The sequence below is a fragment of the Aquarana catesbeiana genome, linkage group LG07 (assembly GCF_042186555.1).
Source record: "Aquarana catesbeiana isolate 2022-GZ linkage group LG07, ASM4218655v1, whole genome shotgun sequence".
In the NCBI taxonomy this organism is placed as follows: domain Eukaryota; kingdom Metazoa; phylum Chordata; class Amphibia; order Anura; family Ranidae; genus Aquarana; species Aquarana catesbeiana.
In genome coordinates, this window is record NC_133330.1 from 346,698,381 (window position 1) to 346,842,559 (window position 144,179).

At 48.5% G+C, this 144,179-nt stretch overlaps 2 protein-coding genes across 4 annotated transcripts in view; one reads left to right on the top strand and one right to left on the bottom strand.

Moving 5' to 3' along the window:
• Positions 1-16,694: 16,694 nt before the first annotated feature.
• On the top strand, positions 16,695-86,533 carry PTCH2 (patched 2). Its single transcript, XM_073594008.1, has 24 exons — positions 16,695-17,225; positions 19,999-20,191; positions 56,697-56,886; positions 57,982-58,051; positions 59,046-59,137; positions 64,148-64,343; positions 64,644-64,765; positions 65,488-65,635; positions 65,876-66,007; positions 66,504-66,659; positions 68,709-68,801; positions 68,897-69,022; positions 72,224-72,342; positions 72,437-72,842; positions 72,943-73,255; positions 73,637-73,779; positions 74,142-74,322; positions 74,416-74,696; positions 75,400-75,537; positions 75,781-75,923; positions 79,779-79,878; positions 81,329-81,604; positions 82,499-83,002; positions 85,266-86,533. The coding sequence occupies exons 1-23, from the start codon at positions 17,079-17,081 to the stop codon at positions 83,000-83,002; spliced, it is 4,269 nt and encodes a 1,422-aa protein (XP_073450109.1). The 5' UTR covers positions 16,695-17,078; the 3' UTR covers positions 85,266-86,533.
• A 52,061-nt stretch (positions 86,534-138,594) lies between these two features.
• The window catches only part of BTBD19 (BTB domain containing 19), a 150,981-nt gene continuing 145,396 nt past the window's right edge, over positions 138,595-144,179 (bottom strand). For all 3 annotated transcript variants that reach the window (XM_073594011.1, XM_073594010.1, XM_073594009.1), the window contains exons 7-8: positions 138,963-139,088; positions 138,595-138,844 (exon numbers count right to left, since the gene is read on the bottom strand). In XM_073594011.1, the coding sequence (XP_073450112.1) occupies positions 138,695-138,844; positions 138,963-139,088 (276 nt within the window). In that variant the 3' untranslated portion in view covers positions 138,595-138,694. The remainder of the gene's footprint in view (positions 138,845-138,962; positions 139,089-144,179) is intronic.

Below are 144,179 nucleotides of genomic sequence, written 5' to 3' on the forward strand. Positions count from 1 at the left end.
GAGCTACGCCTCCCCCTGCTGGACAGAGATGGAACTGAGCCACGCCTCCCCCTGCTGGACAGAGATGGAACTGAGCCACGCCTCCCCCTGCTGGATGGAGAAGGAACTGAGCCACGCCTCCCCCTGCTGGACAGAGATGGAACTGAGCCACGCCTCCCCCTGCTGGACTGAGCCACGCCTCCGCCTGTTGGAAGGTGATGGAACTGAGCTACGCCTCCCCCTGCTGGACAGAGATGGAACTGAGCCACGCCTCCCCCTGCTGGACAGAGATGGAACTGAGCCACGCCTCCCCCTGCTGGACGGAGAAGGAACTGAGCCACGCCTCCCCCTGCTGGACAGAGATGGAACTGAGCCACGCCTCCCCCTGCTGGACAGATATGGAACTGAGCCACGCCTCCCCCTGCTGGAGAGAGATGGAACTGAGCCACGCCTCCCCCTGCTGGATGGAGATGGAACTGAGCCACGCCTCCCCCTCCTGGAGAAAGATGGAACTGAGCCACGCCTGCCCCTTGTGGAGAAAGATGGAACTGAGCCACGCCTCCCCCTGCTGGAGAGAAATGGAACTGAGCCACGCCTCCCCCTGCTGGGGAGAAATGAATCTGATCCACGCCTCCGCCTGCTGGAGAGAAATGGAACTGAGCCACGCCTCCCCCTGCTAGAGAGAAATCTAACTGAGCCACGCCTCCCCCTGCTGGAGAGAAATGGAACTGAGCCACGCCTCCCCCTGCTGGAGAGAAATATAACTGAGCCACGCCTCCCCCTGCTGGAGAGAGATGGAACTGAGCCACGCCTCCCCCTGCTGGAGAGAAATGGAACTGAGCCACGCCCCCCCTGCTAGAGAGAGATGGAAATGAGCCACGCCTCCCCCTGCTGGAGAGAGATGGAACTGAGCCACGCCTCCCCCTGCTGGATGGAGATGGAACTGAACCACGCCTTCCCCTGATGGAGATAGAACTGAGCCACGCCTTCCCCTGCTGGATAGAGATGGAACTGAGCCATGCCTCCCCCTCCTGGAGAAAGATGAAACTGAGACACGCCTCCCCCTGCTGGAGAGAGATGGAACTGAGCCACGCCTCCCCCTGAAGGAGAGAAATGGAACTGAGCCACACCTCCCCCTGCTGGAGAGAAATGGAACTGAGCCACACCTCCGCCTGCTGGAGAGAAATGGAACTGAGCCACGCCTCCCCCTGCTGGAGAGAAATCGAACTGAGCCACGCCTCCCCCTGCTGGAGAGAAATGGAACTGAGCCACACCTCCCCCTGCTGGAGAGAAATCTAACTGACCCACGCCTCCCCCTGCTGGAGAGAAATGGAACCGAGCCACGCCTCCCCCTACTGGAGAGAAATCTAACTGACCCACGCCTCCCCCTGCTGGAGAGAAATCGAACTGAGCCACGCCTCCCCCTGCTGGAGAGAAATCTAACTGACCCACGCCTCCCCCTGCTGGAGAGAAATGGAACCAAGCCACGCCTCCCCCTGCTGGACGGAGAAGGAACTGAGCCACGCCTCCGCCTGTTGGAAGGTGATGGAACTGAGCTACGCCTCCCCCTGCTGGACAGAGATGGAACTGAGCCACGCCTCCCCCTGCTGGACAGAGATGGAACTGAGCCAAGCCTCCCCCTGCTGGATGGAGAAGGAACTGAGCCACGCCTCCCCCTGCTGGACAGAGATGGAACTGAGCCACGCCTCCCCCTGCTGGACGGAGAAGGAACTGAGCCACGCCTCCGCCTGTTGGAAGGTGATGGAACTGAGCTACGCCTCCCCCTGCTGGACAGAGATGGAACTGAGCCACGCCTCCCCCTGCTGGACAGAGATGGAACTGAGCTACGCCTCCCCCTGCTGGACGGAGAAGGAACTGAGCCACGCCTCCCCCTGCTGGACAGAGATGGAACTGAGCCACGCCTCCCCCTGCTGGACAGAGATGGAACTGAGCCACGCCTCCCCCTGCTGGAGAGAGATGGAACTGAGCCACGCCTCCCCCTGCTGGATGGAGATGGAACTGAGCCACGACTTCCCCTGTTGGATGGAGATGGAACTGAGCCACGCCTCCCCCTCCTGGAGAAAGATGGAACTGAGCCACGCCTGCCCCTTGTGGAGAAAGATGGAACTGAGCCACACCTCCCCCTGCTGGAGAGAAATGGAACTGAGCCACGCCTCCCCCTGCTGGGGAGAAATTAAACTGAGCCACGCCTCCGCCTGCTGGAGAGAAATGGAACTGAGCCACGCCTCCCCCTGCTAGAGAGAAATCTAACTGAGCCAAGCCTCCCCCTGCTGGAGAGAAATGGAACTGAGCCACGCCTCCCCCTGCTGGAGAGAAATCTAACTGAGATATGCCTTCCCCTGCTGGAGAGAGATGGAACTGAGCCACGCCTCCCCCTGCTGGAGAGAAATGGAACTGAGCCACGCCCCCCCTGCTAGAGAGAGATGGAAATGAGCCACGCCTCCCCCTGCTGGAGAGAGATGGAACTGAGCCACGCCTCCCCCTGCTGGATGGAGATGGAACTGAACCACGCCTTCCCCTGATGGAGATAGAACTGAGCCACGCCTTCCCCTGCTGGATAGAGATGGAACTGAGCCATGCCTCCCCCTCCTGGAGAAAGATGGAACTGAGTCACGCCTCCCCCTGCTGGAGAGAGATGGAACTGAGCCACGCCTCCCCCTGAAGGAGAGAAATGGAACTGAGCCACGCCTCCCCCTGCTGGAGAGAAATGGAACTGAGCCACACCTCCCCCTGCTGGAGAGAAATCTAACTGACCCACGCCTCCCCCTGCTGGAGAGAAATGGAACCGAGCCACGCCTCCCCCTGCTGGAGAGAAATCTAACTGACCCACGCCTCCCCCTGCTGGAGAGAAATCGAACTGAGCCACGCCTCCCCCTGCTGGAGAGAAATCTAACTGACCCACGTCTCCCCCTGCTGGAGAGAAATGGAACCGAGCCACGACCACTGCTGGTGAGAAATGGAACTGAGCCACGCCTCCCCCTGCTGGAGAGAGATGGAACTGAGCCACGCCTCCCCCTGCTGGAGAGAGATTGGAGGTGAGCCACGCCTCCCTCTGTTGGAGAGAGATGGAACTGAGCCATGCCTCCCCCTGCTGGAGAGAAATCTAACTGAGCCACGCCTCCCCCTGCTGGAGAGAAATGGAACTGAGCCACGCCTCCCCCTGCTGGAGAGAGATGGAACTGAGCCACGCCTCCCCCTGCTGGACAGAGATGGAATTGAGCCACGCCTCCCCCTGCTGGAGAGAAATGGAACTGAGCCACTCCTCCCCCTGCTGGATGGAGATGGAACTGAGCCACGCCTCCCCCTGCTGGAGAGAGATGGAATTGAGCCACGCCTCCCCCTGCGGGAGTCGATGGAGCTGAGCCACACCTCCCCCTGCTGGACAGGGATGGAACTGAGCCACGCCTCCCCCTGCTGGACGGAGATGGAACTGAGCCACGTCTCCCCTTGCTGGAGAGAGATGGAATTGAGCCACGCCTCCCCCTGCTGGAAAGAGATGGAACTGAGCCACGCCTCCCCCTGCTGGACGGAGGTGGAACTGAGCTACGCCTCCCCCTGCTGGAGAGAGATGGAACTGAGCCACGCCTCCCCCTGCTGGAGAGAGATGGAACTGAGCCACGCCTCCCCCTGCTGGAGAGAGATGGAAATGAGCCACGTCTCCCCCTGCTGGAGAAAGATGGAACTGAGCCACTCCTCCCCCTGCTGGAGAGAGATGGAACTGAGCCACACCTCCCCCTGCTGGATGGAGATGGAACTAAGCCACACCTCCCCCTGCTGGACAGAGATGGAACTAAGCCACGCCTCCCCCTGCTGGATGGTGATGGAACTGAGCCATGCCTCCCCCTGCTGGACAGAGATAGAACTAAGCCACGCCTCCCCCTGCTAGAGAGGGATGGAACTGAGCCACGCCTCCCCCTGCTGGACAGAGATAGAACTAAGCCACGCCTCCCCCTGCTGGAGAGGGATGGAACTGAGCCACGTCTCCCCATGCTGCACGGAGATGGAACTAAGCCATGCCTCCGCCTGCTGGACAGAGATGGAACTAAGCCACGCCTCCCCCTGCTGGATGGAGATGGAACTGAGCCACGCCTCCCCCTCCTGGAGAAAGATGGAACTGAGCCACGCCTCCCCCTGCTGGTGAGAAATGGAACTGAGCCACGCCTCCCCCTGCTGGAGAGAAATCGAACTGAGCCACTCCTCCCCCTGCTGGAGAGAAATCGAACTGAACCACACCTCCCCCTGCTTGAGAGAAATCTAACTGAGCCACGCCTCCCCCTGCTGGAGAGAAATGGAACCAAGCCACGCCTCCCTCTGCTGGAGAGAGATGGAACTGAGCCACGCCTCCCCCTGCTGGAGAGAAATGGAACTGAGCCACGCCTCCCCCTGCTGGAGAGAGATGGAACTGAGCCACGCCTCCCCCTGCTGGAAAGAGATGGAACTGAGCCATGCCTCCCCCTGCTGGAGAGAGATGGAACTGAGCCACGCCTCCCGCTGCTGGATGGAGGTGGAACTGAGCTATGCCTCCCCCTGCTGAAGAGAGATGGAACTGAACCACGCCTCCCCCTGCTGGAGAGAGATGGAACTGAGCCACACCTCCCCCTGCTGGACGGAGATGGAACTGAGCCACACCACCCCCTGCTGGAGAGAGATGGAACTGAGCCACGCCTCCCCCTGCTGGACGGAGATGGAACTGAGCCACGCCTCCCCCTGCTGGAGTAAGATGGAACTGAGCCACGCCTCCCCCTGCTGGACGGTGATGGAACTGAGCTACTCCTCTCCCTGCTGGACGGAGATGGAACTGAGCCACGCCTCCCCCTGCTGGATGGTGATGGAACTGAGCCACGCCAGTCCCTGCTGGAGAGAGATGGAGCTGAGCCATGCCTCCCCATGCTGGAAGGAAATGGAAGTGAGCCACGCTACCCCCTGGTCGAGAGAAATCTAACTGAGCCACGCCTCCCCCTGCTAGAGAGAAATGTAACTGAGCCACGCCTCCCCCTGCTGGACAGAGACGGAACTGAGCCACGCCTCCCCCTGCTGGAGAGAGATGGAACTGATCCACGCCTCCCCCTGCTGGAGAGAGATGGAACTGAGCCACGCCTCCCCCTGCTGGAGAGAGATGGATCTGAGCCACGCCTCCCCCTGCTGGATGGAGATGGAACTGAGCCACGCCTCGCCCTGCTAGAGAGAGATGGAACTGAGCCACACCTCCCCCTGCTGGACGGAGATGGAACTGAGCCACGCCTCCCCCTGCTGGACGGTGATGGAACTGAGCCACGCCTCTCCCTGCTGGAGAGAGATGGAGCTGAGCCACGCCTCCCCGTACTGGACGGAGATGAAACTGAGCCACGCCCCCCCTTGCTGGAGAGAAATCTAACTGAGCCACGCCTCCCCGTGCTGGAGAGAAATGTAACTGAGCCACGCCTCCCCTGCTGGACAGAGATGGAACTGAGCCACGCCTCCCCCTGCTGGAGAGAGATGGAACTGAGCCACGCCTCCCCCTGCTGGAGAGAGATGGAACTGAGCTACGCCTACCCCTGCTGCACGGAGATGGAACTGAGCCACGCCTCCCCCTGCTGGAGAGAGATGGAACTGAGCCACGCCTCCCCTTGCTGGACGGTGATGGAACTGAGCTACGCCTCTCACTGTTGGATGGAGATGAAACTGAGCCACACCTCCCTCTACTGGACGGTGATGGAACTGAGCCACACCTCCCTCTGCTGGACGGTGATGGAACTGAGCCACGCCTCTCCCTGCTGGAGAGAGATGGAGCTGAGCCACGCCTCCCCCTGCTGGACGGAGATGGAACTGAGCCACGCCTCCCCCTGCTGGAGAGAAATCTAACTGTGCCACGCCTCCCCCTGCTGGAGAGAGATGGAACTGAGCTATGCCTCCCCCTGCTGCACGGAGATGGAACTGAGCCACGCCTCCCCCTGCTGGAGAGAGATGGAACTGAGCCACGCCTCCCCCTGCTGGACGGTGATGGAACTGAGCTACGCCTCTCACTGCTGGATGGAGATGGAACTGAGCTACACCTCCCTCTGCTGGACGGTGATGGAACTGAGCCACGCCTCTCCCTGCTGGAGAGAGATGGAGCTGAGCCACGCCTCCCCCTGCTGGACGGAGATGGAACTGAGCCACGCCTCCCCCTGCTGGAGAGAAATCTAACTGTGCCACGCCTCCCCCTGCTGTAGAAAGATGGAACTGAGCCACGCCTCCCCCTGCTGGAGAGAAATGGAAATGAGCCACGCCTCCGCCTGCTGGAGAGAAATGGAAATGAGCCACGCCTCCGCCTACTGGGGAGAAATGGAACTGAGCCACGCCTCCCCCTGCTGGAGAGAAATCTAACTGAGCCACGCCTCCCCCTGCTGGAGAGAAATGGAACTGAGTCCTGCCTCCCCCTGCTGGAGAGAGATGGAACTGAGCCACGCCTCTCCCTGCTGCAGAGAGATGGAACTGAGCCACGCCTCCCCTGCTGGAGAGAAATGGAACTGAGCCACGCCCCCCCTGCTGGAGAGAAATCTAATTGAGCCACGCCTCCCCCTGCTGGAGAGAAATGGAACTGAGCCTCGCCTCCCCCTGCTGGAGAGAGTTGGAACTGAGCCACGCCTCCCCCTGCTGGAGAGAGATGGAACTGAGCCACGCCTCCCCCTGCTTGACGGAGATGGAACTGAGCCATGCCTCCCCCTGCTGGAGGGAAATCTAACTGAGCCACGCCTCCCCCTGCTGGAGAGAAATGTAACTAAGCCACGCCTCCCCCTGCTAGAGAGAGATGGAACTGAGCCATTCCTCCGCCTGCTGGAGAGAGATGGAACTGAGCCACGCCACCCCCTGCTGGAGAGAGATGGAATTGAGCCATGCCTCCCCAGCTGGAGAGAGATGGAACTGGGCCACGCCTCCCCCTGCTGGACAGTGATGGAACTGAGCCACGCCTCCCCCTGCTGGAGAGAGATGGAACTGAGCCACGCCTCCCCCTGCTGGATGGTGATGGAACTGAGCCACACCTCCCCCTGCTGGAGAGAGATGGACCTGAGCCGCACCTCCCCCTGCTGGACGGGGATGGAACTGAGCCACGCCTCCCCCTGCTGGACGGAGATGGAACTGAGCCACGTCTCCCCTTGCTGGAGAGAGATGGAATTGAGCCACGCCTCCCCCTGCTGGAAAGAGATGGAAATGAGCCATGCCTCCCCCTGCTGGAGAGGGATGGAACTGAGCCTCACCTCCCCCTGCTGGAGAGAGTTGGAACTGAGCCACGCCTCCCCCTGCTGGAGAGAGATGGAACTGAGCCACGCCTCCCCCTGCTGGACGGAGATGGAACTGAGCCACGCCTCCCCATGCTGGAGAGAGATGGAACTGAGTCACGCCTCCCCCTGTTGGACGGAGATGGAACTGAGCCACGCCTCCCCCTGCTGGACGGAGATGGAACTGAGCCATGCCTCCCCCTGCTGGAGAGAAATGGAACTGAGCCACGCCTCCCCCTGCTGGAGAGAGATGTAACTGAGCCACACCTTCCCCTGCTGAAGAAAGATGTAACTGAGCCACGCCTCCCCCTGCTGGAGAGAGATGGAACTGAGCCACGCCTCCCCCTGCTGGAGAGAAATGGAACTGAGCCACGCCTCCCCCTGCTGGAGAGAGATGGAACTTAGCCACGCCTCCCCCTGCTGGAGAGAGATGGAATTGAGCCAAGCCTCCCCCTGCTGGAGAGAGATGGAAGTGAGCCTCACCTCCCCCTGCTAGATGGAGATGGAACTGAGCCACGTCTCCCCCTACTGGAGAAAGATGGAACTGAGCCACGCCTCCCCCTGCTGGACGGAGATGGAACTGAGCCTCGCCTCCCCCTGCTGGAGAGAAATCTCATTGAGCCACGCGTCCCCGTGCTGGAGAGAAATTGAACTGAGCCACACCTCCCCCTGCTGGAGAAAGATGGAACTGCACCACGCCTCCCCCTGCTGGAGAGAGATGGAACTGAGCCACGCCTCCCCATGGTGGAGAGAGATGGAATTGAGCCACGCCTCCCCTTGCTGGATGGAGATGGAACTGAGCCACGCCTCCCCCTGCTGGAGAAAGATGGAACTGAGCCACGCCTCCCCCTGCTGGAGAAAGATGGAACTGAGCCATGCCTCCCCCTGCTGGAGAGAGATGGAACTGAGCCACGCCTCCCCCTTGCTAGAGAGAAATGGAACTGAGCCACGCCTCCCCCTGCTGGAGAGAAATGGAACTGAGCCACACCTCCCCTTGCTGGAGAGAAATGGAACTGAGCCAAGCCTCCGCCTGCTGGAGAGACATGGAACTGAGCCACGCCTCCCCTGCTGGAGAGAGATGGAACTGAGCCACGCCTCCTCCCGCTGGAGAGAAATGGAACTGAGCCACGCCTCCCCCTGCTGGAGAGAAATCTAATTGAGTCACGCCTCGCACTGCTGGAGAGAAATGGAACTGAGCCACGCCTCCCCCTGCTGGAGAAAGATGGAACTTAGCCACGCCTCCCCCTGCTGGAGAGAGATGGAACTGAGCCACGACTCCCCCTGCTGGAGAGAGTTGGAACTGAGCCACGCCTCCCCCTGCTGGAGAGAGATGGAACTGAGCCACGCCTCCCCCTGCTGGAGAGAAATGTAACTGAGCCACGCCTCCCCCTGCTGGAGAGAAATGTAACTGAGCCACGCCTCCCCCTGCTGGAGAGAGTTGGAACTGAGCCACGCCTCCCCCTGTTGGAGGGAGATGGAACTGAGCCACGCCTCCCCCTGCTGGAGAGAAATCTAACTGAGCCACGCCTCCCCCTGCTGGAGAGAAATGTAACTGAGCCACGCCTCCCCCTGCTGGAGAGAGATGGAACTGAGCCACGCCTCCCCCTGCTGGGGAGAGATGGAACTGAGCCACGCCTCCCCCTGCTGGAGAGAGATGGACCTGAGCCATGCCTCCCCCTGCTGGAGAGAAATGTACCTGAGCCACGCTTCCCCCTGCTGGAGAGAAATGTAACTGAGCCACGCCTCCCCCTGCTGGAGAGAGTTGGAACTGAGCCACGCCTCCCCCTGCTGGAGAGAGATGGAACTGAGCCACGCCTCCCCCTGCTGGAGAGAAATGTAACTGAGCCACGCCTCCCCCTGCTGGAGAGAGATGGAACTGAACCACGGCTCCCCCTGCTGGAGAGAGATGGAACTGAGCCACACCTCCCCCTGCTGGAGAAAGATGGAACTGAGCCACGACTCCCCCTGCTGGATGGAGATGGAACTGAGCCACGCTTCCCCCTGCTGGATGGAGATGGAACTGAGCCACGCCTCCCCCTGCTAGAGAAAGATGGAACTGAGCCACGTCTCCCCCTGCTAGAGAAAGATGGAACTGAGCCACGCCTCCGCCTGCTGGAGAGAGATGGAACTGAGCCACGCCTCCCCCTGCTGGAGAGAGATGGAACTGAGCCACACCTCCACCTGCTGGAGAGAAATGGAACTGAGCCACGCCTCCCCCTGCTGGAGAGAGATGGAACTGAGCCACACCTCCCCCTGCTGGAGAGAAATGGAACTGAGCCACGCCTCCCCCTGCTAGAGAAAGATGGAACTGAGCCACGCCTCCCCCTGCTGGAGAGAGATGGAACTGAGCCACGCCTCTCCCTGCTGGAGAGAAATGGAACTGAGCCACGCCTCCGCCTGCTGGAGAGAAATGGAACTGAGCCACGCCTCTGCCTGCTGGAGAGAATTGGAACTGAGCCACGCCTCCCCCTGCTGGAGAGAGATGGAACTGAGCCACTCCTCCCCCTGCTGGAGAGAAATGGAACTGAGCCACGCCTCCTCCTGCTGGAGAGAAATGGAACTGAGCCACGTCTCCCCCTGCTGGAGAGAAATCTAATTGAGCCACGCCTCCCCCTGCTGGAGAGAAATGGAACTGAGCCACGCCTCCCCCTGCTGGAGAGAGATGGAACTAAGCCACACCTGCCCCAGCTGGAGAGAGATGGAACTGAGCCACGCCTCCCTCTGCTGGAGAAAGATGGAACTGAGCCACGCCTCCCCCAGCTGGAGAGAGATGGAACTGAGCCACGCCTCCCCCTGCTGGAGAGAGATGGAACTGAGCCACATCTCCCCCTGCTGGAGAAAGATGAAACTGATCCACGCCTCCCCCTGCTGGAGAAAGATGGAGCTGAGCCATGCCTCCCCCTGCTGGAGAGAGATGGAACTGAGCCACGCCTCCCCCTGCTGGAGAGAAATGGAACTGAGCCACGCCTCCCCCTGCTGGAGAGAGATGGAACTGAGCCACGCCTCCCCCTGCTGGAGAGAAATGGAACTGAGCCACGCCTCCCCCTGCTGTAGAGAGATGGAACTGAGCCACGTCTCCCCCTGCTGGAGAGAAATGGAACTGAGCCACGCCTCCCCCTGCTGGATGGAGATGGAACTGAGCCACGCCTCACCCTGATGGATGGAGATGGAACTACGCCTGTCCCTCCATCTATAATTTATAGCACGGCACAAAAGGTGACAACAATTCCCTCCCCTCCCTGAAATACGTTTCTCTACATTGCACGCATTTTTAGTGGGGGGGATTGATAACACATTTTAGTTTTTTCGCCTCCATCTGTGAAGGCGGCACACGTGGCGCAGAATCCACCTTGCCGCCTTCATAGATAGAGGCGAAACATCAATCCGGCTAAAAATATGAAGACCCAAATAAGATGTGATATCCAGCATTTTATGTGATAAAGCCCCGAGTACAACACACTATTGCCTTATTTGTAATATAAAATATTATTTTCACCTTCTTTTCATTTTGTGAACTCGGGGCTGCGGATTTCCTGCTGCCTGTTTGCAGCCACTTCCTGTCTACATACATTCCACTGATGACGTTTCTCAGGGCGGGGCTCCTGATGGTAATATCAGCAGACCGTGTCTGAGTACCGTGTGCTGATTGGCCACTTATAGTCCCCACTGTGACAGGGTGACAACACAGGAGCATAATTAGGAGAGAAAGACAGAGCGTTGTCACTCTATAACAGGAAGTGCCTGAGCAAAGACCTCCATGGCAGGATCCGGGAACTTCGGGATAATCCATTGGTCATGTGACTTCTTCCGGAATCTTCTCCCTGATCTGTGCAGTCATCCAGAGTGAGACTTCCTGTAATAAAGACCGCCCACTGCTGCCCCTTCCTTGTCTCCGCCCCGCCTGTAGTATTCTGCAGTGGGTGGAGCCTTTTGGGCCAATCCAACAGCTCTGCTCTTTGTTCAGTAGAGTGATGATGTCACTGTTACTTTTACAAGGTAATATCTGGGTTTACAAAGTGGATTAATATATTTTGGGTGTATTGTGGAATAGACCTCCTCAACACCGACCCCAAATACCAACCTGAACCCCCTCAACAACAACCCCAAATCCTAACCTGACCCCCTCAACACTGACCCCAAATCCCAACCCCCTCAACAACAACCCCAAATCCCAACCCCCTCAACAACAACCCCAAATCCCAACCTGAACCCCCTCAACACCAACCCCAAATCCCAACCTGAACCCCCTCAACACCAACCCCAAATCCCAACCTGAACCCCCTCAACACCAACCCCAAATCCCAACCTGAACCCCTCAACAACAACCCCAAATCCCAACCTGAACCCCCTCAACCCCAAATCCCAACACCAACCCCAAATCCTAACCCCAACCCCCTCAATGCAAACCCCATATCCTAACCTCAACCCCCTAACCCTCTAATACGAAATCTAACACCTTACCCCTAATCTTCTAACCCCAAATCCTAACCCCCTCAACGGCAACCCCAAATCCTAACACCAACCCCCTCAATGCCAACCCCAAATCCTAACTCTAACCCCCTAGCCCTCTAATCCCAAATCTAACACCTTACCCCTAATCTTCTAACCCCAAATCCTAACCCCAAACCCCTTAACACCAACCCCAAATCCTAACCCCAACCCCCTCAACACCGACCCCAAATCCTAACCCCAACCCCCTCAACACCAACCCCAAATCCTAACCCCAACCCCCTCAACACCGACCCCAAATCCTAACCCCAACCCCCTCAACTCTGACCCCAAATCCTAACCCCAAATCCCTAACCCTCTAATCCCAAATCTAACACCTTACCCCTAATCTTCTAACCCCAATCCTAACCCCAACCCCCTCAACACCAACCCCAAATCCTAGCCCCAACACCCCATTACCAACCCCAAATCCTATCCCCAACCCCTTCAACACCAACCCCAAATAGAACCCCTTACCCCTAAACTAACTACAACCCCCTAAATCCAACCCTCTAACTGTAAATCCAATCCCCTAATCCTAACTCCAACCCCTAGTCCTAGCTCTAACCCCAACTCCCTGATCCTCTAACCCTAAATCTAACTCCCTATCCATACACCCAGTGCCCTAACCATCTAACCATAATCCCACTAGTCCTAACCTTCTAATCTGAACACCCTAACCCCAAAAAGCCAACCTTCTAATCCTAAACCCTATCCCTAACTCCAATCCCCAACTTTAACTCAAATTCCCTAACTTACTGACCCCAACCTCCTATCCCTGTAAACCTAACCCCAACCTTCTAACCAGAACCTCCTATCCTGAACCACAATCCCCTAAACATAACCTTCTAGACTCAGACCCCTAACCCTCCAACCCCTAACCCTAACCCCAACTCTTTGGCCCCCTAACCCCAACCCTCAAACTTTAACCATAACTCCCTAACCCCAATTCTGTTACCTTCTAACTCTAACCCCCTAGTCCTAACCCTCTAATCCTAAACCTCTATCCCTAACTCCAGTCCCTAACCTTAAACCCGATCCCTTAACCCTAACTTTATAACCCCAACCCCCTAGTTCTAAACCTAACCTTCTGCCCCCAACCCCCTTGTCCTAACCCTATCCCCAACCCTCTAAACCTAACCCAAACCTTCTAACTCTAAACCCCTATCCTAAACCCCAATCCCCTAAACTTATATCCATAACCCATCCCTATAACCCTAACCCTCTAATGCTAAACCTTTATCCCTAACTTCAGTCCCTAACCTTCACCCCGATCCCTTAACTCTAACCTTCTAACCCCAACCCACTAGTTCTAACCCTAACCTTCTATCCCCAACCCCCTAATTCTAACCCTAACCTTCTAACCCTAACCTTCTATCCCTAACCTTCCAACCCCAACCCCCTAGTTCTAACCCAAACATTCTGACCCCTATCCTAAGCCCCTAACCTTAACTCCCGTCCATAACCTTCTAATCCCAGCCCTCTAGACCTAGCCCAAACCTTCTAACTCTAAACCCCTATTCTGAACCCCAATCCCCTAAACCTACCTCCCTAAATCCATCCCCATATCCCTAACCCTCTAATTATAAACCCCATGCTTAACTCAAGTCCTTATCGCCAATCCCTTAAACCTAACCTTTTAACCCCACCCCCCTAACCCTCTAAACCTAACCCTAACCTTCTGACCCCTATCCTATCCTGACCTCCTATCCCTAACTCCAGTCCCCAACCATAACCTCAATCCCTTAACCCTAACCTTCTAACCCCTAGTCCTAACCCTAACCCCAACCCCCTAGTCCTAACCCTAACCCCCTAAAACCTAACTGAAACCCTCTAACCCCTATCCTATCCTAACCACCTATCCCTAACTCCAGTCCCTAATCTTGCCCTCAATCCCCTAATTTTCTAACCCAAACTCTCTAAACCTAACCCAAACCTTCTAACTCTAACCCCCGATCTTGAACCTCAATCCCTATCCCCCTAAGCCCATCCCCATAATCCTCTAACCGCAACACCTTAACTCTAGAGATTCTGCTTTACTGCTTTGTACGGGTCATTTGTAGACACCTTATCTTGCAGCTGGTTTTATCTCAGAAGTTGCTCAGCTTACTACACGCTAGTGTGACTTTGGACACATAAAGTCACATGACAAGTCGCAGCCCATTGATTTCAATGGCACTCGTTCTAATCTATGCGATTTAAAGCCACAGGGACTTGGAAAAGGTTCCCGCACTTTGATTCATTTTTCTTGCAGCTTGAGTGCCAGTGTCAGTGTAAAGTTGCATTAAAGTCGCATCAAAGTTGCACTCCAGATTCGCACTCGAATCGCACAAATGTGGAGGAAAATCTATGAGTCTGGATATAAGAGCGGAGAGCCTCAAGCTTTATTGATTTGACGGTTAAGCTAAATGCGGTCTCCAGGTCAATTTTACAATAATATCAGAAAGGCGTCTTTGTTTCCGGCAGCCTGACTGACCTGGGTGTGCTGGCTCTTGTAGTTCCTCCAGCATAAAGTCAGATGTAAATGGCCCCCCCCCCCCGGATGTCGGGCCCCTGATGGAGTCCTGACAGATACAAGGAGATTACAGAAATCAGTAATTGCTGCAAGCTGGCGGGATGGATGGAGAGGGGTTTGGGGGTGTATTTGGTGACACATTGTTTGTGCAGAGAAGTGAAATGGAGCATTTAGCGGGTGGGAGGGAAGAGAGGGGCCCGGCCTTTCACCGAAATATACACAACCCCTTACATAAATAATCCATCTCAACGCTGCAATCTCCTTTCTATAAACACATGTCTGCAAAAATCAACTGCAGAAAAAGAAGGGAAGGTCTGGCTCCGCCGCCGCCTGCCCCACATTTTATTCTTTTACTATTTCCAAAGCTGAATAAAAAAAACAACAAATTCTCCATTCCTAAACCATAAACATTCTATCCCAAAATCCCCCCAAAAAACTCAACTTTCACCCTCTTTTCACGTCGCTCGCTCGCTCGCCCCCATTTTTATTTTGGATGGGAGGCATAAAAGAAATTGCATTTTAAGATGACTTTGTTTCCAATTTTTAAATGAATTTTTGTGCCGCTCACTTTGGGTTCAATTCTTGTAGTTTAGACTTTATTTATTTTGTTCCTCAAAAATGTTTTCAAATGGGAGTTAAAAATGTCGGCCTTGGAACAATCCTCTATGAAGACATATTTTACACTCGCCCTCTATTTTCTGGGGAGCGATCGTTTAGGTTTTGGTAAAACTTTGTTTCAAGTTTATTTTTATATTGATCAGTCCGGGGGCTTTTTTTTTTTTTAAATGTGGAAGTGGGGTGATACTGAGCTTGGGGTGTGAAAAACTTGGTGAAGTGTAAAACTGGGCTCTGCTTTTTAGGGGCAGGGGGGGGGGTGCAATTTGGTGCCAGTTTTTTTTTTTTTTTGGGGGGAGGGTGTCTATAATTTTTGGGGTCTGTGCACAGGTGTGTGGGGTCCATTATTATTATTTTGTTTGTGTTTAAAGTAATCTTCACTTAAGAATTTTGTAAAATTTGGGCAAGTTATTTTTTTGGGGGGGATATGTGTGCAAAATCTGGTGTCAGTTAATTTTTTTGGGGGGGTGTTAAAATTGGGGTCCCTTATTTTTTGTAGGAGTGTGTAAAAATCGGGATCTGTTTTTTAGTTGGGATGCATAAAATTTTGGGGGTCTGGTATTTTGGGGGGATTTGTAAACTTTAGGGTTCTCTTTTGGGGTGTGTGCAAAATGTTGGGCCCTTCTTTTTTGCAGGGTGTGTAAAATGTGGAGTCTTTTTTTGGGGCGAGGTTTAACTTTGGGGCCCGTTATCTTTATTTATTTTTTGCAGAGTGTGCAAAACTTGAGGTCGTTTTTTGGGGAGATGTAAAATTTGGGGTACATTATTATTTTGCAGACCATTTAAAATTTAGAATCTTTTTTTTTGGGGTGTATACATTTTATATACAAATATATATATATATATATATATATATATATATATATATATATATATATAATTTTTTTTTTTGCAGGGTGTGTAAAATTCAGAGTCTGTTTTTGGGGGTGTATTAAATTTGGGGGTGTGTGTAAAATTTGTGGTTCATTATTTATTTATTTATTTTACAGAGTCTGCTTTTTTTAGGGGAGCAGTGTCAAATTTGAGGTCTGTTATCATTATTTTTTTTTATTTGCAGGGTGTTTAAAATATGGAGTCTGCTTTTTTTGGGGGTGTGTAAATTTGGGGTCCGTTTTCTTTTTGGTTGGGGTATATAAATTTTGGGGTCTGATTTTTTTTTTTGGGGGGGGCGTGATTTGGGGGTCTGTTTTTTTGGGGGGGGGGTTAGATTTAGGGTCTGTTATTTTTATCTATTTACTATTTTTTTGCAGGATATGTAACATTTGGAGCCTGCTTTTATTTTTTGTTTTATTTTTTTTTTTTGGGGGGGGGGGTGTTAAAATTTGGGGTCTGTTTTTTTGTATTTTTTTTTAGAGGGTGTTTTAAATTTGAAGTTAGTTTTTTTTTTTTTTTTGGGGGGGTGTAAAATTTGGGGTCCTTGTTTTTTTGTCCCTGACTTACAATAGTTGAGGTTGCAGCTGTCTCTGTGCGGCACTAAATAAGAGGTGAAGGGCTGTGTGGGAAGGGTGGGGTGAGGGCTGTTTGGACAGAGCAGGGTGGTAAGAAATTTGTAGCATTTGGAGGTCTGTGAAGCGAGATTCCTGTAAAGAATTGTGCGGCTTCTCTGGCTGCCCCCCCCCTCCTCCTCCTCCTCCTCCTCCTCCTCCTGTGTCCCCACATTGATTTGAGAGAGAAGCTGCAGCCTGGGTGGTCCTGGGCTCTCCTCTCCCTCCTCACATTGGGGAGCTGTTGCTTAGCAGCTAATAATAGGACTTGTTTAGAGAGTAATTTGCCTTTTCCTCAGCCAATGAGATTCTCCGCACATTTCCATGCGATCCCCCCCCCCCTCTTCCCTTTCTCTCTCTTTTCAGGGACTGTGAAGAGTTGCCTTCAGCACAGATGCTTGGAATCAGGACACAGGAGTGAACCTTCTCCTCTCTTCCTGGGATTTCCTGCCTTCCCGTCACTCTGGGACACGCTATTTGCCCCGAACGCCGCTTCTGAATAGAAACCCCCCCATCCCCTCTTTTTGCGATTTGCGCTGGAAGAAGCATGAAGAGCAGCCTGGGATCGAAGGATTTGCCCACCTAGATGGACCTCCGTCATTTTCTGGATGCCGATGATTCCTGCATGGATTTTACCAATCAACTAGCTGAGCCGGTGATTTTCAAGAACCTTTGAGGACCGAGGGTCACTGACGCCTGTGGTACCCCTGCCGTCCAACCGCTTCCTATAGGATTCCAATGGCCCCTGTTCCCCCCAGTACGGGGGAAGGCGGCTTCACACATTTACCTTCTGGCTACAAAACTTCTTACCCGGCTCCGAGCGCCGACCTTCTGCGGAGACCCAGCTACTGCCACGCTGCTTTTGCGCTTAAGCAGATTGCCAAGGTGAGTGGTGGAATGGAGAGTCCTGACCAATGGTGTGGGTGTTTTTTTGATGTGTGTCACATTCTACTATTTAATGCAACCTTTCTGAACCTTCTAACCCCAGAGGAACCCTTCAAATCATTTTCTGAAGCCTCTAAAACCAATTATTTGGTGATCAGTGAGAAGAATGTTCCTTACATTGGTGATCAGTGAGAAGAATGTTCCTTACATTGGTGATCAGTGAGAAGAATGTTCCTTACATTGGTGATCAGTGAGAAGAATGTTCCTTACATTGGTGATCGGTGGGAAGAATGTTCCTTACATTGGTGATCAGTGAGTTACATTGGTGATCAGTGAGAAGAATGTTCCTTACATTGGTGATCAGTGAGAAGAATGTTCCTTACATTGGTGATCAGTGAGAAGAATGTTCCTTACATTGGTGATCAGTGAGAAGAATGTTCCTTACATTGGTGATCAGTGGGAAGAATGTTCCTTACATTGGTGATCAGTGAGAAGAATGTTCCTTACATTGGTGATCAGTGAGAAGAATGTCCCTTACATTGGTGATCAGTGAGAAGAATGTTCCTTACATTGGTGATCAGTGAGAAGAATGTTCCTTACATTGGTGATCAGTGAGAAGAATGTTCCTTACATTGGTGATCAGTGAGAAGAATGTTCCTTACATTGGTGATCGGTGAGAAGAATGTTCCTTACATTGGTGATCGGTGAGAAGAATGTTCCTTACATTGGTGATCAGTGAGAAGAACGTTCCTTACATTGGTGATCAGTGAGAAGAATGTTCCTTACAGACAATTATATAGATCATTGTTGTCATGCAGCTGTCACTGCTGAGTGACATTGGCCCTAAACCCTGTAGTTCACCATTAGATGGGAGGTCAATCAGCTACAGGTCAAGGAACCCCTAGCACACTCTGGAGGAACCCTGGTTGAGAACGGCTGATCTAACGCATTTTATGTAACTGTACTTATCTATTAAGAATGCCAATTATAGGTAACTTTTGGTCTTCCAATGTCGGTAGAAATACAAGTCCTGCCAGGTGACTGGCCGAGCAGTCCTGGACTTGTATCTTCTCCAGCACTGGACATATGATAATAATATAATTTATGCCCCCAAACTTCTCCTGTTGGTTCTCAGATGTTCAAAAGTCCCTCCTTCACCGTCCTGCTGCTAAACCATTTATTGCTTTGCCAGAATCCTGCATTTGTCTGACTCTCGGGGTTGGACGTTTTTGTGGCTTTTTGGAAGTATTAAACTTTTGTTTTCACTTAAAGTCTTGTGTGGGGACGGGGGGCCGCACTCCCACCCAGCACATGTGCGAATGGAAAACCCATTCCCTTGCATGACTCCTCTTGTATTTTGGTTTTTATCGCCGGGGTGGGAAAGCAGAGGGAACAGCGGAGGGGATCAAGGCTGTGGAATCTGGCAGGAACACGGCCTGGCCCGGCAGGGGAAGCGTTAAAGCCCCCCTTTCCTACCTCTCAGGCTTAGGGAGCTCTAATATCCTAAACTCCTCCTTCTGTGTCCTTACTCTCTGTCTCTTTTACTGGTTGCCCAAAAAGCTGACAATCTGCAGGTGTGGTGTACCGGGAGCCTAGCTTGGCTGAAGTTTGCCATCCCGGTGAACGTTGTTGGTAGTGTTGTAGAGCTGTGACAACCTCTGCTTCCTCCTCCTGGAAGAATTTGTTATGTCTACCCGAACTTGTCCTTATCGTTGGAATGTGACATAGTCGGGAGTTTATATAAAGTTCTCCCAGGAAACGAAGAATGGTCTCCTGCTGCGTCGGGTGAATGCCTAGGGGTTGGGCACAGATGGCTCCGGCACAGAAGGAGTTACCGGGGGCAAACTCTCTGCAGGCGGTGGCTGTCAAGTTGGGGGGTCTACTCATCACTTATCGATTTTTGGATTGCGTCCTCCTTGGGCAGAACATCAGCGTGGTGACTTGACGTTAGTCAGAGGGAGGAAGTCTTGCGGGCATTACATAAGCAGGACCACCTGCATTCGAAAAAAAAAGCTTCCCTTTGCCACAGCATGGCACTCCCCCCCCCCCCCTCATCCTTCTTAGTTCCCCCTCTGTGGTTGGCACCGGTTCAGTTTTCCAGCCACAGGGGACTGGCAGGCTTCTGTCACTGGCCACAGCAATGTGTGGACACCATGGCCTCCTCACCCTTGAATTTCTGAAGACTTCTCTCTAATTTGTGCCATAGCTCAGAATGTCTCAGCTTCCTCTTCCCATAATCCTCTCCTCCTTATAACCTGTCAACTAGAACCCCCTCCCCCCCTTCCCACTTCATTGCTGGGAACACAAGCCATAAGGGTCCAGCAGACCAGGTGGGCCAGTGGGCTCTTTAATAAGTCATCTGGGTTTTTCCCATCGTCAGAACAAACTTTTATGACCCTGAAAGCTCATGTGCAATATCTGTCCAATAAAAGTTAGTACAACCTGCATGGAGCAAGAGGTCAGGGCATGACACATGTTGCAGAGTGCTCCTGTACGGTGTGGGGGGGACACATCTGCCTTTAATCATCCCGCTGGCACAACATACAAAAAAACATTGTGGCAAGTTTGTGCGTCGATGTTATTGCTCCTTGTGTGCCAAAGTCCTCCTGAGCAGGTACCCACCAATACACCACCTGAAACATGTTGACTTTTTCATTGAATTAGAATGTAGACCAATCCAGTAGTATTTATCAAATGGTTGTATGCTTGGTCCAGTCATGTGTTATGTCACGTATTAATGGCGCCAACTTTTTTTTGACACTTTCTTCCTTAGGGTAAGGCGGTAGGCCAGAAGGCTCCTCTTTGGCTCCGTGCTCAGTTCCAGGCGCTGCTCTTCTCCTTGGGATGCTCCATTCAGAGGCATTGTGGGAAAGTACTATTTGTTGGACTTTTGGTTTTTGGCGCTCTGGCCGTGGGACTGCGGGTGGCATCCATTGAGACGGACATCGAACGGCTGTGGGTGGAAGGTGAGTGACCACAACGTTTTGATGCTGTTTGACGTGTCGAATAAAAAAATGCCTTTGGTTTTCTGCCTTTGCTTCAAGGCTGGCTGGGAGTTGTAGTCTGGCAGTGTGAGCAGAAATTGAACGTCTTAAGCTCTGAAACGTCCTTCTGGGACGCAGTGAAATTTATTGTGGCATTAAAAAGTTTGTTGATTATTTGTGTGCTGGCTTGTCCCACTCAGTCCGTGCGTAGATCGCCTTCAGATTTATTGTGCAAACTCGACACTTCTCTGCTGGAAAGCCTGGCTGTTGCTAGTGTACTATAATATAAAAAAACGAGAGGCTCGGCGTACAGGGGAAGCAGTGTTGCAGGGGAGCGGCGTGTAACAGAGAGGTGTTATGCACCGCAGACAGAGCGCCAGTTATGCTCCCCCGGTACTGGCCCACTGGGCAGTAAATACAAGCAGGGGCACATTTACAATTCACAACTTCGCCTGGCGAAATGTTAGGAAGAGCGCCTCGGCAAACAGAACTAGAGGTGTTTCTGTAAAACGCTTGGACACGAGTGGAGGGGGGAAAAAAATCCACTTCTGCCATCAAGCCATAAGGGGCGACCGCCAAGGTTGCCATGAATTCCCAGAAACGTTAAATAATAATAGCTGCTGCACAAGCACATTCTGTTGGTCTTGTTGGGTCGTCGCCTTGTTTGTGGTAGAACTTCTTAGTGTGCGAGCAATCGTTAAGAAGTAACTTCAAGTTAAAGTGTATCTCAAGGGTAAACCTCTGTTAGGTTTCTGGCCGTCTGTCTCCTATTGGGGAGAATTCCCTTCAATACTGTCCTGTAGACCCAACAGGAAGCAATCTCTCTTAGTTGTCCCCAAAATAACTACATCCATTGGAAAATTTCCACTATACTGCTGTTTTGGTGACAACTTGAAATTTGAGATTGCCCATCAATTTTGTCTTGGGGATAGCGGTCATCAGGACAAGTAAAGAGGATGAATCTCTCTAATGGGGACACAGACAGCAATAACCCTTCCTCAATCCATCCAAAATGTAATATAATTGTACCTTTGGATACACATCGAGTTACTGGCTATACTGATCAGCTGCAAGATTTTGGAAAAAAAAACCTTTAAAGTTTTTATTATCAGGTGGTGTCCAACTCCAGTCCTTGAGGACCAAGATCTGCAGGTTTTTAGGAGTGAGTAAAGTAAGAATGACTCTCTATCCTGAAATCCTGGTCTGTATGTGGCCATGAAGAACTGGAGCTGAACATTTTTGACCTATATTAACCTACATTGTTCTTTGTATGAACTTTGTGTCTCATCTCTACGTGAACCTTGTGTCTCCATCTCTATGTGAATGGTGTGTCTCCATCTTTGTATGAACTTTGTGTCTTCATCTCTATGTGAATGTTATGTCTCCATCTCTACGTGAACATTGTGTCTCCATCTCTATGTGAACATTGTGTCTCCATCTTTGTATGAACTTTGTGTCTCCATCTTTGTATGAACTTTGTGTCTCCATCTCTATGTGAACATTGTGTCTCCACCTCTATGTGAATGTTGTGTCTCCATCTCTATGTGAACGTTGTGTCTTCATCTCTATGTGAACGTTGTGTCTTCATCTCTATGTGAACGTTGTGTCTCCATCTCTATGTGAACATTGTGTCTCCACCTCTATGTGAATGTTGTGTCTCCATCTCTATGTGAACGTTGTGTCTTCATCTCTATGTGAACGTTGTGTCTTCATCTCTATGTGAACGTTGTGTCTCCACCTCTATGGGAACGTTGTGTCTCCATCTCTATGTGAACGTTGTGTCTCCACCTCTATGGGAACGTTGTGTCTCCATCTCTATGTGAACATTGTGTCTCCATCTCTATGTGAATGTTGTGTCTCCATCTCTATGTGAACATTGTGTCTCCACCTCTATGGGAACATTGTGTCTCCATCTCTATGTGAACATTGTGTCTCCATCTCTATGTGAACATTGTGTCTCCATCTTTGTATGAACTTTGTGTCTCCATCTCTATGTGAACATTGTGTCTCCACCTCTATGGGAACGTTGTGTCTCCATCTCTATGTGAACATTGTGTCTCCATCTCTATGTGAACATTGTGTCTCCATCTCTATGTGAACGTTGTGTCTCCATCTCTATGTGAACATTGTGTCTCCATCTCTATGTGAACGTTGTGTCTCCATCTCTATGTGAACGTTGTGTCTCCATCTCTATGTGAATGTTGTGTCTCCATCTCTATGTGAACATTGTGTCTCCATCGCTATGTGAACGTTGTGTCTCCATCTCTATGTGAACGTTGTGTCTCCATCTCTATGTGAACGTTGTGTCTCCATCTCTATGTGAACGTTGTGTCTCCATCTCTATGTGATTGTTGTGTCTCCATCTCTATGCGATTGTTGTGTCTCCATCTCTATGTGAATGTTGTGTCTTCATCTCTATGTGAACGTTGTGTCTCCATCTCTATGTGAATGTTGTGTCTCCATCTCTATGTGAACATTGTGTCTCCATCTCTATGTGAACATTGTGTCTCCATCTCTATGTGAACGTTGTGTCTCCATCTCTATGTGAATGTTGTGTCTCCATCTCTATGTGAACATTGTGTCTTCATCTCTATGTGAACATTGTGTCTCCATCTCTATGTGAACGTTGTGTCTCCATCTCTATGTGAACGTTGTGTCTCCATCTCTATGTGATTGTTGTGTCTCCATCTCTATGCGATTGTTGTGTCTCCATCTCTATGTGAACGTTGTGTCTCCATCTCTATGTGAACGTTGTGTCTCCATCTCTATGTGATTGTTGTGTCTCCATCTCTATGTGAACATTGTGTCTCCATCTCTATGTGAATGTTGTGTCTTCATCTCTATGTGAACGTTGTGTCTCCATCTCTATGTGAATGTTGTGTCTCCATCTCTATGTGAACGTTGTGTCTCCATCTCTATGTGAATGTTGTGTCTCCATCTCTATGTGAACGTTGTGTCTCCATCTCTATGTGAATGTTGTGTCTTCATCTCTATGTGAACGTTGTGTCTCCATCTCTATGTGAACGTTGTGTCTCCATCTCTATGTGATTGTTGTGTCTCCATCTCTATGTGAATGTTGTGTCTCCATCTCTATGTGAACATTGTGTCTCCATCTCTATGTGAACGTTGTGTCTCCATCTCTATGTGAACGTTGTGTCTCCATCTCTATGTGATTGTTGTGTCTCCATCTCTATGTGAACATTGTGTCTTCATCTCTATGTGAACGTTGTGTCTCCATCTCTATGTGAACATTGTGTCTCCATCTCTATGTGAACGTTGTGTCTCCATCTCTATGTGAACGTTGTGTCTCCATCTCTATGTGAACGTTGTGTCTCCATCTCTATGTTCCTGGCTCTCTGAAAGGTTATTACTCCACAGATTAGAATCTCCAATCGAATATTGGCTTATCAGTGATGGTTTTGTAGGTCTGTGTAACCCAACTGGTCAATGTTTTATGTCTAATTCATGTTGAATGTCTCTTTGTTGTTTCTCGCTTATTTCTGCTTTATTCTGCTCACTGGGTGCATTTCATGCCCTTGGTTATTGCTCCTTTTGAGTTGTAGTTCATGACCCGGGATCAGGCCTAGGGGTTAAACTATAGAGCCCTCACACCCCAGCAGCCCCCCTCCCCTACCTTCTATCTAGATAAGCTAAATAAAAGGACTGAGGCTGCCGAGATGAGGACCCCAGGCAGTGTGTGCTTGATTGTAAAGGATGGGGTATGGGGGTCCGTGGAAGGGGACACACACAAGGGCTCCATACTTTTCACAGGCAGTCAGGAACGTAGCATATACAAAGTCAGTGAAAACAAACTGAGTATTAGAGCTCAAGGCTCTCATAGGCTGCTTTCTGTAAGCAGGAAGAGCAGAGGGGGGGTGGTGGAGGGGACTGCTCCAAACTTGGGTGGTCACCATAGGTAGTGGGTGGTCTAGGACCTAATAGGAGGGCTACAAAAGGCTTGTTGCTGAAGCTGACGAGATGGTAAGCAGCTGTGTCTCGTAAGGGAGGGGGATGGGAAGTCTGTTAAACATATACTGCCATATATATGGGTTAAAAATAACTTCGATCTATACTGGACTTTATATACGGACAGACAGAGGAAGCTCCGAGAGATACATTGTATAAAAGATACATTCAAAAATTCATAAATATATAAAAATGTATTTAATTTGGAAATTTTAAGTGCTAAAAAATCTTACAAAAAATTACCGAGAACACTGAGCCAGTCACATCAGTCTCTGTACAGAGGAGCTTACACTCTAATGTCCCCTCCCCCACAGTCACATCAGTCTCTATACAGAGGAGCTTACACTCTAATGTCCCCTCCCCCCACAGTCACATCAGTCTCTATACAGAGGAGCTTACACTCTAATGTCCCCTCCCCCACAGTCACATCAGTCTCTGTACAGAGGAGCTTACACTCTAATGTCCCCTCCCCCCACAGTCACATCAGTCTCTGTACAGAGGAGCTTACACTCTAATGTCCCCTCCCCCACAGTCACATCAGTCTCTATACAGAGGAGCTTACACTCTAATGTCCCCTCCCCCCACAGTCACATCAGTCTCTATACAGAGGAGCTTACACTCTAATGTCCCCTCCCCCCACAGTCACATCAGTCTCTGTACAGAGGAGCTTACACTCTAATGTCCCCTCCCCCACAGTCACATCAGTCTCTGTACAGAGGAGCTTACACTCTAATGTCCCCTCCCCCCACAGTCACATCAGTCTCTGTACAGAGGAGCTTACACTCTAATGTCCCCTCCCCCACAGTCACATCAGTCTCTATACAGAGGAGCTTACACTCCAATGTCCCCCCCCCCCCCCCCCCCCACAGTCACATCAGTCTCTATACAGAGGAGCTTACACTCTAATGTCCCCTCCCCCACACATCACATCAGTCTCTATACAGAGGAGCTTACACTCTAATGTCCCCTCCCCCACAGTCACATCAGTCTCTATAGAGAGGAGCTTACACTCTAATGTCCCCTCCCCCCACACATCAGTCTCTGTACAGAGGAGCTTACACTCTAATGTCCCCTCCCCCACAGTCACATCAGTCTCTATACAGAGGAGCTTACACTCTAATGTCCCCTCCCCCCACACATCAGTCTCTGTACAGAGGAGCTTACACTCTAATGTCCCCTCCCCCCACACATCAGTCTCTGTACAGAGGAGCTTACACTCTAATGTCCCCTCCCCCACAGTCACATCAGTTTCTGTACAGAGGAGCTTACACTCTAATGTCCCCTCCCCCACAGTCACATCAGTTTCTGTACAGAGGAGCTTACACTCTAATGTCCCCTCCCCCCACAGTCACATCAGTCTCTATACAGAGGAGCTTACACTCTAATGTCCCCTCCCCCCACAGTCACATCAGTCTCTGTACAGAGGAGCTTACACTCTAATGTCCCCTCCCCCCACAGTCACATCAGTCTCTGTACAGAGGAGCTTACACTCTAATGTCCCCTCCCCCCACAGTCACATCAGTCTCTATACAGAGGAGCTTACACTCTAATGTCCCCTCCCCCCACAGTCACATCAGTCTCTATACAGAGGAGCTTACACTCTAATGTCCCCTCCCCCACAGTCACATCAGTCTCTATACAGAGGAGCTTACACTCTAATGTCCCCTCCCCCACAGTCACATCAGTCTCTATACAGAGGAGCTTACACTCTAATGTCCCCTCCCCCACAGTCACATCAGTCTCTATACAGAGGAGCTTACACTCCAATGTCCCCCCCCCCCCCCACAGTCACATCAGTCTCTGTACAGAGGAGCTTACACTCTAATGTCCCCTCCCCCCACAATCACATCAGTCTCTATACAGAGGAGCTTACACTCTAATGTCCCCTCCCCACAGTCACATCAGTCTCTATACAGAGGAGCTTACACTCTAATGTCCCCTCCCCCCACAGTCACATCAGTCTCTGTACAGAGGAGCTTACACTCTAATGTCCCCTCCCCCCACAGTCACATCAGTCTCTGTACAGAGGAGCTTACACTCTAATGTCCCCTCCCCCCACAGTCACATCAGTCTCTATACAGAGGAGCTTACACTCTAATGTCCCCTCCCCCCACAGTCACATCAGTCTCTATACAGAGGAGCTTACACTCTAATGTCCCCTCCCCCACAGTCACATCAGTCTCTATACAGAGGAGCTTACACTCCAATGTCCCCTCCCCCCCACAGTCACATCAGTCTCTATATAGAGGAGCTTACACTCTAATGTCCCCTCACCCACACAGTCACATCAGTCTCTATATAGAGGAGCTTACACTCTAATGTCCCCTCCCCCCACAGTCACATCAGTCTCTATACAGAGGAGCTTACACTCTAATGTCCCCTCCCCCCACAGTCACATCAGTCTCTATACAGAGGAGCTTACACTCTAATGTCCCCTCCCCCCCCACAGTCACATCAGTCTCTGTACAGAGGAGCTTACACTCTAATGTCCCCTCCCCCCACAGTCACATCAGTCTCTATACAGAGGAGCTTACACTCTAATGTCCCCTCCCCCCACACATCAGTCTCTGTACAGAGGAGCTTACACTCTAATGTCCCCTCCCCCACACATCAGTCTCTGTACAGAGGAGCTTACACTCTAATGTCCCCTCCCCCACAGTCACATCAGTCTCTATACAGAGGAGCTTACACTCTAATGTCCCCTCCCCCACACATCAGTCTCTGTACAGAGGAGCTTACACTCTAATGTCCCCTCCCCCCCCCCCCCACAGTCACATCAGTCTCTATACAGAGGAGCTTACACTCTAATGTCCCCTCCCCCACAGTCACATCAGTCTCTATACAGAGGAGCTTACACTCTAATGTCCCCTCCCCCCACAGTCACATCAGTCTCTGTACAGAGGAGCTTACACTCTAATGTCCCCCCCCCACAGTCACATCAGTCTCTATACAGAGGAGCTTACACTCTAATGTCCCCTCCCCCACAGTCACATCAGTCTCTATACAGAGGAGCTTACACTCTAATGTCCCCTCCCCCACAGTCACACACTGTTATTATTATACATGACCAGATCAATAAAGGGGATGCAATCTATAACATGGGGGGCGCAGATCCTTTCAGACAATCTCTGTTCACATGTGGGAAGTTGGTGTCTATATAGCGGGAAGCCATCTTGTATCCTGGGCTGACCTTAGCGGGGGATCTGCGTCTTACTAGGAAGGTCAATGAGTCTCATTTATATTTCTGATTGTGACATATTAGTGTAAATGGCAAAATAACGAATGGCTCAATTAACCTGGCCTGTCAGCGCAGATAAAAGCGATGGAGTCCTGATAACAGAGTCGTAAAGACAGTAACAGATGTTCAGAGGCCTCCAGCCGCCTCGGTGTGCTGAAAGACCCCTCCATGCAGAAGAGGAGTCCTTCTTTTTTTATTTGATAATATTTTTGATAAGTCTTGCACCCGGGGCCCCCCCGCCGTCCGATCTCCGGGGCCCGCCAGTGCAAAGCCATTTTTAAAAATTGAGTCTGGAGTACATAAACTTCAATTTCCAGAGAATTAGTCAGCGAAATAAAGAACAGATTGCAGATTACGGGCGGACAAAGTGTAAACATCTGTCTGGGGGTGCCGGCTTTGAAAACGTGCGAGGCGACACTAACCTGTCACATTAGTTAATGGAAGAACAGATAACTTTGGTGTCACCAGCCCCTCCCCCCCTGTGTCTCATTAAACAAACGCTCTTCGCAGAGGTGGGCGAATATCATCCTGTAATGGGATTATTAGCCAAAATCTCAATTAGAAGCTTGTTGTGTTCTATCATCTTTAATTAGGTTTGTTTGTTGTTTTGGTTTCCATGGCTGGTGTAGGCCGAAGCCTGTCTGGTAGTAATTAAGATTTCGAATGCATCTTTTTTTTTGGATCCTCCAGGTTAAGGATGAGCTCCGGTGTGTTCGCATGCTGAATGTGCTGAGCCCGCCAGGAAGTCAGCATGGCGCAGCGCTAGTCACAGGTAGGGAGACATTTCCCGATCTCTGCAGCCGCACATCGGGAAATGTCTCACTGATTGTGATTAGCGCAGCGCAGACTTCCTGACGGGCTCTCCACTTGCAGCATGCGAACACGCCGGAGCTCATCCTTACTCCAGATATATGTACTGTGTATATACAAATACATATATATTGTATATATTACTATTATACAGGATTTATATATTAATATTATACAGGATTTATATATTATTATTATACAAGATTTATATATTATTATTATACAGGGTTTATATATTATTATTATACAGGGTTTATATATTATTATTATACAAGATTTATATATTATTATTATACAGGGTTTATATATTATTATTATACAAGATTTATATATTATTATTATACAGGATTTATATATTATTATTATACAAGATTTATATATTATTATTATACAGGGTTTATATATTATTATTATACAGGGTTTATATATTATTATTATACAAGATTTATATATTATTATTATACAAGATTTATATATTATTATTATACAGGGTTTATATATTATTATTATACAGGGTTTATATATTATTATTATACAAGATTTATATATTATTATTATACAGGGTTTATATATTATTATTATACAAGATTTATATATTATTATTATACATGATTTATATATTATTATTATACATGATTTATATATTACTATTATACAGGATTTATATAATATTATTATACAGGATTTATATAATATTATTATACAAGATTTATATATTAATATTATACAGGGTTTATATATTATTATTATACAAGATTTATATATTATTATTATACATGATTTATATATTATTATACAGGGTTTATATGGCACCAACAGTTTGCGCAGCGCTTTACAACATGAGGGCAGACAGTACACAATACAAATCAATACAGGAGGAATATAAAAGAATGTATTTTCTTTATTTTGACCATTTCACACTGGGGTGCTTTGCAGGCGATACAGCGCTAAAAATAGCGCCTGCAAAGCGCCCTAAAAGAGCCGCTCCTGTCTCTCCAATGTGAAAGCCCCGATGGCTTAAACACTGGAGCGGTGCACTGGCAATACGCTAAAAAAAGTCCTGCTAGCAGCATATTTGGAGCGGTGAAGGAGCGGTGTGTATTGAAATCAATGGGCAGCGTGGCTATACCGCTGGCAAACCCTTTCTCGGCCGCTAGCGGGGGGGGTGGGGGTGTAAAAGAGCTCAGCTAGCGGCCAAGTAGCGCAGCGAAATTGACGGTAAAGTGACGCTAAAAATAGTGGCACTTTACCCCCTGACGCATCCACTGCCCCAGTGTGAAAGGGGCCTTAAACAATGCCATGTCTTTACTTCAATAATGCAACCAATTAACATGTATATTTAACTAAAGTTGCCACTGAAAAATGAAGCCTTATAATCTCTTTCCTATCAGGCGATAGTCACCTTAGTTAAACGAGCCCAACAACCACCGTGTCTAATTAAACATATTTTTTCCGGAGGTGGGCTAATATCCTCCTGTAATGGGATTACCAAAAATCTAATTTAGAAGCTTGTTGTTTCCTATCATCATTAATTAAGTTTGTTATTCTCAGTCATGTTTTGGTTTTCATATTGGCAACAATGGGTGGTGTAGGCCGAAACCTGACTGGTAGTAAACATATATAAACAAACATATATTGTACAGTACATATATAAAAGCATTCATTGTCTTTATATAAATAATGTAATCGCTCCACCTAATAATGCACCCAACTGACTCTTATGTTTACTTAAAGTGGTTAAGTCCTAAACATTCTTTACCTTAATGCATTCCTTGCATTAAGATAAAAAATGTTTAGACATCCTTATTCCCCCTTACCCCCCTTTTACCTACCTGAGCCCCCATTCCATCCAGTGCTGTGATCTTCTCTCCCCTCACTTTCGTGTCTCACTGGCTTTGCTGGGGCATCGGGAGTCATTGCTGTTGTCATTCAAAGCCAGTGATGAGGGAGCAGGGGCCAAGTCCTGCTGTTTGTATCAATGAACGCAGCTGGGGGGCTCAGGATCGAGCACATATGAGTACCCCCATGGGAAGCGGCTGCCCTAGAGGAGGAGCCAGGTGAGCCGGCAGGGAACCCGAGGCAATTGCACAGAGCAGGTAAGTATAGAGATGTTTATTTCAAATAAAAAAAAAAATTACCTGTACAACCACTTTCACTCTAGCGTGATGCCGGAACCATCGTGATTCCAGTGCCGGTTCCCGCACTACCAGGCAGTTCACACTGCCCTATGCAAACCGCTGTGGGTGTCAATAGAAAGTAGGGTTGTCTCGATACCACTTTTTTAGGACCGAGTACAAGTACCGATCCTTTTTTTTTAATGTCGCGTGACAGTGTTTTTTTTTTTTTTTTTAAACAGTGTTTTCTTTTTTTTTGGGGGGGGGGGGGGGGGTGAACGGTGTATGTGTGTGTGTTTTTTTTTTTGTTTTTTTTTTTTATTTTTATTGTTTATATGTTTTTTTTTGTTTTTTTTTTGTTTTTTTTTTAATCAGCCCCGTTGGGGGGCTTTGGTGAGATATCAGGGGTCTTAACAGACCTCTGATATCTCCCCCTTGAGACAGAGAAAGAGACAGAGGATAGAGATTCCCCAGTCTCTTTCTCTGCAGCCTCAGCTGCACTGACAATGAATGGAGAGAAGAGAGCGGCTCCTCTCCATTCATAAACTGACACATTGTAATCACAGGAGATTACAATGTTTCAGTTATGTGAATGGACAGAGTCAGCTGACTCTGTCCATTCACAAAGGAAGGAGGAGGAGGACAGCGGAACGGAGGGGGAGAACGGAGGGGGACAGAGAAGGAGAGAGGAACGGAGGGGACAGCGGAGAGACACAGCAGAACGGAGGGGACAGCGGAGAGACACAGCAGAACGGAGGGGACAGCGGAGAGTCACAGCAGAACGGAGGGGACAGCGGAGAGACACAGGGATGGAGAGAGGAACGAAGGGGGACAGAGGAAAGGAGGGGGACAGCGGAGGGGGACAGAGGAAAGGAGGGGGCATGGAGGAGGATGCAGTGACAGTCAGCTGTGACCGATCACCGCTGTATGTCACTAAAGCTGGTGAAAGCCGCTGGGGGAGAATCTTGTAACTCCCCACGCACCGATCACAGCTGACTTTTAGGTATCGGCGGAAGCATCGGGAGCATTTGCCCGAGTACAAGTACTCGGGCAAATGCTCGGTATCGGTGCCGATACCGATACTAGTATCGGTATCGGGACAACCCTAATAGAAAGTTAGTGCAAACTATCAAGGGGTGCAGAACACCCATGCGATCCGATTCCACTGTGGACCAAAAAAAGGGTCCTGCACCATTTTGGTGTGAATGCGGTGTGAAATCGCAAAGACTTTGCATATGTGATCAACACAGCAGTGTTGTGCGCATCACATGCGATGTTTAACATTGCACCAGTATGAACCCAGCCTCAGTTTGGTACCTCTTCTGGAGAATGCAGCCTTATAATCTTTTTCCAATCAGGTGATAGTAATCAGTTAATGACAGAACAGATCATTTTGGTGTCGCAAGCCTTCCCCACCCTCTGCAAAAACGCCAGGAGCAGCGGCATTTTGGCAGAAAAAAACGATTGACGCTTGTAAACACGCCTAAGCCCAGGTTCACACTGACTGCGGGAAAGAAATTGTGCGAGTTCAGCTGAACTCACGCGATTTAATTCCCGCATGTCAGTCCCGACTTCAGGGGCGATTTCAGAGACATGGGTGCAGGGTTGCTGCACAGGTGTCAATTAAAATTGCACCCCGAAGTCTCCAAAAGTAGTACAGAAACTACTTTTGGAAATTGGTGCGGCCCCGCAAATGTGATGTCGCACCTATTTGGACGGTGCCATTGCCAGCAATTGCCGCCGATTTGGCATGTGATTTGACATGCCAAATCGCTCCAATGTGAACCAGGACTAAAGGTGTGTTAGCACTAGGCATGTTTAGCACTTGAGCGTTAATTCATTTCAATGGCCAGGTCAAATGATTATTCTGGTCAATGAAATTAATTAACGCCTAAGTGCTTGATGCCTGTAAATGCGCCTGAATGCTTGTAAAAGTGTTAGACACTTTTTACAAGCGTCAGATGTTTTTTCTGCAAAAACGCTGCTGCCAGGAGAAAAGGCTTCTAGTAGAGTTTTCAAAACGTCCCGTGTGCATGAGGCCTTAATTAGGTTTGTTTTTTCCAGTCATGATTTTGTTCTTGGGAGTTTTGGTTTCCATGTTAGCAACAATAGCTGGTGTAGGCCAAAGCCTGACTGGTAGTAACTAAAGCCTCGAACAGACGATCAGATTTTCGGACGACCGTTCGTCCATTTTTTGTGGCATGCTAGTCTCATGTCGAAAGTGAAGAGGTTACTCACCATACGAAAACTCTCGTACGACAGAATTCAACTTCAGAAGTGACGTAATGTGTTGAATAGTCTTGTATGTATTCTTTTGTTTCTGAGCATGCGTAGTCTTGCTCTTATGATTTTTTTCAGATGAAAACCGTACTAATTAAACGAAAATCGGACGTTGTGTTCACATCCAACAAAAATTTTATAGTCTGCACATCCAGCTTTTATCGTACGTAAAATCGGAATCGGTTGTCGAAAGCATCATACTAATGATCTGAAAATTGGCAGATCGTTCGTCGGACGACATTTTACTTTCGAATCGTGTGTATGGGCCTTAAGGATTCAAAAACATCTTGTTTTTTTAGATATTTCAGGCCTATATATATATATATATATATATATATATATATTTTTTTTTTTTTCCCTTTCAGGTTATAGTAACTTGTCACCTTAGTTAATGGCAGAACAGATAACTTTGGTGTTGCAAGCCTTCCCCAACACCTTCGTCTGATTCGCTCTTCACAGAGGTGGGCCAATATCATCCTGTAATAAGATTATTAGCCAAAATCTCAATTTTAAGCTTGATGTTGTTTTTTGTTTTTTTTTTTATATCAATTTTAATTAGGTTTGTTAATTTCCAGTCATGTTTTGTTCTTGGGAGTTTTAGTTTCCATGTTAGCAACAATGGCTGGTGTAGGCCGAAGCCTGACTGGTAGTAACAAAAAATTCAGATGTATCTTTTTTTGGATTCTTCAGGCAGATATATATTATATATATATGTATATAAGTTATTTACTGTCCATTTATACAAATTATTGTTTTATATAAAGAATGGCATGGCTTTACTTTAATAATGCCGCCAAAGACGTTTAATTAGGGTTGCCGTCCTTTTTGGAAAGCACTATAACCTCTTTCTTATCAGGCGTTAGTAACCTGTCACCTTCCGTAACTCTGGTGTCGCAAGTTTAACCCCCCCAGGGGCCTCATTAAAAAAGGTGGGTTAATAACATACTGTAATGGGATTAATAGTCAAAATCTCCCTTTGTATAATCTTTAATTAGGTTTGTTTTTTTCCAGTCATGTTTTGTTCTTGGGAGTTTTGATTTCTATTTTAGCAACAATGGCTGGTGTAGGCCGAAGCCTGACTGGTAGTAACCTGTCACCTTAGTTAATTGCAGAACAGATACATTTAGTGTGGCCAGTCTTCCCCCCCCTCCACATCTCACTAAACGAATGTTCCTCACAGAGGTGGCCGAACCATGTCCTGTAATAAGATTATTATCCAAAATCTCAATTACAAGCTTGCCATTTTTTTATCATCTTTAATTAGGTTTGTTTTTTTCCAGACATGTTTTGTTCTGTGGGACTCTTAGGAACTAGGAATGGCGGACTCGAGCGTGTTCGGGGTCCCACCTGCCCGATCCGGCCAGGAAGCCGACACCGCTAATCACAGGCAGTGAGAAGTTTCCTGACCCTCAGCTGCACGGATCGGGGAAATGTCTCACCGCCTGTGATTAGCGGTGTGCGGTGTCGGCCTACTGGCGGGATCGGGCAGGTGGGACCCCGAACACGCTGAGACCATCTGTATTACAAAGGCTGGTGTAGGCCAAAGCCTGGCTGGTAGTAACTAAGAATTCAAAAACATCTTTTTTTAGAGCCTTCAGATATATATATATATATGTTATATGCTGATATATCCGAACATGTAACTGTTTTATATAAATAACATCATGGCTTGACTTTGATAATGTGTCCAAAGATATGAAAAGTGTGCAGTCACCCATAGCAACCTAATAACACTTATGTTTATTTAGGGATCCTCCCTTTTATACTCTCATTCCCATGGCTCCCAACTGTCCCGGATTTCGAGGGACTGTCTCTGATTTGGAGCAATGTCCCGCTGTCCCTCTTTCCTCCTCATTTGTCCCTCATGTTGCTCTGATCTGTATAGTTGTATATAAAATGCACTATTTATCTTTCAAAAAGTGGTTTACAGCCCTAAACCTTTCTTCCAATTTCTAAATTACTGCATTTGTAAATTTCAAAAGCCAATATAAATGAATAGTCGTGGTAAAAAAAAGCACTTGTGGGTTTAACTAATTGTCTTTAGTTGAATTCTCCTTTAAGGGGGGTGTGGCAGGGGGTGTGTCCTATGCCTACATACTTTTGCTAATAGGTGTCCCTCGTTCTCATCTCAGAAAGTTGGGAAGTGTGTGTGCGTTCCTATCAATAGCATTGGCCCCACCCACATTTTACAGGCCCAGGTGATAACCGTATGTCGTATGGCCCATACACACGACCCGGAAATCGGACAACAGATCGTCACTTTTATTATTTTTTTTGCATTCTAGTCACATATCGAAAATGGAGAGGTCACTAAAGTGACGAAGATTCTCATACGACAGAATAAACAATGGGAAGTGATGTCGTGTGTTGTGTTGAATTGCTATTGTATTTTCGGAGGACAACTGTACCGATTAAACGAAAATCGTACGATCTGAAAATTTTTGTGTTTGTTCGATTGGATAATATCGGATGAACTGTCGTGATCGGCTCTCGAAAAGCTCTGTACTAACGATCCGACTATCGTACGATCGCTTTGAAAGCGGTATTTTTCGTGTGATTTTTGGATCGTGTGTACCGGCCATTATTATCTGCACTACTGGTTGCTATGGTTACCGCGGGCCGCCTTTGGATGTTACTATTGGGGATTTATCTTTTTATAGTGAATTTGTCGTTTCTGTGTAGTAATAAATAATTATATACAAAAGGGGATTGATATCAAGACTATCACAAACGTATCTGTTAGTCGGGCGTCACTTTCCACTGGACCGTGTTAAGAAGTCAAATATCGTCATTTTAACCGCCGGCGAGTTATTTATTTTTTTATCCAAAATACTTTATTTATTTATTTCTTTTTTCTTTCTTTTTTTTTGGTTTTCTAGAAATATCTTTATCACTTGTCTTTATTTGGTTCATTTTTGGGAGCCGTTCTTTATCCCCCCCCCCGGGGTTCCGGGGCTCGGACTTGGCATCGCCGCCTTTTTCAGGGTGAGTTTCGGCAGAAACTTGGGGGGAAGTCTGAGGCTCTGGTAAGGTTGGGGGATGTCTGTTTTTCTCCTCTCTATCCGGTTTGGGTGAGAAGAATCTAGCAGGACATTCATGGCTGCACACAATGGGCCAGTCTGAGAGGGTAAAGTCCTTTTCAGGCCGCCGCGGTCCTCCGCTACTTACGATGTGGAGGGCTTGGCTGGGGGCGGAGCCTTGGTGCGGAGTTTATATAGGGTGTGGGAAAAGGGAAAGAAAAATCTCTGTGGTTGAAGCTTTTTTTTTGGCCTGGAATACAAATTCGCCAGTGCGCCAAACCCGGCCACTCCACCCTAAAGCCATCTTTTATGAAGGAAGACTCCACCCTCCCTAATGACTTATAGAGACGCATAACGGCAGCCATTGTGTCCATTACAATAACAAACAACCTTTCTGTTTACATTTCTGATGAAATATCAAAAATGTTCAAACATTGCGTCCCCTTCGTACGCAGAACTCCTCCTTCCTCCTAATCTGATTGGCTCACTGCTTTTTGCAGTATCATGTGATTGGAGCAGGGCAGACCATCCCACCTCCTGTACTTTGAGGGCGTTTCTAGTCTCTTGTAGGATCTACAGAGCAGTAGCAGGTAAAGCTTGCAGAACTCCTGTAGTCTATAAGAGGGTCATCTTCACACCTAAGCGCTCTGCTGTGTTAATGCTTTGAATGAACTACAAGTCCCAGCAAACCGTTTTTCATCACCATAAGGAATGTTGCAATCCCTGCATCATTCACAAAAACACAAAGAAAAGAGGGCGCACCAGCCTAGTGCATTATCTGTACATTTATTCAGAAAAATATAATGAAAACTACTCACAAAAGTAGGAGACAATCACGCTTAAAAAGGTCTTTGACATATGGCAGTCTATGTACTGATTGCAGTCTCTGAGTCCTGGAGAGTGGACATACGAACCGCTGCTGGCTGACGCGTTTCGAAGGTATTCCTTCTTCATCAGAGCCTCTGATGAACCAAAAGACAATGCACTAGGCTGGTGCGCCCTCTTTTCTTTGTGTTTTTGTCTACTACTAGGATATCCCTATCCTGGAGGGCAGCAAGGCCGAAAGCCATTATCACCTAGCCAACACACCTGTGCACAAGAGTATTTGCTTTTTTGTTGCCCTGCATCGTTCACTTTGAGTCACCTATAATCCTGATTTTTTTTTTTTGGATCAATATTTGATTGTAAGCTCTTCTTAGAATTTATCGGTGCTGTATGGAGTAAAATAATACCTACCAGGCCCCCGGCATGCTGAGAGCTGTAGTTCCTCCAAAAGCTGCTGCCTGGTTAATCCAACTGGCATTACATTTTAGACATTTTAAGGAATTCATTTGCTACGTAAACATTCTCTGCTGTGAATTACCTGGTAGACTGGAAACCGGTGCTCTGGCCCAGATGCCTTTGAATTGTAGAAATAATCCTCTAATAAAATGAAGTCGGCTACTCGGTAACATCCATTGCAACAATTCTTTATTGGCTACATGGCAGGATACAGCAGTAACACCCTAACGCGTTTTGTCCAAAGCCTTACTCATATTGCTATGTGTAAGGCTTCGGACGAAACATGTTAATGCTGTATCCTGCCATGTAGCCAATAATAAATTGTTGCAATGGATGTTCATTTTTCTCTGGCCCTTCAGGCATTATTCCTTCCACTGATACCAGCAGCAGGGCAAGCATTCCTGCACTGACCCCAAGAATGGGGCACTATTCCCCCCACTGACACCAATGATGGGACACTATTCCTTCCACTGACACCAATGATGGGACACTATTCCTCCCACTGATACCAATGATGGGACACTATTCCTTCCACTGACACCAATGATGGGACACTATTCCCCCCACTGACACCAATGATGGGACACTATTCCCCCCACTGACACCAATGATGGGACACTATTCCTCCCACTGATACCAATGATGGGGCACTATTCCTCCCACTGACACCAATGATGGGGCACTATTCCTCCCACTGACACCAATGATGGGACACTATTCCCCCCACTGACACCAATGATGGGACACTATTCCCCCCACTGACACCAATGATGGGATACTATTCCTCCCACTGATACCAATGATGGGACACTATTGATCTTTTATTAAAAGAATCAAGCAACCAATTTTATACAAAAGTAAAAAACAAAACCATAGTACAAAACTTCAACAGAAATCCAAGGAATACACATCCATGTTCAGAATATATACAATATATACATAATCCACTACCAAAATTATTTACATAAAGCAGCAGAGAGGGCCTAAGAGGCACAACCCATCACCTATGTACGCAGCCATTTATCAAAAATTAATCCAAAAAAAAAATAATAATCTAGGGTGATAAGAGACAGACAGCCACACCCGGGAAAGAGACTCCTGGCAGTCAGGGAGGCTTGAAACCCCTCCACGCCTTCAACCAAGCCCCCTGACTCCGCTTGTCTCTCTCGAGCACCCGAATCTTCTCTACCTCATGCAAAATGTCATACACCACCACCTGAACAGGAAGGATTTTACGCCGAATGCAGACCTGACACCGTGCGTTCCAAGTGAAATAACGGACTACTAGGCTAACTAGAAAAAGTGTATCTAAACAAAAAACCCCACCAGTATTGAATGCTCCGTACACCCACTCAGCATAACCCAGCCTGGAGAGGAAAGGGACACCGAGGGCCCGTCCCACCTGTTTGTACACCTCTATGTTAAAAGGGCAATGAAGCAGAAAATGGTCCATAGTCTCCTCCTCACCTGCACACTCCTCCCGAGGACAGCTACGATCCACCCCACTGCGGAATTTCAAATTGCCCCTAACATAGAGCCTCCCATGGAAGCACAACCAGGCCAGATCCCTGAATTTAGGGGGTACTCTGTCCAAATTAATAAGTCTTAACCCTGCCCTCAAAACTGGGCCTGGGCAATCCCTTAAGGCCAGTGGGTCATGAAAGACTTCGCTCAAGACTCGACTCATAAGGACTTTCCTCGGAACCGATCTGAGATCTTCAGCCGACAATCGCCACTGCCGTAGTAACTTCAGGCACGGAGCGACATAGGCTGGTAGCTGACCACGATGACCCCTGAGATTCTTCACTTGGCCACCTTCTTCCCAAAGTCGTAGAAAAGGCCTAAACCAAGATCTAAATATGCCTGCCCATCCAGGAGGTTCCACTGCAAGCATATTACCAATATTAAACTTGAGAAAAAGCAGTGAAAAGAAAAGAACTGGGTTGACCATACCTAAGCCACCCTCCCTCCTGGATAGATAGGTGACATTCCTCTTGATGGGGTTCAGTCTGTTCCCCCACAACATCTGGAAGAACACACTACTGACCCTAGCATAGAGAGACACTGGCAAGATGCAGACAAAGCTGACATACAAGAAGATCGGAATCAGGTAAGTCTTAATCAGATCAACCCTTTCCCTCATAGATAACTTCCATCTCTTCCAGCTGACCACCTTAGTATTGGCAATTTCCAGTCTGCCTTCCCAGTTTTTGAGGCCATAATCGCCAGGTCCAAATTCAATGCCTAAAATCTTAATTCTTTCCTGGGGCACTGGAAAGGTGTCCGGGAGATCAAACCCCTCACCTTCCTTTCCCATCCAGAAAACTTCACTCTTTTCCTGATTGATCTTGGAGCCTGATGCTTCAGAATACAGTGATGTCAGAGAGACCACCTCCTCTGCTTCATCCGCCCCAGTGACAATCACGGACACATCGTCCGCATAGGCAACAACCCTCAAAGGCGGCTCACCCGGAAGCCCCACTGGCACCCCACACAACATGCCGCTCTCTAGCCTCCTGATGAAGGGGTCGATTGCAAACACATAGAGCAGGGGACTCAGGGGACAACCCTGGCGCACCCCGGAGCCAACCTCAAAGGACTGCCCAACCCAACCATTAACAAGAGGAAAGCTCTCTGCCCCCTCATACAAGACTTTTAACCAATCGACAAAACCACCCGGCAGACCGTACTTACTAAGGAGCAACCACAGGTACTCATGGTTAACACGATCAAAAGCCTTTGCCTGATCCAATGTCAGCAAATACTTTCCCCAGCCTGCAGCCCTGCACCGCTCCAAGGCCTCCCGGACAGCTAAAACTGCTGTGAAGGTGCACCTACCCTGGACCGAACAGTGCTGATGGCGAGAAAGCAAAGACTCTGCTACTGACGATAGGCGCCAGAAAATGATCTTTGCCAGTATCTTTCTATCGACATTAAGAAGGCTGATGGGGCGCCAATTCTCAACCATCGAAGGATCTTTACCCTTTGAAAGAAGAATCACAGCTGAGTGCCTCATGGAAGAGGGAAGTACCCCCTCAGCAAGGCAACTGTTAAAAACCTCTACCAAATGTGGGGCCAGAATAGACTTAAAAGCTTTGTAAAACTCAGCCGTCAAGCCATCCGGTCCAGGTGACTTTTTGATGGCAAGCTGTTCAATTGCCCTTATCACCTCTTCAACTGTGATCTCCTCTGTCAAATTCATCAATGGGACATCTTCATCATTTAGACCTGGAGTAGAGTCCAAAAAGCTTTCCATCTTGTCACGGTCAAGCTCTTTCCTCCCAAGAAGGTCAGCATAAAAGGACCTCACGACCTCCAGAATCCCTGACCTGGACTTTGTCAAGGAACCTGTACTGTCCTTAAGGCCAACGACCGTTTTAACAGCTACACCTTGTTTGCAGTTCTGGTAAGGGTCAGGCGAGTGGTACTTCCCATAGTCCCTCTCCAGAACCAAAGAGGCATGCCGGTCATATTGACACTTCCTGAGAAGGAGTTTCACTTCGGAGATTGCCCCAGGATCTCCTCCTCTCGAGACAAGAATATCCAGCTTCCTCCGTAAACGTTGGTAGGTCATGTATTTATTAAACTGCTTTCTATTGGCTAGGCCCCTGAAGAATCCAGCAATCCTCTTTTTGGTCAGCTCCCACCACTCAGCCTTGCTGCTACAAAAGTCCAGGATGGTCACCTGTGCCTGAAAGAATTCCTCAAAGGATTGTCTAACATGTTCTTCCTTGAGTAGAGTCGAATTCAATCTCCAGATGCCCTTACCCCTCTGAGGGGCGTCTGAAGCATTCAGGACCACAGATAGCATACAGTGATCAGAGAACTCTACTGCCTGCACCACTGGGGGTGAGAAAGCAGAGGTCTCCTTCAAAAAAAACCTATCTATTCTACTCTGACTATTACCTCGATGAAAGGTGAACCCAGTGTCATCCGGGAGGTGCTTAATGTGCACATCCACAAGACCAGCATCCCTAACCATACTATTTAAAAAAACGCTATCATATCCCAGCCTGTCCTTGAAGTCCTTCCTGTCCTTGGGCCTAGTTACTGTATTAAAGTCACCTCCAAAGACCACTTGCCGGGATGTAAAAAGAAATGGCTTGATCCTTGTAAAAAGGCATTTCCTGTCCCACTTTGTGTGCGGTCCATAAACATTAATTAGGCGCAGGTCCTGCCCTCCCACAAGGACGTCTAAGACCATACATCTCCCAATCTCCACCTCAATAACCCGCCGGACAGTTACCATGCCGGTTTTAAACAACACCGCCACACCGCCGTAAGGCTCGGCCGCAAGAGACCAGTAAGATGGACCATACCTCCACTCTCTCTTGGCCATATGAATATCTGCCAAGGAGGTGAGCCTAGTCTCTTGCAAAAATAAAATTTCAGCATCTAATTGGCTGAACAAAAAGAAGGCCATAGAACGAGCTCTTACTGACTTAATGCTGGCGACATTTATTGTCACCACTTTTAACGGAGGGGGAACCGCCATTTGGGTTATTGGGTGGTTTGCTTCTTAGCTCCCCTCTGCTGCTCATCACCAGAAGCCTCTCTCTTTCTTGAGGCCGCCTCAAACTCCATTTCGGAATCAGAACTTCGCTCCGAAGAAGCTCCAGATGAAGAGATATCCCAATTAGAGGACCTATACCGGTTGGAGACAGGCACTGGAGCCTGTTCTGTCCTCACCACCTGCTTCTTCCGCTTCCCAACCTTCCTTCTCTCCTCCAGGTACTGCAGGTCAGCTTCAGAGATGCCCTCATCTCTTACTTTTTTCTGTGAAGTCTTTACAGAAGACTTCTTTACAGAGGAAGAAGCAACCTTTTTAGTACCCACTACCACTGCTGGTGGGGGGGGTGCTCCCTTTGAATCAGACTTAGGAGGGGTAGACTCCTGGGGGGTAACTGACTCAGGGGGCACAAACTTGGAAGGTTCAGACACAAGAGGAGAGGGTACAGTAGGCTGGGGGGAGACAGATATAGATACAGAAGGAATACTTACAGACACATGAGGGGTGGCCACAGGAACTGGAGAGGGATCCTGAGCAGGACCAGGGGAGTCGGTCACCGCAGAGGAGGATGGTACACCAGGGGCCTCACCCTCCATCCTGTCCAGCCTTGACATGTCATCAATTACCTCCTTCTCCATATTGTGCAAGGCTTCAGGACATCTGCTGTAGGGGTGGCCAAGGCGCAGGCACAGGTTGCACCTGATCATTTCGGTGCAGTCCTTAGCCATATGACCCTGACCCCGACACACTGAACATATCAAGGCTGAACAGGAGGAACTCAAATGCCCCTTTTCTCCACAGCGGTGACACAGCTTCGGCTGACCAGGGTAAAAAACAGTCATCCTATCCCTCCCTATAAAAGCTGAGGAGGGCAGGTGACGGACAACATTCCCATCCCTGGCCAACCTGACTGTAACTGACCAACCCCCAGTCCAGATGTTACGCTCATCAAGGATTTTATTGGGCTTGGTCAAAACCTCCCCATAGTTCCTTAACCAAACCTCTAGATCCCGGGCAGGGACACTCTCATTAGTGAGGATAATTGTGATTTTTTTTACTGTAGACCTCTGAGAAACTGCAACTGGGGCCAGACCTTCCCATTCAGGTCTTGACCTGCACCGAGCCTCATATCTCTCCCAGAACAGGTCAAGACCCTCTGGCCTGGTGAAGCTAACTGTATAATCCCGTGTCCCAGCTACATGTATAAAGGCATACAGATCATTTGCCCCAAAACCCATCTCTAAAATCAAATCCACCACTGCACGCCGTGCTGGAGGGATCGCACCACCTTCCCATTTCAGAATAACAACATTACGTCTGGGACCCCCAGCAGAAGCCAGAGACCCAAGACCAGATCCTGGGGTGCTCAAAGTGGAAGCCTGTAGGGGAAAACCCCGCTTGGGAGCAGAGCTACCAGGAGCAGAGCGTACCACCTGAGCAAAGGTACGTTTTTCAGGGCCAAGGCCCCACACTGATGTCACAGCAGTCTGTACATTACTATTATTATTCACTGCTTGAACAGAGTTGGTAGGACTGTCCACACTTGAACTGGGACCATTGTTCATCACACTGGTACTGGGATGATTTTTATCAGTCACACAAAACTTCACATTCTCATCAGGAATAGTCACAGTTTCTGATGTAATACCAGCTCTCTCCTGAAGCTGTGCTGTAGAGTCCTCAGCAGCTGTGGGGCAAACAGCTTCAGCCAAAAGGGGGTTAATAGGCTCTGCTGAATCTTGCAGTTCATCTGCTGGAATGTCATTTTTTAAAAGCAAACTTTGCTGTACTGCAGTATCAGCAGGCACAGCATTATTACAGATAGGACTAGCAGCCTGACTCTCACTGGGCACATTGTCTGTATCAGTCACAGTGTTGAATGGCACAAAAATTGTTTTATCCACAATATGGGACTTGACAGGCTTTACCTTGTCAGGCACATTGTCTGTTATGTCCTCATCATTAAATGCCAGCTGATCCCCCCGCATAGGAGACTCCATTACCTGGATGGCCCTGAGCATGCCTCCTGAGTCCTGGGAAGGCATGGGGCTGCTTACCTCTACCTGAGGGGGCAGGGGGTCAGAACTGGGGGTCTCCTCCTCCACCTCCATCTTTGTCATCCTCGCAAATCTTTTCTCATTACAAAACTTTTCTTTAAATGGCCCATCTCTGCCTTCCATCATGGCCACAATGGTCTCCTGGTGTTCCACCCGAACCTTGGCCAGTTGGATCTCCGGATCCATGGATCCACGTCTCTGGCTATGTAAGCCCTCACGCTGCCTTCTCAGGCGCTTCACCTCGGCTCTGAGCTTGTAGAGCTTGTCTCTTTCCCTATTCAGGACCTTAATCCCGGCCACCACTCGCTCCCGGATGGCCCCGGAACCTTCATCTTCACCAGGGGCAGAGAGATCACCAACCATGGGTTGTATAGGGGCAGGTATGTTACCTGATGGCCCAGGAGATGGCTGAGAGCTTCCAGCAGGAGAGGCCCTGCTGGCCTCCATGGCTTCCCCAGAAAGGAGCCAGGAGAGCTGGGAGAGAGTTCCTCACCAGTCCCCTCTCACACGGATCACCTGCAGTAGCTCCAGAGAGACAGCCTCCTCCTGACACACCTGTGCTCCAATGATGGGTGGGGCACTATTCCTCCCACTGATACCAATGATGGGACACTATTCCTCCCACTGATACCAATGATGGGACACTATTCCTCCCACTGATACCAATGATGGGACACTATTCCTCCCACTGACACCAATGATGGGACACTATTCCTCCCACTGATACCAATGATGGGACACTATTCCCCCCACTGACACCAATGATGGGACACTTTTCCTCACACTGACACCAATGATGGGACACTATTCCTCCACTGATACCAATGATGGGACACTATTCCTCCCACTGATACCAATGATGGGACACTATTCCTCCCACTGATACCAATGATGGGGCACTATTCCTCCCACTGACACCAATGATGGGGCACTTTTCCTCCCCCAATACTAAAGATGGACATTTTCTACTCCCACTGGCCACACTCCGGCCCCCTGAAAGTCTAAATGACAGTAAACTAGCCGATTGTTTAGAAAGTTTGGAGACCCCTATATTAGAGGACTATAAATAGCCACCATTATTGGCAAATTTTCCCGATTCAGCCAATGGCATGGTAGCTTTAGGTGAGATTCGAGGTACAATCTAATGTTGCCTGGAGCGGCTATGACATCACCGGCTGTGATGACCCCATAAAATGCGTGTACGTGATTTAAAGCGCCCCTCACCTGACAGCGAGGTCACGATGTATGCGCCATTCCCCCAAATCCTGTGTTTAGCAAGGATTAGGAGCCTTCAGAAGGTACAATTTAAATCCGCACTTCATCGCAGACATGAAAGACGCCCCATTTATATCGTCCCGCCGATCGATTTGGAAACGTTTTACCAGACGCCCCATTGTGGAGATCGGAGGAGGGGATTCATTATGTACAACATATTAAGATATAAAGAGGAAAAGGAAAGGTGAATGGAGAAGAGTTTTGTTTTTAGACAGGATTATGGTCATTTCTCCGCGGCACAGAGGGCCGCCATTGGCCGGCCTTTCATTACAGAGACCTTGTTGAGTTTTGGATTCATTCAATTCTCAATGTTGTCTGGAGCAGGTAAAAAAAATGTTGCCTGCGAAACACATCTTCTCGAAGCAATGTGGGGCCTTTCACATAGACCTTAATCCTGATAATCCACCCGGGAACACAGATCTCCTCCGAGGGGTCTCCATGGCGTCAGGGGGATGTAATTCCAGGGGTCTCCATGGCGTCAGGGGGATGTAATTCGAGGGGTCTCCATGGCGTCAGGGGGATGTAATTCCAGGGGTCTCCATGGCGTCAGGGGGATGTAATTCGAGGGGTCTCCATGGCGTCAGGGGGATGTAATTCCAGGGGTCTCCATGGCGTCAGGGGGATATAATTCGAGGGGTCTCCATGGCGTCAGGGGGATGTAATTCGAGGGGTCTCCATGGCGTCAGGGGGATATAATTCGAGGGGTCTCCATGGCGTCAGGGGTATGTAATTCCAGGGGTCTCCATGGCGTCAGGGGGATGTAATTCCAGGGGTCTCCATGGCGTCAGGGGGATGTAATTCCAGGGGTCTCCATGGCGTCAGGGGGATGTAATTCCAGGGGTCTCCATGGCGTCAGGGGGATGTAATTCCAGGGGTCTCCATGGCGTCAGGGGGATGTAATTCGAGGGGTCTCCATGGCGTCAGGGGGATGTAATTTGAGGGGTCTCCATGGCGTCAGGGGGATGTAATTCCAGGGGTCTCCATGGCGTCAGGGGGATGTAATTCCAGGGGTCTCCATGGCGTCAGGGGGATGTAATTCCAGGGGTCTCCATGGCGTCAGGGGGATGTAATTCCAGGGGTCTCCATGGCGTCAGGGGGATGTAATTCCAGGGGTCTCCATGGCGTCAGGGGGATGTAATTCGAGGGGTCTCCATGGCGTCAGGGGGATGTAATTCCAGGGGTCTCCATGGCGTCAGGGGGATGTAATTCCAGGGGTCTCCATGGCGTCAGGGGTATGTAATTCCAGGGGTCTCCATGGCGTCAGGGGTATGTAATTCCAGGGGTCTCCATGGCGTCAGGGGGATGTAATTCGAGGGGTCTCCCTGGCGTCAGGGGGATGTAATTCGAGGGGTCTCCATGGCGTCAGGGGGATGTAATTCCAGGGGTCTCCATGGCGTCAGGGGTATGTAATTCCAGGGGTCTCCATGGCGTCAGGGGTATGTAATTCCAGGGGTCTCCATGGCGTCAGGGGGATGTAATTCGAGGGGTCTCCATGGCGTCAGGGGGATGTAATTCGAGGGGTCTCCCTGGCGTCAGGGGGATGTAATTCGAGGGGTCTCCCTGGCGTCAGGGGTATGTAATTCCAGGGGTCTCCATGGCGTCAGGGGGATGTAATTCGAGGGGTCTCCCTGGCGTCAGGGGTATGTAATTCCAGGGGTCTCCATGGCGTCAGGGGGATGTAATTCCAGGGGTCTCCATGGCGTCAGGGGGATGTAATTCGAGGGGTCTCCATGGCGTCAGGGGGATGTAATTCGAGGGGTCTCCATGGCGTCAGGGGGATGTAATTTGAGGGGTCTCCATGGCGTCAGGGGAATGTAATTCCAGGGGTCTCCATGGCGTCAGGGGGATGTAATTCCAGGGGTCTCCATGGCGTCAGGGGGATGTAATTCCAGGGGTCTCCATGGCGTCAGGGGGATGTAATTCCAGGGGTCTCCATGGCGTCAGGGGGATGTAATTCGAGGGGTCTCCATGGCGTCAGGGGGATGTAATTCCAGGGGTCTCCATGGCGTCAGGGGGATGTAATTCCAGGGGTCTCCCTGGCGTCAGGGGGATGTAATTCCAGGGGTCTCCATGGTGTCAGGGGGATGTAATTCCAGGGGTCTCCATGGCGTCAGGGGGATGTAATTCGAGGGGTCTCCCTGGCGTCAGGGGGATGTAATTCGAGGGGTCTCCATGGCGTCAGGGGGATGTAATTCCAGGGGTCTCCATGGCGTCAGGGGGATGTAATTCGAGGGGTCTCCCTGGCGTCAGGGGGATGTAATTCGAGGGGTCTCCATGGCGTCAGGGGGATGTAATTCCAGGGGTCTCCATGGCGTCAGGGGGATGTAATTCGAGGGGTCTCCATGGCGTCAGGGGGATGTAATTCCAGGGGTCTCCAGGGCGTCAGGGGGATGTAATTCCAGGGGTCTCCATGGCGTCAGGGGGATGTAATTCCAGGGGTCTCCATGGCGTCAGGGGGATGTAATTCAGCCTTGGGGGGAGTCTGCATTTCTCTCAGGTTTAAAGGTACGCTGCAGATAAAATCAAGCCTGAAATGTGTGCAAAGGAACAACCTGTTCAGAATTCTGCTTCCCATCTGAGCTCTGCTGTAATGTACTCAGCAAATCACCTTATTGTGAGGAATCCGATGTCTGGTGCTGGTTCCTGAGCCAGGTGAATGATCCATCTGATGTGTTCTCAGCTCCGCCCACTGATGGCCCCTTACAGGAGAATGCGAAGTCCTGGGAACACCAGTTCCTGAGCCATGCGAATAATCTGTGGGTGTTCTCAGCTCCGCCCACTGATGGTTCTTGTAGGTAGAGAGAGAGGGAAGTTGCACAAACTCATGAATCTGGACTCCAACCTCTTGACCAGAACCTTCACATAATGCAGCTTTGGCTGTTCACTATTTTCACTTGTTGCAGTTAAAATCGATTTATATATAATGAGTGAATGAGCCAGCCCAGGAATGATCCTATACTATATACAGAATGTGACAAAAGTAAGTACACCCCTCAGTGAGATTTGTGTAAATCTTTTCTTCTATCTTTTCATGTGACAACACTGAAGAAATGACACTTGTCTACAATGTAAAGTAGTGAGTGTACAGCTTGTATAACAGTGTAAATTTGCTCTGGATATGACGCTGATCACGTGACCTCAACGTCTTTGGTGGACCATGGCGAGGCCTGTTCTGAGCGGAACCTGTCCTGTTATACCGCTGTATGGTCTTGGCCACCGTGCTGCAGATCAGTTTCAGGGTCTTGGCAATCTTCTTATAGCCTAGGCCATCTTTATGTAGAGCAACAATTCTTTTCTTCAGATCCTCAGAGAGTTCTTTCCCATGAGGTGCCATGTTGTACTTCCAGTGACCAGTATGAGAGAGTGAGAGCGATAACACCATTTTGGAGCAGCACTGAGTATAATATTCACATTTTATTAACCCAATTTAAAGGGGTTGTGAAGCCTCGTGGTTTTGCACCTTAATGTATAGAATAAAACCCTTCTATAGTGCAGAACCCCCCCAGACCCCCCTTTTACTCACCTGAGCCCGGTCTTTCCAGCCGGTGTCTCGGGTCCTGATTGGATAGATTGATAGCAGCGCAGCCATTGGCTCCCACTGCTGTCAATCAAATCCTTTTTTTTTTTTTTTTTTCAGAGCCCGCGGTGTGTGAACCCACTCCAAAAACTCCACCAGGTGCAAAAAAAAAAAGTGCACAGGGTGTACATATAGTGTCCAAAATGGAGGGACCGTGCCCTGATCCCCCTCCCCCGGGGCTCCAGACCGGGACTTATATATATTTATTTAATTATTAGTACTAGTATGTAGTTTTTTCTTTTTTTAATTTTATTTATTTGACTTTTTTGAGTGCAGATCTTTGTTTTTTCCAAGCATGTAATCCCGCCCCTCCCCCACCGCCGCTACCAACTCTAGAAGACGAACCATTGGTCGCTCAGCTAAGCCAAACATTCCCAACCAATCACAATGTGAGCCTATTGCGGCAATTCGTGTCTTTTTGGTGGGTTCTGTGACCCGGGATGAGTTAATGGTTCCCGTTGCTGGCCGGCTGGTATTTTCTTTCCTCGGTGTTTGGCGCGGAGCGTATGCCAAGGCGGCGGCGTTGTGTGCGCTGGCAGGGCCTCAGAGCGGCGTGGAAAGTGTGCCTGTGTGTGGCTGTTATCACATCTGCTGCTGAAGGGAAACGTAACCGTAGGGTGGGAAGATTTCCTGTTTAAACATGACTGGGTGCGAGACGAGAGAAAAAAAAAAAAAACCTGCGTTAACCCCTTCCGCACCGCGCCTTCCACCCCCCTCCTCCGCTACGCCTTCCGCCAGTGGAATGCGCTGTTTATTTTGCGAGCAGAGCCAGGATTGACAGATTTAATGCAGCAGCCGTATCCAAATATTGGGAATGTATAATGTTCCCCTCGCTTTATTTTTACTGGGTGCGGGAACTGCGCCGCCGAGGCCCCGTGGAAGTAAAGGAGTTAATGACGCAGGCAATCCAAACAGCGTAAGCCCAGGATTGGCCGTAAAAAAAAAAAAAAACAGCACCGGCGTCCGCCCATACCACACACTCACCTGCCCGTTTTAAGACCTGCCGCGGGAGGTGAAATATGGCGCGGGTGCGCTCGCACGTGTGCGCTGGTCTCAGTCTCAGGAAATGTCAGCCATTCCTGACCGCCAGTCAACCGGGAGCGGATCCCGCGGCGGTCTGGGCCCCTCCAATTCATGCGCTGGCTGTAGCAAAAGGGTCCATTCATTAATGGTTGGCACTCCTTGGCCTGAATGGCCTGTACCATCTATTTGCCGCCAGGAAAGTTCCACGCTTTTCCGTAGCAGTTGGTTGGATTTGCTGATCTAAGGGTCGCCATACTTGTTACAATCTGACCATACAATCAACTTTAGATTTACAAAAATTATGGAAAAGGAGGACCTACCTAAACTAGCAAATTCATTTGTAACCAATCAGGAAGGTTCCACGCTTTCCGGTAGTGTTTGTTGGGATTTGCTGATCTAAGGGTCGCCATACCTGTTACAATCTGACCATACAATCTTTGTACAATCAACTTTAGATTTTCCAAAATTATGGAATGGGAGAACCTACCTAAACTAGCCAATTCACTTGTATCCAATCAGGGAGGATCTTGCACGGCATAGCTTGTGGTAGATCTAAGGCTTGGTCGGTAACATGCACAAAAACGTGCGCTTTCCCGACACGAACAGAAACACGATGCATTTTAGCAAGCGCGTCTGTGCGCGATGTGTGTGCGGACGCTTTTTGAGTGTTTTTTAACTTTGCCATTTTTTAATTAGCCAATAGAGAAAAATATAATCTGTTTCATCATTTGTTGCTGTGTTTTTCATATTTATTTATATATTTATTTTACTTTTTTTGTAAGGGGTCAAAGGTTAGGGTTAGGGGTTAATTAATTAATTTACTTATTTATTTATTTTGTTAGGTTAGGGGTTAGGGTGTAATATTAGGGTTGGGGCTTAATATTCGGGTTAGGGGTTTATGTGAGTGTAAGGGGTTAATATTAGGGTTGTTTTTTTTTTGTTTTTGTTTTTTTTATTATTTATTTATTTTTGTATTTTTTTATTATTATTATTATTATTATTTATTTTCATAAAATGTTTGCATTTGAGCAGAAAAATGTTTAAAAAAAAATGTGATAGAATGCACTAAAACGTCCAAATCTAGCGTTTTCATGCATTTCTATGGAACAAAAAACACATAAAAAACACACAAATCTGCCCGATTGGAGCTACAAAAAACCCTCCAGAGTTTGGTGAGTTTGATGTGTAGTGGAGTCGTGATCCGTCTCCATGGAGAGGAATTGATTTTTCCTCCTGCGGTGTTTTGGGGGTACAGAACGCTCTGGCGGTGTGCGATCCGCGGCCTTCCATCTTGGCTCTTTGGATGGACTCGGTTGGCATCGGTGTTTGTACTTTGGCGCCGCCCTTCATTTTTAATTTCTTTCAATCTCCAATAGTCATTTTCAGGCAATGCAAAGAGGTGTCCCAGTAAGAAAATCGCTTATTTCGATTTTTCGGTTTTCTTTCCCACCTACCGAAAAAACTGGAACAATTCTCACCAATCTCCTCCTTTCTGATAGAACAAGTTCTGTACACGGAGTGTGTGATTGGCTCATCTCCCAACCCCCACCATGAGCCATGGACCGCCGGTGACAAGGGCCAATCCAGCTACAAATCCCATCCTCCCCATGGGTGAGACATGCTGGGGGTTGTAGTCCCATAACAGTGCCAAAGATTCCTGATCTTGATTAATAAAAATGTTCCACTAGAGACCTGGACTCACTTCCCACCAGTTCTGTGTATTTATCGGATTTTAGAGTGTAAGCTCCTCTGTACAGAGACTGATGTGATTGGCTCAGTGATCTCTCTACAGCACTGCGGTATATGTCAGAGATATATAAATGTATAATAATAGTGTGTGGGGGGAGGGGACATTAGAGTGTAAGCTCCTCTGTACAGAGACTGATGTGACTGTGGGGGGAGGGGACATTAGAGTGTAAGCTCCTCTGTATAGAGACTGATGTGACTGTGGGGGAGGGGACATTAGAGTGTAAGCTCCTCTGTACAGAGACTGATGTGACTGTGGGGGAGGGGACATTAGAGTGTAAGCTCCTCTGTACAGAGACTGATGTGACTGTGGGGGAGGGGACATTAGAGTGTAAGCTCCTCTGTACAGAGACTGATGTGACTGTGGGGGAGGGGACATTAGAGTGTAAGCTCCTCTGTACAGAGACAGATGTGTGGGGGGAGGGGACATTAGAGTGTAAGCTCCTCTGTATAGAGACTGATGTGACTGTGGGGGGAGGGGACATTAGAGTGTAAGCTCCTCTGTACAGAGACTGATGTGTGGGGGGAGGGGACATTAGAGTGTAAGCTCCTCTGTATAGAGACTGATGTGACTGTGGGGGGAGGGGACATTAGAGTGTAAGCTCCTCTGTACAGAGACTGATGTGACTGTGGGGGGAGGGGACATTAGAGTGTAAGCTCCTCTGTATAGAGACTGATGTGACTGTGGGGGAGGGGACATTAGAGTGTAAGCTCCTCTGTATAGAGACTGATGTGACTGTGGGGGAGGGGACATTAGAGTGTAAGCTCCTCTGTATAGAGACTGATGTGACTGTGGGGGAGGGGACATTAGAGTGTAAGCTCCTCTGTACAGAGACTGATGTGACTGTGGGGGGAGGGGACATTAGAGTGTAAGCTCCTCTGTACAGAGACTGATGTGACTGTGGGGGAGGGGACATTAGAGTGTAAGCTCCTCTGTATAGAGACTGATGTGACTGTGGGGGAGGGGACATTAGAGTGTAAGCTCCTCTGTACAGAGACTGATGTGACTGTGGGGGAGGGGACATTAGAGTGTAAGCTCCTCTGTATAGAGACTGATGTGACTGTGGGGGGAGGGGACATTAGAGTGTAAGCTCCTCTGTACAGAGACTGATGTGACTGTGGGGGGAGGGGACATTAGAGTGTAAGCTCCTCTGTATAGAGACTGATGTGACTGTGGGGGAGGGGACATTAGAGTGTAAGCTCCTCTGTATAGAGACTGATGTGACTGTGGGGGAGGGGACATTAGAGTGTAAGCTCCTCTGTACAGAGACTGATGTGACTGTGGGGGAGGGGACATTAGAGTGTAAGCTCCTCTGTATAGAGACTGATGTGACTGTGGGGGAGGGGACATTAGAGTGTAAGCTCCTCTGTATAGAGACTGATGTGACTGTGGGGGGAGGGGACATTAGAGTGTAAGCTCCTCTGTACAGAGACTGATGTGTGGGGGGAGGGGACATTAGAGTGTAAGCTCCTCTGTATAGAGACTGATGTGACTGTGGGGGGAGGGGACATTAGAGTGTAAGCTCCTCTGTACAGAGACTGATGTGACTGTGGGGGGGAGGTGACATTAGAGTGTAAGCTCCTCTGTACAGAGACTGATGTGACTGTGGGGGAGGGGACATTAGAGTGTAAGCTCCTCTGTATAGAGACTGATGTGACTGTGGGGGAGGGGACATTAGAGTGTAAGCTCCTCTGTACAGAGACTGATGTGACTGTGGGGGAGGGGACATTAGAGTGTAAGCTCCTCTGGTGAATAGACTGATGTGACTGGCTCAATGTTCTCAGTAATGTGTTGAAAGATTTTTTAGTACTTCAAGTTTGGCAAACTAGCACTCCACTGGTAGCCAGGCCATGCTGAGACTTGTAGTTCTCCAGCTGTTGGGGTCGGTTGGCCAGTCTTGGTCTCTTTCTAGCCCACCACGTTGTTTGCCATCCATGAAAACTCGATGTTATTTCTGGAGATTCCTCGTATTTGGGGTTTTGACCTTTCGTTCTTCGGTCTTGGACAATTAAACCTCTCTTTCCGTCCGGTCTGGGCTGTAGCCCCATCTTGCGTGGGAGTGTGTGTCTGCATCTCGCCGATGACTGTAACATTCGTCTAGTTCACATGGCGAGCAGATGACACAGCACCATGGGTGGTCCAGATGGGTGAGGGAAGACAGCGGAGGGGGGGTTGATATTAGGCCCCTTGTAATTACTAAATTTCCTCCAATACAAACTTCTTCATGTCTATGGCGGTGAGAGGGGAAGCCATTGAGCGGTTCCTGGTCTCCGGCGGTACATCTGGCCGCCTTTGGTGCTGTTTCAATATTTCAAGGTGACTTCAGTTGTCGTAGAACTCCTCAGTTATCCAGCCAGCTGCGGTGGCCAAAAACAGAGTTTCTTAAGTATAAAATTCCAGCGCGACCAGTAAACTCTCATTCAGTTTCCGGTATCATTCCAGTTCATTCCATAAATTCAGGGGCACGTTCCTCACTCATTAGAACTAAAGAAGTGGCTTGGAGAAGCTAAGAAACGTCTTCAACATTACAGAATGAGTCCAGAATGAGTCCAGACTAGTATTAGACTACGACCTGGATCAATGAGGACCTTCACAGAGATGACCTCTCCAGGCTTTAACCAATCCCTAGTAATAGCATTAGTGTGATGGCTGGGCGATCAATGACTCAAGGGATAGTGCCTTTGGCCTTGCTGCCCTCCTGGATATGGGGTATCCTAGTAGGTACAAAAAAGATAAGAAGAAGAGGGCGCACCGGCCTTGTGCATTATCCCCAGATGATTTATTAATAAAAAAACAATAAGATACTACTCACAAACATGTGATGAATAAAAGCTTGTAGAAACTACTCAGATGTGGCAATCAGTCCTAAAACTGACAGTCTCCAGGAAACAGAGGGGAGGAGCTCAGAACCGCTGCTGGCTGACGCGTTTTGAAGGAGCAGAGGCTCTGAGGAAGAAGGTACTCCTTCGAAACGCGTCAGTCAGCAGCGGTTCTGAGCTCCTCCACTCTTTTTCCTGGAGACTGTCTGTCTTAGAACTGATTGCCACATCTGAGTGGTTTCTACAAGCTTTTATTCAATAAATCACATGTTTTATGAGTAGTATTTTATTATTAAATCATCTCAGGATAATGCACAAGGCCGGTGCGCCCTCTCCTTCTTCTTATATGTTTAACCAATCCCTGCCTGATCTAAACTGGAAAAAAAAGAAGTTTTGGCTTTAGATATACATTAAGGTTCATTTTAATTTTGGCTCCAGGAGAGGAATGAGTCTCAGTGTGTACAACTAGAGGACTGAGTACCTGGGTTGCTGCAGCAGAGGACTGGGCCGGGGGGGGGGGGGCAATTGCCCCCCGGGCTGCTCTGATACCCCATAAAAAGGCTGCACCGCTTCCGCCGCAGACTTGCCTAAAGGCTCCCTGGTGAAGAGGAGTAAAAAGCTCCCAATCACATATATATATATACTTGATCCGACTCTTCCGGGTAGGGGGCGTGCATGCACCCCTGCCAGTGGCTCGCTTCCACTGTGATTACACACAACGAAAGCCGATCGGCGGGTGCACGGTACCCGATGTCCTCCACCACCCGCCGATCGCCAGGCTATAAGTTGCTGATTTCCACCATTACTAGTAAAAAAAAAAAAAATTATTACAAAACAATAACAACATTCCCATAGTTTATAGACACTATAACTTTTGCGCAAACTAATCAATATACACTTATTGGGATTTTTTTTTACCTAAACATGTAGAAGAATACATATTGTTATAAATTATTGAGAAAATTTGATATTTTTCACTTTTTTAAATGGATGTTTAATAGCAGAAAGTAAAAAATATTGTTTTGTTTTTTTTTCAAAATTGTCGCTTTTCTTTTGTTTCTAGCACAAAAAATTAAAAACCGCAGAGGTGATCAAATACCACCAGAAAATCTCTATTTGTGGGAAAAAAAGGACATCAATTATTTGTGTACAGCGTAGCACGACCGCGCAATTGTCAGTTAAAGCGATGCAGTGCCGTATCCCAAGACATGGCCTGGTCATGGGGGGGGGGGGTAGATCTTCCGGAGAGCGAGGGGGTGATTAATAATTAAAATACATATTCCAATATAGTCACGAAGGAAAACGGCGTAAAAAGCATGACAATGTCAATCCACCATCAAACGCATGCCTTACGCGTTTCTATGCCCTCGGAGCTGAGCTCTGCCCCCTGTTGGTGGTGGATTGACATTGTCCTTTGGGAGTATATTGCAATATGTGTTTTATTATTAAAGAGTCTCACGCCCTTTTCTGGTGCTCCTCCTTCTTACGCTTTTCTTCTATGAGGTAATGGCGGCCAGACACCTCCAGGGCCGGCTTTTCCCAGCAATTTTCTGGAATGATCCAATATGGCCAGTGGCTGTTGGCTGGGAGTATCTGACCCGCGGGCACCATCACCCAGTCCAGCCACCGACCACCCGTGGGAACTTTTCTGTGTCAGGATGGCGGTGATCTTTAGAGTTTGATATCAAAGTAGCAAAGTCTACCATAAAAAAAAAAGTATTTTTAATTCAGAAATTCCTTAATTATAAGCTCAAAAAACAAATCAGTTTGAATCTGTCAGTGCGACAGATAAAGTTATTAAGTTTTGGTATCAAAGGCTTTGCTGCTAAATATTACCTTAGCGCCAACATTTGCGATCGCGTTTCTTCGATCTGCGGGGTCCTTCACTTTATAGCGTGTTTACTACGTGTGTAATCTGTCAGTCCCGCGCACGGTCCCCCCCCCACCCCCGACAGGTGCCCTCCTGTAACTTAAACTTGTCACCGGCCTGATTTTGGGAAGAAGCGGTTCACCTCTAGCGGCTCTTCTTCCTCCCTGTCCTCCTCCCATCTTCCTAGGCTTCTGGCTGTTTGAAGTTGGTCTCCTCGGTCCCCCTGCCTCCTCTTTTCATGTCTGTTCTCTGGGTTAATTAGGGAGTTGAAATTCCTCAGCCTCTCTCAATGGGCTTTGAAGCCCCAGATGGACCCGCGCTGCTTCAAATTAGCACTAATGACGAGAAACTTTCTTTCTTCCTCACAAAGTTCGCAAAGCGGAGGACTGAATACCCGGGTGATGCGGTTCCCATAGTCCTGACAGTTCATTATGACAAGACACGTTTTAACCCGCTTCCTGCCGGGAGAGATTGTAAGGTCCCGTCGCCCCGCGGCCGCAGAAAAACTTTTCATAGTAGGACCCCAGAGAGCTTCAGGGATCAACAATTCCTTACTGCAAGTTATCAATCGGCTGCTTGCCCGTGCTTGTTCTGATTACCCAGAATCCTCTTGGGTGGTACTACCACTAAGGCCCAATGGTTGTGTGCTAAAGCATGCTGGGCTTTCTGGTTCCTTGTGCTTGATGTAGTAATAGATGTAGAGAAGGAAAAGTATCCCATATGCCGCACATCACTGCAAGTCCCAATATAAATGAATATGTGGCAGTCTCAGCCAGGGCCCCAACCAGGAAATGCCCCCAACGCGTTTCGCTATGCCCCCAGGAGCTTAATTATGGGGAACAATAGATATAGAGAAGCTGTACATATGTTAACACCTGTTTCTTCTGATTTCTTCTCTAGCCGGGAGCCGAGTTAGCCAGGAGCTCCGGTACACGAAGGAAAAGCTGGGCGAAGAATCGGTCTACACGTCTCAAATGCTGATCCAGACTACGAAGAAGGAAGGGGAGAACGTACTGACTCAGGAAGCCATGATGATCCACCTGAACGCCGCCCTGGCCGCCAGCAAAGTGCAGGTCTCCATGTATGGAAAGTAAGTAGGCCAGTTTTGGAGGGTTGGTGGGATTTTGGGGTTTTAGCGGACACACATATCTTTTGATATCAGTGGTAGATGTCTGTTAGATGTATGGCCAGTAATTCCTCGATTCGGGTTCCTCCATTAAAGGGTAACTCCACTTTCATGGGAAAAATATAGAAAAAAAATCTTCAGTCATTGTAACTTTCTGTAAAATTCAATATGGCAGCCTGGAGGTGCTATGTGTACCATTGGTGTATGGACCGCCCATAAAAAAGTCATTACCTCCCTTGTGTGATTGGCTCACTGATTTCCCCAGAAGTCTACACTAAGATGCAAGTTAGATTTTAGGCATTCCCTGCAACAACGATTTCAGTTTTGGCACTCCCAAAAGGTTAAATACTACGCCTGAAGAGGTGCAGACCCTGCAGCTTTTCTCATTTGAGAGTTGAACCAGGCCCTTCCGTTCACAAACCCCAGACCCCTTCCATTCACAAACCCCAGACCCCTTCCGTTCACAAACCCCAGACCTCTCCCATTCACAAACCCCAGACCCCTTCCATTCACAAACCCCAGACCCCTCCCATTCACAAACCCCAGACCCCTTCCATTCACAAACCCCAGACCCCTTCCATTCACAAACCCCAGACCCCTTCCATTCACAAACCCCAGACCCCTCCCATTCATAAAACCCAGACCCCTCCCATTTGCAAACCTCAGACCCTTCCATTCACAAACTCCTTCCATTGACAAACTCCAGACCCCTCCCATTCACCAACCTCAGACCCCTCCTATTCTCAAACCTCAGACCCTTCCCATTCAGAATCAGTCTGCAGAAGACATGCTGAAATAGCTATTTCTTCAGTGCAAGCAAAGGGAGAAACCTGCAACAAAATTTGTTACAATCCCTGAAATGTACAGAGATCACCCAGAGGGGGAGGTTTTTTTTTTAAAGTGGAGTTACACTTTAACATGGCTCTTCTAAACATGGCACCCTCTTCTACTTTCCTACAACACTACTCTAAAGGATCTCAGATGCTTCACAACTTCTCGGGTTGGGACAGAAGTATCTCAGTCTGCCAGGAACGTCATCTATATATCTTTGTCTTGCAGGTCGTGGGATCTGAACAAGATTTGCTACAAGTCTGGTGTGCCGATTATTGAGAACGGGATGATTGAGCGGGTGAGTGGACGGGATGCTCCTCTTTTATATACCCAGGAACCTCACTGGTTGGTCAGCAATTATGGCGTTCTTCATAACAATGTCCAAATGTACCGATTTCTTACCCAGAATTTAACACCTGGCCATTTTTAGAGCTTTAGCTGGAATTTTCAGTTCATGTGCACCAAGAGGCGGGTTATTTTTTTATCTCTCTGTAGAAAGTTTGGAGGATAAGTGTTCTTTATTGGCTAACCTAACCTAGAAGCAAGCTTTCGCAATGCATTTGTTTCTTGGTCAGGTTTATGAGATTATAAAATGTAAATACATGAAGAAACCTTTGAAAGCTTGCATGGTGAGTATTTTGGAGATCTCATTTTTTTGGAGGATGAGGAGAAATGCTGGTGGAGACTCTTCAGACTCTACTGTTAGTATATACAGAACCTTATTTTGGCTGCTGCGGTGGACAGGGCTGGCTGCTGCCATGCAGTACAGGGGTCCAGGGCTATTAAACCATAAAGAGGGGATGCATTCCTGCATTTGGTCTCTCGCTGGTTTTCTCCTCGGTGGGTGCTGTGGACAGTGACTGGCATGGTTGCTTTCTGTGGAAGGTTGTCAGGGGGATGTGATCTCAGGGGCAATCATCCTTTCTTTCACACAGTGTTGAAAGGAGAGGGCTGTTGGTTCACAGCAATCACATAGTACAGAGCCATTCTGATTGGCTCTGTACATTTTACCTGTGACCTGCACTATCTAGTGACGTTCGCAGACAGTGGGAGCGTGCATGGTGCACGTGACCTTTCTTTAATACCTGTTAGAATAAAAGGTGCCTGCACCAGCTGATTGCTTACAAGGGGAGGGGCTTCAGTGAGCCATTAAAAGGAATCACTTACACTCCAAACTTTCTGCATTAAACGATGGCTAACACAGTCCAATGCTCTACTAATGACATCTCACATCTCACAGTTCTGGTAAATATATTGGGTTTAATTGTCTGTATTCATGGTGTTTCCAACAGATGATCGAAAAACTGTTCCCTTGTGTGATCGTCACCCCACTGGACTGCTTCTGGGAAGGGTCACAACTACAAGGAGGCTCCGCCTACTTACCGTAAGTAAACCCGCGTCCTTCTCTGTTTAGATTTGTGTGCATGTACGGTATTCTATGATCAAAGCGCCATGTTCACCATTGGAATGGTAGTGGACCATGTATTGTGTGTTGAAACAGCCAACCACTTGGGTTCAACAAGGATCTGAAACACATTGGACATTGGACCCCAGATATCGATGGCACCCAAAATAACCCCCCACCCCCACCTCATGTCTCGCCCTTCAGCCACCTTATCCAACCTAATGTCAGTTAGTCATCCATTCACTGGGAATGGTTTTGGTCTCCTCTCCAAACACCCATTGGACTTTTTTTGTTGCACCCCCAGTTATTGATGGCACCCACAATCTCCCCCCTCCCCATGTCTCGGATCACGCCCTTCAGCCACCTTGTCCAACCTAATGTCAGTTTGTCAGCCATTCACTGGAAACAGTTCTGGTCTCCTCGCCAAAGACTGGTTGGATTTTCTCTGTTGCACCCCCAGATATCATTGGGGCCTAGAACCCCCACCCTGTCCCAGATCTCGCCCTTCAGCCTCCTTACCCGAGCCAATGTCAGTTAGTTAGTCAGCCATTCACTGGGAGCGGTTTTGGTCTCCTCGCCAAAGACCAGTTGGACTTCTTCTATTGCACCCCAGATATTGTTGGCGCCCCCCTTATCTCAGATTCTGCCCTTCAGCCATCTTGACCAATCTAACGTCACCTTCTACCTTCCCGGCCACCCTGCCTCCTTCTCCCTCCTGCCAATTATGTGTCTATTAAGGCTGCAGGACTGCGGAGAAGAGTGGAGGGTTTTTTTTTTGATGAGGGGAGGGTAAGTGGAAGGGGGGGGGGAGGGAAGAGAAGATGGAAGCTGGGACAAAAGCCTCCATTCTTTCTGTTTACAAGTGTGTTTATCTATATGGGGCCCAGGCCGAGCTGCTGCTTTGTCAGCAAATGGTAACACAGTGTATTCTCATGCTAATGATCCAGTAAATAGCAGGCAGTTGCTAAACAAATTGAAATGCTGCCATTATTCAGAGTCCGGCTGGAATAAAGAACGAGGCAGAGAGAGAGAGAGAGAGAGATGGGGGGGGGGGCGTACTGCAAGAAGGAGAGAGGGGACGCTGCGCTGACCACTGCGTCAGTTATATGGGTTTCCACCCCGTCCCCATCAATAATCCAATACTAAGGGACACTTTTTTTTTTTTTAAATGCCAAAAAGTAAAATTCAGTCCTTAATGACCTCTAATTTATTCTGTTTTTGGGATTTCATGAGGTGCAAAGTCCAAGTCCTCCAACCAACAAGGTACTACAAGTCCCAAGCCTGCTTAGACTTGTAGTCCAACAGCAAAGGGGCTCTTGCCCTGAAGGGAATTTAAAAATGGTGGCCTGGCGACTTGTAATTTATTTATTTTTTTTCGTGGGGGTCGCTCTGTTCCCCTTCTTCCGCTTCAGTTCAGCCCTGGGGATCTCTCCCTCTTTTTTTTTTTTTTTTTTTATAAGCGAGAGGCAGAGAGAGTGAAGCCGCTCAACAAAGGAGCAGCAATGTGTGCAATAAACAAAAGAGGCGAGTTGGCTTCAGTGAAGCAAGAAAGGGCAGATAAAGGGGCTTCACTGTGGAAGCAGCCGCTTGGTATGTGGGAATCCTGCGAGAAGCGGGGCCTTGTTTTTCTAGCCAGTTTTAATGAATTATGGCACTGCCCCCTCCCTCGCCCGGCAAAATGTGTGTGTGTGCGCGCGCTTGTGTGTCCCCCTTTCTCTTGACATTATGTCCCTCTCGCAGAGATCCAATTCTCCCGTCGGCTTCGGACCCGGGGACCGCCGTTCCCCCCGAATTTTCTGCTGTTTTGCACCTAGTACTGTGGGGGGGGGGGGGATGTTTTGGATGATGAGTAAGCTTGGTGAATGAGGGACCCCCGCCTCTTGGTGCACATGTTACCTCTCTTTCTCCTCTGCGGACCTCCTTCCCCCTCCCATCTCCCCCCTTGTTCACCTCTTTTTATCAGGGGGCTTGAGAAAACACAGAACCTTCTCCTGAGGGGTCATCACATCTTTTGGAGGAGAAGAAATGGGAATTTCTCAGCTTCCAAAGAAGGGGGACGCAGAGACCCGTACTCTCTCTAAGCCGGTTGTTTGGGGGGCCCAAAAATGGGCACTGGAGCCCCCTTTTCATGAGGGAAGATTGTATTACACAGTTTAACCCATTCAGGGCTAGGAGGAAGGTTCACTCGTCGTGGGGGCTGCTGGATCCATAGATGAAGGAGGCCACATTGTCCTGGACTACAGCCTCTCCTTATACCTTGTACAGCACCACATTTAATGGTGGCGCTATGCCATTGGTCCACCATATCTAGACTTCACTCGTCACACTTACTTGATATAAACTAAACAGGATGCTTCATACTTAAGATTTAGAACAGGTGCCCCTCTCGAAAGATTTCCCCTCAATACCTGTTCTGGTGACAACTCAGAATTTCGGATTTTCCCGTCACATTGAGTCTCAGGGTTCGAGTTTGAAAGGTGCATTGTGCTCTTTAAAATGTATTTTAATACATTTATTCGGAGAGATTTCACTCTAATACATTTTTATTGGAGTTTTACAATTTACAAAGACAGCAAGAAGCCTGGTGTTGGCCAAGGCTAAAGCTAGAGACCTGGAACAAGACTACCCAAAAGGTCACATTATGGCCACATTGGTTTTATCATCTACAGATGGGACATGTTTACCTGTTATTGGGGCAAGTCATTGCCAGGGGGGGGGGGGGGGGGGGGCAGTAGGGTGTGAGTCTGAGGACAAGGAAGAAAGTGGAGGTATGGAGGAGGAGAAGAAAGGGGCAGATCAGGAATGAGGGGGGGGGGATAGAACCTCAGGGCTTGGGAAACCCCCATAAATCCATGAAACATCCAAGAGGAGGTGATAAATAGTCAATGGAGAGCAATCAGAATCATAAGATAGGCAGTTATCCATGGGCCCCAAACTTTCATAGAGTTCCCCAGTATGACCGCCATTTTTTATTTTATTTCAGAGTTATTCAGAGAGATTTATGGAGACAAGTCTTCTGTCACAATTGGAATATTTGTTTCCTAAATCCAGAATTTAGATACAGTTGATGTTCTCACAAACACAGCCATGTGTGGACAATGATTCTTTTATAAATTGGAAGTTTCCATAACTTGTTATAATGCTAAAGGGGGGGGGGGGGGGGGATAATCTTCGTACCCACCACTGATTTCCTGTCCAGTAAGCCCTAAAAAAAATGCTAATTGTTAATTTGTAGTGCAAAATGGCAGCTAATGCAAAGCAATACAATATTGTGTTAGATACAAATGTATCATTGATCGGTTTGGGTGTACTGCTCCTTTAATTGATGGCCGGTTGCCTGGCGGGATTGTTCCCATGTGGACAGTCCGGCATCAGATCCGTAGGAATCCCCTTTCCCTCCCGATAATGTCTTATTCTCAGGCATCCGAGCGCCCCCACGCTCTCGCATCCCCTATTACCCAGAGTGCCTTGCGGGCTCCCCGCTCTATCAAGATGTTACGGAGTCGCTGTTAATTGGCCTGACTTGCGCTGCGCGCTGAAGTAATGGCAGCACACAGCTTTGTTCCTCTGTGTAACAGGATAATACATGCTCTTTTTCTCGGGCATCTGGCACGCCTCGCTGGTTAAGGGGGGATCCGGCCCCCGGGAGCAAACTCCCATCCTGCGAGGTGAAGGGGAGCGAGCGACAAGCCGCATTTCAATAACAAAGAGAGATTTAATATCAATTTTTTTTTTACTTCCTTCACCTCAACTTCCCTCTAAGTGCTTAAAGTGGAATGTAAACAGTCTGCGTGTCAGTGCCGGCCCCGCGCCTCCGAGATCTGCCGAGTCCTGGGTTCAGGGCAACCAATCCCTTAAAGGTTATATATGTCATCATTGGGAATTTCAACAGTAATATGGCACCAACATAGACCAGAGCATAAAACACATTCAGATCTCTGTACAGAGGAGCTTACACTCCAATGTCCCCTCCCCCACAGTCACATCAGTCTCTGTACAGAGGAGCTTACACTCTAATGTCCCCTCCCCCCACAGTCACATCAGTCTCTATACAGAGGAGCTTACACTCTAATGTCCCCTCCCCCACAGTCACATCAGTCTCTATACAGAGGAGCTTACACTCTAATGTCCCCTCCCCCCACAGTCACATCAGTCTCTATACAGAGGAGCTTACACTCTAATGTCCCCTCCCCCACAGTCACATCAGTCTCTATACAGAGGAGCTTACACTCTAATGTCCCCTCCCCCCACAGTCACATCAGTCTCTATACAGAGGAGCTTACACTCTAATGTCCCCTCCCCCCACAGTCACATCAGTCTCTATACAGAGGAGCTTACACTCTAATGTCCCCTCCCCCCACAGTCACATCAGTCTCTGTACAGAGGAGCTTACACTCTAATGTCCCCTCCCCCCACAGTCACATCAGTCTCTGTACAGAGGAGCTTACACTCTAATGTCCCCTCCCCCACAGTCACATCAGTCTCTATACAGAGGAGCTTACACTCTAATGTCCCCTCCCCCCACAGTCACATCAGTCTCTATACAGAGGAGCTTACACTCTAATGTCCCCTCCCCCCACAGTCACATCAGTCTCTGTACAGAGGAGCTTACACTCTAATGTCCCCTCCCCCCACAGTCACATCAGTCTCTATACAGAGGAGCTTACACTCTAATGTCCCCTCCCCCACAGTCACATCAGTCTCTATACAGAGGAGCTTACACTCTAATGTCCCCTCCCCTCACAGTCACATCAGTCTCTATACAGAGGAGCTTACACTCTAATGTCCCCTCCCCCCACAGTCACATCAGTCTCTATACAGAGGAGCTTACACTCTAATGTCCCCTCCCCCCCACAGTCACATCAGTCTCTATACAGAGGAGCTTACACTCTAATGTCCCCTCCCCCCACACATCAGTCTCTATACAGAGGAGCTTACACTCTAATGTCCCCTCCCCCACAGTCACATGACTCTGATATCTTTTCTCAGGGGAAGGCGGGACATTCAATGGACAAACTTGGACCCGATGCAGCTGATGGAGGAACTCGGACAGTTCACCAGTCTGGACGGCTTCAAAGAAATGCTGGACAAGGCGGAAGTGGGACAGGCGTACATGGAACGTCCGTGTCTGGACCCCACCGACTCCGAGTGCCCGGACAGCGCCCCCAACAAGAAGTCACAAAAGGTCAGTCCATTGAAATGATGGGGGGAGGGGGGGTGGATAAGGGGACCCCCAGCAACTGACAGTCCCACCGTCCCGGGACAAGAATAGTTAGTACTCAAAGTCGTCCTGAATTATTACACCTTTTACCGCCCCCCTCCTGGCAAAGCCCCGAGGCTGCCGCCTCTCCTGCCTACCCCTCGGTCCCACCGCACCAGGAAGAGCCAGTCCCGGTAGGACCCCAATATCTGGGGGACCTTTTGGGTTTCTTTACTTATTCAATTTATTATAATCCCCATTTCTAAACGAATTCTTCTCTTCCAGAGTCCGGATATCGTCACCACTCTCCAGAACGGCTGTCACGGCTTTTCCAAGAAGTTTATGTACTGGCAGAAGGATCTCATCATGGGTGGGATGGAGAAAGGAGCAGATGGAGAGCTGAAGAGGTACGAGGCGTATTGTGTTATCCAGGGCCAAATCTGTACAATCCGGTGCCAAATCTGTACAATCCGGTGCCAAATCTGTACAATCCGGTGCCAAATCTGTACAATCCGGTGCCAAATCTGTACAATCTAATGCCAAATCTGTACAATCCGGTGCCAAATCTGTACAATCCGGTGCCAAATCTGTACAATCCGGTGCCAAATCTGTACAATCTAATGCCAAATCTGTACAATCCGGTGCCAAATCTGTACAATCCGGTGCCACATCTGTACAATCCGGTGCCAAATCTGTACAATCCGGTGCCAAATCTGTACAATCTGGTGCTAAATCTGTACAATCTAATGCCAAATCTGTACAATCCGGTGCCAAATCTGTACAATCTGGTGCCAAATCTGTACAATCTAATGCCAAATCTGTACAATCCGGTGCCACATCTGTACAATCCGGTGCCAAATCTGTACAATCTAATGCCAAATCTGTACAATCCGATGCCAAATCTGTACAATCCGTGCCAAATCTGTACAATCCGGTGCCACATCTGTACAATCCGGTGCCAAATCTGTACAATCTGGTGCCAAATCTGTACAATCCGGTGCCAAATCTGTACAATCCGGTGCCAAATCTGTACAATCCGGTGCCAAATCTGTACAATCCGGTGCCAAATCTGTACAATCCGGTTGTCTTCTCCCCCCACTAACAGCCGTCTGTTCTATTTATTTTGCAGTGCGGAAGCTCTGCAGACCATGTACCTCCTGATGAGTCCCGGTCAGCTCTATGAGCATTTCAAAGATGACTACGAGATCCACGACATCAACTGGAACGAGGAGAAGGCGGCCGCCATCTTGGAGGCGTGGCAAAGGAAATTTGTCGAGGTGAGCACACACACAAGTGGTGTTGCTGTGTGAGGTCAGGGGTGAGTCCCGCTGACAATCCTCCTCTTCTGGATCCTGAGAGGACCCCCCCCCCCGGCTGCCGTCAGAAGAAGGGGGGAGGGGTGGGATAGGGCGAGCCTGGAGATCCACTTTAAGGAAGGATTCCGCTCTAATAATTTGGCGGGAGAATCACCGATTGGACCGATCTCTGACCACGCGGCTTCTTTTTCTTTCCCGCAGAAAGCGCAGCAATCCGCCGGGCAGAACGCCTCGCAGGACATCCACGCCTTTTCCACCACCACCTTGAATGACATCATGAAGTCCTTCTCTGACGTCAGTGTGATCCGCGTCGCCGGCGGCTACCTGCTGATGGTAAGAAATATTACCGACACTTCATCGCTTTTCATCCGTCTGTAATAGAAGCAATGAAACATTCACTGCAGGGGAATCTCAGCGATCGATTCACCACCAGTGAACGTTTAGTGGAATTCTGTATTTCTGTCCATCCGGTACAAAGCTCCGCAGCTCCGCACATCGGGAGACCGAATTCTTCTCCGCTGCAGTTCAGTAACACTGAGGGGTCTTGTCCCTCCCCCAGCCTGTGATTGGACAGCGGAAGGAGAAGCAGCAGACTGATGAGCTGATCTGTCTGTCACTCTGCATTGTTTGCAACACAACTGATTGGCTCCTTGTGCTGCTTTTCCTTCGGCAAGCCTGAGCTCTGCTGTATAGAGATACTTGGATTTATAAAATATATTTAATGATGTATTAATGAAAGCCGATCAATAGTATCGGCCGTTATCTTCCCGCGTTGCATGATGGGGAAGTGAAAATAGGGTAATACTTACAAAGTCTTCTCTTCTTCCAGCTGGCGTATGCTTGTGTCACCATGCTGCGCTGGGATTGCTCCAAGTCTCAGGGCGCGGTAGGATTGGCCGGCGTCCTCCTCGTGGCTCTTTCCGTGGCCTCGGGCCTGGGGCTCTGCTCTCTGCTCGGGATCTCCTTCAATGCTGCAACCACCCAGGTACGCCGATTCTCCTAAACGGGAGTTTATAGCCTATGAAAGTTATTTTAGGTGAAAGCGGCGGGTCTGCACCGGTGCGGGTCACAAGCCGACTATCTATAGATTATATTGAGATTTAAAGGTCAGACATATGTGAACATTACAAGCCAGGAAAAAAGTGAAAGGTCAACAATGGCCAAAAAACGTCCCAATAACAGCTAAAAATACATTATAGTCCTTTAACCACCTGCCGATGGCTCACAGTAAATATACATACACGATCGGCCTTGTTCCAGGTTTGGGACGCGCATGCATGTGCCCCCTGCTGACCTGTTTGGACACAGCACAGATTTGGCAGCTGATTTCAGCCAATGATTTTGGTTAAAATCAGCTGACTGATTGTGTCCAATCACACACAGAGTTCAGAAACCCCTGTGTACAGGGAACAGCGATCTCTCCGCTTCTTCTCCCTGCAAAGCAGGGAACAAAAACAGAGACCCCTGTGTACAGGGAACAGCGATCTGTCTGCTTCTTCTCCCTGCAAAGCAGGGAACAAAAACAGAGACCCCTGTGTACAGGGAACAGTGATCTCTCCACTTCTTCTCCCTGCAAAGCAGGGAACAAAAACAGAGACCTCTGTGTACAGGGAACAGTGATCTGTCTGCTTCTTCTCCCTGCAAAGCAGGGAACAAAAACAGAGACCCCTGTGTACAGGGAACAGTGATCTGTCTGCTTCTTCTCCCTGCAAAGCAGGGAACAAAAACAGAGACCCCTGTGTACAGGGAACAGCGATCTGTCTGCTTCTTCTCCCTGCAAAGCAGGGAACAAAAACAGCCATATCAGAAAGTGAAAGCAGCACACATCACACATTGATAGGCACACAGTTAACCCCTTGATTGCCCCTAGATATTAGCCCTTTCCCAGCCAGTGTCATTAGTACAGTGACAGTGCATAGTATTATCACTGTATTAGTGTCACCGATGACGTCAGTTACTGACCCTTCCAGATAGTGTCTGCTAGCGCCAGATTGTCCGCCACCGCATTACAGCCCCGCTATAAGTCGCTGATCACCGCCATCACTAGTATAGCGTCTATAGCTGCATAGATCCCAGTATAGATCCCAGTATTGATCCCAGTATTGATCCCAGTATAGATCCCAGTATAGATCCCAGTATTGATCCCAGTATAGATCCCAGTATAGATCCCAGTATAGATCCCAGTATTGATCCCAGTATAGATCCCAGTATAGATCCCAGTATTGATCCCAGTATTGATCCCAGTATAGATCCCAGTATAGATCCCAGTATTGATCCCAGTATTGATCCCAGTATAGATCCCAGTATAGATCCCAGTATTGATCCCAGTATTGATCCCAGTATAGATCCCAGTATAGATCCCAGTATTGATCCCAGTATAGATCCCAGTATAGATCCCAGTATTGATCCCAGTATTGATCCCAGTATAGATCCCAGTATAGATCCCAGTATTGATCCCAGTATAGATCCCAGTATTGATCCCAGTATAGATCCCAGTATTGATCCCAGTATAGATCCCAGTATTGATCCCAGTATAGATCCCAGTATAGATCCCAGTATAGATCCCAGTATTGATCCCAGTATAGATCCCATATAACCTACTCCTAAGACATGGCGTAGAATACATATTGGCCAAAGTTTATGGAGAAATTTGATTTTATTGGATATGTTTTATAACAGAAAGTAAAAATAGTTTGTTTTTTTTTTTCTTTAGAAAAGTTTTTTTTTTCAAAATTTTGGGTCACTTTTTTTGTCACTTTTTTTGTTTATATAATAAAAAATAACCCCCCCCCCCCCCCAGAGGTGATCAAATACCACCAAAAGAAAGCTCCATGTGTGGGAAAAAACTGATATAAATGTCATTTGGGTACAGAGTCACATGACCGCGCAAAGTAACGCAGTGCTGAATAGCAAAAAAATGTATGGCCATCGGGGGGAGGGGAACCTTCCAGGGGGTCAAGAGGTTGAATAAGGAGAGGTTTTGGAAGGTCCGTTCCTCGGGTCCTCTGATGAACTATCTGCCGTTCTCTCACAGGTCTTGCCCTTTCTTGCTCTGGGGATCGGCGTGGATGACATGTTCCTCTTGGCGCACGCCTTCACCGAAACCGGCCGAAGTACCCCACTTAAGGTTTGTAAAGAACCACCACCCAGTCACCCCCCCACCGCCACCTCCAACCCTATGTGGGCGAGACATCTCATACTTGTGTTCCCTCTCTGTCTCAGGAAAGGACGGGCGAATGTCTCAGGCGTACCGGGACCAGCGTGGCTCTGACTTCCATCAATAACATGATTGCCTTTTTCATGGCGGCTTTGGTGCCAATCCCGGCACTGAGGGCCTTTTCTCTGCAGGTAAGTCCAGCTCTCCATTCTCTGGTCTCTTGGACTTTGTTATTAGAATTCTGTGTGGGGTTGAGAAGTACCGCAGTGAAAGTTTCTGGTGTTCACCTTGTAGGTTCCTCAAAGGGAATAGCATTTTTCAAAGTCTCGGCCATGCCAATGGGATGGTGGCCTTCTCCATATGTCCAGTTTATTATCATACAAGATTTATATAGAGCCCACAGTTGGCACAAAGCTTTACTATATAAAGGGAGACACTCCAATTACAATAGAATTCAAGACACGAGGGTTAGGAGGCCTTGCTCATAAGAGCTTACAATCTAAAAGGCAGCCTTAAAGTGGCTCTAAAGGCTCAAGGTTTCTTTACCTTATAAAACCGTCTGGGTGCTCCTACCCCCCCCCCATGTACTTACCTGAGCCCCATCTAAATATCTCAGTCCAGTGATTTGCATTAGAGCAGTGGCTCTCCCGAGTCACTCTCTCCTCATTGGTTCACACAGCAGCAGGAAGCCATTGGCTGTCAATTACAGACAGTGAGACAATGAAGAGAGAGCACAAGCGGAGGTGGGGGGGTGGAGGGGTGGACACACAGAGCGCAGCTCGGGAATGCCTCCATAGCTAGAGGATAGTAACAAGGTAAGTATAACATGTTTGTTGTTTTTAAAAAAAATGATTTCCTTTAGATTAACTTTAAGAGATACAAAGGAAATAACTGTGTTGGGACAAGTTGATGGAAAAAGTGAAAATTCCTTGAACTTCGGCTGTGGCCCCCCGGTGCCTCCTTGCCTTTATCTGGTCCTTGAGGCATTATTCCTCCCACTGATACCAATGATGGGACACTATTCCTCCCACTGATTCCAATGATGGGACACTATTCCTCCCACTGATACCAATGATGGGACACTATTCCCCCCACTGATACCAATGATGGGACACTATTCCTCCCACTGACACCAATGATGGGACACTATTCCTCCCACTGATTCCAATGATGGGACACTATTCCTCCCACTGACACCAATGATGGGACACTATTCCTCCCACTGATACCAATGATGGGACACTATTCCTCCCACTGATACCAATGATGGGACACTATTCCTCCCACTGACACCAATGATGGGGCACTATTCCTCCCACTGATACCAATGATGGGACACTATTCCTCCCACTGATACCAATGATGGGACACTATTCCTCCCACTGATACCAATGATGGGACACTATTCCTCCCACTGATACCAATGACGGGACACTATTCCTCCCACTGATACCAATGATGGGACACTATTCCTCCCACTGATACCAATGATGGGACACTATTCCTCCCACTGACACCAATGATGGGACACTATTCCTCCCACTGATACCAATGATGGGGACACTATTCCTCCCACTGATTCCAATGATGGGGCACTATTCCTCCCACTGATACCAATGATGGGACACTATTCCTCCCACTGATACCAATGATGGGACACTATTCCTCCCACTGATACCAATGATGGGACACTATTCCTCCCACTGATACCAATGACGGGACACTATTCCTCCCACTGATACCAATGATGGGACACTATTCCTCCCACTGATACCAATGATGGGACACTATTCCTCCCACTGATACCAATGATGGGACACTATTCCTCCCACTGATACCAATGATGGGACACTATTCCTCCCACTGATACCAATGATGGGACACTATTCCTCCCACTGACACCAATGATGGGGCACTATTCCTCCCACTGATACCAATGATGGGACACTATTCCTCCCACTGACACCAATGATGGGACACTATTCCTCCCACTGATACCAATGATGGGACACTATTCCTCCCACTGATACCAATGATGGGGCACTATTCCTCCCACTGACACCAATGATGGGACACTATTCCTCCCACTGATACCAACGATGGGACACTATTCCTCCCACTGACACCAATGATGGGACACTATTCCTCCCACTGACACCAATGATGGGGCACTATTCCTCCCACTGATACCAATGATGGGATACTATTCCTCCCACTGACACCAATGATGGGACACTATTCCTCCCACTGATATCAATGATGGGGCACTATTCCTCCCACTGACACCAATGATGGGACACTATTCCTCCCACTGATACCAATGATGGGACACTATTCCTCCCACTGACACCAATGATGGGACACTATTCCTCCCACTGATACACACTATTTCTTCCCCTAATACCAAAGATCATTGGGAACAGTCCGGCCCCCCTAAAGTCAGAAGGACAGTAAACTGGCCCTTTCTTTAGAAAGTTTGGAGACCCCTAGCTTAAGGGCAGACAGAGTAGAACACAGCCTGATAGATTGGGGTAGGGAGTTCCAGAAGATAGGGGAGGCCCTGGAGAAGACCTGAAGGTGATCATAAAAGTAGGGGATGAGGGAGATAGAGAGCTGGAGGTCTTTGGAGGACAAGCGGAGAGGACAAGCGGTGAAAATCTCATATTTTAGAGTCTAGAAAGTGATATCAGAAACAGTGGGGGAGGGGTCTGTCCATCGCTGTCCTTCCATCCCAGTGACCCCAGTGAAAGGTGACACCCTTCCAGAGGTCTCTAATGGCGATCCGCAGAGCTGATCAGGTGAAAGGTGACTTCAGTACAAAGGCCTCGGATGCATTCAGATGTCACTTCCCTGAGGGCAGCTGGGGAAGGGGAGGGGGGCTTCTCCACTTTGCCTCTCTGGGTGGTCCGGGAGATAAGGCCAGAACATAAGGATGGACAGAAGGTCTGGGGATGTCAGGATGTGTCCATGGAGCAATATACAGTGTGCTGTGTGGAATGTTATTTCAGCTTTATCTGCAGTTGTAGAGACCGTATGGTTATTGTGTTATCCTGCTGCCTAAAGAACACCTCATTATAAAAGTGTTTGAATAAAATTAGGCAAGACGGGTGGCTTCATAATTAGAACTTGTCCCAACATGGAGTTTGTATGTCCTCCAGGGCGTGTGTTTCCTCCAAGACCTATATTGGTAGGTTTATTGGCTTCTATCCAAAGGCTGAATTGTTTTTTAATTATGGCTCTTATTAGCTGGAAAGTTTGAGAAGACGGGGCAATCTGAACGTTGAATGTCACATATCTCCACCTTGAATGTCACATATCTCCACCTTGAATGTCACATATCTCCACATTGCGTGCCACGTATCTCCTTCATTTATTCGTTGTGTCTCTTCCAGGCGGCTGTGGTGGTCGTATTCAATTTTGGGATGGTGTTGTTAATATTTCCGGCCATCTTGAGCTTGGACCTGCAGCGTCGGGAGGACCAGAGGTTGGATATTCTTTGCTGCTTCTACAGGTAGGGCGCATAGATCTACCAACGCTTCAAACGTACATTTTGTGGGTCTTTTTTTATCTCTGAAGTGACCAGTCTTTCTTTCCCCTTCATGCAGCCCCTGCTCTTCCAGAGTAATCCAGATTCAGCCTCAGGAGATCCCTGATGCCAACGACAATCACACTTACCACCCGTCCCCATATGGCAATCCCACCATCACTACCAGTACCCAGATCACCACCACCGTGCAGGCCTTCACTCAGTGCGACTCCTCTGGACACCATATTGTCACAATTCTGCCGCCCACCTCCCAGATCTCCACCTCGCCGTCGGTTGTCATGCCCACAATGGATCCTCTTGGCTCCCAGGTGTTCAACTCCTCCAGTTCCACTCGGGATCTGCTGGCCCAGATGGATGACACCAAAGCAGGCCGAGAGTGTGTTCCGCTGCCTTTCCTAAAGTGGAGCCTCTCCCAGTTTGCTCGTGAGAAGTATGCCCCTCTGCTGCTCAAACCCGAGACCAAGGTAATTGCACCGAGTGCACCGTAGCTTCCTAGACAAAACAGTATGGGCCATAATGAATGCAGATACTCAGATACTCATACCTCTGCTTTTTCTTTTGCAGGGCATTGTGGTGGCCTTGTTCATGGCACTGTTAGGCCTCGGCCTGTATGGAACCACCATGGTCCACGATGGTCTCTACCTGACTGACATTGTCCCACGAGAGACTAAAGAATACAACTTCATCTCCGCCCAGTTCAAATATTTCTCCTTCTACAACATGTTCATCATTACCAAAGGTGGCTTCGACTACCCAAAAGCCCAGGCGTCGCTCTACGACCTTCACGAGTCCTTCGATTCTGTCAAATTTGTCGTACGGGAAGAAGGGAGGGAGCTGCCCAAAATGTGGCTCCATTACTTCCAGGACTGGCTGAGAGGTAAGACAGGGTCGATACGCAATACCCAAGCTCTACTTCTTCATTAGTAAATGTGCAGCTGAAGACCAGAGCTTATACAATTAAACTGTAGCGAATATAAGCCAGCAAATCGGTATACTCCAAAATCCAAGTCTTTCTTAGCTACATGTAAAATACGCAGCGAATACATCCAACGCGTGTCGGCCATGGCAGGGATGATAAGCAAGGTCTGCATCATAGTCTTCTGCTGCTCCTCAGTGGCGGAGGAAGTACAAATGTAGCGTAACAGTTCTGCTTGTTAATATCTTGTCCTCAGAGCTGACGCTTTGGAGTGGAAGTAGTTCAGATGGGGCACATAAAGTAGTAAGGTCATTGTTCTTATGATCTCCACCTCTCGCCCAGGTCTCCAGGCTGCGTTTGACAAAGACTGGGAATCTGGCAGCATCACGCCAGACAACTACCGCAACGGCACCGAAGACGGAGTCCTGGCCTACAAACTTCTCATTCAGACCGGGAATAAGAAAGATCCCTTTAATCTTGACCAGGTAAACTCATAATTACTGTGATTTCACCGCACACTGTGAGCTTCGCACAAATATGCGGCCTCTCGGAAGGTGGGCCTTGATACAGAGCAGGCACATATTTGCGTACCTCATTGCACAGCTGTGCCGAGAGTGAATGCTATGGCGGTCACATGATCATAGTCCTTGCCCCGCCTCCCGGCATCTGAAACCCCTTATGGGCTTGGAGGCGTCGGTGCCTTGGGGTTAAAACTGTCTTTCTAATGTTGATGGGGGGGGGGGGGGGGGGGGGGGTGACCAAGGAAGGCAGAATATAAGCAGATTAAACGTCAGCTCCAGTCATTCCTCGATGAACCTTCTCTAATCTGAAGTTTTCTCCTGAACAGCTGACCAGTCGGCGTTTGGTGGACGAGAACGGCCTCATCCCTCAGGATGCTTTCTACATCTACCTAACGGTTTGGGTCAGCAACGACCCCCTGGGCTACGCCGCCTCCCAGGCAAATTTTTACCCCCAGCCGCCCGAGTGGATCCACGACCGCTACGACACGACCGGGGAGAACCTGAGAAGTAGGTTTTATGGTGGCAAAAACATTGATTATTACTAATAAACTGTAGCCGGATCGATAAGGGTCTCTGACCTCTCTGCTTCCCTCTCTTCAGTCCCAGCGGCAGAATCCATCGAGTTTGCCCAATTTCCATTCTACCTGAACGGCCTGCGCCAGACGTCAGACTTTATCGAGGCGATCGAGAGCGTGCGATCGGTGTGCGATGAGTTCGCGAAGCAAGGAGTGTACAGCTACCCCAGCGGGTACCCGTTCCTCTTCTGGGAGCAGTACATCGGGCTCCGGCATTGGTTCCTCCTGGCGATAAGCATCGTCTTGGCATGTACCTTCTTGGTGTGCGCCATCCTCCTGCTCAATCCCTGGACCGCTGGCATCATTGTAAGTACCTGCAGATGTTCTTACATTTTGAGTTTGCATAGCTAGATATTGTTATGTGGGTAGGAGTGCCACCCCGTGTGGCTGGAGCCCCTGTGACCAACTGCCCAACCTGCGGCCCAAAAGCATGGTTGCTGGTAGAAATCATTTTTAAAATTGTATTTCTTTTATTTTTTGCATTTTTTGAACAGTCCCGTGGGGGTTGGTGAAATGTTAGCTAAACAGACACCCAACGTCTCACTTTTGAGACAGAGAAAGAGATTGAGGACACAGATTCCTCATTCCTTTCTCAGATGAACAGGAAGCACTCTGTACAGATGCTACCTGTTCATTACCAAACTGAAGCACTGAATACACAGGGAGGTTGGTTTGAGTAATTGTACCCACTCCTGCAGCTCTGGGCCCCCCTGTTGAACTTATGGGGACTGGACCCTGTACAGCAGGAGAGGTGCTACCCCTTTATCAGCGGCCCTGCCCCAAGGGTAATAACAGTGGATCTCTAGAAGTCCTATGTCACATGTCCCCAGCCTCCTACCATCTCCTGTAGTTATTCTTCAGTCTCTTCTGAAGTATTACCTAGAGTTCATATTATATGTGGCCCTTTGGTGACCTCTGGAGCCGCATTTAAGGCCCCTCTATATCTCAAGCTGACTAGAAGTACCATCATTAAACATCAGGTTATCACCGTGTTCCTTTGTGTCCGTAGGTCTTCGTCCTGGCTATGATGACGGTGGAGCTGTTCGGAATTATGGGTCTCATCGGCATTAAGCTGAGCGCCATTCCCGTGGTCATTCTCATCGCTTCCGTCGGCATTGGTGTTGAGTTCACCGTCCATGTGGCTCTGGTAAGTCACCAACAGGTCACCCCACACACCAGATTTAGCAAACAAACTTGACACAGATTTCCTTCCAGTTTATCCTTTAATTAGTAAAATGATTCTTACTTAAAACATAACATTGTCAGAAATTTGTCAGCATGCTGGAGAATTCTCACTTAGTTAAACCCCAATGTTCCTGATTAGACGAGAGTCGCATTGAGGCTGATTAGACTGTAGAATGTACAAAAATATATTTGTATTTTCCTCCAGGGTTTCCTCACCGCTATCGGCGACCGGAACCAGCGTTCGGTCCTGGCTCTGGAACACATGTTCGCTCCGGTGTTGGACGGCGCCATTTCCACCCTTCTTGGAGTCCTGATGCTCGCTGGGTCTGAATTCGATTTTATTTTAAGGTATAATGTATACCTTATCCTGTATAATAATAATAATAATAATAATAATTTTAAGATATGGTTCCAAATGTCATTCATTTTGTGTCCCGCTCTCCTCCTATCCACAACTTGATTTGTAAAGCAAGGTCCCACCCCCTCTGAGCCATCCAGCTCCCCACAACCTGAGGTCCCACCCCTTCTGAGTCATCCAGCTCCTCACCTATCCACAACCTGATCTGTAGAACAAATTCCCACCTCTCTGAACTGTCCCGTTCCTCACCTACCCCACATCCTGATCTGTACATCGGGGTCCCACCCCCTCTGAGCCGTCAAGCTCATCAGCTATCCACAACCTGAGGTCCCACCCCCTCTGAGCCATCCAGCTCATCACCTATCCACAACCTGAGGTCCCACCACCTCTGAGCCATCCAGCTCCTCACCTATCCACAACCTGAGGTCCCACCCCCTCTGAGCCATCCAGCTCCCCACCTCTCCACAACCTGAGGTCCCACCCCCTCTGAGCCATCCAGCTCATCACCTATCCACAACCTGAGGTCCCACCCCCTCTGAGCCATCCAGCTCCCCACCTATCCACAACCTGAGGTCCCACCCCCTCTGAGCCATCCAGCTCCCCACCTATCCACAACCTGAGGTCCCACCCCCTCTGAGCCATCCAGCTCCTCACCTATCCACAACCTGAGGTCCCACCCCCTCTGAGCCATCCAGCTCATCACCTATCCACAACCTGAGGTCCCACCCCCTCTGAGCCATCCAGCTCCCCACCTATCCACAACCTGAGGTCCCATCCCCTCTGAGCCATCCAGCTCCCCACCTATCCACAACCTGAGGTCCCAGCCCCTCTGAGCCACCCAGTTCCTCACCTATCCACAACCTGAGGTCCCACCCCCTCTGAGCCATCCAGCTCATCACCTATCCACAACCTGAGGTCCCACCCCCTCTGAGCCATCCAGCTCATCACCTATCCACAACCTGAGGTCCCACCACCTCTGAGCCATCCAGCTCCTCACCTATCCACAACCTGAGGTCCCACCCCCTCTGAGCCATCCAGCTCCCCACCTATCCACAACCTGAGGTCCCACCACCTCTGAGCCACCCAGCTCCTCACCTATCCACAACCTGAGGTCCCACCCCCTCTGAGCCATCCAGCTCCCCACCTATCCACAACCTGAGGTCCCACCCCCTCTGAGGCATCCAGCTCCCCACCTATCCACAACCTGAGGTCCCACCACCTCTGAGCCACCCAGCTCCTCACCTATCCACAACCTGAGGTCCCACCCCCTCTGAGCCATCCAGCTCCCCACCTATCCACAACCTGAGGTCCCACCCCCTCTGAGCCATCCAGCTCATCACCTATCCACAACCTGAGGTCCCACCCCCTCTGAGCCACCCAGTTCCTCACCTATCCACAACCTGATCTGTAGAACAAAGTTCCACCTCTGTGAACTGTCCCGTTCCTCACCTACCCCACATCCTGATCTGTACATCGGGGTCTCGCTCCCTCTGAGCCATCCAGTTCCTCCATTAATGAGCCCCTCACTTTCCTGACCCCACCATCCAATCCCCTTGCTTTATATTTTCACGCCTCCAATTATCCTCTGGGTGGAAATAATTTGCCCCCTCCAGGAGTGAAGGGGTTAGGTTCATTTTTGGGTCTGCAAAAAAACAAAACAAAAAATCCCCGCGTCGGTTTGACGTATTTAGTACTTTGAGCGATTCCTAAAGCTTTGTTGGCGAGGAATGATAGCCTGCGTGCGCTTTTTTCCTTTTTCTTTTTTTCAAAAGACACTCAGCAGTCTGAATCCCATCCAGAGCCTTTCAACCTGGGAGGTCTTGTTTAGAAGAGCGGAGGCGGAGGGAGCCGGGCAAGTCCTAGCTGATCAGGAAATAGCACAACTATCCCTCATGTAAACAGACGTTTTGTGCGCAGCGCGGTATAAACAGCTAAAAGCCCTACAGAGATCTGAGAGCGCCCCCCCCTCCCCCCCCCCCCCCCCGACCGCCAACCCAGCAGGCCTGCGTATGCGGACCCCCTCCTAAACTAAACACTGACTGGAGGGAGATTACAAGACCCAACATAAACATCACAGCCCACTTCTAAGAACTATACTGATTCACAGCTTGGCACCGACCGCGCTTAACCCTTACGCCCTCGCTGCTTCGACGCGCTGGAGGTTGGGTAGCGTGCGGACCGCACTTTTTATTTTTATTCGTGTGTGTGCGCACCTTCTGTCTATACAGTCCAAGCCGCAGCAAAATATTTCTGGCTAGACTGCGTTCTTGGCGCGGGAGCAGGTGACCCAGTTTTGCTCGCGTCAACTCGCTCCGGTTTTATACGGTGCCAAAGACGCTCCTACTCCCTTCCCTTTATCCCGACTCTCACAGATCTCCCTTCCCCCCCTCCGATGGATGGAAAAGAGAAGGGGGGGGAGGGAGAGCAGAGTTCAGGAAGCCAGGGGCAGCGGCATTGACAGGCATGCGGCCTCTGGGGACACTGCAGACCCCTCCAGCTCCAACCTCCAGGAGCCCCAAAAATAGCGCCGGAGCTCACCGCCATTCTGTACTGTGCCCGCCTCTCCCCGCCATACTAATCTCACCCCCCAAGTCTTTATTTTGCAACTTTTACCCCAAAAATGGTTTCTGAAACTTTCCTCGGACCAGAAAAAAAATCAAATAAAAAAAATCCTAACCGGATGACCCAGGCGGAGCTGTACATGGCGGCCAATCAGCTTCTAACTTCAGCTTCTCCAGTGAAGCTTTGACAATAAAACCTGGAAGCTGATTGGTTACTATGTATATTCTGTGTGCTCCAGCTTTGGGCTCCATTCACACCCGGGCGTTTCCGGAATCGCGGCAAAACGCAGGAAACACGCTTACAATGTCATTACGTCTTAATGGCACCCCAACCGCGCTGCTGTGGTTGTCACACAATAAATAGGGAGAAAATCGCAACACGCGAAGATCGTCGCTCAAAAAAAAGAGGGAATTTTAATTGTGTTAATAAAGTTTATTGCAAAAATTCTCAAATATATGTTGTAATTCATGCTGTAAAAAATGCCATTTAGAGGGTTCTGTCTATATACCCAAAATGAGGGAGGAGCTTCTTTTGGGCGTTGTGGGTTCGCGATTTGCGGCGATTTCGGTGTGACTGGAGCCTTAGGAAGGCGAGTGCGGTTTTCTTCACCGGTTCAGGTGCAGATTTTTACAGGAATTCACATCTAAACCGGACCCAGAATCGCACAGGACCCTTTTCAGAAAAGGACCGCGGCCGCCCCCGGACGGGTCTACCGACTCCATGGAAAACCGGTCCGATTCACTGTATACAAATCAAATGCAGTTAAAAACGCATCAGATTTGCATATATGTGAACTGAGCCTAAATCTCCCCATCTAAACAATTCCACTTGTTTGTTTTTTTCAATCCCTGCTGCTCTCCTGCGACCTCTTAGCAGCCACTTCCTCTCTTCCTGCACTGCAGTAATGACTCCATAGCATTTTTCAGTGCGGGTTTTCTGATGGTGACAACAGAGGAACTTGTAATCTCCATTGGAGGCCCATGTGACGGGGTGACAACGCATGAGCAGAACTCAGAGACGGGGCCGAGCGTTGTCACCCGATAACAGGAAGTGCCTGAGCAAGGACCTCCATGGCGGGATCACCAGGGATTCTTATCAATAAAAGCGGCAGATTCTGAAATCGACCTTTGAAATGCGATGAGAATTTAGCGATTTTTTTTTTTGTATCGCTCCGGAGTCGATCCTTCATTTTATTTGTGAATTTTATAGAATGTAACAGAATTGTAGCTCAATGTTTCTCCTACAAACAGTTTTTTAATCGTCTTCTTGCTTTGGCTCGGCAGGTATTTCTTCGCTGTGCTCACCATCCTCACCATCCTGGGACTGCTGAACGGACTGGTACTGCTGCCGGTGCTGCTCTCTCTGATTGGACCGCCTGCGGAGGTGAGTCACATGACCTACACACAGACAGCACTGGGAGGAACGAGGGTCAGGATTGGGGGAAATCATAGAATGTATCTTTATTTATTACACACGTCGGGTTATTATTGAATCATCATTTTTAGCTGGTCTTACATTTTGTATCTTTGCTGTTCCATATTTACATTGATACTGATTGGCATTTGCTCAATTGAATGCTTTCCTTTCTGGGAGCATGGTCAGCATACGTGAGAGAAGATCATTTAGCTGCATAAATGGGGCAATTTATGAAATATTTGCTTAGCCGTCCATCCAGCAAATCTGCAAGTACAAAAACCGAATGTTCTTTAGGCTATTTCCACTTCTGAACGAATGTTCTTTTATTACGGGCAGTAGTAAAGTACCACATTATGGCCAATAGGTGGAGCTGAGGAGCAAAGGAAATACATATGTATACAAATACATAACAAGAGATACAATGTAATCATTCTAGAGAACGCTAGAGGGGATCAGCAAATGAATCTATAGAACTCCATCTGGCTTTGAGGTGGTTGAAAGTGGCCGAAAATTGCCTCAAGTATGACTAGTCCTAAATCATGGCCAGTATGCAGCCCTCAGGGTATAGAGTTGTGCAAACCCCCACCACCCCCCACAACTAAAATGTGGCCTTTGAAGGCCAGAGTTGTACAGACCCCTACTATTCTTTATAACCACCGTGTGGCCTTCAGGGGCCAGAATGGTGCAGACCCCCCCCCCCATTCCCTACAACTAGTGATTGGCTCTTGAGGGCCATAGTTGTGCAGACCCCCCCCCCCATCTAGTGTATGGCCCTCAGGGGCCAGAGTTGTGCAGACCCCCCCCCCATCTAGTGTATGGCCCTCAGGGGATAGAGTTGTGCAGACCCCACCATCCCCCCCATCTAGTGTATGGCCCTCAGGGGCCAGAGTTGTGCAGATCCCACCATCCCCCCCATCTAGTGTATGGCCCTCAGGGGCCAGAGTTGTGCAGACCCCACCATCCCCCCCATCTAGTGTATGGCCCTCAGGGGCCAGAGTTGTGCAGACCCCACCATCCCCCCCATCTAGTGTATGGCCCTCAGGGGCCAGAGTTGTGCAGACCCCACCATCCCCCCCATCTAGTGTATGGCCCTCAGGGGCCAGAGTTGTGCAGACCTCCACCATCCCCCACAAGTAGTGTATGGCCCTCAGGGGCCAGAGTTGTGCAGACCCCCACCATCCCCCACATCTAGTGTATGGCCCTCAGGGGCCAGAGTTGTGCAGACCCCACCATCCCCCACATCTAGTGTATGGCCCCTTGAAGACTTGTGCAGACCACCAACCATCATTTACAACCATTGTGTGGCCCTCGGAGGGCCAGAGTTGTGCCAACCCCCCCCCCCCCCCCCACTGTCCTCTACAACCAATCAGCTATCAGGATGCAGTATGTGATATCTGGATATTATCTCTTTGTTTAGGTGACTCCTGCAGACAACAGTGACCGCCTGCCGACCCCGAGCCCGGAGCCGCCCCACCTCAACCACCACACCTTCTATGTCTGCCGCAAGTCTGGAGGAAGGGAGGGGCTCAGCGACATGGAGGACTCCTCGGATTATTACTCCGAGACCACCGCCACCTCCGGGATAGAGGAAGACGATCCGCAACTCTACGAGCGCAGCGCTTATATCATTCCCCCCAAACCATCACACATCCTACTGGAGGCCAGCAAGAACCCCACCTACCCCAAAATCATGGTGAGACTTCCTGACGCACACTAAGCGGGGGATGGACCTTCCACTGCACAGAAGCTACAAATCCCACCCCCTCCCTCTTTTCCAGTCATGGGTGGCTACTGATGGGCCCAGTCACCTGGGGGTCTACTATGCATCTGTTGGGTTAGGGTTGCCATTTCTGGAAGTTGTCTCCCCTCCCCCATCGTTAATATTCCATTTATGGGTGGCTACTGATGGGCCCAGTCTTCTATGAGTCTTATGCATCTGTTGGGTTAGAGTCGCCATTTCTGGAAGTTGTCCCCCCTCCCCCATCCTTAGTACTCCAGTCATGGGTGGCTACTGATGGGCCCAGTCACCTGTGGGTCTACTATGCATCTGTTGGGTTAGGGTTGCCATTTCCAGAAGTTGTCCCCTCCCCCCAATATTCCAGTTATGGGTGGCTACTGATGGGCCCAGTTATCTGTGGGTTTTATGCATCTGTTGAGTTAAGGTTGCCATCTCTGAAAGGTCCCACCCCTCCCCATCCTTAATATTCCATTTATGGGTGGCTACTGATGGGTCCAGTCTCCTATGAGTCTTATGCATACGTTGGGTTAGGGTTGCCATTTCTGGAAGTCCCCCCCCCCCTCCCCCCATCCTTAATATTCCAGTAAAGGGTGGGTGCTGATGTGCTCCGTTGCCCGCCCGTCTCCTATTCGTCTATTGTGGTACTATTACAATTTTTTTAAGTTGATCCCCCCACCCCCGCTTCTTCTTTGGTCTTCCTCCTGGATTTCCCTCATCCGCACCCAGATGCTCTCTGAGCTCTTTTTGAACTAGGAAGTACAACTGCGACATTTTGAAACATTTTGATACTTAATGACCTCTAGCTCCGCCCACATTGCAGATTTTTATACTTTCCATCTTATTTTGCAGTTGGTGAAGCCTTGCAAAGGGAGCCAAGAAGATTCTCCCAAAGACGGCGACGGTCACGCCGATCCCCTTCCGCTGTCGGAATCAATCAGGAGCGCCGAGCCGGACTTAAAAGACTTTCAGGAGGCGACAGACTGGAGAAAGAGGCATCAGCCGCCTCCCGCCTCACAGGGGCCCCATGCATGGACTAAGCAGGCCCCCAGTTCTAGGACTCAACACAGGCCCCAAGGTCACAGGACTGTCCCCCCGGCCTACTGCGCCAAAGTGACCGGGCCGAGCGGCTCCATCACCACGGTGACCGCCACCGCCTCAGTGACTGTCGCCGTTCATCCCAACTTACCGGGAGCCACGCAGAGTTACAGCCACAGCGGCTTCGAGGACAGTGAAAAGGACTGTACAGAGCACAAACCCGCGTGGGGGCGGAGCAAATGCAACCAGGTGGAAGTGTACGAGTTGGAGGATCTAAAGCAAGACCGCAGACAAGAAGGCTCCTCCGCTGTGCACTAGGTCAGTGTCCTGCTCAGTATAGCATACTTACCAACATATTAGTCCCGCCCCCGCACACACTTGACACACCCATCTTCTGGGCGGTTCTGCCCAGAGCACGCCCATTTTCTGGTTGGCCTCACCCCCGCTCATACTTGAAACATCCACCTTCAAGGTGGCCCCACCAAGATCCCGCCCACTTTCTAGGCAGTTCCCCTCATATTTAAAGCGGGGTTCCACCCAAATTTTGAACAATATCTGTATGTATTCTCTTCCTTGCCTAGATGCTGACATGCCGTTTAAAAAAATTTAAATCGCCGTAATTACCTTTTATTTTTCTATTCTTCTTTGCACTTCCTGGTTCTCCTCCCGTGGGAGTAGGCGTGTTTCTAGCCTCTCCCAGACTCCTGGGAGCTAGTCTCAGGCTTCCCAGGATGCCACTGAGCATGTGCGGGAACGAGCGGTGAATGCTGGGAGCACAGCATTCACCACATCCAGGAAATAAATGCTTGTGGGCTTCAAATGCCCACAATGAAGATGGAAACCGCCTGCAGTGAATAATATAAGTTATTCTTTCCGACGAAATCTGACACAGGCGGACATATTACACACAATATGTGAGTATGTAATGCTGAGAAGAAAAGTTTGTGAATGAACTCAAAAAAAAAAAAACAATAGATAGGTGGACCCCCGCTTTAAGGGAGTATCTACCCGGAAAGTGTCTGCAGGCCCCGCAGTTTGTGTAATAACTCAAATAAGGGCGACGCCTATTTTGTGGGACATCATCGGGACAGAGGACTGAGATCCTGGACTGGCCCAGCAAATCCGGGACAGTTGGCATCTATGTCATTCATGGAAGTAGTTCCAGTTCCTAAAAGTAGCCCCGCCCAGCCTGCGTCTCAATTAAGAACTGTCCGTGTTGCCTAACAGTAACCCAAAAGCCACCATCCCCCGGCCTGATCTCAGTGGTGGCTGAAGGCCTCAGACAGTTCTTATTTCAGGCTCTATGCTGGTCACATACTGAGTGGTTCAGGGATTTCTCTCTCCGCTTTCAGCCGCAGTTTTCATCATAGAAATCAATCAAATCTAAAAGTTTAATATTCTTTAATTGAAACTGGAAAGCGAAGGAGACCACGGGTGTCAGGCTACCCCCGACCGCGCATGCACACAACAACCACTACTGCCAACCAAAGCCTACATTATCCCTAGAATGTGATTGGTCAGTCCATTTTCAGCTCAAGTGGAGTCAGCAAACTACAGGGTGTGCGTCTTCCAACGCATGAAATGTACAGACAGACACACGGCGCTCGAAAGGAGCTTATTGGTCAAAGTAGCCTATGTCTGCCACCAGGTGGCCAATGGCAGCATTGCAAGATTTAGAAAGTCCTTCAAGGCTAACTCCATCTTTCAGACCTTGCTTCATGTCAGACCTTGATTTAGGGTATAACATGAAACATGGTCAACATGCACAGCCCCTCCCCCTCCTGACCACATCCCCAAATATCAGGATTGCTGGGTTCTTCTCCCTGGTGACTCCTGTGATTATTTTAAATTAGACCGGCCATTCCGGTGGAGACGTGTCATTCACTGACTGCAGTAGAGGGACTGGACTTCTCAATGGAGCATAAGTGATGTGACATGACATCACATGACATCACATGACCTCACATGACATCACATGACCTCACATGACATCACATCACATGACCTCACATCACATCACATGACCTCACATGACATCACATGACCTCACATCACATCACATGACCTCACATCACATCACATGACCTCACATCACATCACATCACATGACCTCACATCACATCACATGACCTCACATGACATCACATGACCTCACATCACATCACATGACCTCACATCACATCACATCACATGACCTCACATCACATCACATGACCTCACATGACATCACATGACCTCACATGGCCTCACATCACATCACATGACCTCACATCACATCACATGACCTCACATCACATCACATGACCTCACATCACATGGCCTCACATCACATCACATGACATCACATGACATCACATGGCCTCACATCACATCACATGACCTCACATGACATCACATGACCTCACATCACATCACATGACCTCACATGACATCACATGACATCACATGACCTCACATGACATCACATCACATGACCTCACATGACATCACAATGGAATGCAAATAAATAAATAAATGGACATTTTTGCTGTTTTGCACAAATTTAGTAAATGTTAACATTTTTTTTATTCTTATTTTTCAGGTGACCCCCCCCTATGACAAGCTGCACCCCTGTATATAAACCCAACAGGAACTTGTACAGAGAAAATAAAAGGACACTGATTATAAATATTATAATAATATTATTAATACAAGAGAAGTATTAGAGACGACATCCTTTATATTTTAATATGGAAATCAACAGAAAAATTCTATTTAATAAGCTGATGACAACAATGTACTGTGAGGGGGGGAGGGCGCCGCTCACCGGAGGTTGATACGGGACAGGCGGCAACCCCCCCCCCATACCGACATCTACGCTCCACCCCTATTTAACCCGCAAATCAACTCGCCAATCTTGCTGCTAATGTTAACGTTCTGATGCTGGAGTGGAATTGGAGGAAAAGAAGAAAAAAACCCCCATGGACTTTATCGCCATGATGGCGTTCTACGCAGTGTGCCTTCCTGATGAAGAAAAGCCCCCCCCCCCTCCAGAGAAATGTATAGATTAGGAAATGTTTTGGCTGTATGTTCTCCATAGTAAGGATTGTCTGGGCAGGCTGATGAGATTTGTATTCCACCGTCAGTCGCAGGTTCCTACATGGCGTACCGCAGGGGGCGCTAAATCTGCTGCAGACTGAGGCTAACCTCTTGTCAAGGTGAATTCTTTGTAAGATATTTATTAAACATGTTAATCGCCCGTGTCAGCGGATCGTTCTGTCGCCAGCGGCAGGCATCACTTGTTTCTATGTAGTCTCTTTCTCGCCAGCCGGGCCAGTCACGAGGGAGCAATTCCATAGAGAACAATGATGGGTTCTGCTGGCTGATGGTGGCCCTTTATGTAGCGGTCAGCAAGAGGTTAATCTCATTCTGTAATAAGCCATAAAACGTTCTATGAGATGACAAAACCTTTTCTATCTGTATTCATGACATCCGGATTTATAGAGTATTCTCATATATGGGGCTGGCTGCTGACTTTGTAATCTTTTATCCTTTATTGTGACCAAAGGGATAAAGATACAACCTCAGCTTTGTCCATCACTCCACATACATCTTCAGTTGTGTCCTTCACCCCATATACATCTTCAATTGTGTCCATCACCCCATATACATCTTCAATTGTGTCCATCACTCCATATACATCTTCAATTGTGTCCATCACTCCATATACATCTTCAATTGTGTCCATCACCCCATATACATCTTCAATTGTGTCCATCACTCCATATACATCTTCAATTGTGTCCATCACTCCATATACATCTTCAATTGTGTCCATCACCCCATATACATCTTCAATTGTGTCCATCACTCCATATACATCTTCAATTGTGTCCATCACTCCATATACATCTTCAATTGTGTCCATCACCCCATATACATCTTCAATTGTGTCCATCACTCCATATACATCTTCAATTGTGTCCATCACTCCATATACATCTTCAATTGTGTCCATCACTCCATATACATCTTCAATTGTGTCCATCACTCCATATACATCTTCAATTGTGTCCATCACTCCATATACATCTTCAATTGTGTCCATCACTCCATATACATCTTCAATTGTGTCCATCACTCCATATACATCTTCAATTGTGTCCATCACTCCATATACATCTTCAATTGTGTCCATCACTCCATATACATCTTCAATTGTGTCCATCACTCCATATACATCTTCAATTGTGTCCATCACTCCATATACATCTTCAGTTGTGTCCTTCACCCCATATACATCTTCAATTGTGTCCATCACCCCATATACATCTTCAATTGTGTCCATCACCCCATATACATCTTCAATTGTGTCCATCACTCCATATACATCTTCAGTTGTGTCCTTCACCCCATATACATCTTCAATTGTGTCCATCACTCCATATACATCTTCAATTGTGTCCATCACTCCATATACATCTTCAATTGTGTCCATCACTCCATATACATCTTCAGTTGTGTCCATCACCCCATATACATCTTCAATTGTGTCCATCACCCCATATACATCTTCAATTGTGTCCATCACCCCATATACATCTTCAATTGTGTCCATCACCCCATATACATCTTCAGTTGTGTCCATCACTCCATATACATCTTCAATTGTGTCCATCACTCCATATACATCTTCACTTGTGTCCATCACTCCATATACATCTTCAATTGTGTCCATCACTCCATATACATCTTCAATTGTGTCCATCACTCCATATAAATCTTCAATTGTGTCCATAATTCTCACATAGATCTTCGATTTTGTCCCAAAATTCCCACATACTGTAGATCTTCAAATTTGTCCATAATTTTTACATTGATCCTCAATTTTGACCAAAACTCTTCCATAGACCCTCAATTCTGTCCATAATTTTTACATACATCCTAAATTTCTTTCATAATTGTTACAGAGATCTTCAAATTTGTTCCAAAACTCTCACATACTGTAGATCTTCAAATTTGACCAAAATTCTTACGTAGATCCTCATTTTTTTACATAATTTTTACGTAGATCCTCAATTTTGTCCATAATTTTTACATACATCCTAATACATACATACATTTCTTTGATAATTCTTACACGCACCTTCAGTGTTGTCCTCGGTGATAGGTGCACAGCCTCTATTATGTCCATCGTTCTCTGCGCACATCCTTCATTTAGCGGTGAAGTATACTCGTCCACCTTTATTTCCTCCATTACCCAGAATGCTCAGTCCTACCCAACATCTATGCAAACCTTGACAGGGATGACCTGCCTGTGAGTTACATTGTGTCTCCCGGGTGTGTCCATCGCACACATTATAAGAAACATTGTTTTGTGGTTTGAAACTATTCTGATCCGTTCAGTAGGACTCCCCTCAAATCTTAAATCTTTCCATCACCACACGATCGATATTTCACCCGACAAAATGCTTCCTATGGAATGTTTCAGTAACAATAAGTTACAATTTTATAAAAAAGGAAACCGACCACCGCGGTCCAGGATAATCTTATGAGTGAAATGTGACCGTTAAGCCCCTCCCCCCCCACAACTTCTAGCACTGCAAATTTCTATTCACGAAAACACGTCTAGTTCATCTTTTCCAGCACTGTCCCGCCACACACACACTGCTCCAGCACTGAAGTGGTTAATGCCCACTATGTCTTCGCTGTGAAACCTTTATCCCTTTTTTATCCCCCTCCCCCCCTCCCTGTCCCGTCTGGGACTTTCTTCTATTTGTCCCTGTTTAGGGGACCCTCATAGTATTCAGACAGTTTTACCTAATATAATATTAATTATTATTTTTTATTATTAGCGTGCTGTATATATTTTTTGTTGTTGTGAACCGGCAGCTTGTCTAACCTCTTAAAGTATATAATAATAATAATAATAATAATATAACCCTTTACAAGCTGCCGACGGGATCCGCGGGGGCCGGCCCTACCAAGCTGCCCGCGGCTCCTCTTGGCGGCCCCCGTAAAGGGTCGGTCTATGTGTTTTGTGTCTATTTTATAGACTGAAGCTTGGTCACTGTGCTCTATAAATTATTTATATTAAAAGGAAAAAAGAATTTATTTTTGTAGTTTGTACAGAAGTTTAGCCGTTCAACTGGAGGCATATTTTTAAAAGAGTAAAATATATATTATATATAATTATAATCTCCGGCTCCTGTCTTTTGTTGGGTAATTGTTATAAACATTGTGCGAGACTCTTCTTCCTCATGGAGTGTTTTTAGCCCCTTCTGGATGGCGGGGGAGGTGTGAAAAATAAAAAATCTCGGTTTCCTGATCATGTGATCACTGTGATTGGCTGTCAAATTGATCAGGTGATCGGGAGCCCGTCCTACCAGCTACTAATCATTGCTGAGAACCTCGCAGTCACCATGCTGGGGGTCGCGTGATTGGGCGCACTACCAGCACAAAACAGCGATGGCGTGTTTTAAAAATCCACCTTTGTGCTGCCAGAATTTATGAAATAAATAAACTTTTTTTTTTTAGATAAATGAATGTATTAACCCTTCACGCCTGAGCGTAGAACAAATCTAAATGTCTCAGCACAATTTTGCAACTTTGACAAGTTATACAAAAAACATCAAAATGCAGCTCTGTGTGATACTGAACCTTAGAAGTGCGCAGATAGAGCCACAAAACAAAGAAAAACAATATTGCTAAAAAATGCAACTATGAATATAAAAAAAAAAAATTATGTTCATAGTTCCATTTTTTAGCAATATTGATTTTCATTGTTTTGTGGCTCTATCTGCGCACTTCTAAGGTTCAGTATCACACAGAGCTGCATTTTGATGTTTTTTTGTATATATATATATTTTCACAGATTATTGGATTGTGATCAATGCTGAGCAGCTGTGAATCTGCACTTTGTATCACAGGAATTGTTATATCACATCTGACGCTCGATTGTAACCTCCGGTTACTCCATACCTGACGCTGATTGCAGTCTCAGGTTGCTCAGAGTAACTCACAAGATTTATATATTTTTATATTGTTTGATGTGTTATGCCGGCCATACACGGTCTGAATTTTGAAAGAATTTTCTTTCCAAAATCGTATCTAAGAATTTTCGTACGAATTTCGCACCATTAGTGGGCTGCAGCAACGGCCGATTTTCGTGTGGAAATCAAATTTGAGGAATCGGACATGTTGGAAATTTTTAGAAAAACGAACGATTTTCTAATCAATGATGGGAGAAACAAGCGAGAAATGTAATAAGAAAAGAAAATTTACGGTGAGAAAAGAAGATTCCCGGCCACGAAAATTCTTTTCTGTGGCAACATGAGGTGAAATTGAAGGTTCGGTCGGCCGAATTTCGAAAATCAATGGTGGCGCATCGGATTACAAAAAAATCAACTTTCTGATTTTGAAAAGAAAATTTGTTCGAAATTCGATCGTGTATGGCCTGCCTTAGCTGTACAAATCATCACAATCACTTCGTGCATCCGGGTGGATTATACCGCATTTTTTTTCCCCCTGATTAGTAATGGATATCTCCTTTTTTTTAATTATTTTTTTATTATTATTATCAAATGAAAACTGGCCCAAAATTGTAAAAAAAAAAAAAAAACCCCGCTAGCAGCTGAAGAAAGGGTTAAAATCGCCTGTGTTGTGGGGCTTCCAAATCGCTTTTCAGGTGCATTCCAATGGGCAGGGGTGGTGGGGGAGGGGTGTATACACGGCTCCCAAACCGCCCCAAAGATGCTGCCTGCAGGACTTTTTTTCCCGTCCCGCAAGCGCCCCACCCCGGTCTGAAAGCCCTCGGGTTCCCACACTGGGGTGACATGGGAGGCGATTTACAGGCGCTATTTTTAGAGCTAAAACACCTGAAAAACGCCTCCATGGTGACAGTCGCCTTCCTCCGGCACGCTCCTCGATTAAACCTTCATCCAGGTATTTTTTCTTTATTTTTGATCATTTCTTTCTGCAAGGAAAGAGAAAGATACATTGTATATTTCCTCTCCATTTACAGAAAGAAAAAAAAAAACCACAGGGGCGGGCTTCACAGTGACTGATCACCGTGGCGTGTAAAACACCCAAAAACTCCACCCGGGGCCAAAAAAAGTGCAGACACCTAAAGAGTGACAGAAAACGTGCTATGACCCTCCCTAGGAAGGACCTTATCCTGATCCCCCGGGGTGTGAGGCTCCAGACTGAGGAACTCACCGGCCATTCAGCCAAAAGACTCGGCCTTAGAGGCAGGTGCAAAAAAAAAAGGTGTGTATGTGAGGTGACCATGGTGCCAACAAAACTCAAAGTGCCCCTCAACACAGTGAGAATTATGACACCCCTGGACTGCCACTCCAGGGGCACATTCTCCAGAGTCACATTCACCAGAGTCACATTCACCAGGGGCACATTCACCAGGGGCACATTCACCAGGGGCACATTCTCCAGGGGCACATTTACCAGAGTCACATTCACCAGGGGCACATTCACCAGAGGCACATTCACCAGGGGCACATTCACCAGAGTCACATTCACCAGAGTCACATTCACCAGAGGCACATTCTCCAGGGGCACATATACCAGAGTCACATTTACCAGGGGCACATTCACCAGGGGCACATTCACCAGAGGCACATTCACCAGAGGCACATTCACCAGAGGCACATTCACCAGGGGCACATTCACCAGGGGCACATTCACCAGGGGCACATTCACCAGAGGCACATTCACCAGAGGCACATTCACCAGAGGCACATTCACCAGGGGCACATTCACCAGGGGCACATTCACCAGAGTCACATTCACCAGAGGAACATTCACCAGGGGCACATTCACCAGAGGCACATTCTCCAGAGTCACATTCACCAGGGGCACATTCACCAGAGGCACATTCTCCAGGGGCACATTCACCAGGGGCACATTCACCAGGGGCACATTTACCAGAGTCACATTCACCAGGGGCACATTCACCAGGGGCACATTCACCAGAGTCACATTCACCAGAGGCACATTCACCAGGGGCACATTCACCAGGGGCACATTCACCAGAGGAACATTCACCAGGGGCATATTCACCAGAGGCACATTCTCCAGAGTCACATTCACCAGAGTCACATTCACCAGGGGCACATTTACCAGAGTCACATTCACCAGGGGCACATTCACCAGGGGCACATTCACCAGAGTCACATTCACCAGAGTCACATTCACCAGAGGCACATTCACCAGGGGCACATTCACCAGAGTCACATTCACCAGAGGAACATTCACCAGGGGCACATTCACCAGAGGCACATTCTCCAGGGGCACATTTACCAGAGTCACATTCACCAGGGGCACATTCACCAGGGGCACATTCACCAGAGTCACATTCACCAGAGTCACATTCACCAGGGGCACATTCACCAGGGGCACATTCACCAGAGGAACATTCACCAGGGGCACATTCACCAGAGGCACATTCTCCAGGGGCACATTCACCAGGGGCACATTCACCAGAGTCACATTCACCAGGGGCACATTCACCAGGGGCACATTCACCAGGGGCACATTCTCCAGGGGCACATTTACCAGAGTCACATTCACCAGGGGCACATTCACCAGAGGCACATTCACCAGGGGCACATTCACCAGAGTCACATTCACCAGAGTCACATTCACCAGAGGCACATTCTCCAGGGGCACATATACCAGAGTCACATTTACCAGGGGCACATTCACCAGGGGCACATTCACCAGAGGCACATTCACCAGAGGCACATTCACCAGAGGCACATTCACCAGGGGCACATTCACCAGGGGCACATTCACCAGAGTCACATTCACCAGAGGAACATTCACCAGGGGCACATTCACCAGAGGCACATTCTCCAGAGTCACATTCACCAGGGGCACATTCACCAGAGGCACATTCTCCAGGGGCACATTCACCAGGGGCACATTCACCAGGGGCACATTTACCAGAGTCACATTCACCAGGGGCACATTCACCAGGGGCACATTCACCAGAGTCACATTCACCAGAGGCACATTCACCAGGGGCACATTCACCAGGGGCACATTCACCAGAGGAACATTCACCAGGGGCATATTCACCAGAGGCACATTCTCCAGAGTCACATTCACCAGAGTCACATTCACCAGGGGCACATTTACCAGAGTCACATTCACCAGGGGCACATTCACCAGGGGCACATTCACCAGAGTCACATTCACCAGAGTCACATTCACCAGAGGCACATTCACCAGGGGCACATTCACCAGAGTCACATTCACCAGAGGAACATTCACCAGGGGCACATTCACCAGAGGCACATTCTCCAGGGGCACATTTACCAGAGTCACATTCACCAGGGGCACATTCACCAGGGGCACATTCACCAGAGTCACATTCACCAGAGTCACATTCACCAGGGGCACATTCACCAGGGGCACATTCACCAGAGGAACATTCACCAGGGGCACATTCACCAGAGGCACATTCTCCAGGGGCACATTCACCAGGGGCACATTCACCAGAGGCACATTCACCAGGGGCACATTCACCAGGGGCACATTCACCAGGGGCACATTCACCAGAGTCACATTCACCAGAGGCACATTCACCAGGGGCACATTCACCAGGGGCACATTCACCAGAGGAACATTCACCAGGGGCACATTCACCAGAGGCACATTCTCCAGAGTCACATTCACCAGAGTCACATTCACCAGGGGCACATTTACCAGAGTCACATTCACCAGGGGCACATTCACCAGGGCACATTCACCAGAGTCACATTCACCAGAGTCACATTCACCAGAGGCACATTCACCAGGGGCACATTCACCAGGGGCACATTCACCAGAGTCACATTCACCAGAGGAACATTCACCAGGGGCACATTCACCAGAGGCACATTCTCCAGGGGCACATTCACCAGGGGCACATTTACCAGAGTCACATTCACCAGGGGCACATTCACCAGGGGCACATTCACCAGAGTCACATTCACCAGAGTCACATTCACCAGGGGCACATTCACCAGGGGCACATTCACCAGAGTCACATTCACCAGAGGAACATTCACCAGGGGCACATTCACCAGAGGCACATTCTCCAGGGGCACATTCACCAGGGGCACATTCACCAGAGGCACATTCACCAGGGGCACATTCACCAGGGGCACATTCACCAGAGTCACATTCACCAGGGGCACATTCACCAGAGTCACATTCACCAGGGGCACATTCACCAGAGGCACATTCACCAGGGGCACATTTACCAGAGTCACATTCACCAGAGGCACATTCACCAGGGGCACATTCACCAGAGGCACATTCTCCAGGGGCACATTCACCAGGGGCACATTCTCCAGGGGCATATTCACCAGGGGCACATTCACCAGGGGCACATTCACCAGAGGTACATTCTCCAGGGGCATATTCACCAGGGGCATATTCACCAGGGGCACATTCTCCAGGGGCACATTCACCAGGGGCACATTCTCCAGGGGCACATTCACCAGGGGCACATTCACCAGAGGCACATTCTCCAGGGGCACATTCACCACGGGCTTTTTTTCAGGGGCACATTCACCAGAGGCACATTCTCCAGGGGCATATTCACCAGGGGCACATTCATCAGAGGCACATTCTCCAGGGGCACATTCACCACGGGCTTTTCTTCAGGGGCACATTCACCAGAGGCACATTCTCCAGGGGCACATTCACCAGAGGCACATTCTCCTGGGGCACATTCACCAGGGGCACATTCACCAGAGGTACATTCTCCAGGGGCACATTCTCCAGGGGCACATTCACCAGGGGCACATTGACCAGAGGCACATTCTCCAGGGGCACATTCACCAGGGGCACATTCACCAGAGGCACATTCTCCAGGGGCATATTCACCAGAGGCACATTTACCAGGGCCACATTCACCCGAGGCACATTCTCCAGGGGCACATTCACCAGGGGCACATTCACCAGAGGCACATTCACCAGGGGCACATTCACCATGGGCTTTTCTCCAGGGGCACATTCACCAGGGGCACATTCACCAGGGGCACATTCACCATGGGCTTTTCTCCAGGGGCACATTCACCACAGACTTTTCTCCAGGGGCACATTCACCAGGGGCACATTCACCGCGGGCTTTTCTCCAGGGGCACATTCTCCAGGGGCACATTCACCAGGGGCACATTCACCACAGGCTTTTCTCCAGGGGCACATTCACCACGGGCTTTTCTCCAGGGGCACATTCACCAGAGGCACATTCACCAGGGGCACATTCTCCAGGGGCACATTCTCCAGGGGCACATTCACCACAGGCTTTTCTCCAGGGGCACATTCTCCAGGGGCACATTCACCACGGGCTTTTCTTCAGGGGCACATTCACCAGAGGCACATTCTACAGGGGCACATTCACCACAGGCTTTTCTCCAGGGGCACATTCACCAGAGGCACATTCTCCAGGGGCACATTCACCAGAGGCACATTCTCCAGGGGCACATTCACCAGGGGCACATTCACCAGAGGTACATTCTCCAGGGGCATATTCACCAGGGGCACATTCACCAGAGGCACATTCTCCAGGGGCATATTCACCAGGGGCATATTCACCAGGGGCACATTCTCCAGGGGCACATTCACCAGGGGCACATTCTCCAGGGGCACATTCACCAGAGGCACATTCTCCAGGGGCATATTCACCAGGGGCACATTCATCAGAGGCACATTCTCCAGGGGCATATTCACCAGAGGCACATTCTCCAGGGGCACATTCTCCAGGGGCACATTCACCAGGGGCACATTCACCAGAGGCACATTCTCCAGGGGCACATTCACCAGGGGCACATTCACCAGAGGCACATTCTCCATGGGCATATTCACCAGAGGCACATTTACCAGGGGCACATTCACAAGAGGCACATTCTCCAGGGGCATATTCACCAGGGGCACATTCACCAGAGGCACATTCTCTAGGGGCACATTCACCCGAGGCACATTCACCGGAGGCACATTCTCCAGGGGCACATTCACCAGAGGCACATTCTCCAGGGCCACATTCACCCGAGGCACATTCTCCAGGGGCACATTCACCAGGGGCACATTCACCAGAGGCACATTCACCAGGGGCATATTCACCACAGGCTTTTCTCTAGGGGCACATTCACCAGGGGCACATTCACCACGGGCTTTTCTCCAGGGGCACATTCACCACAGACTTTTCTTCAGGGGCACATTCACCACGGGCTTTTCTCCAGGGGCACATTCTCCAGGGGCACATTCACCAGGGGCACATTCACCACGGGCTTTTCTCCAGGGGCACATTCACCAGAGGCACATTCACCAGAGGCACATTCTCCAGGGGCACATTCACCACAGGCTTTTCTCCAGGGGCACATTCACCAGAGGCACATTCTCCAGGGGCACATTCACCAGAGGCACATTCTCCAGGGGCACATTCACCACAGGCTTTTCTCCAGGGGCACATTCTCCAGGGGCACATTCACCACGGCCTTTTCTCCAGGGGCACATTCACCAGGGGCACATTCTCCAGGGGTACGTTCTCCAGGGGCACATTCACCAGGGGCACATTCTCCAGGGGCACATTCACCACGGCCTTTTCTCCAGGGGCACATTCTCCAGGGGCACATTCTCCAGGGGCACATTCACCAGGGGCACATTCACCACGGCCTTTTCTCCAGGGGCACATTCACCAGGGGCACATTCACCAGGGGCACATTCACCAGGGGCACATTCACTAGGGGCACATTCTCCAGGGGCACGTTCTCCAGGGGTACATTCACCAGGGGCTTTTATCCAACCCTGACGCACAGCCCAGGCCGGTGGAGCCCCCACCCCTACCAGGAAGGCCCTGATGCTGGAGCTCAACCACCACTCCCTTCGCTCCTAAATAATTACATTCGGGAAATACTAACCCCCCCCCCTCCTCGGTGTTCTTTCCTGAAAAACTGACAGGAACTCCATCAATCTAGGCTAGAAGGCCAGGGACCCAACCCTTCGGCCAGTCCCGGTGTTCCTCCATCTATATCAGGAGGTAACCCTTCCGGCTTTCTCTAAAGGAGGCCCAATAACGTCCCTCCGTTCATCGACCAATCCGGTTCCGGTCCTCCCTGATACTCCCCGTCCCGGTTATCTTAACGCCAAGTGGCTTTGCATAGCCACCGCCACCCCCAACCCCCCACCGTGGATCACGGACAGTAACACTGCGCCAACACTCAGTAACCGATAAGAACAGATCCTACACTTGATCTTAGCCGAAAGGCCGTGACTGATCACTATGGTAGCCAATCAGAGGCTACCACAGCGATCGGGTGACCCGGGATCGGGTGATCTGTGTCCCGATCATTAGTACAGGGCCCGGGGCTCTCGGTGACGCCCCGTGCGGCACGCTCCAAGCAAGAAGGGAGGAACACATATATGTGGCCCCAACAGAAGAAAAGCCCACTTCTGTGAGGAGGTATATATGTGTTACGTCAGCATGAAGGGGTTAAATGAATGTAAATGACCCGCCCTGTGGGTGTTACTATTCTAGAAATCTGGTTATTTTGTTTCCTCGTTACATATGCAGGTTTTGCTTCCTACTTAGTTTTACAGCACGGTGGCTGCACTTTACTGTTCCTCTCCTTGTATGGAAGTGAATGGATGAGGGGGAATGACTGCAGAAGAAAGAAATAAAAATAACTAAACACCATCCCAATTTAATATGGAGATTATTTTGCATGTGAGAGATATCCCCTCCTCCCTGTCCTTGTGACCCCATAAACACAAATGGGGGGAGTGGTTGTCACCGGGACAGGAAGGCAAGGGCAGCAATAATAAAAATTATCAGCAGGTTTAACCCCTCCCCCTCTAATAGAAAAAAAATGTGTACTTATTGCTTGTATCTTTATTGGAAAAAAAATATCCCATCACTTCCTATCCCAATAGGGACACAAGAGGTCGGGATAGACTGGCCGGAATTTATCTGCCATTAAAGTGGACTTCTGGTCTTTTGCCTCTCCCTCTCCGGAGGGGTCTGTCTTTGGGAAAGCCCCTCACCAAGTACCTGGTGGACCGGCTTCGGCCCAGGTAAACCATATCAGGAGCCTTGCACCCCCAGGAGGTTCGGGGTTAGAGCCCCTTCCTCTTCAGAGGCCATTCTGTACCATCTGTGCTCCCGCCCCGTATTCGGCTTCTCCTCTGTTATATGGTATCAATTTGTACTGGTCAGAAGATAAAACTGTAGAAAAAATAAAAAAAATTGTCTGGATAAAATAGCTCCAGTAGACCAGAGCTTGTTCTCGGTTAGTGTCAGGGTCAAAGAGGTCAGAATGGTTTAGGTAGTATAAAAAATCATTGCAGATTGAATGATGTTCTCACCCTGTGAGTGCAGGGCGTCATGGGCCCGCCCCCTGGGTGAGTGCAGGGCATCATTGGCCCACCCCCTGGGTGAGTGCAGGGTGTCATTGGCCCACCCCCCTGGGTGAGTGCGGGACGTCATTGGCCTGCCCCCTGGGTGAGTACAGGGTGTCATTGGCCCACCCCCCTGGGTGAGTGCGGGACGTCATTGGCCTGCCCCCTGGGTGAGTACAGGGTGTCATTGGCCCGCCCCCTGGGTGAGTGCAGGGCATCATTGGCCCGCCCCCTGGCTGAGTGCAGGGTGTCATTGGTCCGCCCCCTGGATGAGTGCAGGGCGTCATTGGCCCGCCCCCTGGGTGAGTGCGGGGCGTCATTGGCCCGCTCCCTGGGTGAGTGCAGGGCGTCATTGGCCCGCCCCCTGGGTGAGTGCAGGGCGTCATTGGCCCACCCCCCTGGGTGAGTGCAGGGCATCATTGGCCTGCCCCCTGGGTGAGTGCAGGGCGTCATTGGCCCACCCCCTGGGTGAATGCAGGGCGTCATTGGCCCACCCCCCTGGGTGAGTGCAGGGCGTCATTGGCCTGCCCCCTGGGTGAGTGCAGGGCGTCATTGGCCCACCCCCTGGGTGAGTGCAGGGCGTCATTGGCCCACCCCCCTGGGTGAGTGCGGGGCGTCATTGGCCCGCCCCCTGGATGAGTGCGGGGCGTCATTGGCCTGCCCCCTGGGTGAGTACAGGGCGTCATTGGCCCGCCCCCTGGGTGAGTGCAGGGCATCATTGGCCTGCCCCCTGGCTGAGTGCAGGGTGTCATTGGTCCGCCCCCTGGATGAGTGCAGGGCGTCATTGGCCCGCCCCCTGGGTGAGTGCGGGGCGTCATTGGCCCGCCCCCTGGGTGAGTGCAGGGCGTCATTGGCCCGCCCCCTGGGTGAGTGCAGGATGTCATTGGCCCGCCCCCTGGATGAGTGCAGGGCGTCATTGGCCCGCCCCCTGGGTGAGTGCGGGGCGTCATTGGCCCGCCCCCTGGGTGAGTGCAGGGTGTCATTGGCCCGCCCCCTGGATGAGTGCAGGGTGTCATTGGCCCGCCCCCTGGATGAGTGCAGGGTGTCATTGGCCCGCCCCCTGGGGGATGCATTAATATATCACCTTGCAGTCACAATGCAATGGCACAGAGAATGGCACTCATAACATGATCACACTTTCCATCATTGAGGACCGCCCAGCAGTGGGGAAGAGGAACCCGCATGTCACATGACTGTCCATTTTTGTGGGTATAAAAACAATATACATGGGGGAGGGGAAAATATTATTGGGTCCTAGGGGTCCATTGAATGTAAACACCCACATGGGGTGATTGGGCCCTCAATAAACACAAAGCTAATAGCAAATAAGAATAGTGGGTTCACAGTCCTCCGACCACTCATAACACAGGAGACATTTAGGATATGCCTGTTGTAGCACATGCAGTGTTACTTGTCCTTGCCTGCAGATTCCCATCTATTTTAAAATCCTCCTCCTCACTGGATGGGTTCATCATTGCTATGCATCCTAAAACAGGAGTTTAATGTGTACATGCTAATACACACTCTGTATCTAAGACCCAACACCAAAAACTCAGCCAAACTGCCCATCCATATCCTAGAGCCAACACCAAAAACCTAACCAAACCTCTACACATTATCTTAGCCCCACCACCTAACCTTCAACCAAACCTTCATTCCTTATCCTAGACCCAACTCCCAAGACCTAACCAAACCCCCTACACCTTATTCTAGACCCAACACCAAACCCCAAATCTGTATCCTAGACCCAACACCTAACACTCAACCAAACCTCAAATCTGTATACTACCTAGACCCAACACCAAAGACTTAACCAAACCTCTACACCTTATCTTAGCCCCAACACCTATCATTCAACCAAACCTTCACTCCTTGTCCTAGACCCAACACCAAAGGCTTAACCAAACCTCTACACCTTATCTGCGCCCCAACACCTATCATTCAACCAAACCTTCACTCCTTGTCCTAGACCCAACACCAAAGACCTAATCAACACCCCTACATTTTATCCTAGACCTAAGACTCAACCAAGGCCCAAATTTGAATCCTAGACCAACACCTTACACTCAACCAAACCCCAAATCTGTATCCTACCTAGACCCAATCCCCGAAAACCTAACCAAACCTCTACACCTAATCCAAGACCAAACACCTAACACTCAACCAAACCCCCACTCCTAATCATAGACCCAACATTGAACACCTAACCAAACCTTTCTCCTTATCTTAGCCTCAACACTTAACACTCAAACAAGCCCCTATATATTATCCTTTACCCAACACCTAATGCCGCGTACATATGATCGGACATTCCGACAACAAAATCCTGGATTTATTTCCGACGGATGTTGGTTCAAACTTGTCTTGCATACACACGGTCACTAAAATGTTGTCGGAAATTCCGAACGCCAAGAACACGTTGACGTTCAACACGCATGAGGAGAAAAATGAAGTACAATAGCCAGTGCGGCTCTTCTGCTTGATTCCGAGCATGCGTGGCACTTTGTGCGCTGGAATTGTCTACACACGATAGGAATTTCCGACAACGGATTTTGTTGTCGGAAAATTAGAGTACCAGATCTCAAATTTTTGTTGTCGGAAATTCCGTCAAAAAATGTCCGATGGAGCCTACACACGGTCGGACTTTCCGACAACAAGCTCCCATCGAACATTTGTTGTTGGAAATTCCAACTGTGTGTATGCGGCATAAGACTTAGCCAAACCACTCTACCTTATCCAAGCCCCAACACCTAACACTTAACCAAATCTCTATGTCCTATCCAAGCCCCAACACCTAACACTTAACCAAACCTCTATGTCCTATCCAAGCCCCAACACCTAACACTTAACCAAACCTCTATGTCCTATCCAAGCCCCAACACCTAACACTTAACCAAACCTCTATGTCCTATCCAAGCCCCAACACCTAATACTTAACCAAACCCCTTTGTCCTATCCAAGCCCCAACACCTAATACTTAACCAAACCTCTATGTCCTATCTAAGCCCCAACACCTAATACTTAACCAAACCTCTATGTCCTATCCAAGCCCCAACACCTAACACTTAACCAAACCTCTATGTCCTATCCAAGCCCCAACACCTAATACTTAACCAAATCTCTATGTCCTATTCCAGCCCCAACACCTAACACTTAACCAAACCCCTATGTCCTATCCAAGCCCCAACACCTAACACTTAACCAAACCTCTATGTCCTATCCAAGCCCCAACACCTAACACTTAACCAAACCTCTTTTTCATATCTAAGCCCCAACACCTAACACTTAACCAAACCTCTATGTCCTATCCTGGTCCCAATACCTAACACTCAAAAAAACACTATACCTGATTCTCAACCAAACACCTACATCTTATCCTAACCCCAATACTGCACTCAGCCAAATCCAACATCTTATCCTAAAACCAAGACTTTACCTTGACTGCCCCTTACAGTCTGCATCCCAAAAAAAACAGTTTTTCTCATTAAAAAAAACTGTTTTCACCTCTTCCATCCCAGTGCTGCTCTTCCCCTCCAGTCTAATTCAGACACTTCGGCTACTTTCACACCTGAAAGAGCCGCTCAATTCACTCCAATGTGAAGCCCCCCGAGGGAGCGGTACCTTTACCGGACGGTCAAAAAAGTCCTGCAAGCCGCATCTTTGCAGCTCTATAGGAGCGATGTATTCACTGCTCCTAAAGTGCCCCTTCCCATTAAAAACAATGGGGCAGCGCTGCTTTGGGAGCGGTTTTAACCCTTTTTTAGCCGCTAGCGGGGGTTAAAACCACCTAGGCCAAATAGCGCAGCTAAAATGACAGTAAAGCGGCGCTAAATATAGTGCCGCTTTACCACCGGTGCCCGCTCGCCTCAGTGTGAAAGTAGCCTTCCTGTCCACATGGCGTGGCTCCAGCATCGTCTGCACATCATTTCTCTGGATGGGTTTCCTGAACCACACCAACTTAAGTTGTGTCTACACAACCACTTGTAGTCTCCACCAGGGGGCGATGTGACAAGGTGACAACCCAGGAGCAAAACTTGGGGACATATTTCACCCCATAAGAGGAAGTGGCTGAACAAGGCCCCTCATGGCGGGATCACCAGGAATTATTTTAATGAAAACATTTGAAAATTCATTATCATGTGAACTGATTTCCTACCGGGCACCCCTCCCCCTTCCTGCCCAGACCAATTCTCAGCTTTCGGCGCTCTCACACTTTGAATGACAATTACGCGGTCATACAGCACTGTACACAAAGGACATTTATATCATTTTCTTCACACAAATAGAGATTTCTTTAGGTGGCATTTAATCACCTCTGGGATTTTATTTTTTGCTAAATGAAAAATGACTGAAAATTTTGAGAAAAAAAAAAATAGTTTCTGTTATAAAATTTTGTAAATAACCAATTTTTCTTCTCCACTGATGGGCACTGACAGGCATCACTGATTGGCATTGATAGACGGCACTAATGGGCACTAATAAATGACACTGAGGGGCACTGATAAATGACACTGAGGGGCACTGTTAAATGACACTGGTGGGCACTGATAGACGGCACTGATGGGCACAGTTGGGGCTGCACTGATTATCAGTATGGATGCCCCGTGTGGCTGTCAGTGTGAGGAGAGGATATATAATAAGTTAATAAAGCGCTTCCATCAACCTTAATATAGTACAGAGATCCTATAAATAATGAGATCCAATAAATAATGAGATCCAATAAATAATGAGATCCTATAAATAATGAGATCCTATAAATAATGAGATCCAATAAATAATGAGATCCTATAAATAATGAGATCCAATAAAGAATAAATAAACTAATCATATATAAGTGTCCAGTAAACCACATTAGATATAAATAATTACAATTCTTCCAAAATACTTGTAGATTTCTGGAGATGCTGGAAATAAAGTCAAATCCTCTCATTTGTGAGATAAAACACAGAAGGACAAACGATACCCAAACGATCAGCTGTGTGATCTCTGATGATGTTGTGGTGGATTTCTTTCAATCCTTCATCGATCGATATCGCTCCAATAAAAGAAAGGACATACCTCATTGTGCAAATAAATAAAGTCACGTTCCAGTGATGTAACATGTAGGAGGAGTCAGTGACCCCAGCGCTGTGCGAGCAGGAAAAAGGTCAGTGAGGAGACTGAATATAGGCAACTGACCTTCTTAAAGAGGAGTTCCAATCAGGGGCTCCATTAAAAAAAAAAAAAATTAAAAGTCAGCAGTTACAAATACTGCAGCTGCTGACTTTTAATTGGACACTTACCTGTCCCGGGGTCCAGCGATGCGGGGGATAGAAGCCCCGCTCGTCCCCCCCCTCCGCTCGTCGGCGCCGGCATTTCAACTGTGGGCGCACATCAGTCACATCAGTCTCTGTACAGAGGAGCTTACACTCTAATGTCCCCTCCCCCCACAGTCACATCAGTCTCTATACAGAGGAGCTTACACTCTAATGTCCCCTCCCCCACAGTCACATCAGTCTCTATACAGAGGAGCTTACACTCTAATGTCCCCTCCCCCACAGTCACATCAGTCTCTATACAGAGGAGCTTACACTCTAATGTCCCCTCCCCCACAGTCACATCAGTCTCTATACAGAGGAGCTTACACTCTAATGTCCCCTCCCCCCCACACATCAGTCTCTATACAGAGGAGCTTACACTCTAATGTCCCCTCCCCCACAGTCATATCAGTCTCTATACAGAGGAGCTTACACTCTAATGTCCCCTCCCCCACACATCACATCAGTCTCTGTACAGAGGAGCTTACACTCTAATGTCCCCTCCCCCCACAGTCACATCAGTCTCTATACAGAGGAGCTTACACTCTAATGTCCCCTCCCCCCACAGTCACATCAGTCTCTATACAGAGGAGCTTACACTCTAATGTCCCCTCCCCCCACAGTCACATCAGTCTCTATACAGAGGAGCTTACACTCTAATGTCCCCTCCCCCCACAGTCACATCAGTCTCTGTACAGAGGAGCTTACACTCTAATGTCCCCTCCCCCCACAGTCACATCAGTCTCTATACAGAGGAGCTTACACTCTAATGTCCCCTCCCCCCACACATCAGTCTCTATACAGAGGAGCTTACACTCTAATGTCCCCTCCCCCCACAGTCACATCAGTCTCTGTACAGAGGAGCTTACACTCTAATGTCCCCTCCCCCCACAGTCACATCAGTCTCTATACAGAGGAGCTTACACTCTAATGTCCCCTCCCCCACAGTCACACTCCTGACCCCTGTACTCTGTACATTACACACTCCTGACCCCTGTACTCTGTAGATTACACACTCCTGACCCCTGTACTCTGTAGATTACACACTCCTGACACCTGTACTTTGTACATTACACACTCCTGACCCCTGTACTCTGTACATTACACACTCCTGACCCTTGTACTCTGTACATTATACACACCTGACCCCTGTACTCTGTACATTACACACTCCTGACCCCTGTACTCTTTACATTACATACTTCTGGCCCCTGTACTCTGTACATTACACACTCCTGACCCCTGTACTCTGTACATTACACACTCCTGACCCCTGTACTCTGTATATTACACACTCCTGACCCCTGTACTCTGTACATTACATACTCCTGACCCCTGTACTCTGTACATTACACACTCCTGACCCCTGTACTCTGTACATTACATACTCCTTGCCCCTGCACTCTGTACATTACACACTCCTTGCCCCTGCACTCTGTACATTACACACTCCTGACCCCTGTACTCTGTACATTACACACTCCTGACCCCTGTACTCTGTACATTACACACTCCTGACCCCTGTACTCTGTACATTACACACTCCTGACCCCTGTACTCTGTACATTACACACTCCTGACACCTGTACTCTGTACATTACACACTCCTGACCCCTGTACTCTGTACATTACACACTCCTGACCCCTGTACTCTGTACATTACACACTCCTGACGCCTGTACTCTGTACATTACACACTCCTGACCCCTGTACTCTGTACATTACACACTCCTGACCCCTGTACTCTGTACATTACACACTCCTGACCCCTGTACTCTGTACATTACACATTCCTGACCCCTGTACTCTGTACATTACACACTCCTGACCCCTGTACTCTGTACATTACACACTCCTGACTCCTGTACTCTGTACATTACACACTCCTGACCCCTGTACTCTGTACATTACACACTCCTCACCCCTGTACTCTGTACATTACATACTCCTGACTAGGGATGAGCTTCAAGTTCGAGTCAAACTCATGTTCGACTCGAACATTGGCTGTTCGCAAGTTCACCGAACAGCGAACAATTTGGGGTGTTCGCGGCAAATTCGAATGCCGCGGAACACCCTTTAAAAGTCTATGGGAGAAATCAAAAGTGCTAATTTTAAAGGCTTATATGCAAGTTATTGTCATAAAAAGTGTTTGGGGACCTGGGTCCTGCCCCAGGGGACATGGATCAATGCAAAAAAAAAGCTTTAAAAACGGCCATTTTTTCAGGAGCAGTGATTTTAATAATGCTTAAAGTCAAACAATAAAAGTGTAATATCCCTTTAAATTTCGTAGCTGGGGGGTGTCTATAGTATGCCTGTAAAGGGGCGCATGTTTCCCGTGTTTAGAACAGTCTGACAGCAAAATGACATTTCGAAGGAAAAAACCCATTTAAAACTACCAGCGGCTATTGCATTGCCGACAATACACATAGAAGTTCATTGATAAAAATGGCATGGGAATTCCCCACAGGGGAACCCCAAACCAAAATTAAAAAAAAAAATGACGTGGGAGTCCCCCTAAATTCCATACCAGGCTCTTCAGGTCTAGTATGGATTTTAAGGGGAACCCCACGCCAAAAAAAAAAACGGCGTGGGGTCCCCCCAAAAATCCATACCAGACCCTTATCCGAGCACGCAACCTGGCAGGCAGCAGGAAAAGAGGGGGGGACGAGAGTGCAGCCCCCCCTCCTGAACCGTACCAGGCCACATTCCCTCAACATTGGGAGGGTGCTTTGGGGTAGCCCCCCAAAACACCTTGTCCCCATGTTGATGAGTTTGATGAGGACAAGGGCCTCATCCCCACAACCCTGGCCGGTGGTTGTGGGGGTCTGCGGGCGGGGGGCTTATTGGAATCTGGAAGCCCCCTTTAACAAGGGGACCCCCAGATTCCGCCCCCCCTGTGTGAAATGGTAAGGGGGTTGGACCCCTACCATTTCACTAAAAAACTGTCAAAAATGTTAAAAATGACAAGAGACAGTTTTTGACAATTCCTTTATTTAAATGCTTCTTCTTTCTTCTATCTTCCTTCATCTTCTGGTTCTTCCTCCGGCGTTCTCGTCCAGCATCTCCTCCGTGGCGTCTTCTATCTTCTTCTCCTCGGCCCGCTCCGCACCCATGGCATGGGGGGAGGCTCCCACTCTTCTCTTCATTTCTCTTCTTCATCTTCTTCATCTTCTTCTCTTCTTCCTTCTTCTCTTCTTCTCTTCTTAATTTTCTTCTCCGGGCCGCTTCGCATCCATGCTGGCATAGAGGGAGGCTCCCGCTGTGTGACGGCATCTCCTCGCCTGACGGTTCTTAAATAACGGGGGGGAAGAGAAGAAGAGAAGAAGGAAGAAGAGAAGAAGATGAAGAAGAAAATGAAGAGAAGAGCGGGAGCCTCCCCCCATGCCATGGGTGCGGAGCGGGCCGAGGAGAAGAAGATAGAAGACGCCGCGGAGGAGATGCTGGACGAGAACGCCGGAGGAAGAACCAGAAGATGAAGGAAGATAGAAGAAAGAAGCATTTAAATAAAGGAATTGTCAAAAACTGTCTCTTGTCATTTTTAACATTTTTGACAGTTTTTTAGTGAAATGGTAGGGGTCCAACCCCCTTACCATTTCACACAGGGGGGGCGGAATCTGGGGGTCCCCTTGTTAAAGGGGGCTTCCAGATTCCAATAAGCCCCCCGCCCGCAGACCCCCACAACCACCGGCCAGGGTTGTGGGGATGAGGCCCTTGTCCTCATCAACGTGGGGACAAGGTGTTTTGGGGGGCTACCCCAAAGCACCCTCCCAATGTTGAGGGCATGTGGCCTGGTACGGTTCAGGAGGGGGGGGCCGCACTCTCGTCCCCCCTCTTTTCCTGCAGCCTGCCAGGTTGTGTGCTCGGATAAGGGTCTGGTATGGAATTTAGGGGGACTCCCACGTCATTTTTTTTTTTACATTTTGGTTCGGGGTTCCCCTGTGGGGAATTCCCATGCCGTTTTTATCAATGAATTTTTATGTGTATTGTGGGACGGCAATGCAATAGCCGCGGGTAGTTTTAAATGGGTTTTTTCCTTCGAAATGTCATTTTGCTGTCAGACTGTTCTAAACACGGGAAACATGCGCCCCTTTACAGGCATACTATAGACACCCCCCAGCTATGAAATTTAAAGGGATATTACACTTTTATTGTTTGACTTTAAGCATTATTAAAATCACTGCTCCTGAAAAAACGTCCGTTTTTAAAACTCTTTTTTGCATTGATCCATGTCCCCTGGGGCAGGACCCCGGTCCCCAAACACTTTTTATGACAATAACTTGCATATAAGCCTTTAAAATTAGCACTTTTGATTATTCATGTTTGTGTCCCATAGACTTTAATGGTGTTTGGGTGTTCGAACGAACTTTTTTCCTGTTCGCATGTTCTGGTGCGAACCGAACAGGGGGGTGTTCGGCTCATCCCTACTCCTGACCCTGGCCTGTACTCTGTACATTACACACTCCTGACCCCTGTACTCTGTACATTACACACTCCTGACCCCTCTACTCTGTATATTACACACTCCTGACCCCTGTACTCTGTACATTACACACTCCTGACCCCTGTACTCTGTACATTACACACTCCTGACCCCTGTACTCTGTACATTACACACTTCTGACCCCTGTACTCTGTACATTACACACTCCTGACCCCTGTACTCTGTACATTACACACTCCTGACCCCTGTACTCTGTACATTACACACTCCTGACCCCTGTACTCTGTATATTACACACTCCTGACCCCTGTACTCTGTACATTACACACTCCTGACCCCTGTACTCTGTACATTACACACTCCTGACCCCTGTACTCTGTACATTACATACTCCTGACCCCTGTACTCTGTACATTACACACTCCTGACCCCTGTACTCTGTACATTACACACTCCTGACCTCCATTACACTACTTTTTGTAGCACAGTAATTAAAGAACATTTCGGATACCAGAATTGTGCCATATGTTGCCATGTATACAGTGAGTAGGCTTAGTGAGTTTTAAGCCCCTCCCATTGTTAGTGCAATCGTGTCATGGCGCGGGCAGCACAACGCCTAATTATTTTTTTCTTGGTGCCCAAAGCTGACCCCCCCAGGGAAAAAACTGCGGTACATCATTCCCCTGAACCAGTCCTGATAGTGACAATGGCAGACAAAACCTGCACAATGTGTGTCACCCAGATCTCTCCATCAGGGGATCGTGTGACATCACAACTGGGGGGCGGGGACAGAGCGTTGTCACCTCATAACAGGAAGTGTCTGAACTAAGACCTCCATGGCGGGATCACCAGGGATTATTTTAATGAAAGCTGCAGATTTAAAAGGTCAGAAAATGATTTTCAAAAAACATGAACATGATAAATCTTCTGTGAGAGACATTGTATCGGATTTTATATCATTGTATCCAATTTTATATCATTGTATCCAATTTTATATCATTGTATTCAATTTTATATCAGATTTTATATCATCGTATCCGATTTTATATCCTTGTATCGGATTTTATATCGGATTTTATATCATTGTATCGGATTTTATATCGGATTTTATATCATTGTATCAGATTTTATATCGGATTTTATATCATTGTATCGGATTTTATATCGGATTTTATATCATTGTATCGGATTTTATATCGGATTTTATATCATTGTATCGGATTTTATATCGGATTTTATATCATTGTATCGGATTTTATATCATTGTATCGGATTTTATATCATTGTATCGGATTTTATATAATTGTATCCGATTTTATATCATTGTATCCGATTTTATCTCCGATTTTATATCATTGTGTCGGATTTTATATCCTTGTATTGCCATCAACAATATTGATGATTAAATAGCAAACCTGAGTTTTAGAATTGAAGTCGGATACACATTATAACTTTTGTTCTTCGATTTACCTCCAGCTATGTAGTAGAAGGGCCGGCCGGATTCCATACACATGGGAAGTGTTTAGATGTGACCTCATATTAGATGGTTTTGGTAAATCTAAAGAAGATTGTATGGTGTGTATCCAGGTTCAGTACAAACTCTGCAAACCGCCAATCAGCGCACAGCCGGGACAGAGAGGTGAATGGCCGCCGGTCCATATATCATCGCCGTCTGTGCTGAACGCACTTCCTGTCAGCAGTGGGGGGGTCAGTATATGATGTGCTGGGGGGCCACCCAGGACTGGACAGCAGCCTGCCGGGTGACAGAGGAGACTAATCCACATGGAGGGAAGAGCCGCCTTCTATCACAACAATGGCAGCAGCCCACCCAGGCAGCACCCCCCCAACCAGACATTAACCCCCTCACCACCCTCACACACTATTATCATTATAGCTCTGACATATACCGCAGTGCTGTACAGAGATCACTGAGCCAATCACATCAGTCTCTATACAGAGGAGCTTACACTCTAATGCCCCCTCCCCCCACACATCAGTCTCTATACAGAGGAGCTTACACTCTAATGTCCCCTCCCCCCACAGTCACATCAGTCTCTATACAGAGGAGCTTACACTCTAATGTCCCCTCCCCCACAGTCACATCAGTCTCTATACAGAGGAGCTTACACTCTAATGTCCCCTCCCCCACAGTCACATCAGTCTCTATACAGAGGAGCTTACACTCTAATGTCCCCTCCCCCACAGTCACATCAGTCTCTGTACAGAGGAGCTTACACTCTAATGTCCCCTCCCCCCACACAGTCACATCAGTCTCTATACAGAGGAGCTTACACTCTAATGTCCCCTCCCCCCACACATCAGTCTCTATACAGAGGAGCTTACACTCTAATGTCCCCTCCCCCACAGTCACATCAGTCTCTGTACAGAGGAGCTTACACTCTAATGTCCCCTCCCCCCACACATCAGTCTCTATACAGAGGAGCTTACACTCTAATGTCCCCTCCCCCACAGTCACATCAGTCTCTATACAGAGGAGCTTACACTCTAATGTCCCCTCCCCCCACAGTCACATCAGTCTCTATACAGAGGAGCTTACACTCTAATATCCCCTCCCCCACAGTCACATCAGTCTCTATACAGAGGAGCTTACACTCTAATGTCCCCTCCCCCACAGTCACATCAGTCTCTATACAGAGGAGCTTACACTCTAATGTCCCCTCCCCCACAGTCACATCAGTCTCTATACAGAGGAGCTTACACTCTAATGTCCCCTCCCCCACAGTCACATCAGTCTCTATACAGAGGAGCTTACACTCTAATGTCCCCTCCCCCCACAGTCACATCAGTCTCTATACAGAGGAGCTTACACTCTAATGTCCCCTCCCCCACAGTCACATCAGTCTCTGTACAGAGGAGCTTACACTCTAATGTCCCCTCCCCCCACAGTCACATCAGTCTCTATACAGAGGAGCTTACACTCTAATGTCCCCTCCCCCCCACAGTCACATCAGTCTCTATACAGAGGAGCTTACACTCTAATGTCCCCTCCCCCACAGTCACATCAGTCTCTATACAGAGGAGCTTACACTCTAATGTCCCCCCCCCCCCCCACAGTCACATCAGTCTCTATACAGAGGAGCTTACACTCTAATGTCCCCTCCCCCACAGTCACATCAGTCTCTATACAGAGGAGCTTACACTCTAATATCCCCTCCCCCACAGTCACATCAGTCTCTATACAGAGGAGCTTACACTGTAATGTCCCCTCCCCCCACAGTCACATCAGTCTCTATACAGAGGAGCTTACACTCTAATGTCCCCTCCCCCACAGTCACATCAGTCTCTGTACAGAGGAGCTTACACTCTAATGTCCCCTCCCCCCACAGTCACATCAGTCTCTATACAGAGGAGCTTACACTCTAATGTCCCCTCCCCCCACAGTCACATCAGTCTCTATACAGAGGAGCTTACACTCTAATGTCCCCTCCCCCCACAGTCACATCAGTCTCTGTACAGAGGAGCTTACACTCTAATGTCCCCTCCCCCCACAGTCACATCAGTCTCTGTACAGAGGAGCTTACACTCTAATGTCCCCTCCCCCCACAGTCACATCAGTCTCTGTACAGAGGAGCTTACACTGTAATGTCCCCTCCCCCACAGTCACATCAGTCTCTATACAGAGGAGCTTACACTCTAATGTCCCCTCCCCCACAGTCACATCAGTCTCTATACAGAGGAGCTTACACTCTAATGTCCCCTCCCCCACAGTCACATCAGTCTCTGTACAGAGGAGCTTACACTCTAATGTCCCCTCCCCCCACAGTCACATCAGTCTCTGTACAGAGGAGCTTACACTCTAATGTCCCCTCCCCCACAGTCACATCAGTCTCTATACAGAGGAGCTTACACTCTAATGTCCCCTCCCCCCACAGTCACATCAGTCTCTATACAGAGGAGCTTACACTCTAATGTCCCCTCCCCCACAGTCACATCAGTCTCTATACAGAGGAGCTTACACTCTAATGTCCCCTCCCCCCACAGTCACATCAGTCTCTATACAGAGGAGCTTACACTCTAATGTCCCCTCCCCCCACAGTCACATCAGTCTCTATACAGAGGAGCTTACACTCTAATGTCCCCTCCCCCCACACATCAGTCTCTATACAGAGGAGCTTACACTCTAATGTCCCCTCCCCCCACACATCAGTCTCTATACAGAGGAGCTTACACTCTAATGTCCCCTCCCCCCACAGTCACATCAGTCGCTGTACCACAGGAGCTTACACTCTAATGTCCCCTCCCCCCACAGTCACATCAGTCTCTATACAGAGGAGCTTACACTCTAATGTCCCCTCCCCCCACACATCAGTCTCTATACAGAGGAGCTTACACTCTAATGTCCCCTCCCCCCACAGTCACATCAGTCTGTATACAGAGGAGCTTACACTCTAATGTCCCCTCCCCCCACAGTCACATCAGTCTCTATACAGAGGAGCTTACACTCTAATGTCCCCTCCCCCCACAGTCACATCAGTCTCTATACAGAGGAGCTTACACTCTAATGTCCCCTCCCCCACAGTCACATCAGTCTCTATACAGAGGAGCTTACACTCTAATGTCCCCTCCCCCCACAGTCACATCAGTCTCTATACAGAGGAGCTTACACTCTAATGTCCCCTCCCCCCCACAGTCACATCAGTCTCTATACAGAGGAGCTTACACTCTAATGTCCCCTCCCCCACAGTCACATCAGTCTCTATACAGAGGAGCTTACACTCTAATGTCCCCTCCCCCCACAGTCACATCAGTCTCTATACAGAGGAGCTTACACTCTAATGTCCCCTCCCCCACAGTCACATCAGTCTCTATACAGAGGAGCTTACACTCTAATGTCCCCTCCCCCACAGTCACATCAGTCTCTATACAGAGGAGCTTACACTCTAATGTCCCCTCCCCCACAGTCACATCAGTCTCTGTACAGAGGAGCTTACACTCTAATGTCCCCTCCCCCACAGTCACATCAGTCTCTGTACAGAGGAGCTTACACTCTAATGTCCCCTCCCCCACAGTCACATCAGTCTCTGTACAGAGGAGCTTACACTCTAATGTCCCCTCCCCCCACAGTCACACACTTATTATTATACATTTATATATCTCTGACATATACCGTAGTGCTGTACAGAGGACAGTGAGTCTGTTGGTGGTCGGGAGGGGGGGGGGGGATTTGGGGGTCCGGTGTTTACTGGCCGGATTTCGGTGTCAGTACATTGGGCGGCGGTCAGACTGCGGTGTGGCCCCTGCAGGGTTAAGGCATCTTGCGGAGCCCCTGTGACCCGGGACTGTTGTCTGTGCTGGGGGGGTCTTGTTGGGTGGTCTGCTGTCTAATTAAGTTTCTTGTCACCCTCCCCTCCCCCGGGGGACAGGTTACTAAAGAGAAGGATGAGATGTTCCTCCACCCCCCTCTGTAACTAATCCCAAACTTCCCACCTAGCCCATTGTCTGCATTGTGTGTCATGGCTCCTTCCAGCCGCATATTGTCAATAGACACAGATCCTGGGGAGAGCGTGTGATCGGGGGGGGGGTGGTATGGGACCCCCCCGACCCGCTCAATGATTAGATGACGCTGTCTCAGACTGACGGGTGACATTTCACCAGATATTGTGAGGACCCCATAGACGTCCATTGTCACATCTGACAGTGATTGGGAAGTTCCAGACCCCCAAGTGTCAGTGTGTCATTGTTCTGGGACCCCCAAGTGTCAGTGTGTCATTGTTCTGGGACCCCCAAGTGTCAGTGTGTCATTGTTCTGGACCCCCAAGTGTCAGTGTGTCATTGTTCTGGACCCCCAAGTGTCAGGGTGTCATTGTTCTGGACCCCCAAGTGTCAGGGTGTCATTGTTCTGGGACCCCCAAGTGTCAGTGTGTCATTGTTCTGGACCCCCAAGTGTCAGGGTGTCATTGTTCTGGACCCCCAAGTGTCAGTGTGTCATTGTTCTGGACCCCCAAGTGTCAGTGTGTCATTGTTCTGGGACCCCCAAGTGTCAGTGTGTCATTGTTCTGGGACCCCCAAGTGTCAGTGTGTCATTGTTCTGGACCCCCAAGTGTCAGGGTGTCATTGTTCTGGACCCCCAAGTGTCAGTGTGTCATTGTTCTGGACCCCCAAGTGTCAGGGTGTCATTGTTCTGGACCCCCGAGTGTCAGTGTGTCATTGTTCTGGGACCCCCGAGTGTCAGGGTGTCATTGTTCTGGACCCCCAAGTGTCAGGGTGTCATTGTTCTGGACCCCCAAGTGTCAGTGTGTCATTGTTCTGGGACCCCTAAGTGTCAGTGTGTCATTGTTCTGGACCCCCAAGTGTCAGGGTGTCATTGTTCTGGACCCCCAAGTGTCAGGGTGTCATTGTTCTGGACCCCCAAGTGTCAGGGTGTCATTGTTCTGGGACCCCCAAGTGTCAGGGTGTCATTGTTCTGGACCCCCAAGTGTCAGTGTGTCATTGTTCTGGGACCCCCAAGTGTCAGGGTGTCATTGTTCTGGACCCCCAAGTGTCAGTGTGTCATTGTTCTGGGACCCCAAGTGTCAGGATGTCATTGTTCTGGACCCCCAACTGTCAGGGTGTCATTGTTCTGGACCCCCAAGTGTCAGTGTGTCATTGTTCTGGGACCCCCAAGTGTCAGGGTGTCATTGTTCTGGGACCCCCAAGTGTCAGTGTGTCATTGTTCTGGGACCCCCAAGTGTCAGGGTGTCATTGTTCTGGACCCCCAACTGTCAGGGTGTCATTGTTCTGGGACCCCCAAGTGTCAGTGTGTCATTGTTCTGGGACCCCCAAGTGTCAGGGTGTCATTGTTCTGGACCCCCAACTGTCAGGGTGTCATTGTTCTGGGACCCCCAAGTGTCAGTGTGTCATTGTTCTGGACCCCCAAGTGTCAGTGTGTCATTGTTCTGGACCCCCAAGTGTCAGTGTGTCATTGTTCTGGGACCCCCAAGTGTCAGGGTGTCATTGTTCTGGATCCCCAAGTGTCAGTGTGTCATTGTTCTGGACCCCCAAGTGTCAGGGTGTCATTGTTCTGGACCCCCAAGTGTCAGTGTGTCATTGTTCTGGATCTCCAAGTGTCAGGGTGTCATTGTTCTGCATCCCCAAGTGTCAGGGTGTCATTGTTCTGGACCCCCAAGTGTCAGGGTGTCATTGTTCTGGACCCCCAAGTGTCAGGGTGTCATTGTTCTGGACCCCCAAGTGTCAGTGTGTCATTGTTCTGGATCTCCAAGTGTCAGGGTGTCATTGTTCTGCATCCCCAAGTGTCAGGGTGTCATTGTTCTGGACCCCCAAGTGTCAGGGTGTCATTGTTCTGGACCCCCAAGTGTCAGTGTGTCATTGTTCTGGACCCCCAAGTGTCAGGGTGTCATTGTTCTGGGACCCCCAAGTGTCAGGGTGTCATTGTTCTGGGACCCCCAAGTGTCGGGTGTCATTGTTCTGGACCCCCAAGTGTCAGGGTGTCATTGTTCTGGACCCCCAAGTGTCAGGGTGTCATTGTTCTGGACCCCCAAGTGTCAGGGTGTCATTGTTCTGCATCCCCAAGTGTCAGGGTGTCATTGTTCTGGACCCCCAAGTGTCAGGGTGTCATTGTTCTGGACCCCCAAGTGTCAGGGTGTCATTGTTCTGGACCCCCAAGTGTCAGGGTGTCATTGTTCTGGGACCCCCAAGTGTCGGGTGTCATTGTTCTGGACCCCCAAGTGTCAGGGTGTCATTGTTCTGGGACCCCCAAGTGTCGGGTGTCATTGTTCTGGGACCCCCAAGTGTCAGGGTGTCATTGTTCTGGACCCCCAAGTGTCAGTGTGTCATTGTTCTGGACCCCCAACTGTCAGGGTGTCATTGTTCTGGGACCCCCAAGTGTCAGTGTGTCATTGTTCTGGACCCCCAACTGTCAGGGTGTCATTGTTCTGGGACCCCCAAGTGTCAGTGTGTCATTGTTCTGGACCCCCAAGTGTCAGGGTGTCATTGTTCTGGGACCCCCAAGTGTCAGTGTGTCATTGTTCTGGGACCCCCAAGTGTCAGGGTGTCATTGTTCTGGGACCCCCAAGTGTCAGTGTGTCATTGTTCTGGACCCCCAAGTGTCAGTGTGTCATTGTTCTGGACCCCCAAGTGTCAGTGTGTCATTGTTCTGGACCCCCAAGTGTCAGTGTGTCATTGTTCTGGGACCCCCAAGTGTCAGGGTGTCATTGTTCTGGATCCCCAAGTGTCAGTGTGTCATTGTTCTGGGACCCCCAAGTGTCAGGGTGTCATTGTTCTGGACCCCCAAGTGTCAGTGTGTCATTGTTCTGGGACCCCCAAGTGTCAGGGTGTCATTGTTCTGGACCCCCAAGTGTCAGTGTGTCATTGTTCTGGACCCCCAAGTGTCAGGGTGTCATTGTTCTGCATCCCCAAGTGTCAGTGTGTCATTGTTCTGGGACCCCCAAGTGTCAGGGTGTCATTGTTCTGGACCCCCAAGTGTCAGGGTGTCATTGTTCTGCATCCCCAAGTGTCAGGGTGTCATTGTTCTGGACCCCCAAGTGTCAGGGTGTCATTGTTCTGGACCCCCAAGTGTCAGGGTGTCATTGTTCTGGACCCCCAAGTGTCAGGGTGTCATTGTTCTGGGACCCCCAAGTGTCGGGTGTCATTGTTCTGGACCCCCAAGTGTCAGGGTGTCATTGTTCTGGACCCCCAAGTGTCAGGGTGTCATTGTTCTGGACCCCCAAGTGTCAGGGTGTCATTGTTCTGGACCCCCAAGTGTCAGGGTGTCATTGTTCTGCATCCCCAAGTGTCAGGGTGTCATTGTTCTGGACCCCCAAGTGTCAGGGTGTCATTGTTCTGGACCCCCAAGTGTCAGGGTGTCATTGTTCTGGACCCCCAAGTGTCAGGGTGTCATTGTTCTGGGACCCCCAAGTGTCGGGTGTCATTGTTCTGGACCCCCAAGTGTCAGGGTGTCATTGTTCTGGGACCCCCAAGTGTCGGGTGTCATTGTTCTGGGACCCCCAAGTGTCAGGGAGTCATTGTTCTGGGACCCCCAAGTGTCGGGTGTCATTGTTCTGGACCCCCAAGTGTCAGGGTGTCATTGTTCTGGGACCCCCAAGTGTCGGGTGTCATTGTTCTGGGACCCCCAAGTGTCAGGGTGTCATTGTTCTGGACCCCCAAGTGTCAGGGTGTCATTGTTCTGGGACCCCCAAGTGTCGGGTGTCATTGTTCTGGACCCCCAAGTGTCAGGGTGTCATTGTTCTGGGACCCCCAAGTGTCGGGTGTCATTGTTCTGGGACCCCCAAGTGTCAGGGTGTCATTGTTCTGGGACCCCCAAGTGTCGGGTGTCATTGTTCTGGACCCCCAAGTGTCAGGGTGTCATTGTTCTGGGACCCCCAAGTGTCAGGGTGTCATTGTTCTGGACATGTGATCTCTGGAGAAGATTGTGTTTGGAATATTATATTCGGTAACATTGGTAGATTTGTGGTGGGGTTTGGAGGGAGTAGAGGGGGATGAATGCGGACCCCCATTTATAAGAGATATTTCCCGGCAGACACAGGAGACGCTCATCCCGGTGAATGTGGTTGGCGGGGGGCTGTGGGTGGTCCGGCGGCAGGTCTCCATGTGTCAGTGAGGTGCTTGTGGTTGATGTATGGAGGGAAGGATCAGTAAACACTTCTATGTGTGTGATACAGACAGACCACCCACACACTCAGACCCCCGATCTGTCACCGCCGGTGTCACTCCACTACCTGGTGTCACCTGCTGCTGAGGAACCACAAGTACCAGCAGATCCTCAGATCTCTCACTATTAGCACTTTTCATTACAATGTATCTCACACCAGAACTTGTTTCTTTTAGATTTGGGTGGAGTGTGGAATGATGAGGGTCTGGTATAGATGTCAAAGGGAGACCCCCAAAAATGGCGTGGGGGTTCCTCCATAAATCATACCAGGCACCACACAAAAATCAAGCCATGTTAGGTTTTAGGAGGGCAGAAAAAAATGCAGATTTATTTTATCATTTTAATTTATTTTATGTTTTTTTTTAAATTTGTATATTTATTTATATTTTAAAAATATATAATATTTCTTTTAATATCAATATAGTTATATTATTATTTATATATATATATATATATATATATATATATATATATATATATATATATATATATATATATATATATAATTATTTAATGGTATTATTATTTTTTTATGTTCTATTTATTTACTTTTTTATTTGTCTTTTTATGTGTATATATTTGTATTATTTATATTTAAACATATGTTATATTTAAAATTAATTTACTTATTTATTATGATTATTTACTTATTTGTTTATATTTATTGTTTGCTGGATGTGTAAATGAGGTATTGCAGTATAATTCTTTCCCACTGAAGTGCTGCCCATTTATTTCAATGGGGAGGGGCATTTTTGCAACGCTTTTTACAGCACTCCACACACGCCCCAAAGATGCTGCTTGCAGGACTTTTTCTAATGTCCCGCAAGCGTCCCGCCCCGGTGTGAAAGCGCCCCGCCCCGGTGTGGAAGCGCCCCGCCCCGGTGTGGAAGCGCCCCGCCCCGGTGTGGAAGCGCCCCGCCCCGGAGTGAAAGCGCCCCGCCCCGGTGTGGAAGCGATCATTGAAATGAATGGGAGAGGGTTTTCAGGAGCTTTTTAGAGGGTATTTCTAGCACTAAAATGCCTGAAAATTGCCTCAGTGTGAAAGGGGTCTAAAGGCTGCCTGTTCCCCTTCTGGGGAGACCCCCCCCCCCCCTCTATTTGTCCGGTTTACAGTCATTGCTGAGAGTGAAAGGAATTCCTAAATTTTGGGTTGTCACCAGAACAGGAATGGAGGGGAAATCTCTCCAATGGGAACACTACAGGGATTCCATCATTTTCCACAGATTTCCTCTCACTTCCTGTTGTGGCCATGGGGCAGGAAGTGAAGGGAAATCTCTCCAATGGGGATACAGGAGGCAAAATCTGACAGGGGTAAGTATAATCCTCTATTACTCTGTTCAAAGTGAAAAATAAGTTTTGCCTTTAGTTCTACTTTAAAGTGTGATTCGTGTCACATCCTGGAGGTAATAATGGGGGCTCAACCTGCGGCCCTCCTGCGGCCCTCCTGCGGTCCTCCTGCGGCCCTCCTGCGGTCCTCCTGCGGCCCTCCTGCGGCCCTCCAGCTGTTGCAGAACTACAAGTCCCAAGAGGCAGTGCAAGCGGCTGACTCCCAAAGACAGAGGCATGATGGGACTTGTAGTTGGAGGGCCACAGGTTGAGCGCCCCCTTTAGGATATGAAGCGGATGGAAGGGATACAATCTTATCAATCACTTCATTGATTTCTTCTTCCTGAAATGTAGAATGAAAGTCCTCTGCTGCCCTCTGCTGGTGAATGCCGAGTACTGCTAGGTGACGGTTTTCCCACAAAGGCGGTTTAACCCCTTCAGGGACAGAACAATTTTATTTTTTTTTAACTTTATTTTTCACACTATTTTTCATGCTAAAATGCACATTATTTCCTTTATTAATTAAAGTCACAAAACGGAATATTTTCTGAACACAAAGGATCTACGGAATGAAAATAAAGTCATCCGGATTGTTGTGGAATGTAGAAGTGAAGAGAAGGCTTTACAGCTGCCCTGATCACTTCTACTGCCCCCCCGCTTATTACCCGATGATTCCGCCACATTTATTACTTGGAGAGATTTCTTCCCGGTCAGAACAGGAAGTGATTGAAAATTCTCCAATGGGGACACAGACACAAAGACGCAGGTTTAGTATAGAGAAGGGGGGAGGGGTCAGTCGGGTTTCTCAAACTTTTTTGTCTTGCGGCACCAAAAAGATTTAACAATTTTTGTGGTAAAGAACTTGTTTATTTTTTACAGATATTTTATTTGAAGTTTAATGTGAAGGATGAGCCTCGAGAACCAATCAGATTGAAGCGCGGCTCCAAAGACGACAAACGGAACTGTTATTATAATATAATTGGAGCGATCGAGTTCTGAGAACCAATGAATGACGGACTGGCAGACATCGCCTTTTTCTATACAATATGTTACTTTTTTAACTTTTGGGACATCGATCTACCATTTCATTTTTCGATATGTTCAAGATTTCAAAACGCTCGCAGTTCTAAATATTTCTGAAATCTCCCGCGGCGCAGAGTATGAGAATCTCCGATAATGTTTTTGTTGTTGTCAGCGCCTCTCTGTTCCTATGACAACCTCCCCTCCCCCCGTCTTTATATGGTTGTCACAGGGACAGGAAGTGAGGGGAGATCCCCCAATGGGGTCCCAGACAGGAATAATTACCCAGCGGAGACATGTTCCCCCTTCACCCAAATCTGGAATGAACCGCTTCCTGCTGACAGTACACAGACGTGCGTCTCTTTGTGCTGGGAGCGTGCCGCACTGTGCGCTCCCAGCACTGAGATCGGGGTCTCACCAGGAAACCCCCCCCCAGTATTAAAGAGGAAATAAACCTGATGGGTTTTACTTCCTTTGACCCTGCAAAGTAAAAGCATAATGTGCTAGTATGCATCTCATACTAGCACATTATGTGACACTTACCTGCAAACAAAGCCCGCGCCGTCCCCGCTGCAGGCCGCATCCATGTTTGTCCCTCTTTCTTTCTGGGCCCGCGGACTCCGGCTCTGTGACTGGCCCGAGCCGCTAGACGTCACTCCTGTGCATGGGAGCCGCCAGTCACGCACAAGGGGCCGATTCTTCACAGCGCATGCGCTGATGACATCATCGGCGCAAAACACAATAAATATCTCCTAAACGGTGAATGTTTACAGTACCCATAGGAAAGCCTTCTGATAGGATCACCTTCCGGAGGGAGGTCTAATGATCAGGACCAGGAACTCCCTGATTGGCTATCACAGTGGTCAGGCACTAGGGATGAGCTTCAAGTTCGAGTCGAACTCATGTTCGACTCGAACATTGGCTGTTCGCAAGTTCGCCGAACAGCAAACAATTTGGGGTGTTTGCGGCAAACTCGAAGGCCGCGGAACACCCTTTAAAAGTCTATGGGAGAAATCAAAAGTGCTAATTTTAAAGGCTTATATGCAAGTTATTGTCATAAAAAGTGTTTGGGGACCTGGGTCCTGCCCCAGGGGACATGGATCAATGCAAAAAAAAGTTTTAAAAACGGCCGTTTTTTCAGGAGCAGCGATTTTAATAATGCTTAAAGTCAAACAATAAAAGTGTAATATCCCTTTAAATTTCGTAGCTGGGGGGTGTCTATAGTATGCCTGTAAAGGGGCGCATGTTTCCCGTGTTTAGAACAGTCTGACAGCAAAATGACATTTCGAAGGAGAAAACCATTTAAAACTACTCGCGGTTATTAATGAATTGCCGTCCGACAATACACATAAAAGTTCATTGATAAAAACGGCATGGGAATTCCCCACAGGGGAACCCCGAACCAAAATTTAAAAAAAGAAAATGACGTGGGGGTCCCCCTAAATTCCATACCAGGCCCTCCAAGTCTGGTATGGATATTAAGGGGAACCCCTGCCAAAATTAAAAAAAAAAAATGACGTGGGGGTCCCCCTAAATTTCATACCAGACCCTTATCCGAGCACGCAACCTGGCAGGCAGCAGGAAAAGAGGGGGGGACGAGAGAGCACCCCCCCCTCCTGAACCGTACCAGGCCACATCCCCTCAACATTGGGAGGGTGCTTTGGGGTAGCCCCCCAAAACACCTTGTCCCCATGTTGATGAGGACAAGGGCCTCATCCCCACAACCCTGGCCGTTGGTTGTGGGGGTCTGCGGGCGGGATGCTTATCGTAATCTGGAAGCCCCCTTTAACAAGGGGACCCCCAGATCCCACCCCCCCCTGTGTGAAATGGTAAGGGGGTACAAAAGTACCCCTACCATTTCACTAAAAAACTGTCAAAAATGTTAAAAATGACAAGAGACAGTTTTTGACAATTCCTTTATTTAAATGCTTCTTCTTTCTTCTATCTTCCTTCATCTTCTGGTTCTTCCTCCGGCGTTCTCGTCCAGCATCTCCTCCGCGGCGTCTTCTATCTTCTTTTCCTCGGCCCGCTCCGCACCCATGGCATGGGGGGAGGCTCCTGCTCTTCTTTTCATCTTCTTCTTCATCTTCTTCTTTTCTTCTCTTCTTCTCTTCTTCATTTTCTTCTCCGGGCCGCTCCGCACCCATGCTGGCATGGAGGGAGGCTCCCGCTGTGTGACAGCGTCTCCTTGCCTGACGGTTCTTAAATAACGGGGGGCGGGGCCACCCGGTGACCCCGCCCCCCTCTGACGCACGCTGACTTGACGGGACTTCCCTGTGACGTCACGGGAAATGCCAAAGGGAAGTCCCGTCATGTGCCGTGCGTCAGAGGGGGGCGGGGTCACCGGGTGGCCCCGCCCCCCTTTATTTAACAACCGTCACACAGCGGGAGCCTCCCTCCATGCCAGCATGGGTGCGGAGTGGCCCGGAGAAGAAGATGAAGAAGAGAAGAAGAGAAGAAGAGAAGAAAAGAAGAAGAGAAGAGCGGGAGCCTCCCCCCATGCCATGGGTGCGGAGCGGCCCGAGGAGAAGAAGATGAAGAAGAGAAGAAGAAAAGAAGAGAAGAAAAGAAGAAGATGAAGAAGAAGATGAAAAGAAGAGCAGGAGCCTCCCCCCCATGCAATGGGTGCGGAGCGGGCCGAGGAGAAGAAGATAGAAGACGCCGCGGAGAAGATGCTGGACGAGAACGCCGGAGGAAGAACCAGAAGATGAAGGAAGATAGAAGAAAGAAGAAGCATTTAAATAAAGGAATTGTCAAAAACTGTCTCTTGTCATTTTTAACATTTTTGACAGTTTTTTAGTGAAATGGTAGGGGTACTTTTGCACCCCCTTACCATTTCACACAGGGGGGGGGGCGGGATCTGGGGGTCCCCTTGTTAAAGGGGGCTTCCAGATTACGATAAGCCCCCCGCCCGCGCACCCCCACAACCACCGGCCAGGGTTGTGGGGATGAGGCCCTTGTCCTCGTCAACATGGGGACAAGGGGTTTTGGGGGGCTACCCCAAAGCACCCTCCCAATGTTGAGGGCATGTGGCCTGGTACGGTTCAGGAGGGGGGGGCGCTCTCTCGTCCCCCACTCTTTTCCTGCGGCCTGCCAGGTTGTGTGCTCGGATAAGGGCCTGGTATGGAATTTAGGGGACTCCCACGTCATTTTTTTAAAAAATTTTGCTTCGGGGTTCCCCTGTGGGGAATTCCCATGCTGTTTTTATCAATGAACTTCTATGTGTATTGTCGGACGGCAATGCAATAGCTGCGAGTAGTTTTAAATGGGTTTTTTCCTTTGAAATGTCATTTTGCTGTCAGACTGTTCTAAACACAGGAAACATGCGCCCCTTTACAGGCATACTATAGACACCCCCCAGGTACGAAATTTAAAGGGATATTACACTTTTATTGTTTGACTTTAAGCATTATTAAAATCATTGCTCCCGAAAAAACGGCCGTTTTTAAAACTTTTTTTGCATTGATCCATGTCCCCTGGGGCAGGACCCCGGTCCCCAAACACTTTTTATGACAATAACTTGCATATAAGCCTTTAAAATTAGCACTTTTGATTATTCATGTTCGTGTCCCATAGACTTTAACGGTGTTCGCATGTTCGAACTAATTTTTTGCCTGTTCGCAAGTTCTGGTGCGAACCGAACAGGGGGGTGTTCGGCTCATCCCAATCAGGCACTAAACCCCACCCCTTTGTATCTCTCTCTGTGGATGAAGTGGAAAGAGACATTATATCCTCATATATATTATATATACATTGTTTTTCTTTCTCCGAGGATGGAGAGAAAAACAAACAACTGTGTGTAAAAAAATAAAAGAATAAAGAGAGAATTCTAGATGAAGGATTGCTGATTGCTGGTCAGAATATTTTGTGCAGATTTTTGTCCGTGTGTTTCGGGTGGGATAACATGAAGTCCCTCAGACGTGGGGATCCGTATCCATCCATCTGCTTGCTCAGTAAGGATCGCTCCATTAATCAATCAGTTGATTCCCTCAGTTAGGATGTTTACATTCATTATAGACCCCAGATCACTCCATAAAGAGGACCTGTCACCTCCTATTACTGTCACATGGGATGTTTACATTCATTATAGACCCCAGATCTCTCCATAAAGAGGACCTGTCACCTCCTATTACTGTCACATGGGATGTTTACATTATAGACCCCAGATCTCTCCATAAAGAGGACCTGTCACCTCCTATTACTGTCACATGGGATGTTTACATTATAGACCTCAGATCTCTCCATAAAGAGGACATGTCACCTCCTATTACTGTCACATGGGATGTTTACATTCATTATAGACCCCAGATCTCTCCATAAAGAGGACCTGTCACCTCCTATTACTGTCACATGGGATGTTTACATTCATTATAGACCCCAGATCTCTCCATAAAGAGGACCTGTCACCTCCTATTACTGTCACATGGGATGTTTACATTCATTATAGACCCCAGATCTCTCCATAAAGAGGACCTGTCACCTCCTATTACTGTCACATGGGATGTTTACATTCATTATAGACCCCAGATCTCTCCATAAAGAGGACCTGTCACCGTCTATTACTGTCACATGGGATGTTTACATTCATTATAGACCCCAGATCTCTCCATAAAGAGGACCTGTCACCTCCTATTACTGTCACATGGGATGTTTACATTCATTATAGACCCCAGATCTCTCCATAAAGAGGACCTGTCACCTCCTATTACTGTCACATGGGATGTTTACATTCATTATAGACCCCAGATCTCTCCATAAAGAGGATCTGTCACCACCTATTACTGTCACATGGGATGTTTACATTCATTATAGACCCCAGATCTCTCCATAAAGAGGACCTGTCACCTCCTATTACTGTCACATGGGGTGTTTACATTCATTATAGACCCCAGATCTCTCCATAAAGAGGACCTGTCACCCCCTATTACTGTCACATGGGATGTTTACATTCATTATAGACCCCAGATCTCTCCATAAAGAGGACCTGTCACCCCCTATTACTGTCACATGGGATGTTTACATTCATTATAGACCCCAGATCTCTCCATAAAGAGGACCTGTCACCTCCTATTACTGTCACATGGGATGTTTACATTCATTATAGACCCCAGATCTCTCCATAAAGAGGACCTGTCACCGCCTATTACTGTCACATGGGATGTTTACATTCATTATAGACCTCAGATCTCTCCATAAAGAGGACCTGTCACCTCCTATTACTGTCACATGGGATGTTTACATTCATTATAGACCCCAGATCTCTCCATAAAGAGGACCTGTCACCGCCTATTACTGTCACATGGGATGTTTACATTCATTATAGACCCCAGATCTCTCCATAAAGAGGACCTGTCACCTCCTATTACTGTCACATGGGATGTTTACATTCATTATAGACCCCAGATCTCTCCATAAAGAGGACCTGTCACCGCCTATTACTGTCACATGGGATGTTTACATTCATTATAGACCTCAGATCTCTCCATAAAGAGGACCTGTCACCGCCTATTACTGTCACATGGGATGTTTACATTCATTATAGACCCCAGATCTCTCCATAAAGAGGACCTGTCACCTCCTATTACTGTCACATGGGATGTTTACATTCATTATAGACCCCAGATCTCTCCATAAAGAGGACCTGTCACCTCCTATTACTGTCACATGGGATGTTTACATTCATTATAGACCCCAGATCTCTCCATAAAGAGGACCTGTCACCCCCTATTACTGTCACATGGGATGTTTACATTCATTATAGACCCCAGATCTCTCCATAAAGAGGACCTGTCACCTCCTATTACTGTCACATGGGATGTTTACATTCATTATAGACCCCAGATCTCTCCATAAAGAGGACCTGTCACCATCTATTACTGTCACATGGGATGTTTACATTCATTATAGACCCCAGATCTCTCCATAAAGAGGACCTGTCACCTCCCATTACTGTCACATGGGATGTTTACATTCATTATAGACCCCAGATCTCTCCATAAAGAGGACCTGTCACCTCCTATTACTGTCACATGGGATGTTTACATTCATTATAGACCCCAGATCTCTCCATAAAGAGGACCTGTCACCTCCTATTACTGTCACATGGGATGTTTACATTCATTATAGACCCCAGATCTCTCCATAAAGAGGACCTGTCACCACCTATTACTGTCACATGGGATGTTTACATTCATTATAGACCCCAGATCTCTCCATAAAGAGGACCTGTCACCGTCTATTACTGTCACATGGGATGTTTACATTCATTATAGACCCCAGATCTCTCCATAAAGAGGACCTGTCACCACCTATTACTGTCACATGGGATGTTTACATTCATTATAGACCCCAGATCTCTCCATAAAGAGGACCTGTCACCTCCTATTACTGTCACATGGGATGTTTACATTCATTATAGACCCCAGATCTCTCCATAAAGAGGACCTGTCACCTCCTATTACTGTCACATGGGATGTTTACATTCATTATAGACCCCAGATCTCTCCATAAAGAGGATCTGTCACCACCTATTACTGTCACATGGGATGTTTACATTCATTATAGACCCCAGATCTCTCCATAAAGAGGACCTGTCACCTCCTATTACTGTCACATGGGGTGTTTACATTCATTATAGACCCCAGATCTCTCCATAAAGAGGACCTGTCACCCCCTATTACTGTCACATGGGATGTTTACATTCATTATAGACCCCAGATCTCTCCATAAAGAGGACCTGTCACCCCCTATTACTGTCACATGGGATGTTTACATTCATTATAGACCCCAGATCTCTCCATAAAGAGGACCTGTCACCTCCTATTACTGTCACATGGGATGTTTACATTCATTATAGACCCCAGATCTCTCCATAAAGAGGACCTGTCACCGCCTATTACTGTCACATGGGATGTTTACATTCATTATAGACCTCAGATCTCTCCATAAAGAGGACCTGTCACCTCCTATTACTGTCACATGGGATGTTTACATTCATTATAGACCCCAGATCTCTCCATAAAGAGGACCTGTCACCGCCTATTACTGTCACATGGGATGTTTACATTCATTATAGACCCCAGATCTCTCCATAAAGAGGACCTGTCACCTCCTATTACTGTCACATGGGATGTTTACATTCATTATAGACCCCAGATCTCTCCATAAAGAGGACCTGTCACCGCCTATTACTGTCACATGGGATGTTTACATTCATTATAGACCTCAGATCTCTCCATAAAGAGGACCTGTCACCGCCTATTACTGTCACATGGGATGTTTACATTCATTATAGACCCCAGATCTCTCCATAAAGAGGACCTGTCACCTCCTATTACTGTCACATGGGATGTTTACATTCATTATAGACCCCAGATCTCTCCATAAAGAGGACCTGTCACCTCCTATTACTGTCACATGGGATGTTTACATTCATTATAGACCCCAGATCTCTCCATAAAGAGGACCTGTCACCCCCTATTACTGTCACATGGGATGTTTACATTCATTATAGACCCCAGATCTCTCCATAAAGAGGACCTGTCACCTCCTATTACTGTCACATGGGATGTTTACATTCATTATAGACCCCAGATCTCTCCATAAAGAGGACCTGTCACCATCTATTACTGTCACATGGGATGTTTACATTCATTATAGACCCCAGATCTCTCCATAAAGAGGACCTGTCACCTCCCATTACTGTCACATGGGATGTTTACATTCATTATAGACCCCAGATCTCTCCATAAAGAGGACCTGTCACCTCCTATTACTGTCACATGGGATGTTTACATTCATTATAGACCCCAGATCTCTCCATAAAGAGGACCTGTCACCTCCTATTACTGTCACATGGGATGTTTACATTCATTATAGACCCCAGATCTCTCCATAAAGAGGACCTGTCACCACCTATTACTGTCACATGGGATGTTTACATTCATTATAGACCCCAGATCTCTCCATAAAGAGGACCTGTCACCGTCTATTACTGTCACATGGGATGTTTACATTCATTATAGACCCCAGATCTCTCCATAAAGAGGACCTGTCACCACCTATTACTGTCACATGGGATGTTTACATTCATTATAGACCCCAGATCTCTCCATAAAGAGGACCTGTCACCTCCTATTACTGTCACATGGGATGTTTACATTCATTATAGACCCCAGATCTCTCCATAAAGAGGACCTGTCACCCCCTATTACTGTCACATGGGATGTTTACATTCATTATAGACCCCAGATCTCTCCATAAAGAGGACCTGTCACCTCCTATTACTGTCACATGGGATGTTTACATTCATTATAGACCCCAGATCTCTCCATAAAGAGGACCTGTCACCACCTATTACTGTCACATGGGATGTTTACATTCATTATAGATCCCAGATCTCTCCATAAAGAGGACCTGTCACCTCCTATTACTGTCACATGGGATGTTTACATTCATTATAGACCCCAGATCTCTCCATAAAGAGGACCTGTCACCATCTATTACTGTCACATGGGATGTTTACATTCATTATAGACCCCAGATCTCTCCATAAAGAGTACCTGTCACCTCCTATTACTGTCACATGGGATGTTTACATTCATTATAGACCCCAGATCTCTCCATAAAGAGGACCTGTCACCCCCTATTACTGTCACATGGGATGTTTACATTCATTATAGACCCCAGATCTCTCCATAAAGAGGACCTGTCACCTCCTATTACTGTCACATGGGATGTTTACATTCATTATAGATCCCAGATCTCTCCATAAAGAGGACCTGTCACCTCCTATTACTGTCACATGGGATGTTTACATTCATTATAGACCCCAGATCTCTCCATAAAGAGGACCTGTCACCCCCTATTACTGTCACAAGGGATGTTTACATTCATTATAGACCCCAGATCTCTCCATAAAGAGGACCTGTCACCTCCTATTACTGTCACATGGGATGTTTACATTCATTATAGACCCCAGATCTCTCCATAAAGAGGACCTGTCACCATCTATTACTGTCACATGGGATGTTTACATTCATTATAGACCCCAGATCTCTCCATAAAGAGGACCTGTCACCTCCTATTACTGTCACATGGGATGTTTACATTCATTATAGACCCCAGATCTCTCCATAAAGAGGACCTGTCACCTCCTATTACTGTCACATGGGATGTTTACATTCATTATAGACCCCAGATCTCTCCATAAAGAGGACCTGTCACCTCCTATTACTGTCACATGGGATGTTTACATTCATTATAGACCCCAGATCTCTCCATAAAGAGGACCTGTCACCTCCTATTACTGTCACATGGGATGTTTACATTCATTATAGACCCCAGATCTCTTCATAAAGAGGACCTGTCACCTCCTATTACTGTCACATGGGATGTTTACATTCATTATAGACCCCAGATCTCTCCATAAAGAGGACCTGTCACCTCCTATTACTGTCACATGGGATGTTTACATTCATTATAGACCCCAGATCTCTCCATAAAGAGGACCTGTCACCTCCTATTACTGTCACATGGGATGTTTACATTCATTATAGACCCCAGATCTCTCCATAAAGAGGACCTGTCACCATCTATTACTGTCACATGGGATGTTTACATTCATTATAGACCCCAGATCTCTCCATAAAGAGGACCTGTCACCTCCTATTACTGTCACATGGGATGTTTACATTCATTATAGACCCCAGATCTCTCCATAAAGAGGACCTGTCACCTCCTATTACTGTCACATGGGATGTTTACATTCATTATAGACCCCAGATCTCTCCATAAAGAGGACCTGTCACCATCTATTACTGTCTCATGGGATGTTTACATTCATTATAGACCCCAGATCTCTTCATAAAGAGGACCTGTCACCTCCTATTACTGTCACATGGGATGTTTACATTCATTATAGACCCCAGATCTCTCCATAAAGAGGACCTGTCACCATCTATTACTGTCACATGGGATGTTTACATTCATTATAGATCCCAGATCTCTCCATAAAGAGGACCTGTCACCCCCTATTACTGTCACATGGGATGTTTACATTCATTATAGACCCCAAATCTCTTCATAAAGAGGACCTGTCACCCCCTATTACTGTCACATGGGATGTTTACATTCACTATAGACCCCAGATCTCTCCATAAAGAGGATCTGTCACCGTCTATTACTGTCACATGGGATGTTTACATTCATTATAGACCCCAGATCTCTCCATAAAGAGGACCTGTCACCTCCTATTACTGTCACATGGGATGTTTACATTCATTATAGACCCCAGATCTCTCCATAAAGAGGACCTGTCACCTCCTATTACTGTCACATGGGATGTTTACATTCATTATAGACCCCAAATCTCTTCATAAAGAGGACCTGTCACCTCCTATTACTGTCACATGGGATGTTTACATTCATTATAGACCCCAGATCTCTCCATAAAGAGGACCTGTCACCGTCTATTACTGTCACATGGGATGTTTACATTCATTATAGACCCCAGATCTCTCCATAAAGAGGACCTGTCACCATCTATTACTGTCACATGGGATGTTTACATTAATTATAGACCCCAGATCTCTCCATAAAGAGGACCTGTCACCTCCTATTACTGTCACATGGGATGTTTACATTCATTATAGACCCCAGATCTCTCCATAAAGAGGACCTGTCACCTCCTATTACTGTCACATGGGATGTTTACATTCATTATAGACCCCAGATCTCTCCATAAAGAGGACCTGTCACCATCTATTACTGTCACATGGGATGTTTACATTCATTATAGACCCCAGATCTCTCCATAAAGAGGACCTGTCACCTCCTATTACTGTCACATGGGATGTTTACATTCATTATAGACCCCAGATCTCTCCATAAAGAGGACCTGTCACCTCCTATTACTGTCACATGGGATGTTTACATTCATTATAGACCCCAGATCTCTCCATAAAGAGGACCTGTCACCATCTATTACTGTCTCATGGGATGTTTACATTCATTATAGACCCCAGATCTCTTCATAAAGAGGACCTGTCACCTCCTATTACTGTCACATGGGATGTTTACATTCATTATAGACCCCAGATCTCTCCATAAAGAGGACCTGTCACCATCTATTACTGTCACATGGGATGTTTACATTCATTATAGATCCCAGATCTCTCCATAAAGAGGACCTGTCACCCCCTATTACTGTCACATGGGATGTTTACATTCATTATAGACCCCAAATCTCTTCATAAAGAGGACCTGTCACCCCCTATTACTGTCACATGGGATGTTTACATTCACTATAGACCCCAGATCTCTCCATAAAGAGGATCTGTCACCGTCTATTACTGTCACATGGGATGTTTACATTCATTATAGACCCCAGATCTCTCCATAAAGAGGACCTGTCACCTCCTATTACTGTCACATGGGATGTTTACATTCATTATAGACCCCAGATCTCTCCATAAAGAGGACCTGTCACCTCCTATTACTGTCACATGGGATGTTTACATTCATTATAGACCCCAGATCTCTCCATAAAGAGGACCTGTCACCTCCTATTACTGTCACATGGGATGTTTACATTCATTATAGACCCCAGATCTCTCCATAAAGAGGACTTGTCACCTCCTATTACTGTCACATGGGATGTTTACATTCATTATAGATCCCAGATCTCTCCATAAAGAGGACCTGTCACCCCCTATTACTGTCACATGGGATGTTTACATTCATTATAGACCCCAAATCTCTTCATAAAGAGGACCTGTCACCGTCTATTACTGTCACATGGGATGTTTACATTCATTATAGACCCCAGATCTCTTCATAAAGAGGACCTGTCACCTCCTATTACTGTCACATGGGATGTTTACATTCATTATAGACCCCAGATCTCTCCATAAAGAGGACCTGTCACCTCCTATTACTGTCACATGGGATGTTTACATTCATTATAGACCCCAGATCTCTCCATAAAGAGGACCTGTCACCTCCTATTACTGTCACATGGGATGTTTACATTCATTATAGACCCCAGATCTCTCCATAAAGAGGACCTGTCACCATCTATTACTGTCACATGGGATGTTTACATTCATTATAGACCCCAGATCTCTCCATAAAGAGGACCTGTCACCTCCTATTACTGTCACATGGGATGTTTACATTCATTATAGACCCCAGATCTCTCCATAAAGAGGACCTGTCACCTCCTATTACTGTCACATGGGATGTTTACATTCATTATAGACCCCAGATCTCTCCATAAAGAGGACCTGTCACCATCTATTACTGTCTCATGGGATGTTTACATTCATTATAGACCCCAGATCTCTTCATAAAGAGGACCTGTCACCTCCTATTACTGTCACATGGGATGTTTACATTCATTATAGACCCCAGATCTCTCCATAAAGAGGACCTGTCACCCCCTATTACTGTCACATGGGATGTTTACATTCATTATAGACCCCAAATCTCTTCATAAAGAGGACCTGTCACCCCCTATTACTGTCACATGGGATGTTTACATTCATTATAGACCCCAGATCTCTCCATAAAGAGGACCTGTCACCTCCTATTACTGTCACATGGGATGTTTACATTCATTATAGACCCCAGATCTCTCCATAAAGAGGACCTGTCACCTCCTATTACTGTCACATGGGATGTTTACATTCATTATAGACCCCAGATCTCTCCATAAAGAGGACCTGTCACCTCCTATTACTGTCACATGGGATGTTTACATTCATTATAGACCCCAGATCTCTCTATAAAGAGGACCTGTCACCTCCTATTACTGTCACATGGGATGTTTACATTCATTATAGACCCCAGATCTCTCCATAAAGAGGACCTGTCACCACCTATTACTGTCACATGGGATGTTTACATTCATTATAGACCCCAGATCTCTCCATAAAGAGGAGCTGTCACCTCCTATTACTGTCACATGGGATGTTTACATTCATTATAGACCCCAGATCTCTCCATAAAGAGGACCTGTCACCTCCTATTACTGTCACATGGGATGTTTACATTCATTATAGACCCCAGATCTCTCCATAAAGAGGACCTGTCACCATCTATTACTGTCACATGGGATGTTTACATTCATTATAGACCCCAGATCTCTCCATAAAGAGGACCTGTCACCTCCTATTACTGTCACATGGGATGTTTACATTCATTATAGACCCCAGATCTCTCCATAAAGAGGACCTGTCACCTCCTATTACTGTCACATGGGATGTTTACATTCATTATAGACCCCAGATCTCTCCATAAAGAGGACCTGTCACCTCCTATTACTGTCACATGGGATGTTTACATTCATTATAGACCCCAGATCTCTCCATAAAGAGGACCTGTCACCATCTATTACTGTCTCATGGGATGTTTACATTCATTATAGACCCCAGATCTCTTCATAAAGAGGACCTGTCACCTCCTATTACTGTCACATGGGATGTTTACATTCATTATAGACCCCAGATCTCTCCATAAAGAGGACCTGTCACCCCCTATTACTGTCACATGGGATGTTTACATTCATTATAGACCCCAAATCTCTTCATAAAGAGGACCTGTCACCCCCTATTACTGTCACATGGGATGTTTACATTCATTATAGACCCCAGATCTCTCCATAAAGAGGACCTGTCACCTCCTATTACTGTCACATGGGATGTTTACATTCATTATAGACCCCAGATCTCTCCATAAAGAGGACCTGTCACCTCCTATTACTGTCACATGGGATGTTTACATTCATTATAGACCCCAGATCTCTCCATAAAGAGGACCTGTCACCTCCTATTACTGTCACATGGGATGTTTACATTCATTATAGACCCCAGATCTCTCTATAAAGAGGACCTGTCACCTCCTATTACTGTCACATGGGATGTTTACATTCATTATAGACCCCAGATCTCTCCATAAAGAGGACCTGTCACCACCTATTACTGTCACATGGGATGTTTACATTCATTATAGACCCCAGATCTCTCCATAAAGAGGAGCTGTCACCTCCTATTACTGTCACATGGGATGTTTACATTCATTATAGACCCCAGATCTCTCCATAAAGAGGACCTGTCACCTCCTATTACTGTCACATGGGATGTTTACATTCATTATAGACCCCAGATCTCTCCATAAAGAGGACCTGTCACCATCTATTACTGTCACATGGGATGTTTACATTCATTATAGACCCCAGATCTCTCCATAAAGAGGACCTGTCACCTCCTATTACTGTCACATGGGATGTTTACATTCATTATAGACCCCAGATCTCTCCATAAAGAGGACCTGTCACCTCCTATTACTGTCACATGGGATGTTTACATTCATTATAGACCCCAGATCTCTACATAAAGAGGACCTGTCACCGTCTATTACTGTCACATGGGATGTTTGCATTCTCTATGACAACAATAAAAGTGCTAAAACAAAATGCATTTGAAAAAACGCTGCACAAATACCATGTGACATAAAAAGTTGCAACAATCGCCATTTTATTCTCTAGGGCTTTAAATACATATATATAATGTTTGGGGGCTCTAAGAAATTTTCGAGCAAAAAATACTAGACATGTGCACTGCCGAAAAATTTGTTTGTTTTCGTTTCATTCGTTTTTCTTTTTTTCATTTTTCAGGCCATTCGTTATGATTGCAATTCGTGATTTCAAAAATTGGATAAAATACAAAAATAAAGAAAATTTGAAAAATCAAAGTAATAACTTTACTATATACTATATATATTACAAACTAATTATAGGAATAGGAATTTCCTTACCAAATAACTCCAATACCTATAATTTATTATTTCAGATTTTTTTAATTTTCGGGTTTTTGAACTTCGAATTTACAAATTTACGAATATTCTAATTTAAGAACATGCGGACAAAGTTTTCGGTAATTCGGATGTTTCCGAATTAACTAATTTGTTGAAATTCGTTAAAAACGAATTCGGAGTCTGGATGTGACGGCTGCATTCGTTTTCTTTTTTTACATCTGGTGATCCGGCCTGTGAGTCTGCTGTTTTTTAAAAGAACAAGCTCTCCTGCGTAGGTATCACTTAGAGGGATGATGAGACAAAACCATTTATCACTGACAGGGGTGCTTACAATGAACGGCTTTTATTTATTGATGCAATGTGTGACATTACTATACATTGGCCGGTGAATGTATGCTGTAAATGTGGTGTTGTACATTGGCCGGTGAATGTATGTTGTGAATGTGGTGTTGTACATTGGCCGGTGAATGTATGCTGTAAATGTGGTGTTGTACATTGGCCGGTGAATGTATGTTGTGAATGTGGTGTTGTACATTGGCCGGTGAATGTGCGATGTGAATGTGGTGTTGTACATTGGCTGGTGAATGTATGTTGTGAATGTGGTTTTGTACATTGGCCGGTGAATGTATGTTGTGAATGTGGCGTAGTACATTGGCTGGTGAATGTATGTCGTGAATGTGGTGTTGTACATTGGCCGGTGAATGTATGTTGTGAATGTGGTGTCGTACATTGGCTGGTGAATGTATGTTGTGAATGTGGTGTCGTACATTGGCCGGTGAATGTGCGCTGTGAATGTGGTGTTGTACATTGGCCGGTGAATGTATGTTGTGAATGTGGTGTTGTACATTGGCCGGTGAATGTGCGATGTGAATGTGGTGTTGTACATTGGCTGGTGAATGTATGTTGTGAATGTGGTTTTGTACATTGGCCGGTGAATGTATGTTGTGAATGTGGCGTAGTACATTGGCTGGTGAATGTATGTCGTGAATGTGGTGTTGTACATTGGCCGGTGAATGTATGTTGTGAATGTGGTGTCGTACATTGGCTGGTGAATGTATGTTGTGAATGTGGTGTCGTACATTGGCCGGTGAATGTGCGCTGTGAATGTGGTGTTGTACATTGGCCGGTGAATGTGTGCTGTGAATGTGACTTCGTACATTGGCTGGTGAATGTATGTTGTGAATGTGACTTCGTACATTGGCCGGTGAATGCATGTTGTGAATGTGGTGTCGTACATTGGCCGGTGAATGTGCGCTGTGAATGTGGTGTTGTACATTGGCTGGTGAATGTATGCTGTGAATGTGGTGTTGTACATTGGCTGGTGAATGTATGCTGTGAATGTGGCGTTGTACATTGGCTGGTGAATGTATGTTGTGAATGTGGTGTTGTACATTGGCCGGTGAATGTGTGCTGTAAATGTGGTGTTGTACATTGGCCAGTGAATGTATGCTGTGAATGTGGCGTTGTACATTGGCCGGTGAATGTGCGCTGTGAATGTTGTGTTGTACATTGGCCGGTGAATGTGTGTTGTGAATGTGACTTCGTACATTGGCCGGTGAATTTATGTTGTAAATGTGACTTCGTACATTGGCCGGTGAATGTATGTTGTGAATGTGGTGTCGTACATTGGCCGGTGAATGTATGTTGTGAATGTGATGTCGTACATTGGCCGGTGAATGTATGTTGTGAATGTGGTGTCATACATTGGCCGGTGAATGTATGTTGTGAATGTGGTGTCGTACATTGGCCGGTGAATGTGTGTTGTGAATGTGGTGTCGTACATTGGCCGGTAAATGTGGTGTCGTAGATAGGCCGGTGAATGTGTGTTGTGAATGTGGTGTTGTACATTGGTCGGTGAATGTGTGCTGTGAATGTGGTGTCGTACATTGGCCGGTGAATGTATGTTGTGAATGTGGTGTCATACATTGGCTGGTGAATGTATGTTGTGAATGTGGTGTCGTACATTGGCCGGTGAATTTATGTTGTAAATGTGACTTCGTACATTGGCCGGTGAATGTATGTTGTGAATGTGGTGTCGTACATTGGCCGGTGAATGTGTGTTGTGAATGTGGTGTCGTACATTGGCCGGTAAATGTGGTGTCGTAGATTGGCCAGTGAATGTATGTTGTGAATGTGGTGTCATACATTGGCCGGTGAATGTATGTTGTGAATGTGGTGTCGTACATTGGCCGGTGAATGTGTGTTGTGAATGTGGTGTCGTACATTGGCCGGTAAATGTGGTGTCGTAGATTGGCCGGTGAATGTGTGTTGTGAATGTGGTGTTGTACATTGGTCGGTGAATGTGTGCTGTGAATGTGGTGTCGTACATTGGCCGGTGAATGTATGTTGTGAATGTGGTGTCATACATTGGCTGGTGAATGTATGTTGTGAATGTGGTGTCGTACATTGGCCGGTGAATGTGTGTTGTGAATGTGGTGTCGTACATTGGCCGGTAAATGTGGTGTCGTAGATTGGCCAGTGAATGTGTGTTGTGAATGTGGTGTCATACATTGGCTGGTGAATGTATGTTGTGAATGTGGTGTCGTACATTGGCCGGTGAATTTATATTGTAAATGTGACTTCGTACATTGGCCGGTGAATGTATGTTGTGAATGTGGTGTCGTACATTGGCCGGTGAATGTGTGTTGTGAATGTGGTGTCGTACATTGGCCGGTAAATGTGGTGTCGTAGATTGGCCAGTGAATGTGTGTTGTGAATGTGGTGTTGTACATTGGTCGGTGAATGTATGTTGTGAATGTGGTGTCGTACATTGGCTGGTAAATGTGGTGTCGTTGATTGGCTGGTGAATGTGCGGCCACTTTGCGTTGGAATTTGGTGAATCTCAGGATTGTGAACAGTATAGGAAGAAATGAGGCAGAATGAATGTGGGGTGCAGTACCCCCTGATCCCAGCAGGTGTCGCTGTGTGTCCACTGATCACCCAGGGCAAGTTGCAGAGAGGATGATAGATGGCACCTCCCCCTCCCCCCACCAGCTGTCTGGGGGTCAGAGGTCAGGGGGTGACACGGTATAATCCCATTATTATGGGGGGTGAGCGCCCCCCCTTGTTCCTGGCCGGACCCTCTTCTGCCCCCCCCCCCCCCCCCCCCCCCTGGGGCTTTTCTTTTTTAAATAACATCAAATTATCAGATGAATCCCAATTCCCCCCCTCCAGGCCGGCGCTGTGGAGGTGGTGGCCCCCCAGATCCCCGGAACCCCAAAATTCGGACAGAGGCAGGAACACCCAGAGGTGTTATAAGGTTATTATGAGTTCATTTTATTTTACTGGGACTGCAGCAGGAGGAGTGAGACTCCCCATCAGAATCCCATCCATAACTAATGGAGATCGGAGTGGCCCTGTAATTTGGGCCCCTGACTGGTAATAGGCTCCTCCAGGTTTCCCTAATGAGATTATCTGTGATTGGCGGGAAGGTTACGGCTTGTCATCCTGCGGAGGACGCAAAACCACCGGGAGCGCCACCCCCACTACATATCCCCCCCCCCCCCGCCCCTCCCCCATCAATATTCTGTTTTCATTTTTTAACAAATCTTTTCCATTTTCATTACATATCCTATTTTATACACCGTGATGTCATCACCGGCTCTCTGCGCTTCTCTATGCAATGCAGGCAGATCATGGCTGGTGGGAGGAGCCAGCAGGGGGCGGTACATATCTTCCTGATCCCAGCCCCCGGCCTCAGGAGAGGTAGGCGTTCCTAGGCAGACCATATTTGCATAGGTAACACCCACATGTGATTCTGATCCTCCCTGATTGAAAGAACTGAAATCCAATGATGAAAAGGGCGGAGCCAGGGACAAACAATTGGCATTGTGGGTAGAGTGAGGGGAGGAGCCTCTACAACTGTAGCTGGAAGGTGGGAGGGAGGATTTAGAGGTCCTTTGAATGAAAGGGGCGGGGCCAGTCAGGCTGGGGAGGAAAGAACTAGATGATGATGGGAGTCCTCCAGCCAGGAAATGATTCTGATAATAAGTGGCAGACAAAGTTTAATAAGAAAACATCTTTATGAAATGTGAAACATAATAGCAATTCGCAGACGATTATTTACAAGGTGAGCGAACGGCGTCATCAGCTGGTCCCCGGAGCTAACGCTCTGCTCCTCCCTTAGGGGGCGGGTCCAGGTAGCGGTGATGGTCTCTGGGTAGAGTTCCCCTCCTCCGGCGGAAAAGCTGGGGCTCCGAGCCGACAACTTTTTTCAGGGCGTGAAATTTCCAGGACTGAGCGATCTGAACTTCCTGTGAAAACAGAAGATGGGATCAACGTGGATTCTGATTGGCTGGGAATTATTAACCCTTTAATGCCCGAGGAACTACATATTCCAGCAGCTCCTCATAGGCTGGAGGGCGGCCTTACAGGGATCAGCTCGTCCTTGGCGTTCTCCCTCTCCAGGGTGGTCAGCTCCTCCGGGGACAGCAGGAAGAGGCGGAGCTCCCGCACCACATCTTGTGCGACTTCAGCCACGGACACATCCAGGACCGCCTACCCCAGAAACACGATCGTTACACAAAGTCATCCAATAAAATATAAGAACCCTCCTTTAAAGTGGATCTGCCAACCGCAATCATTTTTTTCTGATCTGCCACAAGCCCCACCTCCAAAATTTAGGACCACCCCCGAGGATTCTCAGACTAATGTTAATTACACCCTGTAAAGTGAAAAAGGTCTGTACACCCGCTGTGCCCATTATGAGGGGTTCCCTCCATCCCTGTGCTGAGTTCCCGGGTCTGTACACCCGCTGTGCCCATTATGAGGGGTTCTCACCATCCCTGTGCTGAGTTCCCGGGTCTGTACACCCGCTGTGCCCATTATGAGGGGTTCTCACCATCCCTGTGCTGAGTTCCCGGGTCTGTACACCCGCTGTGCCCATTATGAGGGGTTCTCACCATCCCTGTGCTGAGTTCCTGGGTCTGTACACCCGCTGTGCCCATTATGAGGGGTTCCCACCATCCCTGTGCTGAGTTCCCGGGTCTGTACACCCGCTGTGCCCATTATGAGGGGTTCCCACCATCCCTGTGCCGAGTTCCCGGGTCTGTACACCCGCTGTGCCCATTATGAGGGGTTCCCACCATCCCTGTGCTGAGTTCCCAGGTCTGTACACCCGCTGTGCCCATTATGAGGGGTTCTCACCATCCCTGTGCTGAGTTCCCGGGTCTGTACACCCGCTGTGCCCATTATGAGGGGTTCTCACCATCCCTGTGCTGAGTTCTGGGGTCTGTACACCCGCTGTGCCCATTATGAGGGGTTCTCACCATCCCTGTGCTGAGTTCCCGGGTCTGTACACCCGCTGTGCCCATTATGAGGGGTTCCCTCCATCCCTGTGCTGAGTTCCCGGGTCTGTACACCCGCTGTGCCCATTATGAGGGGTTCTCACCATCCCTGTGCTGAGTTCCCGGGTCTGTACACCCGCTGTGCCCATTATGAGGGGTTCCCACCATCCCTGTGCTGAGTTCCCGGGTCTGTACACCCGCTGTGCCCATTATGAGGGGTTCTCACCATCCCTGTGCTGAGTTCCCGGGTCTGTACACCCGCTGTGCCCATTATATGAGGGGGAGATCCTGGCCAATGGAGTCATAATTGTCCTAATCGAAGCCCCGCCCCCAATCTCTGGTCGGTATTGTGCGTCATTTGTGTTCTCAGAGGACGATTGTTCACAGTTGTCATGGAAGAGATACAAACAGAACGCAGACATGGACACGCCCCCTGGCAACCAGCAAACATTTCCTGTGATACTTTGTGATCATCTAATCAATGACAATGTTCTGTGTGGGGGGGAGGGGCTTCTAAGAGGACCCGTCACCAGATCATTGTTCACAAAACTCCGCCTTTTATCGTTAACCTCTTCAGTACCGGCCACTCCCCTCCCCCTCCCAGCCCCGGCCAATCCTCACCTTTCTCACACTTTGAATGACAATTACTCGGTCATGTGACATTTTTTTCATGTTTTTGAGGCAGATTTCTCTGCTGAGATTTCATTCATTTTTATTAATTTGCTAAATAAATTAAAAAAGACTTAAAAATGTTGAAAAAAATCGCGTTTCTCTTTTTGTTTTCGTTTCTGTTATAAAATTTTGCAAATAAATATTTTTTCTTCATAAATTTAACCAAAAATCTTTTCTGCCCCATTTCTTAGGTGAAAATCCCCCAAATTATGAGAAGTACGGAGAGGAGAATAACTATTATTATGGTGACTTGGTGACACGGGGGGGAGGAAGTGCCGGTTATTATGGTGACTTGGTGACACGGGGGGGGGGGAGTGCTGGTTATTATGGTGACTTGGTGACACGGGGGGGGGGGAAGTGCCGGTTATTATGGTGACTTGGTGACACGGGGGGGGGGGAGTGCCGGTTATTATGGTGACTTGGTGACACGGGGGGGGGGGAGTGCCGGTTATTATGGTGACTTGGTGACACGGGGGGGAGGAAGTGCCGGTTATTATGGTGACTTGGTGACACGGGGGGGAGGAAGTGCCGGTTATTATGGTGACTTGGTGACACGTGGGGGGGGGGGAAGTGCCGGTTATTATGGTGACTTGGTGACACGGGGGGGGGAGTGCCGGTTATTATGGTGACTTGGTGACACGGGGGGGGGGGGGAAGTGCCGGTTATTATGGTGACTTGGTGACACGGGGGGGGGGAAGTGCCGGTTATTATGATGACTTGGTGACACGGGGGGGAGGAAGTGCCGATTATTATGGTGACTTGGTGACACGGGGGGGAGGAAGTGCCGGTTATTATGGTGACTTGGTGACACGGGGGGGGGGGGAGTGCTGGTTATTATGGTGACTTGGTGACACGGGGGGGGGGGAAGTGCCGGTTATTATGGTGACTTGGTGACACGGGGGGGGGGGAGTGCCGGTTATTATGGTGACTTGGTGACACGGGGGGGGGGGGAGTGCCGGTTATTATGGTGACTTGGTGACACGGGGGGGAGGAAGTGCCGGTTATTATGGTGACTTGGTGACACGGGGGGGAGGAAGTGCCGGTTATTATGGTGACTTGGTGACACGTGGGGGGGGGGGAAGTGCCGGTTATTATGGTGACTTGGTGACACGGGGGGGGGAGTGCCGGTTATTATGGTGACTTGGTGACACGGGGGGGGGGGGGAAGTGCCGGTTATTATGGTGACTTGGTGACACGGGGGGGGGGGAAGTGCCGGTTATTATGATGACTTGGTGACACGGGGGGGGAAGTGCCGGTTATTATGGTGACTTGGTGACACGGGGGGGGGAAGTGCCGGTTATTATGGTGACTTGGTGACACGGGGGGGGGGAAGTGCCGGTTATTATGGTGACTTGGTGACACGGGGGGGGGGAAGTGCCGGTTATTATGGTGACTTGGTGACACGGGGGGGGAGTGCCGGTTATTATGGTGACTTGGTGACACGGGGGGGGGAGTGCCGGTTATTATGGTGACTTGGTGACACGGGGGGGGGAAGTGTCGGTTATTATGGTGACTTGGTGACACGGGGGGGGGGAAGTGCCGGTTATTATGATGACTTGGTGACACGGGGGGGGGGGAAGTGCCGGTTATTATGGTGACTTGGTGACACGGGGGGGGGGGAAGTGCCGGTTATTATGGTGACTTGGTGACACGGGGGGGGGGGGGGGGAGTGCCGGTTATTATGGTGACTTGGTGACACGGGGGGGGGAAGTGACGGTTATTATGGTGACTTGGTGACACGGGGGGGAGGAAGTGCCGGTTATTATGGTGACTTGGTGACACGGGGGGGGGGGGGGGAGTGCCGGTTATTATGGTGACTTGGTGACACGGGGGGGGGGGAAGTGCCGGTTATTATGGTGACTTGGTGACACGGGGGGGGGAAGTGCCGGTTATTATGGTGACTTGGTGACACGGGGGGGGGAAGTGCCGGTTATGGTGACTTGGTGACACGGGGGGGGGAAGTGCCGGTTATTATGGTGACTTGGTGACACGGGGGGGGGGGAAGTGCCGGTTATTATGGTGACTTGGTGACACAGGGGGGGGGGAAGTGCCGGTTATTATGGTGACTTGGTGACACGGGGGGGGGGAAGTGCCGGTTATTATGGTGACTTGGTGACACGGGGGGGGGGAAGTGCCGGTTATTATGGTGACTTGGTGACACGGGGGGGGGGAAGTGCCGGTTACTATGGTGACTTGGTGACACGGGGGGGGGGGGGAAGTGCCGGTTATTATGATGACTTGGTGACACGGGGGGGGGGGGAAAGTGCCGGTTATTATGGTGACTTGGTGACACGGGGGGGGGGGGAAGTGCCGGTTATTATGGTGACTTGGTGACTTGGTGACACGGGGGGGGGGGGAAGTGCCAGTTATTATGGTGACTTGGTGACACGGGGGGGGAAGTGCCGGTTATTATGGTGACCTGGTGACACGGGGGGGGGGAAGTGCCGGTTATTATGGTGACTTGGTGACACGGGGGGGGGGAAGTGCCGGTTATTATGGTGACTTGGTGACACGGGGGGGGGGAAGTGCCGGTTATTATGGTGACTTGGTGACACGGGGGGGGGGGAAGTGCCGGTTATTATGGTGACTTGGTGACACCGGGGGGGAAGTGCCGGTTATTATGATGACTTGGTGACACGGGGGGGGGGAAGTGCCGGTTATTATGGTGACTTGGTGACACGGGGGGGGGGGGGAAGTGCCGGTTATTATGGTGACTTGTTGACACGGGGGGGGGGGGAGTGCTGGTTATTATGGTGACTTGGTGACACGGGGGGGGAGGGGGAGTGCCGGTTATTATGGTGACTTGGTGACACGGGGGGGGAAGTGCCGGTTATTATGGTGACTTGGTGACACGGGGGGGGGGGGGAGTGCCGGTTATTATGGTGACTTGGTGACACGGGGGGGGGGAGTGCCGGTTATTATGGTGACTTGGTGACACGGGGGGGAGGGGGAGTGCCGGTTATTATGGTGACTTGGTGACTTGGTGACACGGGGGGGGGAAGTACCGGTTATTATGGTGACGGTGACACGGGGGGGGGGGGGAAGTGCCGGTTGTTATGATGACTTGGTGACACGGGGGGAGGGGGAAGTACCGGTTATTATGATGACTTGGTGACACGGGGGGGAGTGCCGGTTATTATGGTGACTTGGTGACACGGGGGGGGGGGGGAAGTGCCGGTTATTATGGTGACTTGGTGACACCGGGGGGGAAGTGCCGGTTATTATGGTGACTTGGTGACACGGGGGGGGGGGGGAAGTGCCGGTTATTATGGTGACTTGGTGACACGGGGGGGAAGTGCCGGTTATTATGGTGACTTGGTGACACGGGGGGGGGGGGGAAGTACCGGTTATTATGGTGACTTGGTGACACGGGGGGGGGAAGTGCCGGTTATTATGGTGACGTGGTGACACGGGGGGGGGGGGAGTGCCGGTTATTATGGTGACTTGGTGACACGGGGGGGGGGGGGGGAAGTGCCGGTTATTATGGTGACTTGGTGACACGGGGGGGAAGTGCCGGTTATTATGGTGACTTGGTGACATGGGGGGGTGTCGGTTATTATGGTGACTTGGTGACACGGGGGGGGGAAGTGCCGGTTATTATGGTGACTTGGTGACACGGGGGGGGGGGAAG

Coding starts and splice junctions, on each gene's coding strand:
- PTCH2 (XM_073594008.1), top strand. CDS start 17,079: ATGGCCCCTGTTCCCCCCAGTACGGGGGAAGGCGGCTTCACACATTTA. Junction 59,138..64,147: donor GGAGGCTCCGCCTACTTACC/GTAAGTAAACCC, acceptor ATCTTTTCTCAG/GGGAAGGCGGGACATTCAAT. Junction 66,008..66,503: donor CCGGCGGCTACCTGCTGATG/GTAAGAAATATT, acceptor CTCTTCTTCCAG/CTGGCGTATGCTTGTGTCAC.